The following is a 144179-nucleotide window of genomic DNA, read 5'->3' as shown; positions in this document are numbered from 1 at the left end:
AACACCTGCTTCAGGACTGACTTAGCCATGATATCCTATGGAAGGAGGATATCATGGCTAAGTTTGTGAGTCCTTATCAACAAGCTAACGTGAGATTATCGCTGGGTTTCCAGCGATAATCTCCCGTTAGCCAGTTAGCGTGAGGATTTTTATCGCTATTGAGATAAGCGTTGCTAATAGCACGCTATCTCAGCGATAAAAATCGGCGCTAGCCGGCGATAATTATCCGAGCGCTAAGTGCACTCAGCGATAATTATCGTCGGTTGTTGTTGATATGCCCCTTGGTTGCCTTGCGATGACTTGTTTTACACAAGGTGAGCGCAAGTGCTTTGTAATTCTGGCCCCCATTTGTTTTAGAGACAAGCCTTTGATATAGTAACCTGTTTCTAATGACAGGACAGACACTAAGGCTTCTCTCTCGCCCTGGGTTAATGATGAATTACATCATCTTAAATGTAACAGCAGATCTCTACATGATTAATGGAAGGGCGACTATGATCCCATATTAAAAAATGGACCTGCTTTGGGGACTTACAAAAATAATACAATAAAAAAAAAACACAAGCAACTACTGTTAGTCTGCCTAGTATTAACTAACTTACATCATAACTGTCTTTCGCTCCTTTCTATTTAGTCTCTAAATAATTTTCACAAAAACTTTGGGGCATATTATCAAGCACGGCGTTAAAATTATCGCCGCTTTAACGGCAGAAAACTGCCGCTAAAGCGGTGATAATGGGCTTGATAATATGCTGCAGAGAATTCCCATAGAAGCCCATGTTGACACCAGAACATCATGTTTTAGGCGATGGATGTCTGGAACACATAGAGGAGACTTATTTGTTTGTTTACTGAGTTTTCCTGGATTAACAGGCTCATCGTAGAGCATGAAAGAGAGGCGATACACACAATCTACACATTCTCTACAATTCTGGCCTCACAGGAAAGCAGCCACTTACTCAAAGAATCTCATTTAGTGACTCACTGTTTTGTTGAGTATTCCTTTTGTTTGGTTCACACCACATAATGCATTCAGATCATGTATGCCCGCCAACTCTCCTCTAACAGTTGAAGCTGGTCATTCAGTTTATAAATCACCCTCATGGCTTCAGACATTCTGTCATGTCTGGTGGTAGGGCAGCCTTCCAGTATCTCAGGATACAGTTTGGCAACAGCCAGCAGAGTCCAGTCCTCTTTTTAATGGCTAGTAATGCCAACAATGTCCTGCGTATCAGGAAGAATTGCCTGTTCAAGAAATGGCTGTAGGTGAGTCACTCACCCGCTGCAGCTGGTGCCAGATGGGGTTCCTGTACGTTTGCAACTTTAGACGTAGCCACAAAACAACAACCTGTATCGCCTCTCGTTTGGTCACATCTTTTTTAATTTTTTTATAAATCTGTTTATTGAATTCAATAACAATCGTACATATAGTACCGATTAGTAGATAGTACACCCCCAGGTTATAAATACTTCCTTCTCCGCTATCATGCACTTGTCTAATTCTTTCGCCCATACAGGAGTGGAAGGTGGAGTTGCCCCCCACCCTCTCGCCAGTTCTCACTTGACCAGTGTGTATCCTAGCGTCACCAGCTGTTGTTCAATTTCAGTAAGATCAGTTGCTGCCCAGATGTTTAGCAGTCCCAGCTGTGGTATGAGAACCACTTCTTTTCCCAGTGCGATCTGAATGTAGTTTGTGGCTCCCTCCCATATATGTTGGATAGCAGGGCAAACCCAGATAGAGTGATAGAAGGTGGCTGATTGTTGGCAGCCCTTCAGACAGAGGTCATCGGGTCTTGCGCCTATTTTAGCCAAGGTGATCCCTGTCATATAGGACCGGTGTAAAATCCTTAGCTGTATCAGTCGAAAGCGAAGTGTGATGGCTGCTTCCCTGGGGGACATTAGGGCCGACTGCCAATCCTCATCACCAATGGGTCCCAAGTCCCTCTGCCCTCTAAGTTTACTAAAGGTGTCAGGCAGGTTGTTACATTGTTTTTTTATATGTTAAAAATATGGCTTTCGAGTGTAGTGGCCCATCTAGCAATTGATCTTCAAATGGCGATGATTCTGGTATGTCTTTGAGATTTGGAAAAGCGGTCTGTAAGGCGTGTCGTATTTGCAGGTACCTGAATAGTTCCCCTTGAGCCATTTGGTAGTGTCCCCGGAGTTCTTCAAAACTAAGGATAGAACCCTTTTTAACCAAATCTCCTACCACTGAAATTCCAATCATGTCCCATTTATCAAACCATGGTTGATGACATAGCATGCCTAGTTTCTGGGCGTACCACAATGGCGTTGCTTTGGTGAGGATGGCAGCCCAGCCCAGCTGAGAGTTCACTTGGTGCCAAATCCCTAGTGTGTGTGAGGTGGGTCCAAAATATCTTCGTTTCCTGGTTTTTGAATATAAGGCTCCTAGATAACCCGAGCGGTCGGTTTGGTATCTGTCCAGAGCATAGGCTGGATCGTTAGGGAGGTGATACATCCAATGGTTTACCGCTACCAATTGTGAGGCCCAATAGTAAAGCTTAAGGTCTGGTAATGCTATGCCCCCGTCATACCAACTTTTCGTCACTTTTTTCATTGCCACCCTAGGGGCCTTACCATCCCACAGCAGCGTACGGACCTCACTTTCCACTGCTGTGAAATATGCATCTGGGACACAGTTTGGGCAGTTCTGAAGAATATATAAAAAGTGCGGAAGTGCCAGCAACTTGAAGAGGGCGGCGTGCCCCACTACGGACATGAGCAGGGATCGCCAGTGCTTTACATCAGTTCGTAGCCTGGCTAGCGGGGGCGCTAAATTATGGTTGTGAAAAAGTGCCGGATCTGACATTACAAATATTCCCAAATACCAGAACCCCTCTCTAGCCACTTCTATTGAACAGTTCACTGGAAGACGAGGGATCTGCCCCCGAAGAACGAACAGTACTGACTTGCTCCAATTGATTGCATACCCAGAATATTTTCCGAAATTTGTGAATATGTTTAAAACAGCATGTATGGATTTGTAGGGGGAGGCAAGATACAATAGGATATGGTCGGCATACAAGGATATTCGGTCTTCCTGATCCTCTGCCCATTTCAGCCCCCTTACCATTACGTCAGTTTGTATCCACGCGGCGAGAGGTTCTAATATGAGGGACAATATCAGTAGAGACAAAGGACATCCCTGTCGGGTACCTCTCTGTAGTGTGAACGCGTGGGGCGTGTAGTTGTTGACTCTCACTTGCCCCTGTATATCGGTATACAACAGTTTCACCCAACCCAGAAACTTGGGGCCAAGTCCCACCCTGCTTAGAACCTCAAATAGGTATGGCCATTCTATAGAATCGAATGCCATGGAGGCATCCAACGACAGCACCACCGCATCTTCTTTCAGGAATTCTCTGCGCGCCAGCACGTTATGGAGACGACGGATATTGAGTGCTGTATTTCTCCCTGGCATAAAGCCAGATTGATCAGGGTGAACTATGGAGGAAATTACTGCAACGAGTCGTATGGCCAGGACTATCGCTAGGATTTTAGCCTCTACGTTAATCAGCAAGATAGGCCTGTACGAGACACAACTGTCCCCAGGCTTCCCTGGCTTACAGATAACTACTATGGTAGCCAGACGCTGGTTTTTAGGCAGCTGTCCCTTCTCGTAGCTTTCATTGTACATAACTTGCAGGTGTGGAGCTCCTTGAGCGGCTGTTGCTTTTAGAAACTCGATGGGAGTGCCATTCGGTCCCATCGCCTTTCCTGAGTTGATTTGACCAATGGCCCTTTGAATCTCTTCATCCATTAGGTCATCATCAAGGGTGTCTCTATATGATTTCAAGAGTGTCGGCAAGTCACTGTCTGAGAGGAGTTGACGAGAGTCTTCTGCTGTGTATTTGGTAGAGGAGGAGTATATCTTCTCTAAGTGATCTGCGAATGCCTCCGCTATGTTCCTGGGGTGGGTAAGTGTCTCGCCACATGGCAGTGTTAACCTGAGCACCCATCTTGTTCCCTGTTCTCGCTTCTCCAACCATACCAGGGTTTTGCCGGCCCTGTCACCCAATTTGTACAGTCTGTGTTGAATACCGTGATGTTTGGCCATCATGTGTTCTCTAGTTTTAATTCTGTACTCTTCTTGTTTAAGTGCCAAGCGATGTTATGTCATCCGATGGGCTATTCGCGTGGTCTGACTCCACTTGTTGTAATTCTTCTTCCACCTGAACTAATAATCGGCGCTTCTTCTGAATATACCCAGTTTTTAAGGACAAGGCTTGCCCCTTCAAAACCACTTTATATGCCTCCCATATGGTTTGCGCCGAATCCACAGAGCCCAGATTTTCTTTGAAGTAGTTACCGGTTTGTGTGCATAATTCCTCTTTTATGTCAGGAATTTTCAGCAGCCACGGGCTGAGGACGATCATGGTGCGTGGCTGTCGTTCCCAGTGCGTGAATTCGAGCCTGACCGGGGAGTGAACCGAAATGCCTCTTGGCAGGGCTTGGGGGTGCCTAAAGTTACCTAATGAGGCCGTATGTGTTAGAAAATAATCGATAGGAGATAAACTTCTGTGTGCGTTGGAGAAATACGTGTATTGTGTGCCAGTCGGTTGTAGTGCTCGCACCACATCGGTCAGCCCCATCGCTGTGGTGAATTCTGCCATGAGCCCTTTTGATCTCGCTCCCAGCCGCTGTGGGTGTCTATCAATTGTCATATTATAGTCACCTCCCAGGATTAAGGTGCCCACGGGAAGATCGGTCAGTATGTTACCAAAGTCTACCAGGGCTTCCTTACCCAATGCTGGCGGCAGGTATAGTGAAATCACATTAAGCGCTCTCCTCTCCCACTGGGCCACTAAAACAGCAAATCGTCCCCCAGGGTCTGCCCACGTACGGTGCACGATAAGAGGTGTACTTCTTTTAACCAGGATACCCGTTCCCCTGGAGCCTGTGGTGTAGTCTGCGTGTACTAGGAGTTTGTACCCCAATCTAGTAAGGGCTTTACTTTTATGCCAGACCAAGTGCGTCTCTTGCAGTAGTACGAGATCCGGAGATTGTCTCTTCAAGTACTGTTGGACAATTCCCCTTTTGATTTTATCCCCCATTCCGTTCTCATTCCAGGTTAGAACAGAGTGACCAATCTCTTTCATCCCCCATCTTGTACCATGGTGAAATGCACAATACAGTAGATCAATGATAATGGACAAGTTTCATTTGATACTAGCTGAACCAGAGTAACTCTCTACTGCTTGTTTCCCCGGCTGCTAAAACCGGCTAGAACATCGGTACATTGCAATATATAATTGTCACGTTGCAATTCTACCAAAAGTTGAAAAAATGAACACCCCTCCCTCCTCCCCTCCCCCAGCCCGTGGATTTAAAACTACCCATTCCCCAACTAGGCAGAGTGCCTCTCACCCCCCGCAATACTGAAAAAGCACAGGCTTAGTCAGCCCCCAACCCCGCTAGTTGCACGTTACATCTTGCCTGTTGAGGTTTATCCATTGTCCGTACTAGTAAAGTATCTCGGGAGAATCTCCTTAAGTGGGGTGCCATTTAAAACAAATTATGCAACAATCAAATCCCCAAGCAACGGCATTTGTATGTAAATCGTAAGAACAGTCTCGCCACTTCTGCGATACTTGCACTTTTGTAGAACTACCGGCGGTCATTCCTCATCCCCAAGGTTTATGCAGGCTCCGTCTCCTTCGCGTTCATGGTCGCGGAGTCACCTACAGGTGGATCGTCCACGTTCCCCCTCTGCAGCCTGGGTCCTACATTGCGATCCCTTCTTTGGCCCCCACCCTGCGCCACCCCTCCAACCAGTCCCACGCTTCCTCCGGCGATGTGAAGAACCATGTCCTGCCGTCAGACTCCACTCTGAGCTTCGCCGGAAAGAGCATGGCGTATTTCACTTCCTGGTCCCGGAGCTCTTTTTTCACTGCCTGAAAGCTGCGTCGCTGGGCTTGAACTTTGGCCGTGAAATCCGGAAAGAATGTGACTTCGTTGTTATCAATCCTTAGAGGCTGGCTGGATCTTGCCGTCTGCAGTATGATATCCCAGTTCCGATAATTAAAGACAGAGGCAATGAGGGGTCTCGGGGGGGAGGGGCCCAGGTTTCGGCCTGCCTCCTGGTATCCTATGTGCCCTCTCTATCGAGAAGTACCGTGACAGGGTATTGGGTTGTAGGTGCGTGGTTATCAATTCCTCTACATATAGGTCTTCTGCTGGCCCCTCGGCCCGCTCCGGAACACCTAATATACGTATGTTGTTGCGACGGGCCCGTCCTTCATATTCATCAAGTTGTTGCGCCATTCGCTCCGGTCTCTGCTGTAGTTCAGCCACCTGCGTTTGGAGCTGGGAAGTGTCCGTCTGCAGCACTGTTGTGACAATTTTGAGTTCCTTCACCCTTTCGTCCATTTTACGAAAGTCTTCTGATGAGAGATACCTCTACGTTAACTGAGTCCAGAGAGGTGCGCACTCCGCTTATGGCCACCATGACATCGTAGAGCATTGGTTCCGACCCAGGTTTGGGGGCATTTTACGCCTCTGTTTTGTCCATTTGGTGCGCTTCTCGGTTGTCCCGTTTTATTCGAGGCAAATTTGGCAAGTTTATTTTGCGCGTTGGCCTTTGGACCCCTGCCGGTTGCCATGTGTGCATCTTGAAGTCTTGCGAACAATTAGTAAAATCAGGGACAGCCTCGGTAATTCCTGCCGCCTACCCAGCAAGTCAAGCAATCTCACCCTTGGCTTGTCGGGTTTCCCTAGGGTCCCTCCTCTCCGGCTCCTAGTGTTCAGGTCTCCTCTCCATCAGAGGGCACTCGCTGTGTCTGGGTACTCCGCGACGATGGGGGCTCAACAAGCCGCGCCCTAATCGCTTACTCTTCCCATAGATCTCTGGTTAGGCGGGTGGTGCCGTCATCTATCTCTTCTGCAACTATAGCTGCGCACGGACAAGGGCTGTTTCTAGGTGCTCGTCACGGTCTTTCAGGAGGTTGCTGGCACCTCTGGCCAGGGTGGGGAGAGGAGGGGGGGGGCCTCGCGCTGCTCAATGTGTGTCGCTTCAGGTGGTGGTGTTCCCGCACACCCTTTAACCCACTCATGAACTCTATCCTCAGTTTTATTATGGCAGCCTCTGGGACACCCTCAGTCTCAGGGATCCCACCATCAGCTGTTGACTCAGCATCTCTGCTGGTGTACCCGTGCAGCCCAGGTCTTGCCAGGATTCACCGCCCCTCGCTCTGAAGCCGCAGTAAACGATTGAGTACACGTGGGAGGGGTGTTTTACTCAATCGGGCCGCTTGTGGCTCACGGCCTCAGCTAAGTTGTTGATTGCTCGCCTCCCGTGGCCAGGTCTCCATTCCGGTCTACACGTGGAGATGAGGGGGGGTGGAGGGGGCGCTGTTTCTGGACAGCCTCGCCAGCGTATGCTAGTTGTTGCTTCTGCCCCGGGTCACTCCGATCCTTCCCTCCGCTGTCCCCCGCTCCGCAAATATTCCCTTTCCAGCAGGGCCCGGTTGAGGCCTAGCAGGTCTTCAGAGCCGGGGCCTCGATTTGTGGCCTCTGCCCTGGGACGTCCACCCAGTTACCTCCGGTCGGCCGCAGCTGTTTCCTGGACCCCGCTCGCCCCTTCCATTGGGTCAGCCGCCTTGTCCGACCCTCACCCTGGTCCACAGCTTGTCTCGATGGGGCTTCGGCATGCAGGCACTACTGGAATCCATACACCGCCATAGAATATCTGGGTGCCGCCATGTTGGTGCCTCCGTCCTCATCCGGTCACTCTGGCATGTCGTATAGGGCTCTTTTCACCGTCGCTTCGCCTGCATCGGGTCGCCCAAGTCGTGCCGCACTCTCTGAGCGAGTTTACAGCTCCCCATGGCACAGGATTGTTCAGGATAGTCGGCGGGGATGCGGGAGCTCTCTTAGCTAGCGGCTATGCTCGTCGGCTGCTAGCCACACCCCAGGTTTGGTCACATCTTAAACCTTTCGCGTTAAATGCAAGTTTCCCCCTGTAAAGTTTTTAAGGAGACCAGTGCAAAATCTGGATTTTAATAGAGCCTTGCAAAGGCTTCTACCATGTTCATGTAATAGATCATTCCATCCCATTGAGTTTCATTGCAAGGCTTTTGAAGGTGTGGTTCCCACCTATTATAAAGGGGTTTCCTGGGTCGGTTTGATATAGGACCTAGACCAGTTTCCTGTAGGTTCCCCATTTTCCCAGATAGTCATGCAAAGTAGATGTATCCACTGCATGTGGGCAGCTATTCAGCAACTAGTAAGGCAGGTATTCATTTGCAGACAACACAAAAAATATTTTGAGTTAAAATGGAATCCTCTTGCACATGCGTCCAAAAGGGGTTTATACACTCAGTAGGAAAGGACCTGACAAGAGAGGATGCCACTGCAGACACATTGTGGTCAGTAAAACGTCTCATAGCTAATTGAATTTCTGTATTGTTCCAAATATGTGCTTGCAGATATAGGGAAGCATATTTTTTAATGTTATGCCAAGACACGTTTTAAGAGATCCTTCCAAGACTGGGTTTTCTCCAGCATCTTTATGGAAATCTTTTTTTCCTGGTAATTTACTAAGTGGCCTTTAAGTCCTCTTTATAGTTGGTTCTCTTACCAATAGATTGTTTGAACCTAGTTCTGCTTTTCAAATTTCAGATTAACCCCTTCAGTGCCCCGCCCTTTCCCCCTCCTGTGCCGGGCATTGTATTAGCGGACGGGGTCCATGACGAGATAGTCTCGTCATGGACACAGCACAACCGCGCTCCATGACGAGACTATCTCGTCATGGGCATAGAAGAGGTTAAAAGGGCAGGTCAGCTGTTGACAGGTGCTGGGCCAGGTGGAACACCTCAATGTTTGGGTGGGGGAACACCACCAGATGTCATGGCTGCATGCAGTTACACCCCAGCCAGTCTCATATTGGCTGCCTGCCATATGCAGTCTTTAAATCGATGATCAATGCAAAGTTGTGGTTGGAACCCTGGGATTGGCAGCATGCTGAACATACATAAAACACGAACCAACCACCACCTGAATTGTCTGAATCCACCTCCTCATAGGGAGCTGGAGCTGGTTCTAGGTCACCAAGTCATTCTGCATTTGCTCTGTTTAAACTGCCATATAATCCCTGACTATCGCTTGTAAGTTATTGCTCACCACAATGAACAGATATTTAATGTTCATCTGCACCCACCGGAATGGGCGACTGTTCAAGCAGCCAGCTGTCTAAGAGGTCTCCTAAGTAAGGCTTCACGCTTGACCAATTTCAGTTTGCAGCCTGAGCAAGTGGTGATGTGATCTTCAAATGGCCAGGTATTTAAGAGCTGGGGAGCCCAATGTCGGCAATCTGACGTTAGCATACAGCATCAGCTTTCTGCAGGGGTATCACCGCCCACAACATCTCTTGAATGACAGAGAGCAAAGGCTAGAGACTGTAGTGGAAGTAAAAACAGTAGGGGAAACAAGGCATCCTGTCTGGGCCCTCAGTTAATGAGCAATGTCTCGGGTAAAAATGCGTTACGACGGCTGGCGGGTTGCAGTATAGCCATTGGGTCATGGCCAGAAGAGAGGGCCCTATGCCTGTCCTGGTGAGCACTCCGAAGAGGCAGCCCCATTCCAAACAACGGGACACCTTTTCATCGTCATCCTGTCTGGTACACCAGATTAAGAGTGACACTATGCTAATGGCTGCATGGGGAACACCCTGGTACAAATCCAACTTGGTTCTTGTTAGCCATAGGTACAGTGTCAGTAATCAACACCACCAAGCCCACATGAAGAGAGCCCCCCGGGGAGCAGCCAGGAGTATTGCTTGACAGAGTGCCTCAACCAGCATGGGGTCTGCAGAAGAACTGGGAAACTAGTGTTGTCTCTTCTTAGGTGCCATTTGGGGAGGTGTCACCAAATGTCGAGGAAGAGTCTGGCTTTGGGGAATGGTGAACTCCCAAGAACTGGAATCCTTCCTTGAAAGTGAAGATTTCTCCTTCCTACAATGCTTTTTGTGGGAATATCTGTTAGAACGTGCCTTAAAATAGGACTTACTTTTGGGAGGATTGTGATTGGGTTTCTCTCTGCGGGTCTTAACCAGAAATAACTAGGCCACCCACTCCTTAATGATCTTCGGGTGCATGGAGGCACAAGAGTTACAGGTAGCAGAGCCATGACTCAAACCCTATCCAGTTGTCAAGGGGGAGGGGAGACTGAAATAAGCATCATCTTGCCACACCTTTTACAAGGCTTAAACCCGGAGGCCCTTTGCTGAGACATTAGACCTAGTCTCTTAAAGCTGAGGAAATGGCCCGAGAGAAGAGACAGCCCCATGCAAACTTTTGTGCAGGATTCCAGGGCTGTATGTTGAGGCGTTGCTGCTGACGAGACAAAGAAGGATTATGTTACCCTGTAAGCATCTATTCTTGGCATGTAGTTCTGTAGATTCACATGCTTTGCACAAGTCCACCATCCAGTGTTGGGCTCTGAAGACTACAAGTTATTTATGTTCGAAAAAGTTGTGAGGCACAAGGTTGCGGGACTCCTTTTGGTGATACTGCACATGATGGGCATCAACTCCATAGATTGTTTTGCCGCAGGCGGGTGGTAATGGAGTTAGAGTAAGAATTAGTACTGTGAAGGCCAAAATAGTAATGTGAATTAAGGTAAAATAAAGCAGTAAACTGTAACCTAAACAGGATTCAGGGGAGGAAGATGGGGGCATGTGCTTTTGCAGCACTACATGCCAAGAACAGAAGCTCACAGGGTAGTAACATAATCCGTTCAATGCATGTCTGGCTGTAGATACACATGCTTTGCATCGACTGTAAAACAGTCTCTTCCAAAACAACAAGCAGTGTTTGAAAAGGCAAGACGTGAGGCCAAATGCACTAAGGATGGGGTCTCTTATTTTGTTCGCCCTGACTTCTGCCAGAGGCAGATGATTTAAACCATTCCAAGACAAAAAAGCCCAGGCCTTCTTGAACAACCCTGCTAAGCTTAAGGGTATTTGGAATGGGCAAACACGTTTTTTTTATGTCCGAAATAAAAGCCAAGGAATACCTGGACAGCTCAATAGAGTAAGGAGGGTTGAAAAAGATCCAATATAGAAAATAGATGCCTTCTTTAGCCCTAGGTTTTCAGGGGTACCTTCCTTCCTCCTCTTCCTCTTCGTTTTTTTCTTCTTCCTTTGAAGGTAGTGCATTCAAGGTATTGAAGCGGGGCTGGTTATAGTAACTACACAGCATACATTAAATAAAGTTATGGTTTGTTCACGGGCTCTTGGGTAGGTGCGACACTCATCACACACAGACGTGTGTCTCTCGGAGGGGCTGGGGGCGAGAGGGGTGGGGGTAAAACGTGAAAAAAACTCACCCAGAGAAGATGAAAAATTTAGTCAATTAAGAGACATATACAATGCAGAAAATGAATTGTTTAAATGGTAAAATGTTGCAGAAAATAGTTGAGAAAAGAGGATTATTAAGAGTGCAAGGAGTTGATGGCAGTGACAGAATCAAATTAAGACGGAGTGAATAAATGTTTGCTCAATAAATGTGGCAGGACTTAATGATGTAACCAAAAGGGGTAAATTGGGGAGTTGGTAAAGTTAAATTCATTTGATATCATCTGTTTGCAAGAGACCCATCTCCCCTGGGATAAAAGACCTCTGATGACGATCCAGGGCTATAATTTATTGGCATCTACATCTCAAACCTCGAATATCCGAGGGTTAGCCGTTTTGCCTAAATCTTCACTGGGCACAGCAAAGCGTAAAGCAGCTGATAAACTTGGGAGGTGGGCTATAGTTGAGCTAGGGCTGGGTTTCACTATATGCTCAATCTATGGCTCAAATTATGACGATCCCCAGATCTTCGAGGATCTTGAGGTAGAACTGGCAATGTGTCCTACACCCCTTAACCTATTTGGGGAATTGAACGTCGCCCTAGATCCACAACCTGGTACTAACAGTCAAGGGAACTATCAAGGGCGGAAACCAAGGGTATACACGGCAGTTACATCGCTTTTAAAGAGCCGTGGATATGTGGCAAGCCAAAAATACATTTTCCTAATCGAAGTAGCACATATTACTCATTCCCACATAAGAAGTACGTTAGGATTATTTTTTTTGCTCAATAGATCTCCCCAATAAAGCCATTATAACAATCTTACCCAAGGTCAAATCGGATCATAATCCATTCGTTCTGGGGATGGAAGTTCCAGGCTGTATAAAAAATAAAGGAGAAAATGGACTTTCGACAAGAAGTTATTAGTTAACAGGGAATATATTGAGCATATTAGGAAATGGACTATCGATTATTTTAATAACAGGTACAGCAGACCATAGTTGCACTCCCCAAGACACAGCCTCCCTCGCGGTCCTGTTCCGACTACCGGCCGATATCCCTTATTAACACAGAACTCAAAATCTATGCCACGGTCCTGGCACAGCGGTTACGCCCATCGCTCGCCTCCCTGGTCCATCCGGACCAATGTGGCTTTATGCCGGAGCGGGGGACCAGACACTGTCTACGGCGCCTCCACCTCGCGATGGCGCACCGCGGCCGCCTTTCCCCCTATCTGGCCCTCCTCTTGGTCGACTTTGAAAAAGCCTTTGATTCCGTGGGGTGGGCGTACTTGGGTGAGGTCCTGGAGCGTATGGGCTTCGGTCCCCGGTTCCGAGCCATGGTAATGGTCCTCTATGCGCACCCGCGGGCCCGTGTGTTGGTCAATGGGGCACTTTCTCGCCCGTTTCCCATAGGCCGGGGGACGCGCCAGGGTTGTCCGCTCTCGCCCCTCCTTTTCGCTCTGGCGATGGAACCCCTGGCGGTGCTGATTCGCGCGGATCCTGTTCTTCGAGGATGGGAATGGCCAGATGTGGCCCCCGACAAGATCGCCCTATACGCGGACGTCCTCCTCTATCTCTCGGACCCAGCGACCTCGGGACCCCGGGTCCGTCGGATCCTCCACCGATTTGGCCAAGCGTCGGGTCTTCACCTGAACCCCAAAAAATCCGTCCTAGTCCCGCTACACCAGTCGCGGGAATGTTTCGACTGGCAGTCGGACATCCCCCTCCGGAGACTCTCCTTTAAATACCTGGGGATTTGGGTCACCCTCCTTCCGGAACTATGCTGGGCCCTTAATGTGGCTCCGGTAGTCAACAAAACCAGGTCAGACATGCTCCGGTGGCAGTCCCTCCCATTGAATCCGCTAGGGAGAGTCGCTCTATACAAGATGATGATCCTCCCCAAATTTCTTTACATACTACAAAATACTCCATGCCCTTTTCCGCGCCCGTGGTTCCGAGACCTGGATAAAATGGTGACCAAATTCCTTTGGGGCGGCGGTAGGCCTCGGCTGGCCTTGGATCGATGCAGGGTCCCCTCCTATGATGGCGGCCTGAGCATGACCAATCTATATCTTTATTATCTGGCCACCCAGTTACTGGTGATCCATGACTGGTTCTCGGGAGGCTGGGGCGACCCGGCTTATCGTCTCGAGGTGCAAGGCCTTGGGTTCTCCTCCATCCAAAACATGCTCTATGGCACAACGGTCCCCCTATCACTCCCCGACGTCGTGCGGGCTCCCTTCCTCGTGCGGCATTGCGGCACACTAGATGGTCAGGGACGTCCACACAACTCACTCCGCTTTGGCACGGGACCTGGCTGCGGGAGGTGGTGGGATTGGCGGGCTTTCGGCAGTGGGATCTTCTTGGTATCTCCTGCCTGGGCGATTTATGGCGTGGGAGCCGCATGTGTTCCTTCCAAGAGCTTCAGACCCGCTTCTCGCTGCGGCCCTCCCAATTCTACCGCTACCTTCAACTGCGCCACGCGGTCCGGGCTCACGTCCCTCTAGACTCCAGACTGCCTCCCCATAGCCCACCTGAAGCTCAGGTGATGCTGGGGTATCTGGGAAAGGGGGGTATATCCCGCATTTACAAATCCCTGATTAACAATTCCCCGGTGGACTGGAGCGGGCTCAAACAGCGATGGGAGGCCTGGGTGGGACCCCTGGACGAGGCGGACTGGAGGGACGCCCTTATGGGCCCTCGGTCGCTTACCACCTCCGCTAGGCTGCGGCTCATCCAAATCTACTACCTCCACACCGCCTATCTGACTCTGGACCGCCTGTACCGGGCGGGCCTCCGTGTGGACGCCTCCTGCACCCGTTGTGGGGTGGCTCCGGCAGACTTTTTCCACATGGTGTGGTCTTGTTCCCGTCTAGACGATTACTGGGCAGCGATTGAAACTGGGCTAGCGGAGGTCTTGGGTTGGGAGGTTCCCCATGAGCCTAGAATGGCCCTGCTGGGCGTCATGGACGGGATCGACGGGTCCCGTAACGAAAAGTACTTCCTCACCACTGCCCTTATGGTGGCTAAGAGAGACATAGCGGCAGTGTGGTCACAACCGGACCCGCCCAGAGTGGCTACCTGGAGTAGAGGGGTGGATTGGTGTGCGGCCCAGGAGCGGTCGTTGTATGCTGCGCGGGGCTGCCCCAAAAAATTCCGCAAGATATGGGGGAAGTGGCTGGGGGGCATGATTTGAAAGGTGGGGACGCAGGGGGTGGGGACGGAGGATGGGGGAGGGTGGGAGGGTCTTTGCAATGGTTTATTGATGCTTATCCGAATGCAGTTACTGATGCCTTGTTCAATGCACTGCTGTATCTCATTCTTGATACTGTTCTTTATGCCGCAAAACACAATAAAAATTTGTTTATCAAAAATAACAGGTACAGCACTTCTAGCATAGTTGTTTGGGATGCGTTTAAGGCAGGTTTGAGGGTAGAACCTATTAGCTATGCTGCCAAAATACGAGCGATACACAGGGACAAAAATCAGGAGCTGTTGCATAGACTGAAAGTAGCAGTGGACAAGCACTCACTTTCAATTAAGCAGGGAAAAGAGACAGCACAAAGCCAGCTGCAAATTTTGCCTCTTAAGGCAGAGATTAATGGATGGCTGGCACAAAAGTCAGCAGAGGAGTTTCAGTCCCAGCATAACAACTTACATGAAAGCGGAGAATCAGTCTGGAAGAGACTAGCTTTTCGCACTAGGCAAAAGTCAGTGCAGATTCAAATCTCAGCTATAAAGGTGGGGAGGGGGGGGGGGGTAGTGGAATATACGGATCCGAACGACAGTTAAAACTTTAAGATTATCATCAAGTGCTGTACTCTGAAGAAGGGGATATGGAGGAAAGTCTCACATTAAATGATATTAGTAAGATGGTGACAACAGGGGAGCTGGGAGATGTCTTAAATGTAGATTTAAAAGAACTCCTGAAAGAATCGCCAGCAGTGTGTGGGGACAGTACGAGAGGGACCGCGGACTACCACTCCCAGCAGCCCACGCGGCGTTAACGCCACTGACTTACTCAGCCAGTGCCAGGAGGCGCACTTAAGGATCCCTGACCTCCCGCAGCGCGGGGGGAGGGGGGTGTGCCCGGGCCGTGCCAAGCCCAGGCCAAGGTCAGGCCTGTCTGCGCCCATCCGAGACCGGACGAGGCTGGGCTGGGCCATCCCCCCTTCATCTATGTCTGGATTAGCAAGGTCCTCCTATCGGCGATTAAAAGGGAATAAGGAACTGTGTAATTGTTACCCCCTAACCCAATTAAGGATTTGACTGTTGGAAGGAGATTTTGGTACCCACCCGGAGCGGTGTTACTGCAGACCTACTTGACCTTGAGCTCTTATTCTGAATTAACGGTCTTTTTTCAAATTTTAAGGTGTGGACTGTATATACAAGTAACAAATGGGGAAAATAAAATTACCCTGTAAAAAAAACTAGACGTGCAGGGAGCTAACCCCAAGCAAATAAAAATGTCCTTGTTAAACTACCTGACAGGTGCAGTAGGTGCTATAGATAACAGATTTTAACTGTAGAAGAGTCATTAAATATAGAAGTGCAGGGGCTAAATGCTAACAAACAAGAAATATCCAATGACAAGAATATCTCCCGAAAAGGGTTAGATGAGATATGCCCCCCTGAAATCCAGAGCACCTGGCTGAATAGAAATGGTTGTATCCAGGTTATCAATGACGATAGATGTTTTAGGTAGTGACCAGGATAGTGATACTTTACCAGCACCGAAAAGGCAGTGTAACCCAAAGCTCCCTGTGGTAACAGTCAATTCCCAGGTAATAGTCCACAAAAGTCCCCCCAAAAAAGTCTTGAAAAAAGCCCCGGGGAAAAAAGAAACGGTCAGGAAAAAAAAGAAAAGATAATCCTGCCCTTTCTGAAATTGAAAGTATAATAGAAACTTCCATTGCTAGTACTAAACTGGAAAACATGCTCAATGAACTAACAAGTCACATCAAATCATATACAGATAGTTTAGGAGCTAGATTAGCCCAGATTGAAAAAACACTGGAAAAGATTCTGAAAAAAATCAGATCTCTGCCATACCAAATAGGAATCTGCATGGTCAGGGAATTATATATCACCCAGAAATGCTAACTAGCTCTCGATTTCAAGCCATTCCTAATAAACAAGTAGAAATGGCTACTAACCTAGGAACTAGGGAGAAGACCCAAAGGAATCTCGCTATAGAAAAACAAGAGTGATGCTAGAAACGGTGCAAAGATACATTCCTCGGGGATAAGTACAGTAGCTACACAACAGTGAGGTAGGCATACACGACATACAATCAAGATCAATTATTGCCTCCCCGAAACACCAAAACTACCAAAATGTGAGATATAATCTCGACCTCCCTCCGGCTGCAGCGCCGCTTACTGTCGTCCTGGCAAATGTCCCAGTCCTTAAGCCAGGAGAATATGAAACATGGTCTACATTAAAAAACAAGGTCATACACTTTCTGGGAAATAAAGTAGGCCTCTCGGCGGAACTGTTTAGGTCATTTAAAATGGTAAGACACGTACCGTGGGTAGGAAAGAGTAAGAAATCCTTTGATGGCGATTGTGTAGTACTATCCCTTGGTTCATCATCCCTGGTTAGGGAAGTACTGAACAGGGCAGAGGATATGACATTTACTGAATCCGGCATAAATATTTTTCATTTGGGTTTCTTTTATCGCCCATGCCAGTTCAACTTGCAACAGGATATGCCACGTAGTATACAAGGACCCACCAGAATGAACCATAACCTGGAGACACAAAATAGATTTGAACCTCTATACTCGCTAGACGCGAACGATTGACTTATGGTCAAAAGTAAACAGAAGGCGGAAATTGGGAAGATGAATAATTTTATTGAAAATGAAGGGAGTAGGTATGAAACTAACATAACCCTGAGTCCTGAAAGGATAGAGTACTGGGAAATTAAAGGGCCAGAGGGTGGAAGGGGGACTGGCACCATTGATCATTTAACTCAAGCTCGTCTAGTACTCCAACTTGTGATGAGCGCACAGGTATGGAACTAGACTCCCAGCTTGAAACTAGCTCACGAGTAACTAAGACGATTGAATTAATTAAATCAGAAAACTATTTCGAGTATTGTTCTGGAATGTCGCCGGTCTGAAGAATAAAGTACATAATCCAGCCTGGTACAATTTCATTAAAATATTCGGTATCTTGTGCCTTCAGGAAACATGGATGGTAGAGGAGCTACATATAGAACGATACAAGACATTTTTTTAAATCGGCCATCCATTCAAATCATGGTAGACATAAGGGAGGCCTTAGTATATACATTTCAAACTTAGTGGAAACAAAAAATATCACTATTGAAATGTACAAATTTCTATCAGTTTGTTCAGATCGACCTGGTCACAAATTGTATCTTAATTGTGGTGAATTTTTATAATATAGAGAAGGGTTACTTGGGGGATACCTTAAGGCAACTAAGTGCCGATCTTGGCAATCTGAGTACCCCGAAGGACAAAGACCTGATTATAATCTGGGGGGGGGTGATTTTAACGTTAGTTTGTGTTCCAAACCGGGGCCAGGCTCTTGTGGCCCAACGATCACAGAGGATGACCATCTAGCTCACTTCGATCATACGGAGCGGGGTGATGAGTTTAATGAACTCCTATTATTTCACAACCTTGGTTTTGCAAATAATCTGTGCTCTCCTAGCATTGACATTAACTATACTTTTGTAGGTAGGGGTGCCAATCCTTAATTGATTTCATCATTGTCCCAAATTGCTATTCAAACTGGGTAGCAAATATTAAAACTCACCGAAATGTCATGAGTGACCATCTCCCCTCAAGTATTGACTTTACCAAATATAGTAGCCCAGCGAATAGATAATAAATTGGCCTGGACCCAGGGTCTTAGTCTTTCTAGCCAACATGGATACAAATTAAGATGGGACAATTGCAATACGACTAAATTGAACAAGCAAATTATCACTAAGGCTAATGATTCGATTTTAACTTGCTTGCGGGAAGAGTCCTCTAATGAAATAATTCTGAATGCTTTCTTACAGATTACTTCCACTGTTCAAGATTCCCTAAAAGCTGGGAATAGTACTAGACGTGATACCAGAAATGGATGGTTTGATAAAAAATGTACAAAGGCATATTCCAGCTTAAAGGAGGCCTTACATAAGTCAGAGATGAGATTAGAAAATGCAGAACATCTTATAACTTGGCCAGAAAAGACCGAAAGAAGGAACTGAAGCATGAGGCATGGATGACCCTATATGAAGCATCACTTCGTAAAGATTGTTCCATGTTCTGGCGGGCAGTGAATGCGCCATTTTTTTAAATCCAATGACGTTGCATCTATCTCAATCGCAAAAGATGAAAAGGCCTGGATAGATCATTTTTCTAAGGTTTATAGTATACAGGGATATGATGAAATTTCCTCTGATGTTTTAACTCCACATGTGGAAAATTCTAATACCTTTACCTCTATCAACTTAGAAATTTCTCTCGATGAGGTAATTGAGGCCATTAATTCAAGTAAGGGGGGTAAGGCCACAGGACCCGACGGCCTCCCTATTGATCTTTTTAAAAACACTCCCTTACTGTGGTCACCCCTGTTAACCCGGGTATTACAAGCAAGTTGTGCCAATAGTTTTCTGAAAATATGGGCTGAGTCTGTTATCGTCCAGATTTTTAAGAAAGGGGAGCGAGCAAATCCGGCATCTTACCACCCGATTTCTTTACTCGACTCATGAGTCATGGGACGAGTTGTTTTGAATAAATTACAAGCCTGGGCCGACAAGAACATAATTAGCGATGTGCAATATGGTTTTAGACAAGGGTTAGGAACAGTCGAACAATCTTTGAATCTAAGTATTTTAATCGGGAAGTACACGCAGGCAAAGGGTGAGAAACTCCATTTGGCCTTTGTAGATCTAACATCCGCCTTTGACTGCGTGATACATAAACTGTGGAGTATTTTTACTAATCTAAAAGTCGGCCCGGTCTTTTGATCCAGTTTTTAAAACAATTATACTCTGGAGCCACAGCCAGGTGTGTTACGGCATGAACGGGGAATGTACTGCTCCGATCACTGTGGACAGGGGGGTGCGACAAGGGTGTGTTCTTGCGACGTTTCTCTTTAATCTTTATACCAACGCCCTGGAACAGGAGCTTGAAGAAACGGCTCAGGATCCTCCATATGTCAACAAGGGGCCCGATAGTTGCCCTCCTGTATGCCGATGACGCCATTTTAATGGCCCGCACACAACTTGGTCTACAGAAAGCACTTTTAACTTGCGCATGTTTTATGAATAAACTAGGCCTGAAACTAAATGAAAGGAAAACATTTGTGATGAGTTGTGGGAAAGGGAGAATTAAAAGCAATAGCCTCCCTTTGGGGGTATAAAACAGATTGCACAAACTCCTTTTTTTATTTAGGTGTATTATTCACCAATATGGGCTCATGGGGCCCACGGGTGAAAAGTAGGAGTTTGCTATTTATGAAGGAGACTGCTGCCCTCGCCAACTTCTCAAAGAAAATGGGAAAAAGACCCCCCGATATATTACTTAAAATCTAGCTGCCATAGCGAATTAGGTATCCCCCATGTTTCGGATATCATAAAAATGCAACCTATATTGCTTTGGCACCGTGTATGGACTTCAAGCAGCACATCCCTAAATAGAGAAATAATCAAGGACTCTATGAAACTGGATCAGGCAAATAAGATCACATGGCTAAACTATGAGAAGATTGAGTGACATTGGCCACCCGGAGTTTTACTCCACTCCCAAGAAAATGAATTCTATCTCTAGAAAGGATTCTAAAATAAGATGCTCCACCCACTTGGACTTACTTAGATTCTCTAAGGAGGTTAATAAGCAATCGGTGGTTCAACATCAAATGACTATCTACTTACGGTTGCATACCATATCTCCTATGCTGCACGAGGGGTTATGAATGACACCTTTTAACCCGTTTTAGGTTTAATAACTTTCACCGACTAGTCAGTTATCCAGATATAAACGACTGGTCCAGCGAGCTATCTGCTTGACCCTGCGACAACGTATCTACACAATCAACTCTCCATGTGATCTTGTTTTGTAAATTTTATGAAAAAGATGGGTCCTCCCCTTGTTAAAACGGGTTGGCTTGAGACAATGTAGACACGCGTTTTTACATCTACAATTTCTAGATAACACGTTTTTAGTATGCATCATGACTGGTTTCCAGAAAAGTATTATGAGAATTAGAAAAAGCCTAAATGCCTAAAACCTATTCGTGATTGCTGCCGTTTGAAAAGGATCCCTGTATATAGCCTGACTTACTTGAATGCACTTTTTGCACAGTGTGATAGACCAATGTCTTTTAACATATTTTAACTGTTTTTATTCTATGTTTGTGCTTTTATGATTTTAAAATGTCTAAAATCGAATAAAGCTAACTAGAATGATTTAAAAGAAGAACTGGAATTAGAGATCTCACAGGCCCGGTCCAAATACCTACTGAGCTATACAAAGTCCTGGCATGACAATAATACCTCTCTTATTAGATCTGTTTAAAGGAATTCAATATAATGGGAACATTCCAGGGTCATGGAAAGAAACCAGTATTGTCATCTTTCCAAAAAAGGGAAAGCCTCCACAATATCCGAAGAGCAATTTCATTGTTTGATATGGTGTCTAAGACGGGGGGCCAGATGGCCATGATCCTTCTGGACGCCGAGAAGGCATTTGATTGCGTAACATGGGAATTTCTGTGGGGGGTCTTTGAGTTAAAGGGGTTTGGTCAGGGATTTATAAGAGCAATTAGAGCGATGTATCGCGATCCAAAAGCTCGGATACAAGTAATGGGCAGAGAGTCAGGGGAGGTCTCAATATCTAGGGGAACACGGCAGGGGTGCCCTCGCTCACCCATTTTATTCGCTGTATACATCAACCCACTGCTGGAGAAGCTGTTGCAGTCAGTTAAAATCAAACCTATATGTACTAAGGGGCCTCAGATCAAAGTATTAGCCTATACCGACGACATGGCAATTTTAACATCAGACCCCAAAGATGCCCTAGATGAAATTACTATCATTATGGAGAGGTTTGGCATGTTATCAGGATATACCCTGAATAGGGAGAAAACTATTGTTGTCTGTACCGAGAATGTGGATTTCGAAGACGTAAGGCGAGCAGTCAGCAGTCTATCTAGGGGTGTGTATTGCGGCGAAAGTGGACAATGTAATTAAAGCAAACTTTGACCCGCTAGTTAAAACCATAGCTATAGAATTAAAGAGGGTTAATGGGCTCCACTTGTCAATGATTGGGAGGGGAAATTTTCTGAAAATGAATATCCTGCCGAAGTTTTTATACCTGTTTAGGTCAATCCCACTTGCTTTGGATGATCTTCTACTTAAAAACATCAATTCTATGCTCTCCAATTTTGTGTGGCAGTATGGGAAGGTAAGGAGGTCTATGAAATTGCGGACATTGACAAGATCGCGGGGGGTTGGCAATCCCAAATATTACATTATATTACTGGGCCGCTTTGTTACATCAAATATCCTTCTTATTGAAGATAGATAGAAATGAAGGAAGGAGTGGGAGTCAGAAAATACCAACAATATTGGAATTAGCAGTAGGAAACGAAGCCTCTGGGCTTCTTTAAAAAAAATTGGAGCACAGATATAAGAAAGTTCAGTTTAAAATCATAAACAGTGCAAGGCTGATTTGGAAACATATCAAAATTCATGGAAATTCCTAGAGTCACACAATATACCCCCCTATGGCATGGGTCGCTCTTCTCAAAGGATGCCTATCATATTATGGGGCAGGAGTGGGAGAATAATGGTATAACCACCATTGGAGAGTTTTATGGCGGAAATCAGCAGCCGCAATACCTAGAATTACAACAGGAGTTTGGGATACTCCCTAATCAGTTTTTTAAATTCATACAGGTTAAGAGTATCCTTATGGCATATAGAGCCAGGGTGAAAATCAAGAGGATTCCTCTGATGGATCAGATTAGAACTAAGTCTTGTAGAATTGGGAACTTATACAATCTCTTATTGGCAGCAATGCCAGATGATTTAGAGAAGAACGAGACATCGTGGGCAGTGAAACTGAATAATCCGGATGTAGACCTTTATAGGAGCCTGGAGTTCTCTGCGGACATTTTTAGCTTCCAATCTAAAAGCACAATTATATAAGACCATATTTAACCTGTATTTTACACCGGTGAAGCTTTTCACATGGGGGAAAAGAGAGGATGATAAGTGTCCTAGGTGTGGGGTGGGCCCGGCCACACTGACATATGTTGTATGATTGTGATGAATTGACCCTTTTAAAATCTGGGATCCTTGGCTTTTGGAAATCCTTATTTGGCAGCAATTTGGGGCTGACTGCTACGCTAGTAGTCTTGGGGTATGAAAGCTCTCAGAGGTACAATAAGGAACAGGAATACTGCCTCTTTTTAGGCACAGCTACTTCTAGAATAATGCTGGAAGGACAGGGAGCCACCCACTTTTCAGATATGGTTAGCCAGACTTCCTGGAGTCTGGAAACAGGAGGCAGCCCTTTATGCATGTAGAGGGAGGAAAGCTAGAAGTCGGGGGATAAAAATATGGGCTTGCAGAGTGGAGTGGGGAGGCTGAATAATGGGAAGATGTATAATAAGACCAAAACGGGTATTTTACATGAATTTTGTATTTTGCTGCCTGCTTTTATGATATACACCTGAATGAATTTCTGATATGATCATTTTCTGTATTGTGATATAAGGGATGCTTATTTTTCTGGATTCTTCGAAATGCCGTGTACCAAATGTATAAGACTGCATATATTCTTTTTGTAATTGTGGGAACTTGGATGCAAGGTTTAGGCATTTTGCATTTTCTGGGGTTGTGAACAAGTCTATTTGCGGAAATCCCCACTTGTGAAAGTGTGGTAGGAGGACTCTGGGGTTGAGTTCCCATTCATGGACTTGTTGCTGCGTCCTGCTGCGCCGGTCTGCAACTTTGTTTGTCCCTGGTACACGTACTGCAAGGAGATGAATGTTGTGATGTACTGCTAAGCACCATGTGGTCTGGGCTAGGTGTGATAATAGCAAATAGTGGGAGTTCTCTCGATTTTTGTAGATAGTACACAATTGTCATATTGCCAGTCCGGATTAGGACAACGTTTTTCAGGTGAGACAATGCTTTAAATGGCAGGTGATCAGCTTGAAACTCCAGGTAATTTTTAAGACGACCCTGGTATTTGGAGTCCCATACACACTGAATTTTATGATTTTGAAGGTGAGCTCCCCACCCCTTCAGTGATAATACTTCTAAAACCACCTCAACAGAAAACAAAATTGCTCTCCTTCGCTACATGATTAGGATCGCACCTCCATTACTCTGAGACCTAAACATTCAGCCTTAACATGCGAATGTTGAAATTCTTCAAGGTCTTAAACCACTTCAAAAAGACCTTTGCTCCGGTCTTGGTTTTTAATAACTAAAAAGACCCGCTTGTATAGTTCCTGAAATTATAGGATATGTAGTCTGACATTACAGAGCAGCTGTAAACAAAGCTCATGCTTAGCAAATTGAACTAATAGTCAGTGACCGACTCTTGGACCTCCTTTACACAGCTGAGAAGCACAATTGCAGTGATGTGTACATTTGCTACTCCCGCTCCTATTCGTTGCCTAGTTACCATAATTAAACAGCGAAGAATGAATGAAAATACAATACTGTAGTTTTAAATCCGTCCTAAGGAAAGATGCTTAGCTTACCTTTTAAGACTTATGGCAAATACAATTTATTTTCGTCACCAACAGAGCAAACGTGCCATTACAAACTTGACCATGCCTAAACCTCAAAATAACCTGCCAACTGCAGATCACAATTTCCAAATGGGTGCCCTAGAGATCCAATTATCCTGAAACAACCTTTCTTCCACAGTAGGGTGATGGGATTATCCTGAACCTAAGCATTAAAACTCTTAACCTAGATCTTTTTCCATTCTCTCGGATGTAATAACCATTGGAGTACATACACCCTTTGCGTCTATTGATCCAGCATCTCATGTACTCTTATGACAAGTGCCTGAAATATGCCATGCAGAAGTTGCAGATATTCTTTCTGTATTTGTGATTGCCTGCCACTTGGTCCACAGCATTTCTTACAGGGTATATCAGTTTGTTGAAAATCAATTTTCCATGTTGTGCGGCTTACATTTTTGAGCTTTTAGTGCACCTTTTAATAAGAGTATTTCCAAAATGACGGTGCTGTGATGCAAAGGAAACCTCAGTTTTCAGAGTACTGTGAACTAGCTGTCTTGCAGGTTGGAACACATTCAGGAAACTAGGCAGATGGCAAGTGTGTATCCAAAAAAATCAAGTTACAATCATTCATGATTTCCTTACTCATCTCTGGTTTAAAATCCTCAGTAGAAAGCAGTCTTTCTTAGCCTCAATAATTATTTGCCTACTGTGGAGTCAACATTGCAGAAGCAAATTCGCCTGAAGCTACAGTATGAAGCATATTCCTTACGTGCATTTGATAATTAGAAGGAAATGTATAGCGGATGCATATTCCACAAGCATACTGAGGAAAACCATATTCAAGTAAAACATTCTACAAACGGGATAAAAAAAAAAACCAAGCATTTAACTTATTCTCGGTTCAGGTGAAGATCTTTAATTTATAATAAGTTTTAACATTGTGCCCCTTTACTGACATTGGAAAAGGAAATAAAAGTTCTTTGCTTGTTTTTTGAAAAATATTTTTGTTTTGTTTTCAGTTTTATTACCATTTTGACACAGGCTAGCGTTGCACCCACTTCTAAAGCTGCGGGAAATCTGACAAATGAAATCAAACAGAATGGAAGTAATTTCCCAGAAAATGAATCCGCTCTGTTTAATTGACTGCACTGCCTTGGAAATAAACGAAAACTTTTGCAACAAAAAGCCCCTGTACAAAAGAAAAAACCAACAAGTCGGAGACGCAGCTACGCTGTTCTGACTGAGGAATGAAGAAGCCAAGAAGTCCATGAACACTGGAATATCTGCACAACGTGGAGTGGCGGCCTGCCAGTTGTTTTTGGTCCAGCTAAAATAAGTGCTTTAACCGTACAGATCGTCGTCATTGTCTTCATTGTACACGTTGCCACCACTTCCTGGCGCAGAGCCTTGGCTTGGTCCAGCTCCAGGTTGGCTGCCTGATGGGAACCTATGAAAAGAGATCCAAGTATTAATAGACTTCAACAAAACGGGAGGTAACCCATTCATACATCTATCTGGAAGACATAGGAAAATTAGATTAGTGGACAATCCCCAGTTCATTAAGTTTGTACAGCATGCCAAAATAAAGAGGCAAAACAGAATACACCTTTACAATATCAGAAACCCTGAAGTCCTCCTATATGCGTTCGCTGCATGATTTCTACTTCCCTCTCCTCCTCAGTAAACACTAGCTTGCAACATCTGTGCACGACCCCAGGGTAGGCTAGGATATATCTGTTCCATTTGAGCCTGCATGCAGATTGGGCAAAATATCACTGCGCTTTGGGAATACCGTTTGACTCCCACCCATTCCACCTGCTGAACACAGTAGGCTATTGACGGTGCTGGTAATAGGGTGCTTTTGCAATGCTAATCTTGTTTGCATTCACATGGGGTCCACCTGACATCAGGGTTTGGTTTTCCTAGCTCTGGTGAGACCCAATGAAACTATGACCACCCACCCTAACCCCTAGGAATCGCAGGTGGAGTGCAAACATTTCCCCACTCTACTATAGCTAATGCTACATACCGGTGTTCCTTTACTGTTAGTGCTTTAAAAATGCTGCAGGACAGCCATACACACTATACAAGCAAATGAGCAACTTCCTATCATAGCATCTTGCTTAGCCATCACTGAAGGAAAAAATATCACACACACACAGTTTGCAGTTTGTTTTTCCTCTTGGAAAGTCACGAGGTCGGTGACTCCTCCTTTGGATGGTATTGCGCATGGGCTTCGGCTCCATCCTCAGATTGTTTTTCGCCAGCAGGGAAAGATGGAGCGTAATAATAGTGAAGAAACCCATGTGTGTATCTAAATAAGATAAACTGGAACAGATACAGGTAGCCGGGGAGGCGGGTGGGCGTGTGTAGATCTGCAGCTCTACATGCCAAGAACAGATGCATACTGGTAAGTAGCATATTCTGTTCAAGGCATATGAGCTGCAGATTACACACTTTTGCATAGACTATATATCAGTTCCCAACCTTAGCGGCGACCACTGGTATCTGTTGCAGTGGTTTGAAATAATGTTTTGAGTACAGCCTGGCCCACACTAGCTTGTTGCTTAGTTTGCACATCTACACAATAGTGTTTAGTGAAAGTGTGCGGTGTTGACCATGTAGCTGCTTTGCAGATATCATCTAATGGGATGTTCCTAAAAATGCCATGGAAGCCCCTATCTTTCGTGTAGAATGGGCTTGGGGGGGGGGGGGGGGGGGGTTTGAACGGCTAGCGTTCGTTTTGCTTTGTGGTAGCAAATCTGAATGCATTTTACAATCCACCTAGCTATCCCTGATTTTGAGATGGGGTTGCCCTTGAGTGGTGGAGAGAAAGAGAAACAGTTGTTTGGTCTTGCGGAAAGGTTGTGTTCTCTCGATGTAGTAGAGTAAGACTCGTTTGACATCTAGTGTGTGCAGAGCCCTTTCTGCAACGGTCTGTGGTTGCGAGAAAAATACTGGTAGTTCTACAGATTGGTTTAGGTGAAAAGGGGAAATGACTTTAGGTAGGAATTTTGGGTTGGTACGGAGAACAACCTTGTTATGGTGCATCTGAAGAAAAGGTTCTTGTATGGTAAGTGCTTGTATCTCATTGACCCTTCTGAGGGAAGTAATGGCTACAAGGAAAGCTGTTTTCCATGTTAGGAATTGTAGTTCGCATTTGTGTAAAGGTTCAAAGAAAGGCCCCATTAGTCTTGTGAGAACAATATTTAAGTTCCACACAGGTGAGGGTGGTACTCTGGGGGGAATTATTCTTTTTAGGCCTTCCATGAATGAAGGCTTTAATGGCAGGTACTCTAAAGAGTGAAAGATGTTGCCTGTTTTGTAAGTAAGATGCAATTGCTGCGAGGTATAGTCGAATGGACGTATAGGCTAGATTACACCATTGTAGGTGGAGTAAGTAGCATATGATGTGTTGAATGGACACGTCCAGGGGATTGATGGTGTTGTTATGGCAATAAACAAATAGTTTCCACTTGGCAGCGTAACACGCTCTAGTGGTAGGTCGTCTAGCTTCTCTGATGACATTCATACAGTCAGGGGGAAGATTTAGGTACCCAAATTCTAAGATTTCAGGAGCCAGATCGCAAGGTTGAGCTGAGCTGGGTCCGGGTTCTGGATTAGGAGGCATGGTGAGAGGTGTGGTACTACAGAGAGTTGCAGCAGTGTGGTGTACCACGGTTGTCTGTCTCACGTTGGAGCTACTAGGATTAGTGTGTGAGGGAGTGTTTTTGTAGTTTGCGCACCACTAATGAAATAAGTGGGAGAGGCAGAAAAGCGTACGCAAATTTGCCTGACCAGTTCATCCATATCGCATTTCCTTTGGACAATGGGTGTGGGTATCTGGCGGCGAAGCTTGTGCATTTTGTGTTTTCGTGGGTGGCGAAGAGATCTATCTGTGGATGCCCCCACATTTGAAATAACGGATGAAGAACCTGTGGGTGAAGTTCCCACTCGTGTATTTGTTGTGTCTGTCTGCTGAGCAGATCTGCCACGGTGTTTTGGACTCCTGGGACATGTTGAGCTAGGAGAAAGATTTTGTGGGGAATTGCCCATCTCCATATGCTCTGTGCTAATTGAGAGAGCTGTGGAGAGTGCCGCCTTGTTTTTGTATATATTACATGGCCGTCATGTTGTCTGTGCGAATGAGGACTGCCTTGCCTGAAATCTGTATTTGAAAAGATTTTAGGGCTAGAAAGATTGCTAGTAACTCCAGATGGTTGATATGGAGTAACTTTTGTTGAGGCGTCCATGTGCCCTGCACGGTGAGATGTAATAGGTGAGCTCCCCAGCCGGAGAGCAATGCGTCCGTTGTTAGTATTATCTGGGGAACCGGGTCCAGGAACGGTCGACCTTTGGAAAGGTTTGTGGTGTTCCACCACTGCAGAGAGCGATGGGTGCGACCGTCTACCAACACCAGATCTGTCAGTTGACCTTGGGCCTGGTTCCACTGGTGCGCTAAGCACTCTTGAAGGGGACGCATCTGGAGTCTTGCGTGGGGCACTATGAAAATGCAAGAGGCCATCATCCCTATTAGTTGCATGAACACTCGTGCTGGAAGGGAGTGTTGAAGTATGAATTTTTGTCGCAAAGCCTGAATGCTTGCAATCCTGGCCGGATTGGGGTAGGCTATCGCTTTTGAGGTGTCTATGGTGGCACCGAGGAGTTTTATGTGGGATGGTTGAAGCTGTGACTTTGTGGTTCACCGTGAAGCCTAGTTGGTGCAGTAGTTAGATTGTGGTGGAGGTGTGTTGTACACACTGATTGTATGAAGTGGCTTTTATCAGCCAATCATCTAGGTATGGGAAGACATGAATGTGCTGTCTTCTCAAGTGTGCCGCCACTACTGCCAGGCACTTGGTGAATACCTGTGGTGCTGTTGTGACTCCGAACGGGAGCACTTTGAATTCCACTGCAAATCTGAGGTACTTTCCGTGAGCATGGTGCACTGGAATGTGGAAGTATGCGTCTTTGAAGTCCAGAGTGGTGAGGAAGTCGTTTTGGGAGAGGAGCGGAAGTACCTGCTGAAGCGTTGCCATATGAAAATGGTCTGAGTATTTATGTGTTTAGGGGCCGGAGATCTAGAATAGGTCGTAGAGTCTCGTCCCATTTTGGTCTGAGAAAATATAGGGAGAAGACCCCCATTTTTGTTGATTGACAGGAATGTGTTCTATTGCCTATTAGTCATTGGGTAGGAGGTGTGGCAGAACGGGCGTTGTTAGTTTTGCCTCTGCCCTTGTTGTTGTTACCCCTGTAGCCGCCTCTTTGGTAACCTTTTGTAAAGGTGGTCTGAGTAGGGGATTTGTATGATGTGGACGCTGTGTCTGAGGAGTAGCCTCTGGATGTACTCCGAAAGGAGGAGCGGCGAAAGGAGCGTCTGGGCGGGTGAGACTGTAAGGCCCCCATGGATTTTGCGGTATCAGTGTCTTTTTTCATTTTTTCCAAGGCCTCATCCACCTTTGGCCCAAATAGATGTTCCTGGTCAAAGGGATGGTTAAGGATGGAGGCTAGTACTTCTGGTTTACAACCAGATACTCTTAACCAAGCATGGCGACGGAGAAGGACGCTGGTGTTGATGGCCCTGGAGGCTGTCTCTGCTGCATCTAGGGCACAACGTATGGAGGTATTCGTGATTGTTTTACCCTCTTGAATTAACTCGTTGGCCCTAGCTTTATATTTTTCAGGGAGATGGTGCATTATGCTTACCAATTAGTCATAATGAGCCCTGTCATATCTGGCCAGCAGTGCCTGAGTGTTTGCTATACGCCATATGGTGGCCGCCTGGGATGCTGTGCGTTTGCCTGATGCATCTAGTAGTTTTGATTGGTACTCACGACCCTCTGCGCCGGAGGGATGTCTTCCACATCTGACTCTTCGGCCTCGGAAGCGCTGACTAGGTCCTCTTCGGTGCGATGATGTTCCGGATCGTCGATGTCTCCGAAGAGGTCGACTGGAATGCACGACGAGGAGCGTGCCATGTTTCTTCTGGCTCTTCGGTTCCGAATAGTCTTTTTGGATCGGAAAGACTTACAGGCCGGACAGTCTCGAGCCTCGTGTTCAGGGGAGAGGCAGAGGTTGCATACCTCATGAAGATCGGTGTGGGGAAATTTGGACCCACATAGAGGGCACTTTTTAAATGGAGTTCTTTCCATGAACCAGGACCGGAGCCTGGGTAGGCCCGAAGGCCGCCGAAGACTGGAACCGAAGGTTTGTGCCGATGAGAAGGCACATTGATTGAAGAGATCGAGATTGAAACAATACAGCGAATTGGAGTGAGGATTGCACGTGGATCGTCAAACTGGAAGCTGTTCGGAACCGGAGCGCGAAGATTACATCCGAGCCCGATGGCGGAAAAAAACAATTTGAGGATGGAGCCGAAGCCCATGCGCAATACCATCCAAAGGAGAAGTCACCGACCTTGTGACTTCCAAAGAGGAAAAACAAACCGCAAACATCCGGGCCCAACACCAGATGGCGATCTATGCAAAAGTGTGTAATCTGCAGCTCATATGCCCCGAACACACACACACACACACACACACACACACACACACACACACCTACACAAACACCTCTGTCAAAGAGAACAGAGAGGCACTCAACTCAAAGCGTCATTCCTTGTCAATCTTCAAAAAATCCAGGCACTATTTTTGTGATGAGGCCCAACGTGTTTCAAACCCTTCAGTCCTTGCTCACGGTCCAATTAATGACAATCACAGCGTGCCGCGATTTCCATCCATTTATTTGCATAACAATTGGGCTCATGTAAGCGTCTCAATTACTTCCTCATTGCTGCATTCTGGGATTGGAAGTTCGCAGCAGGACAATGTGGTAACCATCTAAACCTCAAATAGGTAAGTATATTGTCAATGTAACATGGCATATTACCCAGATTGTTTTTTCATATTTTGAGTTCGACGAAAGTTCCACACAGGCCTACAATTCCATGCTCCGTAGGCCCACTAAATATCGCGATGGTGCTGTCTCCCAGTTGGCCCACCGAAATAGGATATTGACAATGTACTTACCTATTGTAAACTAAAGAGGCGGCTCTGCATGGGCCAGTGGAAATGAAGCGATAGTAAAGCGAGCAGTGTAAAATACGGAAATTGATTGGAGAATACCATTACCTCAACGGCCCTGGAACAGTTTAATAATGGCAGGTCAGGTGCTAATTTGCTTTAAAATATATTTTTCTTCATGCCCGGTCCCAGTGGGGATAACGGTCTACCCTCTTCAGAACCAAGCACAAGCATTTTCAATCCAGACTAGTCCAAACTCCCTCCACTCACCTTGTAGTCTTATGAACTTTTGCAGTCATAATGTCACACTAACCCAGCTGTAGATGTTTCAGAAAACTCAAAAGAAAGCAAGACCACAGAGATGTGTACCCTTCCACTGTACAAGACTACTAGGACTATATCTGTACTGTAAGCCACTGGCACAGTCTTGAAGCTGCGAAACACGGTCCAACAAAACATACATAATGCATGGGCCTGTGTAACTTTGTGCAATTATCTGGTCGTGCAGGGCCGAGGCAAAATCAACCGCTCCAGCTGCCCGCAATAGATAGCAGGCAGGGGACAGAAGCCATGAAGGCCCGGTGAACAGAGTACCTTGATCCTGGTCGCAATGGAGAGATGCAGGCTGTAAACGAGCAATGAGTGTGACAAGCCCAGTCTAGGTTATTGTCTTTGAAGTGCACAGAAGCCCTTTCCTCCCAGCCCTAGCTCCAGACTACTGCAGGCAGGATGGTTTGTGTGGGGACAGGACACTATTTAGGCACATCAGCCCCACCCTTCCTTCCTGCCTGCCTGCCCAGGAAGAGCCATAAGAATGCAGATGAGTACGCAAACACCAAACCTTCCTGTGTTTGTGGCTGCCTGAAGAGCATGCAACAAGTGTAGCTGCCCCCACCCCGGACGTATATTAGCGACAGGATGCAGGGCACACACAGCTGCAACAGCAAAGAAATGTCCACTTTCTAAACCTGCCATTAACAGTAATGTTAAATCCAACTTTACCAGTAAAGAGGATGTATTATTACCATTCCAGAGATATAAAACATGACACAACAAGTAGGCCTCACAGTAGTATAAAACAAATGTACGTGTTATTCACTACCAGGACATACAAAAAAAGTACATGTCCTACCTTTCACTTACATAGCACTCTGCCCTCTGGTCTACCGACAGCCTTCCTTAGAGGAGACTTGTGTAATAAAAGGAGAGTTTAAGGCTAGGCAAAAAGTTTAAACTGCAGGTTGAAGCGACACTAAAACTTAACACAGGCTCTGCATTGGGAGACCTGAGACATGCTTACAAGGATACTCGTGTGGGTAGCATAATCAGTGATGCAGGCCCACTAGTAGCATTTAATTTATAGGTCCTGGGTATACGTTATACCACTTTACAAGGGACTTACAAGTAAATTAAATATGCCAATTGTATATACACAATGTACATATGCACTTTGAGCTCTTTACCACAGCTGACCAGTGCTAGAGTCCTAAGGCCAAGAAAAAGATTCATCAAATGAGTGAGCAGGAAAAACGTTTAGCGGAAGACCACCATAAGGATGACCAGTCTCACAAAGGACTATGTACCTTTGCGCTGTGAGATACTGGTTAAGTGCTGGAGCTACGCGATGCTTTGCTGTGGTACGGGCATAGACCTGCGTAACCTGGTTCCGTGCACCATGAACAAAGTCTTGTCGCACTGCATCAGTGCTCTAGGCTTGAAGTTCACCATCAACTCCCAATTCTAGAATATACAACACAATATAATGCACATGGCTTACCTCACATAGTGACGCTCCATAGAATCTTTCCCGGATCCATATCGACTTGCCTACGGTGTATGGAGCCAGAGGTGGACAACTGTTATGCAGTGGTCTAATGGTTAGTGACCTGTGGTCAGAGGTCTCGTACACACTCCCCAGAAGAACAGTCTGTGCCAACATTTATAGTATGGCAAGCAGCATGCTCTGGCTACATAAGCGTAGAAACCCTGAGGGAGCCACAAACTGCTTTGCAGATTCGGCGTTGCTGATGGTCCGTAGAATGGTTGCCAAGCTCTAAAAGGCCTGTAGATTGCACAGGATGGGACAGTGGCGTGCAGTGACGCATGGGTAGGGCTGAATCGGTGGTGCTGTGAGGGGGAGGAAGCACGTGGATTGCGAAAGAGCTCTACTGCAGCAGACTGGGAAGGTTTATTAGGCACCTTGCATGTCCCTCATGCAGATTCCGAGGTGTAGGATTCAGAGTGGACATGTAGTTATTGAGTATTCACAAAGGTCCGAAGGTACAGAACCCCCTCACAATTTCTGGTCTCCCCGACCAGACCCAGACGTTAAGAGGTGGTGTGGTAGGGAGCGCAGAGAAAGACATGGTCTAAATAACGAGAAGCAGGGCTTGCCACAGCAGGGTGGGTGTCGTGTACAGGCAAGCAAGGAGCAGGCTTGGAGGGAATGTCCTATTGCCTTACAATGTTCTCCATGTGACAGCGGCAGACTTGGCTTTTTTGAATTGTTACTAGATTAGTGGTCTTTATGGAACCTGTATCTCCAGACTACCTCGAACGTGTGTAAAACAGTTATGAGGGCTTCGGCGGGAATACTACTTGCATTGATGTGGCTCACTGGGTGACAAGCGCTAGACTGCATAAGAGTTTTATCATCAACAATAGAGTAATAAAGATGGTTACATAAGTGCTCTAGAACTTATAGCTGTTGCAGCTGTGTAACATTAAAGCTCCTACAACCTGTATACATTTGATGTCTGTGCAGTCGGAGCTGTCCCACTCCTTTGTTTCTAATCACTGATGCTTAACAGTCCACCTCACAGCTTTCTGCTGAACTCTGTGCTTGACAGCCTTGATTTCTTAGTAGAGTGAGGCCAATTTAGAAAAAGAAAAGTTCCTATTCCCAGAGGATGAGTTTCTGTAATGCTTTTCATGTGAGATGGGGGGGGGGGGGGGGGGGGGGTTCGTGACTGGGCACGCCAGGTCTTGGAAGGGGAAGATGAAGCAGTAAGTTTCACAGTGCTTTCACTGGGTCATAAAAGGTGTTCAGATTATAATCCTCATCCAATCCTTGCCCACTGCATTATATCGTACAATAACTCCTAATAAAACTAAACTACTAACAGATATTTGCTTTGCTGCTTTCAAGCGTTGTTCTCTCTTTAGCACGCTAGTCATATGTGCTAAATGTAATATTGATGGTAACGCCCACGTTGTGGTGAAGTTTCCTACAGAGGTTTGTGCTCCTACATGGGGGACTCCGTAGGAGGACGAAGTCAGATAGTTTGGATGCAACAGGGCCAGCAGAGGACTTGGAAATTACATTTTGCTTCTGGTGGTGGCACCCTCATGATTCACCCCTGCCTCAGATGGAAGTCTCACTAGGGCTTGATCCTGGGTGAGTCAAACAAATATGTAACTGCCTACTAGAGCTTACCTTTTTTGCCACTTATGCCCCACAGTATCTTCTTTTGGTTTATGCCAATCTATTGTCCAAATAATTTGGTTCAGCATACCCACCTATATGTTTAAGATCCTTCAGATAAAAATATATGGAGTGCAAAACCTTAGACCTAGATCAAATGTCTTGGTTTTAATAAATCATGCAATAATTTCCAAGTTTGTGCCACCCGTGTACACCCACAAACGATTGGGAGAAAAAGTGACATTAGGGCAGCTACTTCTTCCTGTTCTATAACACTTACATTATTTCCCTGCGTTTGTATACAGTCAATACTTTTATGAGTCCAGAGCTCCTCAGCTGGCCTTGCTGTAGCCGATCGAGGACAGACAGTTTCCCCAATTCTAGTGCCTAACAAATGTACCCAATAGCAGTAGCTCACAAGCAAAATAATGTTTTTCTACAGTTCTACACTTCCAGATTGCAGGATCTCTCAAAAAAATTTCCTCTGACTAAACTCCTTAAACACTGCATGAATGACATAAAACTGTGTTGCCTCCTTTTGAAGGACTTACTTTTCGTCCTCTGCATACATCCTCTGACTGGAGCCTACTCTAAGTAACATGCCTATGACTTAATCTCCATCTTATTTTTCAAAATTACCCACACTTAATCTCCTTTAGCCATCTACCCATCCCTTTAATCTGCATGAACTCACTTATCTTCTCTGAAGATCACACCGACTCCTATTAATTTAAGCTACAAAAAAGAAACTGGAGTAAATTCACTGAATGGTTTTCTAAGAGCATAAGCTTAATTTCAATAACCAACGACCACAGGATGCTTCAAAGCAGCCAATCAAAAACCTTTTGGCTGTCCCATGGGGTGGGTGGTGGACCGGGGTTGAGTAGGAGGAAGTCTTCTACATTTTGAAGACCTGTGGTATGTGTGTTAACAGAAGATATGGTCTTTTCTTCCAAGTAGTGCCTATGCGAATGGGAACATTCCTCACGGCAGCAACAATAGCAGTTATCCATAAGAGGCCCGTTTACCTTCTGGAAGCATGCAATTCTACAGCACACTATCCACCTAGATATGGTTTGCTTTGCAGAGGTTATGCTTGTGCAAACTGCACGATAGTTGACAAAATATTGATTTAATTGTCTGAATTCCTTTATCATGAATGACTAAACAGTAACTCGCAGCCCTCTTCCCATCTGCTGTAGGAAGAACCTTTCTGGCAGAGACAAAAGTATCTCTGAGCATCATAACGGAAACAGTTTGAGGTGAAGATCAGAGGTGTTTTTGGAAAGGAAGACTTTAAGCTGCTTTGCATATGAACATTTTTAGTATGTTGTCCGATGGCTCAACTTACAGCGCATGCAGCAAGAATGCAGGAACAGTAGACCCAACTAGGGCAGATTTTGTCTTACTGACCACCTCTTGAGGCCAGAGGAATTTATGGAGGTGTTATATAGAAACATACCTAATCTGTACTGATGTCCAGTATCCATATACTTTGACATTAATAAAGCTCTCATGGATTTAAGGTGTCGTCATACACAAAAGGAATTAAAGCTGTATTAATCCCTTCCATGAATTCTGTAGCAGAAACTTAGACGACTTAACAAGAGTTCAATTAGTGGTGGTAACATAAAAACCTCCAATATTAAAATTCACCGTCAGATAACGCAAACCGTTTTCCTTCATAATTATTTACGATCTGTAAACAATCAGTGCTCCTTCATCAGTGTGTTGTTACCTGAAGCTGCCAAATCCACGGCTTTGCTGTAATGTCTGTGCAAACATCTCATATTTCCTAATGTCATTGTCACTGACAGAGCGGCGGGCAAAGCGCATAGCCTCCTCAAAATGATCCTTGCGGATTTCAGGGACTGGATCATCCTCCTCCACTTCCTAAAATAAAAGGAATACATATGATAATGCCCATGAACCCAAGTAGTCAAAGCACAGCAATATTTACAGAGATTCTTAGCATGACCTTGGGGAATAATTAAAGTATCCTACAAAAGAACTAATGCCGGTAGGGAAAAGGGTTCATAGTTTGATCATTTAAAAGCAAAACAATTCCATGCAATAGAGGGAATGAGTGAATGGAGGTGTAGGACTCACAAACATGAGTCTAATATTTCAGTGCTGTCTCCCATGCTCAGAGTGTGTAAGTGGAGGGAAGGGGTTCATAGAAAAGAGCGCCCCACGAATGATACAGAATGGAGACACTTGTGTCATCTGGCTCAAGAAACAACCTATGTTTTGCACTGATAAATTAGAATGTTCAAAGCAGTTTAAAAAAAACAAACAAAAAAAAAAAAACACCCACCCCACCAAGACTGAGTTATACCAATAAAGCATTCTGCATTTGCCCATATCCAGTCTGTCGCCTTACATGACAAAAATGCTAAACTCAATGTTGAAGTGACTTTTAGGATTAGCTACTTTGTCCGAGATGTGGTTAAAACAAACCCAACATCCGTACAACCTGTAGCCCCTTTGCCACTTAAAGCAAGTATACATACACACCACTGAAAACAAGGAGTCTTCCACTCTTAAGGTATTTGTGCAAAGTAATATGAACTAGATATTACTAAAGACACTTCGGATTTAGCTTGGCAGCTGGCAAGAGATGGACCAGAGACCTTTCTTAGATTCATTGAGGAAATGCAGAGATAAGTCACTGAATGAACACTAGAAGATATTCTGCAGGGAACTTACCATTGCTGAGGGATTGGTCTGTCGCTCCCGCTCTCTCCGGATCTCGTTCTCGATGCACTCGCGGATTGCTAACTTGCATGCTCGCTGGCAAATTTCTGTCAGATCCGCACCAGAGAAGCCATTGGTCATTTTAGCTAGGAAATCGACATCTACATCCTATGAAGAATAGAAAAAGCAATTCAACTTTGGATGCCTACCACAGTTCTGCACTTCACCAAAAGACAGATTTTGATACCTTTCATCCAGAAAGTGCCCGCTTTAATCTTCAATGACAGAACAAAATCTGCACATCAAATTACAGTCAAATGCCCTTCGTGCAAGAAGGGCCATAGTGTTCCTCTTCAATGATAGGGAACAAGATCTGCTCATCTGTACAGCTCTATATGCAACCTTTATCTTTACTAGCTATCTTAATCTGAAAAACATCATTGTGTCAAGTATTCAGTAAGAGTAAACGTTTAGGGGGAAACCGCAGAATAATAAATGTGACCACGGTGTCCAAAATCTCTAATTGTGCCAAGCTTTAATTTGTTTTTAATATTTAGGTAATTTGTACGCAACGTTAACTAAAGTGAAGCTTAAGAATTATTCCTAGCAGCAGAGTGGCCCAATTAAAAGAAAAACAACATCTTAAAACTAAAGAGTAATGACGATATGCAATATAACAAATCTGAAAAAAACTGTATTCAGCAATCCACTTAGAACATCCTTATACAGGCAGAGAGACGCATGTACATACTGCTCTTCAACAAACATTCTAAATATGTGGTCTTGCCCAAAACCTTAAGGACAACACATTCGCCTTTCGGTACGAGGCTGGGTTCTCTCAATTTGGTAAGTCTTTAACTACCCCTTTTTTAGGTTTAGTACGAGACAGATGGTCAATGGAGAAAGAACCGACCAGTTCTCTCTATTATGTTGAATATGAATGTAGTATACCAAGCCAAGTACAGCAACTCCGTTTTGGTGATCTATTGATGTTCTAGTTCTAGAACTGCATTATTTGTAGTTTGTTTTTAGTATTTAAGTGTTTTCACTGGGTGACAGCCAAGCCCAAATACCATAGCTATCTGCCCCAAGCACCAAAATGGGTATATTTTCATAGCAAAAATGTGATGTTGCCACGTTGAGTTTGAGATTTTCTTAATCAAGAGAAGTAAGGAAATACATTGTAGAGTATTTCTTATAACTTGAATTTCTAAATTTTTGGCTTCTACGTTAATCAATAGACAAAAAGCTACACATTTTCCAAAATGCACTCCGACTCGCATAAAATGGAAAACCTTAAAATTTAGAGTTGTACTTCAAGCAACATAAAACAAATCTCAACGAAGTCTTAAGGCCACATTGTTTCTCAAAGTGAAAAAACAAGTTACTTACCAGTACACAGTGGTTTTCCAGTATTGAGATCTTTCATAGATTCACAGGCTTGAATCTTCCAGGTCGTCATGGTGGGAGTCCCACAGTACTTTAATAAGCAGTACAAAAAGGAATTATAGAAAACTATTGCGAAAGCAATATAATTTTGCTAACACATTCTCATCTTTAAAAGGCCCAAACTTCAGCCAATGGAGTGCAAGCACTGAGACCACGAGCCCCTGCAAAGCCACCATACCCTCAGATTTCGAGCACAAGTGTGAACCAGCACGGGGGCGTGGCTTCAGCGCGAGGCAGAATGGCTGCCTCTTGAGGGAGCTCCGCAAGCCAGATTAACAATTCGGCAATTACCATCGACATTATCGCCTGTGCGCAGTCAGGATGACATGGGGCTGTAACGGAGAACTGATGCGGGGCAGCCTTTCGTCCCACAACCGCTGTTAAAACTGCCTTAAAGCGACGACGTGGTGAATACGCGCCCGGGAGGAAAATGGCGCCTGACCGAAACCAGACAGCAATGATACTTTTGCTGAGGCCGAGGAAGACGGAAACTGAGCAACTGCAACACAGCGGTTGCAGCGGAGGAACGATCGTACTGAACAAGGCGTGACCCCCAGCCCTGAAGCGCTAATATACCACTCCGCACCCGGTGCGTCAGCGGTGGTGACAGAGCGCGGAGGACCGGTGGATCTGGGGCCGCGTCGGTGTGAGGTGCAAGCCCAGCCTGGAGGCCCCGGGTAGGTCCGCTCGGAGAACAGACTGGCGCTAGCTGGGGTGGTCGGACCAGGCGGCGAGGGCATCGGAACAACGGACCAGTCGTGTCATCGAGGATCGAGAAGCTGCGAGGCACGGACACTAACGCATCCTGGCCGACTACAGCACCATACAAGTGGCGGCAGGGAGCGGGAGCCCCTTCAGGCACCGATGCTGCAGTGGAATACAGAATGGGGCTGGCTATGAAGTAGCAGACGGGAGCGGCAAGTGACCTGGTAATGCTGGTGACGGAGCGGAGGTGCAGTAAGTGGGGTGTGGGCTGGGCCTGGTGTTGGTTGGGCGGTGCGGCCCCGTCTGGTCGCCCCAGGATTTGGTCATGGTGGTGCCTGGCAGGGACGGTATTGTCCGGCCCTTTCAGGTGCAGGCAAGCAGCACTCCTGTTGCGGGCACTGAGCTGTTTCTCGGGCTGGTGGGCACAGAGCGTCGCGGGGGGCTCCCGTGCTGCTTGGGGCAAGGGTGCGGTGTCGCTCTAGGTGCGAACAGTACTACCAAGCACATTATAGGTATACCGCTGCTCCGTGTACTGGGCCCAACATATGCAGTACATGACAGACGCTTGGCTGCAGGCGTGTCGGACGCAAGATCCCACTGAAGTGACTACTGCGTCTGAGCTTGAGTGACTACTGAGCTTATTGAGGCCACGGCAGGACATTCGGGTGCCGGTTGAGTTTGCACTGAGTGGCAGAGTCACCTTGGATCTGCTGGGGCGCGCGGCGCAGCGAATGGCGGACATCAGCTGGTGGCTCTCGGTACTGGTGGTCACCCCCGGACCTCGATAGCTGTGGGGCTGCTGAGTGGGTGTGCAGCTGCTGTGCTTTCCAACGGAAGGGTCCACTGCGGTTAGGCGGGAATGTAATGTAATGTAAAAGAGCATTTAGAGCGCAAACTGTCACTCCGCAAGGAGCCTCCTGGCGCTAAAAGGACGGAGTGAAGAAACTGAAATGGGCAAGGATGCGAGCAGCGCAGCTGGCAGCACTTCACCACGTCCCCGGAATAAAGTAGTAAGGCTAGATACCGCACAACCTTTTACTGACATCCTCACTAACATGGGAAAATCTGACCCCAAGCAGCCCAAGCTGCAATTCGAAAACAAACGTAACACACATGCCACTGAAGCAGTGGGCGATCAGGTTGGATCACAGGGCGCTCCGGGGATGGCGGAGGACGACCCCAGAATTATCCTGCTGGAGCTGCGAGCTGGCATGAAGTCGATTGATAGTAAAATAGACGCGCTGGCGACCGGATTGGATGTCGTAAAGAAGAAGATGGAGTAGCACGAGCACCGGTTAGACGTCTTGGAAAATAGATTATCTGACACGCAGGATTCGCAAGCTGAATCACGGACTCAAATATTGCAGATGGAGAAAGTATTGGAAATCCTACGGGCAAAGAATGAGGACTTGGAAGCACGCTCTAGGCGCAATAATCTTCGCATTATTGGCCTGCCGGAGTCAACCGCCATATCCAAAATGGAGAAGTTTATAGATGGGATGCTGCGTGACCTGTTTGGCTCGGTGCTATCCCCAGTGATAGTGGAAAGGGCGCATCGCTCCTTCGGTCCTAGGCCACAACCGGGTGCGCCACCCTGCCCGATCATTGCGCACCTCCTGAACTATGCTGACAGACGCTATCCTAAGGGAGGCTAGGGCTAAGACTCCTGTTACTTATAAGGGAGACACGTTATCTTTCTTCCCGGACTACACCCCTGTGGTGCAGGCAGCCAGGAGTGAGTTTGTACCAGCGAAAAAGTTACTGCAGGCTGCATCGGTGCCCTATGCTATGCTCTACCCGGCCAAACTGAAAACACACGAGGGGCAGGTGCATTTTTTCACGGACTCAAAGTCGGCTCTGAAATTCACAAAGCACATTTGCAAATCAAAGGCCTCGGCAGGATGGAACGGAGAACGCAGCAGTGACGTCGGGCCTGGAGGAAACAGACTGAACTTGGTGACATTGTATTCAAACTGATGATGGTGACTGGGACTTTCCTTTTCTATATGGTGGCAGAATTCACGCACAAATGTTGATTTGATAAAAACTGCTGGGTGGGCGAGGGACAGAAGATGCTTTCCTACAAGTTCATGTTAACAATCTCATGAGGTTACAGTCATTCACCATTGATCAAGGTGTTAGACACTAGTCACATATATTGTTAAAGCGCACAGGTGGACCGTTTTGTCTCAATCTGCCGACCTCACTTCGGTGGGAGTATTCGTTGCCGATCTGCTCCCCCAAGCGGGTATTCCCCAAATGTTCTGTTGGATGGTTACAGGGGGGGATGTATGGGTGGGGGTAGGTTCCAGTCTCGACCTAATTGGGAGGTTAAAGTGGGTGGGGGGGGGGGGGGGGGGGGGGGGGGGGGAGGAGGGAGGGAAGGAAGAGACGCATCTGACAAAACATACTGAACGGGGCATAGCTGGGAGATGGGCGGGTTTTAAATTGGCAGCTTCCTTCTCGTCCTATGCACGGGGTACGATCTTGGTTAAAAGAGGTAGCATTTCAGCCAGCACGTATACAGATGACGAGGGCAGATGTGCAATGGTGCAGGGCAAGCTGGGGGGAGGGGGGGGGGGGGAGAAGTGTTGGTTACCATAATAAACGTGTACGGACCTATTGTGGATGACCCAGGGTGTTTTTCTAGAATGTATGGTGCATTGAGAGCTTGGCCGGAGGCCACTGTATTGTGGGGAGGGGACTTGAATTCATATTTAAATCCTGATTTAGAAAAGTCCAATCCAATGTCTCATCGAACTTCAAAAGTAGCCAGAAGCATTTTCTGTGCCATGGAGGAATTTGGGCTGCGTGATGTATGGAGTGTAAGGAACCCTCTAGCAAAAGAAGGGACACATGCGATGCCATCGCACAACAGCTGGTCGAGGTTAGACTACTGGTTGGTGGGGGGGGGGGGGGGGGGGGAGAGGCTATGGACTGGGTGCAGGGGGTGGTGAATTTACCACGTACATTGTCGGACCATAATCCCGTGCAGATGGAAGTGGAAATCCCGACGGCCTTGCATCTCCCTTTCACATGGCGACAGCGCTCTGAGGCACTAGTAGACCCCAATATAGGAGAACACAGTAAGGGAGGCCATTGGACAATATTTTACAATTAATAAGGGTACAGTGGATGAGGCCTCAACGCTGTGGGAGGCATTTAAGGCACCAATTAGGGGGGTATGCATTGGAACTGCTGCAGGTATCCTTAGGGACATAAGGACACAGCTACATAACACTGAGAACGCCCTGCGAGAGTTAGAGCGTAGCTATGCCGAGACTCCTGAGGCAGAGACTTTTGTCCGCATCAATGAGTTGGTCAAGGAATATGATAAGTTGGCTGATATGGAAATAAAGTACCTATCGCGTAGACACAGCCCGCAGGTATGGGGGAGGGACGACGACCAGGGCGCACACTTGCGACTAAGATCAAAGAGCGCACGGAACAGACATCGACATGAGGCGGAACACTATCACCCACGGGCCATTACAGAACAACTCCGGAGCTTCTATGCAGATCTATACACTTTCAAGGGGGGTGCGACAGAGGCAGAGATGGAGGACTATCTAGAAAATGTAGCGTGTGCTGCCTGGTTATCGGACGCACACAGGGAATACTTATGTATGCCCATCGATGAGCAGGATATCAAGATGGCGATCTCGGCACTTTCCAACGGTAAAGCACCTGGGCCTGACAGCCTCACTGTGGAATTCCATAAGCAGTACACAGACCTACTCACCCCACACTTATTAGAGATGTACGCTGAGGCGCATGAGACCGGGAAGCTACCACCGACTTTGCGACAAGCATTGATAATAACTCTGCTCAAAAAGGATAAGCCACCGGACAATGTCCCTGATCAATATAGATGCGAAGATATTGGCTAAAATATTAGCGACTACATTGCAGCCCTCGATGTCGCGTCTGGTGTTGCCTGACCAATCGGGCTTTATTCCAGAGAGATCCACATCGCATAACCTCTGGACTTTTTTTTTTCCACGTTCCACATACTGGAGCCGAACAGGTCAGCTGCGGCTGTGCTGCTGGACGCTGCGAAAGAGTTTGATTCGGTGGAATGGAAGTATATGCTATTTGTTTTGCGGCAGATGGGCTTCCCACCTTTATTTCTGCAGTGGATAGCGGTGCTGTATGCGGATCCGACAGCCAGGGTGCGTGTGGGCGGGTTGACTTCAGAACCTTTTACCATAGAGAGGTACGCGCCAGGGATGTGCGCTATCTCCACGGCTGTTTGCTATAATATTGGAGCCGCTGGCATGCGTTATTCGGCAGAGGCACAGGGAGACGGCACTAAATTGTACTTATCTTTCAGTAGCTATCTCACTATACGTGGACGACATGGTGCTTTTCGTGCGTGAACCATCTTGATTCCTGGCACAGCTGCTCCGGGAGTATGTTCGCTTTGGCCGCCTGTCGGGCCTCATTGTTAATTGGGACAAATCCATCATCATTCCGCTAACGGAGTCCATTAAGCAGCCAGATATGGAGTTCCCGCTGGAGTGGTCCACGGACCCGGTTAAATATCTTGGAGTGTGGGTCCATAGAGATCCAAACAGTGATACGGGAAAATTATGGGAAAGCATACTCTAGGCTGGAGCAGCAGGTAGACGTGTGGGTTTCACTGCCGATGTCGCTCGCAGATCGCACTGCCTTAATTAAAATGGTGGTATTGCCGCTGTTTCTGTACCTATTTATTAACATACCGGTGGTGCTAACAATGGGATTTTTTCAGAACATTCGAAGGGCTCGGATACGGTTAGTATGGGGCGGCAAAAACGCTTGCGTGAACTGGTCGAAGCTCACCAATGGGTACGACCGGGGAGGATTTGGAGCGCCGGACTTTTACGCTTACTAAGTCCCCATCGCAATACGTATAGTATTGAATGAGGCCGCATGCGTACACTCCGCATGTTGCGGTGGAAGAGGGGGATGCTTTTCCGATTCCGTTACACAGTATAATCACTCATCGGGTGCGCTGAACTCCAAGAACCGAGATGAATGCCGTGGATGCAACTATAGCTGCATGGCAGGCAATTGGACGGTTGGCGCAGAGGCTGCGATATACGCACCAGCCATGTACATAGAGCATCATGCGGCGCGGTCGGTAACCCACGAGGCACCATCGATGCGTTTGCTTAGGGAGGCAGGCTTTCAACAGATGGAAGACATATACCAAGATGGGTCATTTGTCACACCAGACTCTCTTCAATACATTAGCAATCAGTCACTGCTATTCAGGTTTGCAATGCACAGATTGCGACAGGCAATCAGGGGACACTATACCACTTACCCGTTGGAACCTCACACACCTACTAACAAAAAACTGATCTCCAGATTATATAAGTCGATTAAAGATGAAAGCACACATAAACCGGACAGAAGTTGGGAGCAATGGAATGCCGGTCTAGCTGAACCGATCTTGGAGAAATATTGGAAGTATGTGTGTGAGTTGACAGGGACCCTTGGCATGAATGGAAATTTGCACAGCATACACTTTAAATATATACATCAGGTATATTATACCCCAGCACGGCTGCATAGCTTTGGCATACGTGATACTGACTGCTGCGTGCGTTGCGGGCAAGGGAATGCAGATTTTCTGCATTTGACGTGGGGATGCAGAAAGGTGTAGGAGTTCTGGGAAGTGGTGGTGAGAAATTTAAGGACTATGGTGGCTGTGGAGCTCCGATGCACTCAAATTGTCTGCTTGCTTTGCTGCGTGCCACACGTAAAGGGAGTGAAGGGGAGATTTGTAAGATTAGCCTTGTTGATGGCTGTGCGAAGGGTGGTGGTTACATGGGGAGGGAGGCACAGTCCGAAGGAAGAACATTGGTTGCAGGACTTGGTGTATTGTAAAGGCAACCTGGAAACATATGCAGAGGAATTACCAGCGATTGAGACCAAGAGACATTTGTGAACCATTACGTCTTTCTATTGAGTAGAGTGGCTGATGCGGAGTAATGGGATGCATATTAACGGTTGGGAGGATGGTGACGGGAGGGCGGATGGAATGTTGATTGGGAGACGCTGCATTTCTCCAGGAGATATTTTCTGAGGAGATATTTTTTTTTATGGTGTTAAATTTGTTAAGTTTTTTTTAGTTTATGCTGATAAGAATATACAGGGAAGATGATGTCTGGCAGTCATGGTTTGGTCTGTTTATAGTTTTGTTATATATTTTATGTGGATTAAGTTGTGGGGGTCATTTTGTAATGTCTTTTATTTGCTTTTTGAATAAAATAAAAATAAAAAAAAAAGTGTGGACCACCACATAAGCATCATGAGGTATAAGTGGCTAGCCTAAAACAGGGAGGTGGGCGGGGGCATGTGAATCTATGAGAAAGCTCAATACTAGAGAACCAGTGTACAGGTAAGTAACTTGCTCTTTCTCCATTATTGAACATTTCATATATTCACATGCTATAATCAAAACAGTTAGCAGTGCAGCATCGTTTAAATAAAACGTTTCAAGGCAGGGACACCTCTCTGAGAACAGGAAGTTCTATCAACAATTCAAAGAAATAGAAAATACATGTAAATAGTCAACAGAACAATGATATATATATATATATATATATATATATATATATATATATATATATATATATATATATATATATATGACACATACATACACACACAGATATATATACATACACACACACATACTGTATTCTCTATATTATGAAGTGAGTGTATGGGGCATCGCTAGCGCCCAAGGAAGATGGCGGCGCCTCCGTGACTCGGCTGAGGACGCCGGGGAAACTGAAGGATTTTCCCATGTAATTTGCAGCATGGACTGTCTACCTTAAGACTAACTGAAGTCGGAGCCTGCTCTCTATCAGGTGAAACGAGCCTCAACTCTTAACAGGCGATTCTGAGCCTTTTAATCGTTAACTTCATTACGACCGTTAGGACGGCCGCCATGTTAGCGCTTCACGCGACCTGAAGAGAACCGTCTGCATGGACCGCGTTCACGAACTGTTCCATATTTCTTGCCTCACGCCACATGAAAATGTGGGGAAATGATGCAGCGCATTTGGTCTTTCAAATTTTAAGGCCCTTCCTTGTGCTGGCCCTTCCTTGTGCTGTTCACCACCTTGGTTAAGGTATTAGCAAAGTGCTATTTCTCCTCACCTCATGCGTCTCTGCAAACGCCCTTTGCTTTCTTCTTATCCCAGGACTCTGGCATTGTCATTTTGTTTGTTTTAACAGCTCTGCCTGATGTTTCATTATGCTTTGGGTTTCTATACACGCCTGCAGCCACTACTGATGCTCCACTTCATGATACTTTATTACGGCTATGCCACTTTTCAGCCTGCATACTTTCAATTAAAGTGATTTGTTGCGCTTTTACTAACATTGCTATCGACTTTCCTTTCTTCTATGGCCAGATTGAAAAGTTCTCTCTGCAAGCTGCTTCAAGGTGCACACTTCTGGTACGCTCCAAATCGAGCGCATTCTGCCCAAATGGAAGTATCCTTGAGTTAATCGCCTAAAATGGCGGCTGCAATTGTCGCTAGTGGTTCATCGGCAGGTAACAAAGTAACAAAGCGGCTGAAAAAGGTTCCTCCTTCTCCGTCGAAGCAATCCTCATCAGAGTCTATGGATCTTCTTCTGGAGGAGATTCGCGCCCTGAGACCATTTGTTGAGGAGACAAACTCTAAAATCCAAGTTCTTACAGACGGTTGGGAGAAACTAGAAGAAAGTCTCCAAAGTTGAGCATTATGTCGAGACGCTAAACTCTTCTGCTGCCAAAACGGAGGCTCTTCAAACCCAAGTCACAGTCCTCCAAAAACAAGTTGAAAATCTTGAGAACAGGAATAGGAGAAACAACCTCCGCATTTATGGTCTGGCAGAAGGGTCAGAGGGGCCTGATCCAATTTCTTTCTTTCAAAAATTCCCGCCATCAATCCTCAAATTGCCTGAGGGCACCATCCTCAACATTCAACGGGCTCATCGACAGGGCCCGATGCATTCAACAGCCTAGAGTACGAAGAAACCAAAAGGCTGCATATTATACTTTTTGGAACACACAGATCTCCTCAAAATCTTGCAGGCAGCCAAGCTCATGAAACGGATATCATTCTCAGGCAACCAACTTTTCTTTTTGCAGGATTACGCTAAATCAACAGTGGATCGACGCAGAGAATTTCTTGCTATGAGACCAGCACAATCTATTGTAACTAGGTTTGGATTATTGCACCCCTGTTTAAGGTTACTCTCAATAATACCACGATTTACGAAGATCCAACCAGACTACGGAGTTTCCTCAATGCGCTCTGCCCAGATCAGATGGACACTTCCAATGCACGCTTTAAGTGATCTTGCTTATGTTATCTAACATTGTGTAGTTTCCAAAACTGTTGTATCATGTCTTTTGAAGATACAAAGGTTAATTCTAAAGAAATAATTTGGTTTGCTTGTCTTAATCGACCTTTTGATTCCAGGCTGTTACTTTGTAATCCATGCCTTATAGCGCGTTTTGTCGTAATATGTTTGATAGTACTAATCATTTTTTTCTTTCCACAGGTTCCGTCTCAGTGTATCCAACAAGTCTGTCCTATGTTTGTTTCCATCCTGATGTCCCCCCGTCTCACCTCGTGAAGTCTGGACAGGTCATCGTTCCATGTGGCCTCATCCTCCCCACCCCTTCATTGTTTTGAACTCCTTGTAGGTATGACCTATTTACCTCTACTATTTTTCACAGCACTCATTTCTTTTCTTGTATCCTTTCTCACTCCCTTTCCTTGTATACTATTCTATCATCTATCTTTTTTCATACTTTCATTTTTTTCTTCTTTTTTTAATCCATTTCAAGTGGTTTTTGCGTTTCTTCGTACTCAATTTTAAGATTGTTCAACTGGTTTCTACAAGTTCCACTGTTGTATTTTTTACCAATGTCCTATTTTATAATATGCTGAATTTCATTGGTTCTCTTCATATCTCAATATTCTCATTTCGTGTAGGTCTCTGAAAATGGTCACATGGAATGTTAGAAGCCTAAATTCCCCCAGCAAGAGACAAAGGGTTTTATCCCACCTTTCTAAGCTTGATGCTACTATTGCATTGATACAAGAATCACATCTCACAGAAACCGAATCACTAAAGCTTAAAAGAAACTGGGTGGGTGATGTCTTTTTCTCGCCAGGAGATGGTAAAAGAAATGGCGTCTTAACTCTTTGCGATAAAGCGCTGACGCTAAACTCATTTTTCAGGAATCCGACACAGATGGCTTTTCACTAACCTATTATTGGGGAAAAACTCCTTTATCTTTGCTTAACCTTTATGTCCCCACCAATGGAGATGCATTGTTTTGTTCACACATCTCAACTATTGTTAAAGTATCCTTCAGAAAATTTCCTTCTAGCAGGAGACCATAATCAAGTGATGGATCCTTTTATGGATAGAAACTCTAAGCCTCCTTTCATTCCAAACGCGTCCCACAAAGCCTTTTTACGTGCTATTAGAGAAATTTATTGGATACCTGCCGACTAGTCCACCCGCATAAGAATACTCCTTTTTCTCCCCCTCACATCAAACACAATCTAGAATAGATCATATTTTTGTCTCACGCAACATCTCCCAATCCCTATGCTCAGCTGACATAGGCCCCATTCTCATATCAGATCATGCTCCAGTTTCAATTCAATTAGATATCTCGCTTAAATCCACACAACCCAATAGATGGCGGTTTAACAATTCCTTACTGCGACCCTAAATTCAATTCTTCTTTTACTTCTTTTTTCCATGTATACTTTCAAATAAATCAAACAAATGATGTCAGAAACGCTGTGCCTACCTGCTCACTACCTTGGCTTTTGGGGGTTGCTGTCTGGATCGTCTCTCCCTCCCGCCGTCGCACCGGTGACATCGGCGACTGCAGCGCGGAGGGAGCAGGAAACTCCATATCCCAGGCTCCTTTGCCCACCGGAAGCGGAAGCGGACCTACTGCATCTCGCGCCTGAAGGCGCTACAAAACAGCTTCACCCCCGGCAGAGCGGGGGCTGTCAGAAACGCTGTGCCTACCTGCTCACTACCTTGGCTTTTGGGGGTTGCTGTCTGGATCGTCTCTCCCTCCCGCCGTACCGGTGACATCGGCGACTGCAGCGCGGAGGGAGCAGGAAACTCCATATCCCAGGCTCCTTTGCCCACCGGAAGCGGAAGCGGACCTACTGCATCTCGCGCCTGAAGGCGCTACAAAAACAGCTTCACCCCCCGCGTCGCGGGACGCGCGCGGGTGGCGCCGGGCTAAGCCCGGGCAAAGGGCGGGCCGTCTGTGGCCGTCAGGGGCAGAAGGAGGCAGGGCGGGGCCATCCCCCTGACATCGGACACCAGATCACCCACTGCACTACAGGTACTGCTGCTGTACGCTACTTTTACTGCTTCGCCCCTTGTGCATTGTTGTGGTGCTGTTCAGTATAGTCGAACTTGTGGCTATTTTCTGGGTCCTGTCGTGGGGACCGCAACTTTTAGCCATATTCTACGATGTCAGGTCCCAAGAAAAATAAGATAGTCTCGGGGGCTGGCTCTATGAACAACTTTCTAGTCAAGAGGGTGACCAAGATTAACGAGGATAGAAGAGCTTCGTTGGGCAAGGCAGATGATACGGTTCGCGCTCCCTCCCTAGCTATAGCCACTACATTGGAGGATTTACCAGATGGCGATAGAATCACGGACTTATTACCACAAGATAATAACGTTACCGAACTAATTTGCAATACAGTAGCCCCTATTCTCCAGGAGCAGGATAACGCAGCAATGGCCTCCTTAGTGAATGATTCGTTACGCCCTGATTCTGAGGAAGACTCAGAAACAGTGGAAGAAATTAGGGGCAAGAGACCCGTTAGAACATGCAGAAGGCTCCAAAGTAAGAGGGGGGGTAAGACCACCCATGGGAGAAGGGTGGAAACTCATCGGCCGGATAGCCACAGTCCCCCCAAATCCAACCCAATTACAGAGCCTATGAAGGATCCCAAGACTACTTTGAGCCTAGAGCAGTTCGATCTGTTAATCAAACGTATTGAGGCTGCGGTAGACCTAAAACTTAAAGCCTGTATTGACTGTCTTACAGTCAAACTGGATACCGCTAATGCGGAAATCAAAAGACTTGGAGCTCTATTGGATCGACAGCTGGCTAAATCCTCTCAGGCGAATCCCTCACCCACTCTCAATAGCTTAGCAAACCTTGGGGTGACGGGACGTAGTGCTACAAAAGCTCCCAACTCTTTACCTATGATTCGTCCTGTTATTAGTTCGGGCCATAATCTTACTGTTCCCCTAGTAACTCATCCCCCATCAACAGATGTGGATTGCGATCAGGCGAGGGGCTTGCAGAGACCTGACATTAGCAGTAGTGCTGTACAAAGCAGACGCGCCAACACTATTAATTTGCCCCCGGAATGCGCCCCATACGTCATTGTACTTAGACGTCCCACTACTCTGCCCAGGTAACACAGAGCTGCAAGTGGAAGCGCATGAGTCCCTCAAGAATAAAGTGGTGGCCTGGTTAGGTGCTAAGGAATATGCTACTTACCAGTATGCATCTGTTCTTGGCATGTAGAGCTGCAGAGTCACACACTGAGGATAAGATCGCCATCTGGTGTTGGGCTCGGATGATTGCAGGTTGTTGTTGTCTTCGGAAGAAGCCTTTGGTCACGAGGTTGGTGACTCCTCCCCTGGACAACAGTGCGCATGGGCATCCACTCCATCGGCAGATTGTTTTTCGCCATGATGGGAAAAGATGGAGTATATAGAAAAGAAAGAAAGGATGTCCATGTGTAATGTCTAAGTAAGACGGATGCTGGAACAGATACAGGTCCCGGGGAGGCGGGCGGGCGTGTGTGACTCTGCAGCTCTACATGCCAAGAACAGATGCATACTGGTAAGTAGCATATTCCGTTCGAGGCATATGAGCTGCAGATCACACACTGAGGATAGATTATACAGCAGTGCTCCCCTTAGCGGTGGTCGCCTGTATCCGTTGCAGCAGCTTGAAATAAAGTTTTTAGGACGGCCTGGCCCACGGAGGCCTGTTGTTTGGCCTGCACGTCAACACAATAGTGTTTAGTGAAGGTATGCGTGGTAGACCATGTGGCTGCCTTGCAAATGTCTTCTAAGGGAATATTGCCTAAGAAGGCCATAGAAGCCCCTATTTTACGCGTGGAGTGCGCCCTAGGGGGAACTGTAAGTGTACGTTTAGCCTTGAGGTAGCATATTTGGATGCATTTAACTATCCACCGGGCTATTCCTGATTTGGAGATCGGGTTGCCTTTGTGTGGTGGCGCGAAAGCAACAAAGAGTTGTTTTGTCTTTCGAAAAGGTTTTGTCCTGTCGATGTAATAAAGCAAGGCTCTTTTGACATCTAAGGTATGTAGGGCCCTTTCAGCTACCGAGTCTGGATTTGGGAAAAAGACCGGTAGTTCTACTGATTGGTTAAGGTGGAAAGGGGAAATCACTTTTGGAAGAAATTTAGGGTTTGTCCTAAGAACCACTTTGTTACGGTGTAGTTGTAAGAAAGGTTCCTCAAGTGTAAGGGCTTGTATTTCACTTACTCTGCGCAGGGAAGTGATTGCGATAAGGAAAGCTACCTTCCATGTTAGGAATTGCAATTCACATTTGTGCATAGGTTCAAATGGGGGACCCATGAGTCTTGTTAGAACCACATTGAGATTCCACACTGGTGCAGGTGGCAATCTTGGGGGAAGAATTCTTTTGAGACCTTCCATAAACGCTTTGATGGCTGGTACCTTAAAAAGGGACAGGTGTTGCCTATTTTGCAAGTAGGCTGCCAAGGCTGCTAGGTGTAAACGTATAGAGGAATACGCTAGATTGCATCTTTGCAAGTGTAGTAGATAGCAAATGATGTTTTGGATGGAAGCATCCAATGGATGTATGTCATTATTAGCGCAGTAGATGGCTAATCGTTTACATTTAGCGGCATAACACGCTCTAGTAGTAGGGCGTCTGGCTTCTTTTATGATATTCATACAGTCTGGAGGGAGATTGAGGTAACCGAACTCTAGGACCTCAGGAGCCAGATCGCTAGGTTCAGTGTTTGAGGATCTGGGTGTCTGATTTCTCCATGGTTCTGGGTTAACAGATCCGGGGAGAGGCGTAGCTTTTGATGTGGAACTAAAGATAGTTCCAGAAGTGTGGTGAACCACGGTTGACGTGCCCAAGTGGGAGCCACTAGTATTAGTGTTAGTGACTGTTGTTTCAGTTTGCGTACCACAAATGGAACTAGTGGGAGAGGCGGAAAGGCGTACGCAAATCTGCCTGACCAGTTCATCCATAGGGCATTGCCTTTCGACTGTGGGTGTGGAAACCTGGCGGCGAAGGTTGGGCATTTTGTGTTTTCGGGAGTGGCGAACAGGTCTATGTCTGGTTGTCCCCACTTTTGGAAGAAGGGGAGAAGAACCTTGGGGTGTAGTTCCCATTCGTGGATCTGTTGTGTGTGGCGACTTAGGAGGTCGGCCACTTGATTGTGGATCCCTGGGAGATGTTCTGCTAACAGGTAGATGTTTTGGGGAATTGCCCATCTCCAGATTTGCTGTGCCAGTTGGGACAGTTGGAGAGAGTGTGTCCCTCCCTGTTTCTGTATATAATACATTGTCGTCATGTTGTCTGTGCGTATGAGGACAGTTTTGTTCTTTAGGTGAATTTGAAAGGATTTTAGTGCTAGGAACACTGCTAAGAGTTCCAGGTGGTTGATGTGGAGCAGTTTTTGTTGACTGGTCCATCTGCCCTGAGTGGTATGGTGAAGGAGGTGGGCTCCCCACCCCGTGAGAGATGCGTCTGTAGTTAGCACAACTTGTGGAAGAGGCTCTAAGAACGGTCTCCCTTTGGACAGGTTGATGGTGTTCCACCATTTCAGTGAGCGAAGTGAGCGACTGTCCACCAACACCAGATCGGTAAGTTGTCCGTGAGCTTGGTTCCACTGTTGTGCTAAGCATTCCTGTAAGGGACGCATTTGAAGTCGTGCGTGTGGGACTATGGAGATGCATGACGCCATCATGCCTAGGAGCTGCATGAACACTCTTGCTGGAAGAGATGGATGAGTTTGAAAGTGAGAGATGAGATTTTGTATACTGGCTATCCTGGCAGTACTGGGATAGGCAATGGCTTTGGATGTATCTATGGTTGCTCCTAGATACTGATGTAAGTGGGAAGGTTGTAGGTGGGATTTGGGGTAGTTGATAGTGAATCCCAAATCGTGGAGAGTTTGAATCGTGCGATGAGTGTGGAGAACGCATTTTTGGTATGTATTGGCTTTTATGAGCCAATCGTCCAGATAGGGGAAGACATGGATCTGTTGTCTTCTGAGATGCGCTGCCACGACTGCTAGGCACTTGGTGAACACTCTGGGTGCTGTTGTTACTCCGAATGGGAGAACTGTAAATTGATAGTGTTGCCCATCTACCACAAATCGTAGATATTTTCTGTGAGCGGGATGCATAGGGATGTGAAAGTATGCGTCCTTGAGGTCTAATGTGGCGAGGAAGTCTCCCGGTTGTAAAAGTGGGAGGACTTGTTGGAGAGTGGTCATGTGAAAATGATCCGAATGTATATACTGGTTTAGTAGTCTGAGATCCAGTATGGGCCTTAGTGTTTTGTCCTTTTTGGGAATGAGGAAGTATAGAGAATATACCCCTTTTCCCTGATGTTGAAGGGGGACTGGTTCTATCGCATGTTTTTGTAACAGGGATTGAACTTCTTGTTTGAGGAGAGAGAGATGATGCGAGGACATTGGACGTTGTTTGGGCGGTATGTTTGGGGGGGATTGTATGAGTTCGAGGCAGTAGCCAGACTGGATAATTTGTCTTACCCACCTGTCTGTGGTGATGGAAGTCCAGACAGGTAGGAATTGTTGGAGTCGCCCCCCGACCGGAGTGGAATGGTCTGGGGGGAGTGGTGGCAAGTCACTGTTTGGTGGCTGGTGAGGTGCGGGTGTTGTTGTTGCCCCGTCCTCGACCTTTGTTATTGTTTCCCCTATAACCTCCCCGGAAATAACCTCTGTTAGGGGATGTTTGTCCAGAATTTTTAAAGGTGGACGTGGTCTCAGTTGATGTGTTTTTGGAGCCTCCTCTATAAAAGTAGCGACGAAAGGAACCCCGGTTTTGAGGAGACTGCAGTGCTCCCATAGACTTGGCAGTTTCATTATCCTTTTTCATTTTTTCTAATGCAGTATCCACTGCAGGGCCAAATAGCTGCTCTTGGTTGAAAGGTTGAGCTAGAATTGCGGTTTGAACCTCCGGTTTAAAACCGGAAATACGGAGCCAGGCATGTCGTCTGAGTAAGACGCTAGTATTGACCGCTCTAGAAGCAGTGTCTGCTGCATCTAAGGCGCATTTAATGGAGGCATTAGATATTAATTTGCCTTCTTGGATGAGGTCAGAGGCCTGGGACTTAAAGGGTTCAGGCAGATGTTGCATAAGGTCCTCAAGTTGGTCATAATGCGCTCTATCATACCTGGCTAACAGGGCCTGGGTATTCGCAATACACCAATGGTTAGCCGCCTGCGCGGCGACCCGTTTGCCTGAGGCTTCTAAAAGCTTAGACTCTTTGTCTTGGGGAGGAGTTTCTCCAGTTGTCTGTGAGTTAGCGCGCTTCCTGGCATTTGATACGACTAAGGAGTCTAAAGGGAGCTGGGCCTTAATGTATGCAGGGTCTTGCGGGGCTGGTCGGTACTTTTTTTCGATGCGTGGGTTGAGAACCCTAGCTCGAACAGGGTCCTTAAAGACTTCAGTAGCATGCTTTATAACCCCTTTGATCATGGGCAGTATGTGCACAGTCTTTTGTGACTGCTCAAAGGTATCAAGGAGAAAGTCCTCTTCAAGGGCGTCTGTGTGCATTGTGACGCCGTGGAATGTTGCTGCCCTATTTATAAGTTGGCCGAACCCTAGGTGGTCATCAGGAGGGGAGGGCTTGGAGGGGTAGGTAGTGGGGTCAGGCATGTCAGGTATAGGATAAGACCAGTCATCCATGGGTGCTGGGTCTGGGAACGTAAAAGGGTCGTTTGGATCAACAGGATCATTAAATAAATCAGGGTCCGCCCCTCCCCCTAAGTCATCATTATCATCCTGTGGAGGAGGTGAATGATAGGGAGATGGTAAAGGTAAAGGAGAATCAGGAGGAGGAGGGGGGGACGGGTTAGGAGGTAAAACAGGAGAGGAAGGACGAAGTGGTGAAGTAGCACAGTCCTTTTTCCGTATGGGAGCTGGGGGAGGTGTAGTGTCCAGCTTCCGCTTTTTATATGGGATGGCAGTCACATGTCCCGTGTTAGGATTGATGTAGATCCGCTTTTGAGTAGGATCTGGTCGAAAAAGTTCATCTGGCTCCGAAGGTGGTGTCTGCGATGTCCGCTTCGGGTCTTTATGAGCTTGTTTCGGTGCCGACTGAGTTTTCGGTGCCGACTGAGTTTTCGGTGCCGACTGAGTTTTCGGTGCCGACTGAGTTTTCGGTGCCGACTGAGTTTTCGGTGCCGACTGAGTTTTCGGTGCCGACTGAGTTTTCGGTGCCGACTGAGTTTTCGGTGCCGACTGAGTTTTCGGTGCCGACTGAGTTTTCGGTGCCGACTGAGTTTTCGGTGCCGACTGAGTTTTCGGTGCCGACTGAGTTTTCGGTGCCGACTGAGTTTTCGGTGCCGACTGAGTTTTCGGTGCCGAGGAACGTTTCTGTGCCGAAGGAGATTTCGGTCTTGGAGCCTGTTTCGGTGCCAACAGTGGGTTTTTGGGTGCCGAGGGTGTTAAAGGCACAATCAGGTGAGGTTTGCTCGAGCCCGAGCCACCCACAGGCTTAGATGTCTTCGGAGCCGGGCCCGAGGGCGGGGCTTCTGAAGAGGATTTCCGGTCGCGACTGGGCCCAGCTGGCGGAGTCTTGACCAATGCTTTTTTGGATGGGGCAGGGGCAGGGGGGGGTGGTACTCACACGCTGCCCTGGAGTGATGAGGTCATCGGAATCGTCGGCCTCGGACACGATCGAGATCTTCGGTGTCGTCTTCGGGAACATCTTGAGCAAAGATGTCCTCCGGTTCTGGAGCTGGTTTGGCCATAATATGGCGTCGAGCTCTTCGGTCCCGGAGGGTCTTCTTCGAACGGAAAGCGGAACAAGCTGGACAGGTGGACTCGTTGTGTTCCGGCGACAGGCAGAGGTTACAAACCTCGTGGTGGTCACTGTGGGGGAACTTCGCTCGGTGTCCTGTCCATCAGCCGCTTGCGGAACCGGTCCGAGTTGAGTTCGACGTCGATGGAATGAAGATTAAGTATTTAAAATGATTGCTAGAAGTTTTCTGCTGGAGCGGAAAAAAGTTCATCCGAACCCAATGGCGGAAAAAAACAATCTGCCGATGGAGTGGATGCCCATGCGCACTGTTGTCCAGGGGAGGAGTCACCAACCTCGTGACCAAAGGCTTCTTCCGAAGACAACAACAACCTGCAATCATCCGAGCCCAACACCAGATGGCGATCTTATCCTCAGTGTGTGATCTGCAGCTCATATGCCTCGAACATGTGGTTTTCCTTCCAAACTTGCTGGAGACATAATCACGACAAGGAGAGTGAACTGGATTGGCCCATCAAGGAAATTTTGTAGAGGGGACTGCGTGGTTGTGAATTTTAAATATCCACAACACGTGGCCACTGTCCTCTTGCGGGCAGCTTCCCTGTTGGAGGACAGTAACAGTATTCGTGTTCGCCCATTGGGGTATTTCTACAATAAGGCCAATTTTCCCTCTGCGTCGAGACCAAGATCTTATCCGTTTACCCCGGTGGGGCCTAATCCGGCGCAGCAATGTTCTTTGCAGGGCCGTGAAAATGCCAGTTCATGGGGTCCCCCAATTTTAACGCATAATAGGTTTGACGTGCTCTCAGGTCTTGACCTCTGTGATTGACGGGAAGAGGGAGAGGGTACAGAGGACGCCGCGGCCCCAACATCCATGGTCCACGAACCTTCTTCTGAGGTGGTCAAGAACAATTTACCTGAGATTATCGTTAGTGATAATGGGGGAACGGTTAGGCTGTTATCTTGGAATATCGCTGGTTTGCGGGCTAAGAAGGGAGACCCCAGCTGGGAAAGCTTTGTCAAGAGTTACGATGTTGTTGCTCTGCAAGAGACTTGGGACTTGGAATGTGACTACTGGTTAGATGGTTTCACTTCCTTTTTCGTCCCTGCTTTGCCTTCTCCAGCTGGTCGGAACAAAGGCGGCCTTATGATGTTGGTTTCAGTGAATTTGAAAGGCAAACTGATTATGCTAGACTGTGCTTCCAAAAATTTTATCATTCTGGAGTTAACAGTAGAGGATGGTGGTAAATTGTTGTTGGTTAACTGTTACAATGCCCCCAATAGCAACCCAGAATCTCTGCATTTTAACTGGTTATTAGATTTTTTAACTCTCTACGGAGACAAGCAAACCACTTTGTTTCGAATTATTTTAATGGGTGATTTTAATGTTCATTTGTGCTATAAATGTGTTATGGTTGAATTGGAGGGGCCAGACAGTGTGTCACCCCCTCATTTAGAACACACACTGAATGGTCGAGCACTTGAATATGTACTGCTGGGAAATGAGCTATTCGAACCTGAATTTTCTGATATCACCACACGGGTTGCTACCTACACGGGTAGGGCTAGCGATTCGATTATTGACTTTATCTTTATTTCGAGATTCTTTCTCAATTATGTGATCACTTATAATGCTATTGATATGCCCATGAGTGATCACAATCCGGTCGGTCTGGTGCTAATAAATAGTGCCTTATTGTCAAAATCGGTTGTTCTCCAGCAGACTATTTTGCCTTTAAAAGTAAAGGACCAGGGGAGAAGACTTAAATGGGAGTCGGTTGTACCGGAAATTTTTTTTGTAACTTTATCTAATTCAGTCGCAGATGAGTTAAGGGTGTGTGCTACTGCTCTAGCTGGGGACAATGATGTTATATCTTCATTTGAAGGCATTTGCCGGTTTGTGTCTGGTAGTCTTCTAGCTAAAGGGCAGGGGAATGAATATGCTACTTACCAGTATGCATCTGTTCTTGGCATGTAGGGCTGCTGACATTCATATCTGTGCATAGATCGCCGCCTAGTGTTGGGTCCGGATGTTTGCACGTTGTTGTCCTGGAAGAGTCTTCGAAGTATCCTTGGATAGGTGACTCCTCCCCTGGACTACAGTGCGCATGGGCATCCTCTCCATCCTCAGATTGTTTTTCGCCATTGTGGCAGTGATGGAGTAGATACAGAAAGTGATGACCATGCTTGCAATAATTCTGAGAGCTGCAGCTGCGACAGGCGCCGGGGAGGAGGGAGGGCGATATGAATGTCAGCAGCCCTACATGCCAAGAACAGATGCATACTGGTAAGTAGCATATTCAGTTCGAGGCATGTGGGCTGCTGAATTCATATCTGTGCATAGAATACATAGCAGTGCCCTCTATTGGCGGCGGCTACCCGTGCCAGCTGCAGCGGTCTGAAAAAGTGTTTTGAGAACAGCCTGTCCTACAGCTGCCTGCTGTTTTGACTGCACATCTACGCAATAGTGTTTTGTAAATGTGTGTGTAGTGGACCATGTGGCTGCTCTGCATATATCATGCAGGGGAATATTTCCTAGGAAGGCCATGGAAGCCCCCAACTTGCGTGTTGAGTGGGCTCGTGGTGGAATAGTTAATGTGCGTTTTGCCTTTTGATAACAGATTTGAATACACTTAACTATCCATCTGGCTATCCCTGCTTTGGAGATGGCGTTACCTTTGTGGTGTGGGGCAAAGGCAACGAACAGTTGTTTTGTCTTCCTGAAGGGTTTAGTCCTGTCGATGTAGTACATGAGGGCCCTCCGTACATCTAGTGTATGTAATGCCCTCTCTGCAACAGTTTGTGGGTTTTGGAAGAAAACGGGCAGTTCAATAGTCTGGTTCATGTGGAACTGCGATATTACCTTGGGCATGAATTTGGGGTTGGTACGTAGTACGACCCTGTTGGCGTGAACCTGAATAAATGGCTCTTGAACGGTTAGTGCCTGGAGTTCACTAACTCTTCTTAGGGAAGTGATCGCTACCAGGAAGGCTACTTTCCAGGTAAGGAATTGAATCTCGCATGAGTGTAGAGGTTCAAAGGGTGGACCCATCAGGCGTGTGAGGACCAAGTTGAGGTTCCACATTGGAGCCGGTGGGTGACTAGGTGGAATGACTCGTTTGAGTCCTTCCAAGAATGCTTTGATGGCAGGCACTCTGAAGAGAGAGAGGTGCTGCCTGGTTTGCAGATAGGCTGATATTGCGGTCAAATGGACACGTATAGAGGTGTACGCCAGATTGCATCGGTATAGGTGTAAGAGGTAACATATGATGTTGTGGATGGATGCGTCCAGCGGGTTAATGTCATTATTACCGCAATAAATGACGAACCGTTTCCATTTGGCTGCATAGCAAGCTCTTGTAGTGGGTCTCCTGGCCTCCTTGATGATGTCCATACAGTCAGGTGGCAGATTGAGATAGCCAAACTCTAGGACTTCAGGAGCCAGATCGCCAGGTTCAGCTGTTGCGGATCTGGGTGCTGAACCTCTCCATGGTTCTGCGTCAAATGCGCGGGTTTGATCCGCAGCCTTTGATGCGGTACCACGGAAAGTTCGAGGAAGGTGGTGTACCACGGCTGGCGTGCCCACGTGGGAGCAACTAGGACGAGTGTCAGGGAGTGTTGTCGGAGTTTGCGAGCCACCAGCGGTATCAACGGTGCTGGGGGAAAAGCGTACGCAAATTTGCCGGACCAGTTCATCCATATCGCATTGCCCTGCGACTGCGGGTGTGGGAATCTGGCGGCGAAGCTTTGGCATTTTGCGTTTTCGCTTGTCGCGAATAGGTCTATTTCTGGGTGACCCCACTGCTGGAAGTACGGTTGGAGTACCGATGGGTGTAACTCCCCCTCGTGCATCTGGTGGCTGTGTCTGCTGAGCAGATCCGCCATCTGGTTGTCCTTGCCGGGGAGGTGTTCCGCCATGAGGAACATGTTCCTCTGAATGGCCCACTTCCACATGCTCTGAGCCAGATGAGACAACTGTGGAGAGTGTGTCCCTCCCTGCTTCTGTATGTAGTACATTGCGGTCATGTTGTCCGTCCGGATCAACACGACCTTGTTGCACAGATGTACTTTGAAAGCCTTCATGGCCAGGAAGATTGCCATCAGTTCCAGAAGGTTGATGTGCATCTTCTTCTGTTGTGTCGTCCATAGTCCCTGCACTGTGTAGTGGAGTACATGAGCTCCCCATCCCTGGAGAGACGCGTCCGCTGTCAGTACTATTTGTGGAACAGGCTCTTGGAACGGTCGGCCCTTGCAAAGGTTTTGTGGATTCCACCAATGCAGAGAGTTGTATGCCCGACCGCTCACCAACACTAGGTCTTTCAACTGTCCTTGAGCCTGATTCCACTGACGTGCTAGGCACTCCTGAAGTGGGCGCATATGTAATCTCGCGTGCGGGACTATGAAGATGCAGGAGGCCATCATGCCTATCAACTGCATAAACACTCGCGCTGGAAGCGAGTGGTTGGGTCTGAACTTGGAGATCAGCGCTTGTATGCCGTTGATCCTCACTAAATTTGGCTGAGCTGTGGCCGCCAGAGTGTCTATAGTCGCACCTAGGTACTGTTGTACGTGTGCGGGCTGGAGATGAGACTTTGGGTAATTTAGTGAGAATCCCAGACTGTGAAGAAGGTGAATGGTACGGGACACGTGGCTTGCACATTGCTGGGCTGATCTCGCTTGAACGAGCCAGTCGTCTAGGTAGGGGTAGACGTGTATGTGCTGTCTCCGTAAATGTGCCGCCACCGTAGCTAGGCACTTTGTGAAAACCCTGGGCGCTGTTGTCACGCCGAAGGGAAGGACTTTGAACTGATAGTGCTGCCCCTGAACAGTGAACCTGAGGTATTTTTTGTGTGAGGGGTGGATGGGTATGTGAAAATACGCATCCTTGAGGTCCAGTGATGCTAGGAAGTCTCCCTGCTGGAGAAGCGGAAGGACTTGCTGTAGAGTGAGCATGTGAAAGTGCTCCGAAAGAATGTACTGGTTCAGGGGTCTCAGGTCTAATATAGGCCTGAGCGACCCGTCCTTTTTTGGAATTAAGAAGTAGAGGGAGTAAACCCCCGTGCCCCGCTCGTGGACGGGTACGACCTCGATAGCGCCTTTTAGAAGCATACTTTCTACCTCTTGCTGTAAGAGCGTCAAGTGCTCTGAGGACATAGGACGGTTTCTTGGTGGTATTGTGGGTGGAGTGGAAGTTAACTCCAGACAGTAACCGTATTTTATAATATCTTTGACCCACCTGTCCGTGGTGATGGAGTTCCACGTGGACAGGAACCGTTGTAGCCTTCCCCCGACAGGTGTTATGTGGTCGGGAGGAAGGGAGAGGGCGTCACTGCTTGTTCTTGGGGGAGGACCTGGTGTTGCCGTAGCCACGTCCTCTGCCCTTGGTACTGGAGCCACGATAGCCACCTCGGGTGTTCTTATCGTAGGTGGTCTGCGTATTACCCTTGTTATATGTTTGTTGTGACCCCTGTCCTCTGCCTGCTCCCTTGTTTCCGGGGCGACGAAAGGAGCCGCTCCGAAAGGACTGAGTTTGTAGGGCGCCCATGGACTTTGCAGTGTCCGTGTCCTTTTTTATCTTCGAGGGTGGCGTCAACCTCAGGCCCGAACAAAAAGTCGGGGTTGACGGGCTGATTAAGTATATTGTTTTGTACCTCAGGCTTGAATCCTGAGATACGTAGCCAGGCGTGACGTCGTAGGATGACGCTAGTGTTGATGGCCCTGGCAGCCGTGTCAGCAGCGTCTAGTGCACATTTGATGGCAGCATTTGTGAGTAGCTGTCCCTCTCTGATAAGGATTTCTGCACCTTCTTTGTAGGGGTCAGGGAGGTGTTGAAGGAGTTGCTCCATTGTGTCATAGTGCGCCCTATCGTAGCGAGCGAGGAGCGCTTGAGTGTTAGCTATGCGCCATATGCTTGCAGCTTGTGCGGCAACTCGCTTGCCGGAGGTCTCCAGCACCTTGGACTCCTTGTCCGGGGGAGGAGCGTCACCCGTTGTCTGCGAGTGTGCCCTCTTGCGGGCATTCGCCACAACGATGGAGTCGAGTGGTAATTGTCCTCTGATGTAAGTAGGATCTCCAGGTGCTGATCTGTATTTCTTATCGATCCTGGGGTTTATCACTCGTGCCCTGGTGGGTTCCCTGAAAATGTCAGTGGCTGGCTTAAGGACCCCCTTCAACATTGGCAGAGTCTTTACATGTCTTTCTGAGGATGCAAAGGTGTCCATTAGAAAGTCATCTTCGATGATATCAGAGTGAAGCTGTACATCATGGTTGTTCGCCGCCCGTTCAATCAGAGCGTTGAACGCCGCAGTATCCTCTGTGGGTGACGTTTTTGCCCCATATAGTTGTGGGTCCTGTGCATCAAGAGGTGCACTGGGGTCTGCAGGGTCGCCCCAAGTTTGGTCAGGGTCCTGCTGGTCATCAGGGTCCGTGTCCACATGGTAGGGGACTTGTTCACCCATGTAGTCCTCCAATGCATCCGTGTCGGAGCGTGTGGGGGAGGCCCGGTGTGGATCCTGGTAGGGTGAATGAAAGGGTTCATACAGGAGAGGTTCTGTGTCCACAGGCAGCTTCCTCTTTAGCGGGATCCTGAAAGGTTCCAATGGCGGTTCCGAAGTTATCCTTCGGTCGTGGAGAATCATCCTGCCAGTGTCGGCGTCGATGACGCGTGACGGAGACGGCTCGACAGGCGTAACCGCAGTTTTGGTGGCCTGTGTCCTGAGTTGAAACGCCTTCGGGATTGTGGATGGAGGCAAGCCGAAGGTAATGCTGGTCGGCACCGACGAAACCGCTGGATCGATCGAACCCGACTGGTCCTGGAGGGCAGCCTTGGTCTTGCAGCCTGGCATTGCGCCAGGCCGTACTCGGGGCGCCTTAGAGGTCGTGGCCCCCGCCAGGGTCGTCGAGGCGGCTGCAGATATCTTCTGCGCCCGTGGTGCATCGAGCCGAGGTGCGGAGATCACCGTCGACGTCTTCGACACGTGAGGTTTCGGTGTCGTCGAGGGAGTGCTGCGAGGCGTAGCAGGCGGGACGGCCCTCGGTGTCGGTGGCGTCGACGCCGGTAACCGAGCAGGTTTTTCGGCGCCGATGGCCTTCTTCCGTTTGTCGACTCCCATGTCGCCCGTCTCGAGTTCGGCACCGAAGTCCCCCTTGGTGCGGTCGGTGCCGACACGGTGCGCCGGCGTCGAAGGTGTTGAAGGCCTCGATCCGACTAGCGCCACTTTCAGTTTCGGTTTCGTAGGAACCTGAGCAGCTTTCGGTTTCGGTTTCGTGGAAGGGAAACCAGCTGGCTTAAGCGGTAATGGCTGCCGCTGAACGTCCGAGGCCGGGCCCGAGGGCGGGACCGAAGGACTGCGTGATAGGTCTCGGGTAAGGCCCGAAGGCGATCCCTCGACCGGAGCCATAGTCTGTGGCACTGGTGAATTCTCGGTTTGAACAGGTAGGCCTTGTTCATCATCGGAGCTACTCTCTTCGGCCCCTAAGGCCTCCTCGTCGTCTCCTACCGCGGTGTCGTCTTCACCTCTGTGGAAGAGTGACTCGTCGGCCTCGTCCGATCCGGGTTCTTGGTCGGAAACGGGACTGGAGGGTAAGACTTCTACTTCTTCGACGTCGTCCGCGTCGTCGAAGATGTCAGCTGGGGCCGGTGCCGCGTGCTGCGCTTCGAGCCTCGCCGCCCGACGATTCCGCAGAGTCTTCTTTGAACGGAACCGGGCACAGGCCATACATGTCGACTCGTCGTGGTCCGGCGAAAGGCATTTGTTGCACACCGGATGGACGTCGATGTGTGGGTACTTCGCATTACATACCGGACACCTTTTGAATGGCGTCCTCGATTCCATCGTCGAAGTAGTTGATGGACAGGTAAATGCGAACAAAGTCGGTGCTGAAAGTTAGTAAACTAACAGAGAGTATCGAAAACCGATCGATAAACAGTACCGACGCGAACTAAAGGCCTTGTGGCCTCGACAAAATTTTTTCCTAACTTGAGCTAAGATAGCACATCCGAACCCAATGGCGGAAAAAAACAATCTGAGGATGGAGAGGATGCCCATGCGCACTGTAGTCCAGGGGAGGAGTCACCTATCCAAGGATACTTCGAAGACTCTTCCAGGACAACAACGTGCAAACATCCGGACCCAACACTAGGCGGCGATCTATGCACAGATATGAATTCAGCAGCCCACATGCCTCGAACTAAACAATATCCGGTAAAAGGCTGGTTTGATAATAACTGTAGTAAAGCTCATAACCGCCTCAAAAAAGCCCTGAGTGCCCGCCCAAGGAACAAGGAGCTTGTGGCACGACTGAGGAAGGATTATAATACGGCCATTACTTTACGTAAAAAAGAATTAAAAAGTAAAGCTTGGGAGGACCTAAGGGACAAAGCTACCCTAAAAAACAGCGCTGAGTTCTGGACAATAGTAAATTCCCCATTTCTAACAGGTGCCCAAAACTCAGTACAGGAATTAAACATCTCAGAAGCTGAGTGGCTGTCTCATTTTGAAAAAATATATGACAGCCACAGAGAGTTGGGCCCTTTTATAACCCCTGTAACTGGTAGTCCAAAGGAGCCTGTGAGTTTTGAAATCTGTGAGGTACTTAGAGCCATAGAGGAGACAGCAGGGCGTAAGGCCCCAGGCCCCGACGGAGTACCAGCAGATATGTACAGGGCAAATCCACTGTTTTGGGCAAATATTTTAACTAGAGTTTTTAATGCCGCCGCATTAGTGGGTTTCCCTGAATCCTGGTCCCTCGCTACAATCGTCCCTATATTTAAAAAAGGGCAGAGAGGAGATCCAAAATGTTATCGACCCATATCGCTTCTGGACTCCTCGGTTAAAATTTTAGGCAAGGTTGTCCTGGCGAGGATTTCCGCGTGGGCCAGGGGAAATAACATTTTATCCGAGGCTCAATTTGGCTTCAGGTCAGGGAGGAGTACTGAGGACCAATGCCTCAACCTCCACCTTATTCTGTCCAAATACACTAAAGCAAAAGGGGGCAGCTTATTCCTGGGTTTTATGGACCTGTCCACAGCTTTTGATCTTGTTAATAGATCAAAGCTGTGGGCAATGTTGCTGGAGATGGGCCTCGATAGCCCTTTGGTGTACTTTCTAGCGGAGCTTCACAAAGATCTGAGGGCTCGCATTAGAATGACCACCGATGGAAAGTGCACTGAGAGCTTTAGATCTACCAGAGGGGTCCGCCAGGGTTGTATCCTGGCTCCAATGTTGTTCACGCTTTATGTGAACTCTTTGGAGGGTCACCTAACGTCTGTTACAAAAGATTTCCCGTGCATGGGGGGTGCACCAATTCCGGTGCTCCTCTACGCAGATGACGCGGTACTCATAGCTAGGACCCCAGTTGCCCTACAAAAGTTATTGGACGCCTTTTGTAACTTTATGAGTAGTCTCGATCTGGTGATCAACAAAAGTAAATCACATACCATGTCCGTCGGACGTGGTATGCGTAGAGAAAAATCCTTTTACTGTGACGGAGAGGTGATCACTAGCGTTAAGGTTTTCACCTACCTGGGTGTGATCTTTGATCAGAGGGGCTCCTGGACACCGCAGGTAACATCCAAAATTAATGCGGTAAGAAGTTCATATGCTGCAATTTTGGGTTTTGCGAAGAGATTGGGGGGAAAACCTATGGAGGCCATTATGGCCATCTATAAAGCCAAGACAATTGCTATTGCTAGATATGGTGCAGCTGTCTGGGGTTACGTTAACGTCATAGATATCCAGACAGAGGAAAACAAATTTTTTCGCTCATTGCTGGGGTTACCCCAGTCAACTGCTACCTTCTCAGTACATGTAGAGCTGGGAATGGGTTACATTTTAGACATTTTAAATCTAGCTCCACTCTTGATGTGGATAAAGCTTTGGCTTAACCCAAACCTTAGCCTAAACCATCGGATCATCAAAGATTGCCTCCAACTTGATCACAGAAGGGAAATTCAGTGGCTGTCATATATTGAAACTATGACAGCTCTTTTGGGACGCCCTGAAATTTTTAGTAGCCCTGAAGCCTTGTGTAGAGCTGACTTACAGTGGGTGAAATTAAATTTTCTGAGAATTCGCACGGCCGAGCGTGAAGCCCGCGATTTATGTAAACCCTCTGTGAGGGCTCACGTTCTGATATCCCCATCCTGTGTGCTGGCCCCTTATTTAATCACGGTAATCAACCCTTTCCATAGATGGCTTTTATCCAAATTTCGGTTTAACCAAATTTATACAGTGCTGTGGGATGTGAAAGACTGGTGCAAGCTGGAGGAATCGGCTCCATGCAAATGTGATGGTTTCTCTGTTCAGGATAACGCCCACTTTTTGTTTTTTTGTTCCTTCTATCATGAACCGCGTATAAAATACTTAAAATCTATTCTGAAGGACTTGGGATTTATCCAGTATAAGCCTGCACTGTTTTATTTACAAATGTTGCTTTCTCCTCTTATTATGTATTGCACTGCTAGTTTTCTAGCCGCATCTGTGAGATGCAAGAAAAGAAGGCTAAGTTTGGAAGAACAATAGGAATATGGATTCAGCCATATTGCCCATTTGAGTGTTTTTTAATGTATTTTATGTATTTATCGCCCTTTTAATCTGTTTCTTAACTCATAAATTGTTTAATATTGTATTAAATTTATCAACTGTTTTATGGATGAACCTTTGATATTTGCTGTAGTATGCTTTTATGATTTTAATTAATCGAATAAAGTGGATTTGACTTGACTTGTCTCACGCAACATCTCCCAATCCCTATGCTCAGCTGACATAGGCCCCATTCTCATATCAGATCATGCTCCAGTTTCAATTCAATTAGATATCTCGCTTAAATCCACACAACCCAATAGATGGCGGTTTAACAATTCCTTACTGCGACCCTAAATTCAATTCTTCTTTTACTTCTTTTTTCCATGTATACTTTCGAATAAATCAAACAAATGATGTTTCCTTCCACAGTTTGGGATGCCTTCAAGGCTTCCGCTCGCGATTTAATCATCCTATTTGTGTCAAATAGACACAAAACATCACATACGTTAAATAATGCACTTCTCGCTAAGATTAAGAAACTGGAGCATTCCTTTTATACCACAAAGCCAAACGAATGTCTTCAGGATCTCATCAAGGCAAAGATTGCTTTTAATGAAACTTCTACCGAACAGGCCTCCCTATACTCATTAAAATCCTCTGCGAAGTATTACGGTGGCCAAAACAAGTCCGGCAAACTACAAGCTAATTATCGTAAGATTAAACAACAAACTTCATATTGATTCTATTATAGATGATAACCAACAACCACATCACAAAGATCCTGAGATACTCCAAGAATTTGTAAACTTCTATAAATCTCTTAATACGCCAGAAAATGTACTTTCAAATGAGGATATATCTCAATATTTTTCTACAATCCAGAAACATACCATTTCCCAAATGAATTTTGATCTTTTAGAAGATGACATCCCGCAGACAGAAATGCTAAATGCCCTCAACATTCTTAAAAAAGATAAAGCCCCAGGCCCTGAGGTCTTTACAGTGGAATTCTATTTACACTTTGCCCGCTTACTCCTTCCCCATTTGTACACTCTTCTTTCTTCCTTTGTTACTTCCTTCAACTCTACGGGCTCCTTTTTCGAAGCGGATTTGTTTGATACCGAAAGATAAGCATACGATTTTGTAAGAATTATAGACCTATATCCCTAGTAAATGTGGATTACAAACTCTTTTCGAAAGCTCTAGCTCTAAGATTGGAACCTCATCTTCCGTTACGGCTTGGCAAGGAACAATCCGGTTTTGTCAAAGGACGTAACATGACCGACAACACGCGCTTATTCTTGGACATCCTGTCTAAATAGACACATTTTCCGGACCCCCATGGCAGCAATTGCTCTGGATGCAGAAAAAGCTTTTGACAGGGTGTATTGGCCATGTATGTTCCATGCCCTCAAATGGTTTGGATTCCATCCGAAAATTACCTCATTAATTGCGTGACTTTATTCTGAGCTCAAAGCAGCTATATCTACTAATGGTCTCACTTCTTACTTTAATCTCCAACGCGGAGTACACCAGGGTTGCCCTTTATCCCCTTTTCTTTTCAATTTAGCCTTGTATCCTGATTCTCTCGAATTCTAGACAAAAAAGGTTCTAACAGTATCTGGTTCCCAGCAGATTAAATTAGCAGCATACGCTGATGACATTTTAGTATTTATCTCAACCACAATCTTCACTCTTAACATTTATGGGGGAGGTTGAAGCTTATGGCTTGGTGTCCGGTTACAAATTGAACAACGGGAAGTGTGCGATATTACCCCTGACCAAATATACTTTCAAAGAAGACTGATTTTTAATTTTAGTTGGAACCCTAAACACATCAAATACCTTGGTCTATGGTTCTCTATAAAATCATCCATCTCTCTAAATATAGACAAGTGCACTGAAACTTAAAACATTGACTGCAAAATGGCACCCCCTCGATCTTTCTTGATGGGGTCGTCTGGACACAGTTAAAATGATGCTTACCCCTATAGTTTTATACATCATATCCAATATACCAGTATCTATCCCGGCTAAGTTCTTGCATAAGATTAACACTATTGTGTCATCGTCCTTACGGAACGCTAAAAAACCCAAGAATGGCGATGCAGAAATTAACAAAATCAAAACCGGAAGGTGGCGTAAACTTTCCTCATTTGTCTAATTATCACAGAGCCTTTCAATTAAGACAACTATTGAATTGGGTTACTGATCAACCAACTGTTAAACCTTTATGGTTTGACCTGGAGACCTCATTTATAGCCCCTTTTTCATTCCAAGAATCTCATATTCACTCGAAAACCACAAAAGCTCCCTACCCCAGTAATTAAACATTCCTGTAAATTATTAGTTGCTTCACCTCATTTAGCAATATACGACTCAGATACTTTTCTCATGTCCACAATTTGGCACAATAAGCTAATCCTTATTAACAAGAAACCTATATACTGGGAAGTTTGGAGAGCTAAAGGTCTACTTTGGGTTCATCAATTATTTGATATGGGGTTACCTCTTCAATTTACACAGCTACATTCTCTATCATTTACCTTACTCCTCTCAGTATAAATTTTCAGTTTTACAAAAAGCAGTACTTGCTATATATACACACACACTAAACTTTCCAGGGCACCTCCTCCACCTTCACAGTCATTTTCTGTGGCATACCTTATTACGCACAAGTGCTAAAGCCTCCACCATCTATTCTCGCTTGATGGATCACAGCCTTGTGGAATATTTAGGGATTCAAATTCCTGGTCAGGAGGCGCAAAGAGGATAAATTCAGACACTTTGAAACCCAAAATTGTCTCTGCCATGTCCGGGCTATCACAATCCGAGGACAAGGCTCTGACTTCATCTTGAGAAGTACTCTTGGTATGAGAGGGGGAACAGTGGAAGTGCATAAGCAAACATTACTGTTCAGCGGAGCTGAAGAGCATTACCCCACGATCACTTCTGAGGGAATCTGCTGGCAAACCTTTTGCATTTTTGTTATTGGGAGTAGGAAACAGATCCAACTTTGGAGAACCCCATCTTTTGAAGATCCAGTCGAGCTGGAGTCGATTTAATTCCCATTCATGGCATTGACTTGTGGACCTGCTCAGAAAGTCTGTCCATGTGTTATGTATTCTGGGAACATGTTCCACTTGAAGTGAGTTGAGCTTCAGAAGCCACTGCCATATTTCCTGAGCTTGTGATGATCGAATACGTGATCTTGCTCTCCCTGTTTGAGCAGATAAAACATTGTGGTGATGTGGTCTGCTCTCACTAGAACAGGAGAACTGCAGACCCTGGGGATAAAACACGATTACTAGAAACATCGCCTTCAGCTCCAGAAGGTTGATCTGTGCTTCTTGGATGTTCCATTATCAACGCATCTCCATTTCTTGAAGATATGCCACCCAGCCGTAAAGGAACGAGTCTGTAGTCACCAGTGAACGACTCAGCATGAGGGATGATTTGTCCATATTGATCCGTAGGCCCAGCACCCTGAAGAGCTGCAGACAAGCCCATGAAGAATTTTTGCACAGTGCTATGTGGGTCCCTTGACTAGCCAGTCGTCCAGGTAAGCCTGTTGTCCTTGCTGTCTTAAGAAAGCGGCCACTGGCACCATAAACTTCGTGAACACCCTTGTCGCAGACCAGAGACAAAAATGCAGCACTTTGAATGGATTGTGGCACCAAGCTACATCGAACCGTAGAAATAGTCGATGCTCGACGTGAATGGGGATGTAAAAATAAGCATCTAAGACATCTAGAGATGTCAAAGTCGCCTCGGTTGATCAAAAGAATCTCTTGCAACGACAGCATTCTGAAGAGCATTTTTTTAATATAATTCTTCAAGCTTCTGAGATCCATTACCTGTCTCCATTTGCCACCGTTTCTTTTTTATTAGAAACAAGTTTGAATAAAATCCCTTTCCACTGAATTGTTGCGGAACTTCTTCCACTGCTCCATTCAGGATAAGTGCTGAAATCTTTTTCAACACAGTTAGATGTTGATGTTTTCGCGAGACAGGAGAGAGGCCAGGAGGCTTTTGGACAAATTCTAGGGTGTGCCCCTGATCAAGAACGTCCAACACTCATTTGTCGGATGTAAAATTGTGCTACTGATGGTAAGAATTAGACCGGTAGCGAGTCTGATGAGGCTAGTGTTGGAACGAGGTGACTGGTGGAACCAAAACATCACCAACGCCTGGAGTTGCCCTGAGACTTTCATCTTGTTGGAGGACATCAGCGAGATGGCTGTTGGTTGCAAGGCACGGTATGGCATATTAGATGTTCGGAACTGCTACTGACCCGCATATTGACTATATCCCTGTTGCGGGTATGGTGGATAGCTATAGGATTGAAAGGAAGATCTGTTGGTATTGTCCCCTTCCTCCACCTCCTCAAAATGACTAACACTGTTGCTGGAGGGGTCCTAGGGACCGTGCTGTCTGTTTCACCATCGAATGGCATATCTATAATCTTCGACTGAACCTCCAGACTTAAAGGGGTAGCTTTCAGCCAGCCCAGTCTGTGAAGAACTATCGCTCCTGCAATTTGTCTGAAAGCGATGGAGAATATATATCCATTTCTATGTCTGACTTCTAAGGCTTCTCTGGCGCCCTCTTGAAAAATCTGCGTAGCCTCCGCTTTCTTCTCTTCATCTCTTCAGGGAGATGGTCCAGAAAAGGCGCCTAGTCAGATCACATCGGACGGGCATAGAAGCCTAAGATGACTAAAGCATTTGACGCTTTGTTGGAAGTACCCACCATGGCCAAAAAGCGCTTCCCTATACTATCCATTCTTCTGCCATCCCTATTGGGAGGAGCTGAACACTGAGCAGAAGGATTTCTGGAGCGTCTTTGCGCTTTCTGTATAACAACTGACTTCCGTCTTGGGTGCCCAATCAGATATGCCAGAGAAGACTCTGGGGCCTTATATTTTTTGCATCCATTCTCAGAACTACTGCAGCCACCAAAGCTGGATTGGTCATTAGCTTGAGTCCCTCATCCCAATTGTAGTTCACCACTGGGATGGCCCATATAGACTTTGTTGGAATCTTTAAAATCATATAGGAAGCACTCCACTTGTCTCACGGGGAGAGGCAAGTGAAACCGTTTAATCGCTCGCTCTAATAGCTCATCCAACCCCCCCCCCCACTCCTGCTGTCCTCAGGCAGGGAATTGGCCAGTGAAGGAGACGGTGAGGATGGTGCAATGCAATTGTTGCCATTCCACACTCTGTGGATCTGCATCATGAACCAATTACCCTTCCTCTGGCTGCTCCTCCGGATCACTTTCGATATAATCATCCCTATTGTTATGACCCGAGGGGCCGCAACACACTTTTGTGCTGGAGGAGGTTTCGAAACCTCCTGTTGTCTTTCAGGCCAACTCAGTGTGTGGAACTGGAGTATGTGATTCTGGGAAACGTTTGTAATAGTCATCCAACATGTGTCTGTGTTGTCCCCTCGTGAAGGAGGCATAGTATCATAATTCTTCTCAAAGTCGGAATGCTGCTGGAATGAATCATATTGGTGTGGTCTAGGTTAAGGAAGATCTTTAAAAGAAAAATCGGTCTCTATATACTCCAGAGTATCCCCTTGATACTCTTTGTCAGTGTCCTGGCATTTCACCTTCAGTTGCGATGGACTATATGCTGTTCTGAACAAACGTTCATCTGCAGATTCTACCAGATCTAGAAGGTGACACAGCGGAAGCGGCGATACTTCGCTCAAGGATGTCAGATTTTCACTTTCCGGGGCTGTCTTTCTTCTGCTCCCTCGAGGAGTATCTTTGAAACCATGCGCATACCTAGAAATTCATTTAGCAATTCTCTGCTCCAAGACCAACTGGATTTGCACCACAAATGCGTGCTGCCCAAGTCCACGCCAGAAAAATGTAATTAAAGTTAGATGTACCCTTTCTGACTTCATTGAATTGGCTGCACCTTAGAATACGATGTACCATCAAACGTGCAGGCATCACAGACAAAGCCATGCATCGAAACACCCCAAAAAAATCTTGCTAACAAACTTACTCTTGCAGTAGGAACAGAAACATTAAGAGGCAAGGTTTTGCTGCTGCATAATTTACCAACGTTCATGAAACGCCGTCCGGTAACGGCCCCAAAATGTGGAACTCACTTGTCTGCTACAATAAGCCCCATCCTACCCCCAAATTAGAACTGGGATGAATATATTCATACGAGGCTCTAGAAAAAAGGCACATAGTGGCCTCTAGATATTGCTTCGTTTGAGCTGGGGGTGGGGCGGGGGGCCACCGGCGCTTATTTTTCCTCTTCAAACGTTTACTGAGAGCAATAGCGAAAACGCAGACAAAGTGTAAATACGGAGGAAGAGAGACAGAAAACCTGTCATTGAGGGAGAAATCAGAAACCCACAGGAGGGAGATAAGGGGACAGGGAGTGGCTGGCAGTGGATTGACGAGGCCTGGGGAGGAGTAAGACCTACGCAGCCTTGCCGAGAGGCGCAGGCTCTGAACACCGCTTTGGGCACCAGCAGTCATTATGCTCTCCGGACAGGAGCATGCTCTCCGCTCCTGCATATCCCCCGCTGACACACGTTATGACCATTCATCATTTCCGTTCACAATTGTGTCCCTGCCGAGCTCTGAAACGTCACATCATTGCTACACAATAGGAAACGCCCACCTCAAAAGGAAAATGCGAAGCGCTCCGACGGCCTAGCCTGGCTGACACTTGCTCTGCAAGAAACAGTGCTCAAACTCTTGGACTACGACTGCCACCTTGTGGCATAAAAGGGAACTGCACCTTTATAACTTCGCCCGGTGCACTTTACAGCAGAAAAAAAGGCAGACATTATGGTGACATTCACAAAGCAAAACAAGAGAGCTGTAACTTACCTTCGCAACCGGGGACTTCCTTAGGTTGGCCTTCAGGATAGCCATGCGTGATTTCTCATCAGGCAGAGGGATGTAAATCAACTGATCCAGGCGGCCAGGTCGCAGAATGGCCGGATCGATGATATCAGGACGGTTAGTAGCACCAATGATGAACACGTTCTTCTTGGTGGACATCCCATCCATCTCCGTCAGGATCTGATTGATGACTCGGTCTGCGGCTCCGCCGCCATCCCCGATGTTCCCTCCTCGAGCCTTGGCGATGGAGTCCAGCTCATCGAAGAACAGCACACAAGGAGCTGCCTGGCGCGCCTGCCAAGCAATCACATTTCATTAGGATATCTAACGGCAAGGACCCGGAATTGGCAAAATCTGTCTCAGGTCGTCTATTAAAAGGGATTAAAGATCTCTTGTTAACAAACCCAAGCTTGGGACGGCACACATGACAGTCTCCCCCTCCCCTCCCTTTATTGGGTCGATGAAGTCTTTCAAACTAGAAGACATATATGCTCAGTTTATGTTGCGGTGCACAGAAATTAGGTAGACATTAAAATAGGCATTTCCCCCTTCACAAAAGCATCCTGCAAAGTACCACAAAACCAAAAAGCTCCACTATAGAATGCCCCAGGCATGAACCATGCTCAGCGCCACTCTCCAGCTCACCTTATCAAAGATCTCCCGGACGTTTGCTTCAGACTCTCCAAACCACATGGTGAGCAGCTCTGGCCCCTTGATGGAGATGAAGTTGGCCTGACATTCATTGGCAATCGCCTTCGCCAGTAGAGTTTTACCACATCCCGGGGGTCCGTAAAACAGCACTCCTTTGGAAGGGGTCATTCCAAACTTGAGGAACTTGTCTGGATGCTCCACAGGGTACTACAATTAGAAGGAGTTGCAAAAAAAGTTTTTGCATCAAGAGATCAATTAACAAATCAACTTCTAAAGAAGAGAAAAAAAAAGATTAAACTGCACTTGGTTTTACTGGCTGTTTCAATTGTGTATTTTTGAAAAGCTCACTTTTTAGTTCATAATACCTTTAGTTAACTTACAGTGCATCTACACTGAATGTTACTTCTAACGTTAGTTTAGTGTTGAAGCGACCATTCGGTCAGATGCACAGGATAAAAGTGAAAAAGCAGGCTTTGCCATATGCTTCCATATTGCAGTCTGTTCATTCCCCCTGGTGGAAGTTCTCATTCACTGGCTGGTCCTTCTTGCGCCCTTTCACCAGGCAGAACGAGCATCAAAGAGAATAACCCTACCCGCTGAACTACAGCACATCAATAAAGAGACATACTCCAGATGAGCAAATGAACAACTCAAACTCCCTTGATTTCATGAATTGTAAAGCCAGAAACTAACTGATCACACTTTTTGCTGGGAGGCCATCTGCTTTTCCCAGGGGCAACATCAGGGGAGGTGGAGCAAGGTTTCATTCTGTTCTGGAAACACTATTTGTTAATGCCAAAGAAAGCATATAAACAAAAAACACAATCTATGTAAGAAACTCTTGTCCAGCTACGGAGTACCAATTATATCGCAGTGTCAAGTAAACTGCAGGCTTATTCAAGACATTTAGCAAATCTATCCAATAGGGTTTCACACCACAACCAGGGAGAAAGGATCAACCCACTACTAGGCATAGACATTAGTGTTTAATTCGTAAACAAAACAAAGTGCCAGGGCCTTGTCAAGAGGCCACTGCAGTTTGCACCAACCTGTTAACGCTGCAAATGACAATACCGACTACTAACCGTCACATTCCTAGTATTCCAGGCCCCCAAAGTTCCAAGAAGGCTTGGGTGGCAGGTGTTAGTCATTTTTAATACAGACTGAATAATAAACAACTTATGTTCATCTCTAAACTAGACAAACAGTACCACCATGCGGCAGACTGTCCGATGTTGATAATTAAGTGCCATTGACGAGCATCGAAACCACCGGCTCAAATTAAACACTGACAGATATTAAAGTCCACCTCACGCTTCTTTTCAGCATGCATAGATCTAAAGGAATATGCTACTTACCAGTATGCATCTGTTCTTGGCATGTAGAGCTGCAGAGTTGTACACTTAGCATAGATCGCCATCTGGTGTTGGGCCCGGATGTTTGCAGTTTGTTTTTGTTCTTTGGACAGTGTTTGGAAGTCACGAGTTCGGTGACTCCTCCTTCGGTCCGTACTGCGCATGGGCTTCGGCTCCATCCTCAGATTGTTTTTCGCCAACAGGGAAATGATGGAGCGTAGTAATAACAGTGAGAAACCCATGTGTGTTGTATCTAAATAAGATGGACTGGAACGGATACAGGTAGCCGGGGAGGCGGGTGGGCGTGTACAACTCTGCAGCTCTACATGCCAAGAACAGATGCATACTGGTAAGTAGCATATTCCGTTGAGGCATATGAGCTGCAGATTGTACACTTAGCATAGATTATATAGCAGTACCCAACCTTAGCGGCGACCACCGGTATCCGTTGCAGTGGTTTGAAAAAGTGTCTTTAGTACAGCCTGGCCCACACTAGCTTGCTGCTTGGAATGCACATCTACACAGTAATGTTTTGTGAAGGTGTGCGGTGTTGACCATGTGGCTGCTTTGCAGATGTCATCTAAGGGTATGTTCCCTAGAAAAGCCATAGAAGCCCCTAACTTTCTAGTAGAGTGGGCTTTAGGTGGAACAGATAATGTTCCTTTTGCCTTTTGATAGCAAATTTGAATGCACTTTACAATCCACCTAGCTATCCCTGATTTAGAGATGGGGTTGCCTTTATGTGGTGGAGAGAAGGAAACGAACAATTGTTTAGTCTTCCTGAAAGGTTGCGTTCTTTGTATGTAGTACAGCAAAGCCCTCTTAACATCAAGTGTTTGTAAGGCCCTTTCTGCAACAGATTGAGGTTGCGAGAAAAAGACAGTTAATTCCACCGATTGATTGAGATGGAAGGGGGAAATGACCTTGCTGTGATGTATTTGTAGGAAGGGTTCCTGTATAGTGAACACTTGTATTTCACCAACCCTTCTAAGGGAAGTGATAGCTACGAGGAAAGCTGTTTTCCAGGTGAGGAACTGTAGCTCACATTTATGCATTGGTTCGAAGGGTGGACCCATTAGCCGTGTAAGAACTACATTTAGATTCCACACAGGGGAAGGTGGTGCCCTGGGAGGAATTACTCGTTTAAGGCCTTCCATAAAGGCTTTAATAGCGGGCACTCTGAACAGTGATAAATGCTGTCTGTTTTGTAGATAAGCAGCAATCGCTGCTAGGTGTAGGCGTATGGATGAATATGCCAGGTTACACCTGTGAAGATGGAGCAGATAGCATATGATGTGCTGTATGGATGCATCTAAAGGGTTGATTGTATTGTTACGGCAGTAAATTACAAATCTTTTCCACTTTGCGGCATAGCATGCTCTAGTGGTAGGACGTCTGGCTTCCATGATAATGTTCATGCAATCAGGGGGAAGGTTAAGGTATCCAAATTCTAAGATTTCAGGAGCCAGATCGCAAGGTTGAGCTGAGCTGGGTCCGGGTGCCTGATTTCTCCATGGTTCTGGGTTAGGAGGCATGGGGACAGGTGCAGTGTTTGATGTGGTACCACCGATAGCTGTAGTAGTGTGGTGTACCACGGCTGCCTGGCCCATGTTGGGGCTACCAGAATGAGTGTGAGGGAGTGTTGCTGTAGCTTCCTTACCACTAACGGAATTAGTGGGAGAGGTGGAAAGGCGTATGCAAATCTGCCTGACCAGTTCATCCATATCGCATTGCCTTTGGACAATGGGTGTGGGTATCTGGCGGCGAAGCTTGGGCATTTTTTGTTTTCGTGGGTGGCGAAGAGGTCTCTGAGGATGCCCCCACTTTTGGAAGAATGGGTGAAGAACTTGTGGATGCAGTTCCCATTCGTGTAGTTGTTGCGTTTGTCTGCGGAGCAGATCTGCCATGGTGTTTTGTACGCCTGGAACGTGCTGTGCCAGGAGAAAGATGTTTTGGGGAATTGCCCATCTCCATATGCTCTGGGCTAAGCGGGAGAGCTGGGGAGAGTGTCCCCCCCTGTTTTTGGATATAATACATTGCAGTCATGTTGTCTGTGCGAATGAGGACTGCTTTGCCCGAAATCTGTTTTTGAAAGGATTTTAGGGCTAGAAAGATCGCCAAGAGCTCCAGATGGTTGATGTGGAGCGATTTTTGCTGTGGCGTCCATAGACCTTGCATTGTGAGGTGTAAGAGGTGCGCTCCCCAGCCGGAGAGCGATGCGTCCGCTGTTAGAATCACCTGAGGAACCGGGTCCAGGAACGGCCGCCCTTTGGAAAGGTTTGTGGTGTTCCACCACTGCAGAGAGTGATGGGTGCGGCCGTCCACCAACACCAGATCCGTCAGCTGACCCTGGGCCTGGTTCCACTGTCGTGCTAGGCACTCTTGAAGTGGACGCATGTGGAGTCTTGCATGGGGCACTATGAAAATGCAAGATTCCATCAATTCTATGAGCTTCATAAACACTCTTGCTGGAAGAGAGTGTTGAGGAAGGAATGTTTTGCGCAAGGCTTGTATGCTTGCGATTCTGGCTGAGTTTGGATAGGCAATACCTTTGGAGGTGTCTATAGTGGCCCCGAGATATTGCTTTGTGTGAGATGGTAGGAGGTGGGACTTTTGGTAGTTCACCGTGAAGCCTAGCCGGTGGAGTAGTTGAATGGTGCTGTTGGTATGTTGCACACATTGGTTGTAGGACGCGGCTTTTATGAGCCAGTCGTCTAGGTAAGGGAAGACGTGAATATCTTGACGCCTGAGGTGTGCTGCTACAACTGCTAGGCATTTGGTAAACACCTGTGGTGCGGTGGTGACCCCGAAGGGGAGAACCGTGAATTGGTAATGCTGACCGTCCACTACGAACCTGAGGTACTTCCTGTGAGAAGGGTGTATTGGAATGTGAAAGTATGCGTCTTTCAGATCCAAGGTAGTGAGAAAGTCTCCCTGACAGAGGAGCGGGAGGACTTGTTGTAGGGTGACCATGTGGAAATGGTCTGAATGTATGTACGCATTTAGAGGCCGGAGGTCCAGAATGGGCCTCAGGGTCCAGTCTTTCTTTGGTATTAAGAAATACAGAGAGTAGACCCCTAGATTTTGCTGATTGACGGGGACCTGCTCTATAGCGTGTTTTTGGAGGAGGGAGAGCACCTCCTGTTTGAGTAGTGTGGAATGTTCTTGAGACATTGGACGGTGCCTTGGTGGGATATTGGGTGGGGTAGATGTTAGCTCGAGACAGTACCCTGACCGAATAATTTGGGTCACCCATTTGTCCGATGTTATGGATTCCCATGCGTGGATAAAGTTTTGTAGTCTGCCCCCGACCGGAGTGGGATGGTCTGGGGGGAGTGAAGGGAAGTCATTGTGCGGGCGGGGTTGCAGAACGGGTGGTGTTAGTTTTGCCCCTGCCCTTATTGTTGTTGCCTCTGTAACCACCCCTTTGGTAGCCCTTTGAAAAGGTATTTTGAGGAGGGGACTTGTAGGAGGTAGAGGCGCTATCGGTGGAGTAGCCTCTGCCTGTGCTACGAAAGGATGAGCGTCGAAAGGAGCGTTTAGGGGCATGTGATTGTAGTGCCCCCATAGACTTTGCTGTGTCTGTGTCCTTTTTCATCTTTTCTAATGCTTCGTCCACCTTTGGCCCAAAGAGAGTTTGTTGGTCAAAGGGGTGATTTAGTATGGACGCCTGGACTTGAGGCTTGAACCCTGAGATCCTGAGCCAGGCATGACGACGAAGCAGGACACTGGTATTTATGGCTCTAGAAGCAGTGTCAGCTGCATCGAGGACACACTTAATGGAGGTGTTAGTAATTAGTTTACCCTCCTGTATCAGGTCATGAGCCTTGCGTTTGTGTTTTTCGGGGAGGTGCTGCATAAGAGCCTCAAGCTCGTCGTAGTGTGCTCTGTCATAGCACGCAATTGGCGCTTATGTATTTGCAATGCGCCACATGTTTGCAGCTTGGGAGGCGGTGCGTTTGCCAGACGCGTCTAGAAGTTTGGATTCCTTATCTGGCGGTGGGGCTTCTCCTGAGGACTGGGAGTTAGCCCGCTTTCTAGCTGTGGACACAACTAGGGAATCTAAGGGAGCAGGGCCCTTAATGTATGCAGGGTCTGTGGGTGCCGCCTTGTACTTTTTTCTATTCTAGGGTTCAATACCCTGGCCCTGACAGGGTCTTTGAACACCTCTGCAGCATGCTTGGTGACACCTTTAAGCATGGGCAAGATAGATGTGGACTTGTCCTGAATGTCAAATGTGTCCAGTAGGAAGTCGTCTTCCACTGGTTCGCTATGCATTTCCACCCCATGGTAGTGTGCTGCTCTCTGCACTAAGTGGTGAAACCCTAAGGAGTCCTCAGGGGGAGACGGCCTGGATGGGTATAGGTCGTCCTGAGGCATATCCGGTATGTCAGGGTTTTGGTAGTCTTCCCATGGGTCTGGGGTCCCCGGTGGAGTGGGGTCCATTGGGGCGTCCGCCGGGTCATAATCTGGATCCCCGTAATCCGGATCTGGGGATGGGGTCGGGGAGTGATGAGGTAAGGGTGGCGGAGACCTGGGAGGTGGAGGAGGCGGAGGAGGAGGTAGTGGGGAGGGCACTCTGAGAGGAGAAGTAGCAGAGTCCTTCCGCTTGGGCGGTGGAGGAGGAGCCGGTGTGTCAAGACGTCTTTTCTTGACAACTAAAGTCAATAGCCCAGTCTTTGGATCTTTAAATAGAGTCTTTTGCAAAGGGTCTGGTGTAAAGAGGTCTAGTGGCACCGAATCGTCCGCTGCCGCCGATGTTTTCGGAGCCGAGGGTTTCGATGGTTTCTGTGTGCCATGCTTTTTTGGAACCTCTGTTTTTTTCGGCGTCGAAGGAGTTTTCGGCGCCGGAGCGTCGGTGCCGACAGATTTGTGTTTGTGTTTTGTCGGCACCGAGAGTCCAGGCTTCGGCACCGGTGGCTTCGGAGTCGAGCTGGGTATCACTTTCTTCGGTGCCGGATGGGGTTTTTCGGCACCAGGCGTTGGCTGGCTCGAGCCCGAGCTGCCGTGAGACTTCTGAGGCTTCGACACCGGGCCCGAAGGTGGGGTAATAGAAGCTGTGTGCTTGGTTTTACCCAGGCCTGCAGGCGAGGGTGTAACCTGAGTCTCTTTGGTTTTGGGCGCGGGGGTGGGAGGGGGTACAGTACTCACGACCCGCTGCGCCGGTGTGATGTCCTCCACGTCGGAGTCGTCGGCCTCGGAAGCGCTGACGACGTCGTCCTCCTGCTCGGCATGTAGTTGCCCCGAAGCTCCGGCGTAGTCTCCGGCGTGTAGTTGCCCCGAAGCTCCGGCGTCGTCTCCGAAGATGTCCGGTGGAGCTACGGTCGATGAGTGCGCCATGGTGCGTCGAGCTCTTCGATCCCGGATGGTCTTTTTTGATCGAAAAGACTTACAGGCGGGGCAGTCTCTAGCCTCGTGTTCTGGAGAGAGGCAAAGGTTACACACCTGATGGAGGTCGGTGTGGGGAAATTTAGACCCACATTTTGGGCACTTTTTGAACAGAGTCCTTTCCATCGGCCGGGACCGGAGTCGAGGAGGGCACGAAGGCCGGTGCCGATGTACGGGATGGAGAAAAGTGCCGCTTCGAGGGATGAAGATAGATGAAGAAACTCGAAGAACAAGGATTTTCCGTCGAGGCTGGAACCGTAGAAGTTCGAAGCCGGAGCACGAAGTATCACATCCGAGCCCGATGGCGGAAAAAAACAATCTGAGGATGGAGCCGAAGCCCATGCGCAGTACGGACCGAAGGAGGAGTCACCGAACTCGTGACTTCCAAACACTGTCCAAAGAACAAAAACAAACTGCAAACATCCGGGCCCAACACCAGATGGCGATCTATGCTAAGTGTACAATCTGCAGCTCATATGCCTCGAACAATCATTTTCAAGGACTCCAGCTCATTCTTAAGTTCTACAGGTTTAAAGCTCCTCAGATTATCCATTCATGGAAGTCTCCTCACCAAACATTATGCTTCGAACATGCCAGAGTAATGGATGGATAGATATATATATATATATATATATATATACACACACACATACACACACACACACACACACACACACACACACACACAGAGAAAAATAGGATGCCAATTACTGTAGAGTCAGTTAATAATTTAAGTAAACAAGATTCCTTCAATTCCTGGCATGTGCCTGCCTAGAATAGAACAGCCATTTACAGAACCTCATACTGCATCTATGGGAGAAAATTTGGTATAGAGCATTTTAGCAAGGCAGGTCTTACGCGGTTAAAGGGTAAACCATATTTGTTTGTGCTGTACTCAGATGTTCAGCTATTTCCATGAAACAATAACTCCAGAAAGGAGAGCCATTACAAAGAATCAGGATGCTGAACTGGTTGACTTTCATGCCTGAACATCAAAGCTTTGCACTATGCACAGCACGGTTGGGACTAATAAAGCAGGGGATTGCAAAATATTAAAGGGCCAACGATACAGTAAGTACATATCTTTAAGGGAGTGAGAAAACTATGTGTTGATGGAACCAATCTGCTCAGTCAAAACAAGCTATCTGCCTAGCTACTGGGTCTTCATGCAAGGTAACAATTACCTTGATCAGAAGTGTGAGTATATATATATATATATATATATATATATATATATATATATATATATATATATATATATATATATATATATATATACATACACACATACACACACATACATATACACACACACACATATATATTCACTGGAGAAAAACAAAGGTTATAAAGATGTTCGGTTCAGATTTTACACTCTCGAAACCATAGAAATTAAGCAGTTCTAGTTCTCAAGTAAGCCTTACTCGAGTTCTAAGGAAACTATAACCCGGGCCACTGCCATGCACAGTTTTCTCCTCAATTTAATTGCAAATGTTGCAGTGATGTTATCAATGCTGAATTTCTATGGTTTTATGTGGGTAAAATCTGAACCTAACTATAACGTCCTTCTAAACTGTGCTTTAGTGAATTTCACAGTTTTGAAAAATATATCAATTATACAACAACTTGACCCATAACTTCAATTTACTAATATTCATTATCACAAGTGAATACATTTCATCCACACATTCATTCTTATATTTTTTTTTAACAAAAAATTAAGGTAACTTAGGTAGTCTTTCCATAAATGTAATGCACCAAGTCTTAGTTTCATTTTATGGATCCACAGAACATCATCAATATTAAAACACCTACAAACATGCATACCAATATTAAAAGATTATTAACATCAATATTAAACCACCACATACATAAGCTATGACAATTTCTAGAAGTGTATCACTGCTGATGTGCGAGTGGCTGTGTAGGTCTGCGGGTGTGCGAGTGGTGTGTAGGTGTGTAAGGGGCTGTGTGAGCTGCTGTGTAAGTGCTTTTATGGGTCAGAGTCGGTGGGTCTAAGTGGGTATATTTTACTTTAATCTGGGTCTGGATCCGCAGATCCTTGCACACTAAAAAACATTTTTAGACAATTCCTTGCCCATGAGGTGTCCCTCACAGACCCCTACATCGGGCCCATGGAGTCAGGGTGCCTCTACCCAGACCCTTTCTATCACTTTTAAATGTTATTTTCACCCCTGGGAACAGAGTACCAATGCACAAAATGGCTGCTGCAACTTTCCTCTCAAATTGCAGACAACCAATCACGGCATTGTTGTTGGCGCGTGGGTCTGTGTCTCTCGATACATAAATATTTAACTTAACTCAAACTACTACACAGATTTACACCAAATTACAAAAAGCACTCTTTCTGAACCAAGATCTAGCTTTCTGCTAAATTTGGTGTCATTTCATTTAGCCGTTTGGGCTGCAGTTAAATCAAAACCTTGGTTAGGAACTGTAAGAAAGGTCAGCATCGCAAACTATTTAGATTGGGCATTTTTTGATTATTCTTTTGTCAAGCAAAATGGACACAGGACCTAATTAGTACAGACTTCTTTGGGGGCAAAGGGTTCAATATAACCAATTTAAATAACTCATCGCATTATTTTACCTGTACTAGCTCTTGAAGCTCTCTCTTCACATCTTCGAGACCACCAATATCTTCCCAAGTGACCTGTGGCACCTCTACTACTGTCTCACGCAGTGCAGATGGGTTACTCTGACTCAAAGCCCACTGCAGAAACACAAAACATGGTTAGTGCTTAAACACTATTACACTAAAAACCCTGGTATGTATTAGAGGTTTCAAGAAGAGCCAGTGACGCCTTACCCTGAAATCGTCCATGGTCACAGCCAATGAGTTCATTACTTCTGCATCAATGGTTTCATCCTCCAGATCAATGAGATCCATCTTCTTTCGGATAGCCTGTAGAGCAGCCTCCGAGCACAGAGCGGCCAAGTCGGCACCAACGTGTCCATGTGTCTCATTTGCCACCTGGAGTAATTGTGAACAGGAAACAATCAAAAGGCAGAACAGTCACAACAGACCTCTAATCAGACAGTGTGCTGCTGAAGTTTAAGCTCAATAGAACACCCTCATCATAGTCAGTAGTGTACAAACTGGAGAGATCTAAATGTAGGATTTAAGTTAACGCCATACATCTTAAGAAAAGACTTTCCAATAATCACTTCTAGATCACCTACCTGCTCCAGATCAACATCATCAGCGAGCTTCATGTTCTTGGTGTGGATCTGCAGAATTTCCAACCGACCAGTTGCATCTGGAATTCCGATATCTACTTCCCTGTCAAAACGGCCTGTAGGGTAGATGGCAGACAATTAAGATTCAAAAATCACTTCAGACTGTCCATCACAATGTTTCAATTCCAGAGAGAACTTTTAGCAGGAGCAATCCTAGCGATTGGTCTGAGAGGCCTGCTCTGCTGCTCAGACCCTGCCTGTGAGCCTGCGGCATTTCTCCAACCCGGCTTTAAACACAGGGCGCGTGGTATGTTTGGCTGGCCTAGGATGGCTGGCCAAACATACATGCGCACATCTAAGTGCCACAACCTGCCTGCAATGGCCCGGCCACGCCCTGCACACATGCCAGAATACGTCAAAGAAAAATAAAATGATAATGTTTCATTGATATTACATTTTTCTGACTGACGGACGAGTGGGGCGAAGCTCCTCCGCCATTACGGAGGAGCCTCTGTTGGGTGCAAGCGATGCATAGTTAAGTAAGAAACTGGATAGGACTTAATTACATTTTGGGGCAATGTCTAAGGGTGGGACAATTCACTAAAAAGACTAATCGGAAAGGTTGTTCACAGCTTGGAAAACCTGGGAAGGGTGGAGCAGAAAGCTGCAGTTTGACACCCTCTATGTCACTGTGATTTTTATAAGATGCTTCTTTGGTATCCAGGCGGGCAGCAGAAGCAAGCAGTAAACCGCAATGGGAGGAGCAATGCATCCAACGCTGCCGAGGAACCTGGCTCACACCACTGGAGGGGCCCATCTCTTGCTGCTGGCGCTGAACAGCCTCAGTCACGAGCAGCCGCAAGCTGGGGATACAAGTACTAATACCAGCCACAGATGATGAAGGGAAGTAAGCGACACAGGCTGTATATACCGACACCGGACTTCAGGGATAGCACTCTTGCATCAACAGTGGTGAAAGCGCATATAGCTGTGCATGGTGCCAAAGCGTGCCTCAGAAGACACTATGCCACCATGCAGCTTGCGTGCTCTTCGGAGGTACAGGAGTGCCTAGAAATGTAGTGACACCTGCATGTGCAGCCATCACAGATTCATATATGCACAATTAAAGAACATAGTCGCAGTAGTCCTTGGCACTAAAGAACTGGTTTGTGTACGACATACTGCTTGTGAAAGGACATACTCCAGTCACTTGCAGTGAAGTTAAGCAACGGCTGAAGTGCTGCTATAAGTATACTATAGAGATATCTTTAGTTAAAGCTAAAGAACTTGGCTAGCACCACACTCAAAACAACTAATTCATTCCTTTAGCATAGCAGTGTTTTGCAGTGGGCAATTTAGAACAGGCTTCTCCAACTAATCCCTCATGAGCTACTTACTGGGAGCTCTCCGGCTGCCTGCAAGTAGCTCTGTGTGTAGCCTAACCTACTAAATTAGAAGCTTTTGCTTGTTCAATTAATATACGTTTAGAAAAGAAAAACTTTTAGGTTAATTCTAGTAATTCATACCATGGAAACGCTTCGACCCTCTTCACACAATCCATGTAACAACTGGAATTGCAGAGAACAAATAGGGCACATTTTATCGAGTTCCAGTTTTTAATGTGTTGCACATCCATGTGCATCCTTTGATGACAAATTACAGTTTTTTTGCGTGTATTCATATGTTTTCATGTTTGTCCTTGTATGTGAATTATCCGGTGATATATTTTGTGTTGCCTTCAGCGACATTGATAGTGTGTGAATTTATTGATATAAAAAAAATTAAGTTATAACTTTCCCAAAATTCATTTATTGACCTTTAATAATTTTTTAATGTGTTAAATTAGACGTGTATACTCGTTTTTAATTTGAATAAAATGATATATTTTTGGAAAAATTCATTTTTTCTGTTTTGACCTGGAGTATAGGATTGGATCCCCTTTAAGTATAGCGTGTGAGAAATATTAGATGAGTGTGTGCTTTTGAAGTGGTATGAAATACTAGAATTAACCCAAAGGAAGTTTTCGGTTCCAATTGATTATTCGAACCCTATTCCTTTGGTGTAAAGCGATCCCCCTCTGTTTTTTCTACAATGAATATACGTGCAATTGAAAAGCATGCATTCAAGACGAAAATGTGTGCATTTTCAATACTCAAAAGCAGATGTTTGGAGAAAAATGTTTGAATTTGCAAAATATGCAAAAAGTTGATGAGTGAATAATAATGCAGCGTTTAAGAGACTTATTCGTGCCATAGCATTGCAGCTATGGCCAGGGCCGGCTCTAGGGCGGTGCGATCGGTGCCACCGCACCAGCAGCAGACTTGGGGTGGGGGCGCCATGTTCATCGCTTTAAGCTTTAAAAGCACCAGATGCCGCATACTTTGTCCCCGCAATAAAAATGACAACTCCAGTGATTAATGTTCTTCCTAGAGAGAGAGTCCGGAGCTTTGTCTACTGAAAGTTTTTGACTGATTATCTTGCAGAGGGTTAACATGCCTGCTGCAAAGAGCGTATCCCATTAACATCACAAAGTGCATATAATATAAATAGGTCAATGGGTTACCGGTTTTGTCTGAGATTCTTTTCTTACTTGCAGTTTAGAAGTTAAAATCTTAATAAAAAGCAGTGAGCTATTAACTGCCATAACAAGCTGCATGCAAACCGCAAGGAAAATATTAGAGCTATATATTTTTTGCCCAGACTTTTGTTGTCCTAATTTTGCAAAAGGGGTTCTTTTGGGTAGAAATCTATTTTTTATTAAAGAAAAACCCTAACAACGGTGCTACATTTTAAATTCTGAATTTGTGTTTTTCCAGTCCAAGGACTCTTAAACTATACTGCCTACCAGTATGGATGACATACAACTCCTACCCCTTGTAGGCCTATGTCTTGTATAACATTTCCTATATACTGATTTTCACAGCGATGATTGTGTGTGAAATGTAAAGTTTTCTGACATCTTAAACTGGCATGAGTGGCGCTATAAAACGAAATTAATCTAAGACAGTGGTTATGGAGACTTGAGGGGCACTGTCAAATGGTGGTAGTGAGGGAATCTGTGGTGGAGGTGGTCATTGTAAGAAAGTGGCTCTGTATATACTGTTCCCAAATAGGTACAGTGTGCACAGAGTCCACAGTCCACAGAGGTTTGGCAGAGGCTAAAGTTAGATATAACCTTACTCTCTAAAGTGGTAGCTTGGTCGAGCAGTAAGGCAGTGTCAGAGGACAGTGTAAAGCATTTGTTGTACACACTCAGTCAGCAAATGGTCTCACACACCCAAGAACTGAACTCTAGGCCAATAGTTTGTATATAAAAATATATGGTTGTTTTATTATAAAACCAACAATAGGTATCAAAATATACTTTCTCAGAATGAGATGCTTTAGTTAAATACTTTCACTAGGCAATAGACTTTTGAATGCAATAGGTACAGTTGTTGCAATAGGCAACACAATTCAAACAATTATACATTGAGCTCAATGGGAATTTCTAAGTAAATGCAATTAGTTACTTTTTGGATTACTTTTCTTACCACAGGACTGGATCCTAGATTCAGTCCTGGGACATTTCCTGGAAACAGGTGAGTAAAAACGTTTTGGTTACAGGTATGATTTTTAAGGAACATTATTGTATTTTAAAAGTGGACACTTGGCAATCTTTTCACATAGAATCACCAATGTTATCCTATGGGAGGAAATTCACTTAGCAGGTAAGTGGGGTTATCGCTACTTTTTCTAACTCAGTGTTGGATCCTGGATCCAGCTCTGGTGCATCTCCTGTAAACAGTTGGAAGAAATCATTTTTGTTATACAAGCGATTTTTAAGAAATATTTGTAAGTTTCAAAAATAGACAGAAGAATTTCTGGTGAAAACCAGGCAATGTTATACTATGGAGGAAAATCAAGGTAGCGAGCGGTAAGTACAGTTGTAATTACTTTTCAGGGTCAGTGCTGGGCACCAGATCCAGCACTGGGATCTCTCCTGATAACAGGTGAATAATTTAGTTTGTTATTCAGCGGATTTTAGGCAAATATTTTAAAGTTTCAAAACTGACACTAAGTGAAACCAGTCAATGTTACCCTATGGAAGAAAAGTGAGTTATCGGCTTTTGGGTAAGTACTCGACTGGCAGAGTTAAGGTTCTGGGCATAGACTCCGGGGTCTCCCAGGGTCTGGTAGGTACAGTAGTTACACCCTCAGCGGCACAGGGGCAGCCGGGTGCAGAGAGAGTTAGGCCCAATGGTATCCTATTGCGGGAAGGGGGCCTTTGGTTGGTGGCTGCTGGCAAGCAGGCCACGCGGCTGTGGGAGCTGGGCTCCTGGTCACTTGCTCAGGGGAAGTAGATTAGGATAGAGGTTGCACTCCCAGGGGCACTCGGGTGGCTGGGTGCAGGGTGCTTTTGAGCCGTCGGGCACTCAATGGATTTCAATGGAGAAGCTCCGTGACGAACAAAGGCTGCAAGCTCGGGACGAAGATTCTTCAGGTGCGACCACCACTTCGAGAGGTAAGTTTAGAAGCTGTAGGTTAGGTAGGCACCCAGAAGCTGGGCACAGGGGGCCGCAGGTCGCCGGAGTGTCTTTCCGTGTCTGGAAATCTTACCCTCAGCTGGTCGTGGTTGGAGGGGTCCCTGGTTCTGAGACTGCAGGCATAGTCAGGAGCCTCGAGGTGGGTCCTTGATTCGGGGTCTCAGTTGCCGGTGGGAAACGTCCCCGTGGTCTTTGTCCACTCTGGCACAGGCCAGGCTTGGCGGGTGCAGAGTGTGCAGGAGTCACGGTTCCTGGTTGGCACCAAGGGCTTGTTACTTGCTTTGAGCAGAACGACTGCCCGTGGGAGTCCCAGTCTTTAAGAGTCACAAGGCAGTCAGGTCCTTCGGGGTTTTTGAGGTTGCTGACCACTGGAGACGCCAGGGTTTAGCAGGAGCAGGTTTGAGGGTAGATAGGCCTGTAGGGCTGGGGCCAAATCAGTTGTATATTCCTCTTGTTAGCAGCTGCACGGCAGGTCTTCTAGTCTCTTGATCTTCTTGCTTGTTTCGGATTCAGGATCTGAGAAAGGCAGGTTCAGGGTGCCCCTAAATACTAAACTTAGGGGCGTTGCAGGTAGGTAAAGAGCAGGGACCAATGGGTCCCTTCCCTGGGGTGGGTACACCCCCTACCCTGCCACTCTCCTGTGGGAGGGGGGCAGTATCCTAGTCCTGATTGGGCAGGGCTCCCCATCTTCAAGATGGCGAGAGCCCGGAGATGTGCTTCACCTCGCCTCCCCCACCTGAGGGGTGGGGTTGGCAGAGGCTGGCACACCCCCTTTCCTCCCTTGGGGTTTCCCGCCAGAGTGGGGGTAAGAACCGGTGGGGGCCAGTTGCTGAGTACAGCAAGTGGCCTGGAGAAGCTCAGAAAGGCGGCATACCATTGAAACTTCCCCTGCCCATCCAGGGGGAGGAGACCTAGCACCTCACCCAGGATGTGCATTGTTGCAGGCCCAAGAGAGCGGATGGCTCTCTACCCTGGGGTCCAGCAACATGTCTGCTGTGTGGCAGCCTAGGCAGCCTCTCAGACAGGACGTGGATTGCAGGTTAGGTTCAGGGGGCAACTCTGTTGCCCTCCGTCGTGCATCTTACATTAAATCCCACACTCTCATCAGTGTGGGTTTAATGAGCTGAGAAGTTTGGTACCAAACTTCTCAGTCTTCAGAGTTGCCATCATGGTGCTGTGGAGTTCGTGTTGACGACCTCCCAGCACCATATACTCTTAATGGCAGCACTGCCCTTACAGTGCCCAGGAATGGACCTGGGAACTCATGCACCTGTACCCACACCACTGGCATAGGGCACTCACCTAGAGGTGTGACTGAGGTATGCCAGGGCAGAGTGTGTTGTGGGCATGGCACACAGGGATGTGTGCCATGTCGTCTCGGTTTTGTTCTGCACCAAGACACTCAGCCTGCAAAGGCAGTGTGTGTGTGTCAGGGTACAGGGCCTCTAAGGGTGGCACAATAAGTGCTGCAGCCCTTAGGGGCCTTCTCTGGTCACAAGGCCCTGGGTACCATTTACCAGGGGCAGACATGTGGCCAGAGATACCAATTGGGTTTAGGCTGTCATGCAGTTTAAGGAAAGGAACACAGGCCCTGGGTACCGGATTGGCAGGAGCCCAGGGCACACTCAGTCAAAGTACATCAGCAATTCAGCAAAAAGTGGGGGCATACAATGCAAGAAAGAGGGCACTTTCTCAGTCATTGGGGTGGGCGCCAATAAACATTGTCGCACATGGCACCAGTAGTGCTAAAGCCGGCCCTGGCTATGGCTACCCACACAGAAGCCTTATACATTGACAAAGTCTTTCCATACTACTGCTGGCAACCATGCCCAATGAACGGAGGTTGTCACTGCTCGGAATCTTGGACGTGGTGCTCAATAATATAAACTTGCCTGCTGTGGCCATTGTGCAAGACTTAAAATAGTAGCAGCTCAAGATTTTCAGTGAAAACAAATAGCTCACGTCAGAAAAGGCTGGAGGCCCCTGGATTAGAACAATTCACCCAAAGCAGGTTTCAAAAGGACACAAACAAGTTTCTACTAGTAACAAGTGTCAATATGCTATTAAATGTATCCAAGTTTTCACTGATAATCTACAAAGTATCTGCTACCCATCGAATAATTGGTTACAATTCACTTTAGAATTTTACCAAGATATTTTTTAAAGCAAGATTGGCAAATGTATCCATTCTCAAGTGTCTCCGCATTGAAGATTTATGAAGTGGGCCTGTCTGGAAAAGTACTGTGTGTTTTGCTTGGGAGTGGAGGGGGCCACGCCCTGTATTACTTCTTTCTGTGGCGAGACCTGGAAGGGGGGAGGGGAAAATTAATTTCCATCACCTCAATTCATGAAGCTCGGAAAGAACATGATCTACCCGCACCAATTCCACCTACCTCAACCCTAACTAACGTCTGTTGCTAGACAGAAAATCTAATGTTAAAAAAGAAATGCATCTCTAGAAAGGCATCACAGAGAGATTGAATCTATCATCAGTTTCCAAGATGCAGGTGCTGGGATACTTGGAGCCCAGAATCTATTATGGGCAGTGTCCTGGAACCCTAAATCTGGGCTCTTGAAAGTTATTTCCCACAGAATAGGGAACAAAATGTGAATCCAGAGATACAGTAACAAATCTGCTTTCTTGAGGTGGCCAAGACAATGAAAGCTCGAGCAAGGCACGACGACTAAAGTCGGATGCCTGGCACAGCTCGAGGTCCTTTGGAACCTCGAACACAAAACGAGCCAAGCTTTCATTTGACTTCTACCCAACACCCAGGCTCTACCCTTATGGTAAAAATTAAAATGAAAGCATTAACATTTGAGATAAGGAGAGCTAAATAGAAACTTATTTAGTGGGGGATTTGTACAAAATGAAACCACGAAAACTGTTTTTAATCCCAGATTCCCTACTTAACTAAACTGTATGATGTTAGACAAATATTTTATTTCACTGATTCTCCATTTACTTCCTTATCAGATCCCGGACGCTTCATTCGTCCCCTAGTCGGCTTGCAACACAGAGGTTTGGTTCCCCCAGTGCAGCATTTGAACACATTGATCGCCACTTAGCAGCTCCGCTACTGAAATCACTCCGTTACCCTCACTCAAATCCTTTTTGATTGCCAGTCGCATGGATACTGTACTTGGATCGTAGGACCCCCCCCCCTCTGATTTTTCATGCGGAGGCATTTAATTATTTGGTGCATACGCAGATTCCTGACACTTCATCAACTTCACTACACCCTGATTATTCTTACCCAGACGCCTGACCCAACCCGTGTCCAGTTCAGCACTACTTTAAACTAATTACCATTGTCCTGATGATGACCTGAAATCAATCAGGTTGAAAAGCCGTTGACTAAACATCAACATTGTATACATATTTTTGTACTTTTGACCACATTATTCTTTTTACCCCTCGTCGCCGCTCACGCTATTCTCTTCACCCGTGTCACTGCGCCGCTCACTATCACTAGCACGCTCAGTGCTCACTGTGTGCGTTATGGTCATTGTCTATTAAATTGTACTGTAGTGCCGTTACAACTACAAATAATAACCTTTTCACTCTACCTTCCTTGTTGTGGTCTCCCTTCCTTTGTTCTCCGCTCCCCCCTCCCCCAATGTGATTTATAGCACTGTTCTTCCTGCCCAGTTTTAATGATTCAGTTGAGACCATGTTGTTTGCTGCAAACTTTGCCCGGCCTCACCTGGGTTAACCAGTTCTACTCCTGTAATTGTTTCTTTATCAGATATGAAAGCATATTCAAATCCGCAGGTTCAGAACAGGAATTGGAAAAAGAACGTATAGTTTGATTGATTAGACTATAATATTGCTATATCTATAGCCACCTGGGCCAAAAAGGGTGCACGAAAACTGAATGGCTCCTTAGGTCACTAACAAAATTGTCAGGACAGAGGAGGGGCCCAGAATGATTCTAACCTCATGATTAAATAAAAACTCACTTTTCTTAAGTACCTCTCAATGCGGTAAAATAATGTGACTAAGGTCAACGCTTCCGCATGTTTAAGACACTTGTTTAAATTTGGGGATACTCATACGTGATGATTGCCTATGGCTTACATGGCAAAAAGTTTCAGGGCTCTGCTCATGCACGGGCACTGCGAGCTAGAGCCTCCTCTTGGCTCTGCCTTTTAATTTGTTGCTTGGAGCAAGGGAGGGGAGTGTATTTGCAGCGCTCCATGTTGTGCAGGAGCCGGGTGGAGCCTGCTGCTGTGCACATATTTGGTGTCTCCAGACCACTTATTACTAGGTCCAAACTTTAGCGGCATTCGAATCTGCCAGATTGATACCGCTCTGGGACACATGTAATGAGTGCTTTACTTGTCTATTGCACCAGTTCACGTAACAGCAATTTGCGCCATTGACTACAGTACAGCTATGGTGATTGTGACTCCGGCAGTTACAGCGTTGGAGGACCCAGTGTGTCAAGGCGCTAGATTCTTTTCCTCTGGTCTGTCCCTCCTTTCCTGTTCTCTTCCGAAGCCCTGCAGCTCCCGGTCGAGTTCTTGCTCTATGCCAATTTCAATCTCCTCGTTCCACCAATCGGTCTCGTAGGTCCAGGCACTTTAGTCTTACGTGTCAAGGACACCTAGTAGTGGCACTGTACCTCTGTGAAAAACTCAAGCCCAAAGACCTTCCATCAGTCTAGCCCTGCACCATGTGCGCCTTCCTTCAAGAAAGCAGATCCGAAGGAAAAGCATAGGCTGCTGGATTACTGAATACTAAATAGAGTGGGACCGACTCTGCCCCTTGCCTTAGTACTAAACATCCCAGCAGCCCCGGCAAGTAGCGGGCACTGGGCGTTTCCCCAGTGGCCAGGAAGGGCGAGGGCTGGTTTTAGACTGGTGGGGGCTGTTTTTTGTACATGGTGCAGGTTTCCAACAGCACTGAAATATCGACCTACTGTATCAAAAGCAGCAGCACTTCCAACCAACACCGCCACCGCCCCCCACCCCATTCTCGGTCTGCACTTAAGTGCCAGGGCCGGTTTGCGTTCCCAGTTTGGCCCGGTTTTTGTCAAAAAGAGGACCGGCATTTGTCCCTTCACAATGCAGCCGTTATTCCACTTGCACTGCCTTCCAGAAGAGGGAGAGTTATGTTGCTCCCACCGTCAAGCAGACCTTCTGCAGAGTAATCCAAATAAAAGATCACTCTGTGTGGACCCTAGTCTGGTCATCTAGGATGTGAACGGACATGTACTCTAGGCAAGAGACCACTGCAGGCCAAGTCAAAGTTTAGCTGTAGAGTTAAGTCGAAGCAGAGCAGTACATTGCAGGCGCAGAGGTGGTTCGGAGCTTATTTTTATCACGATGGCTCTCCCACACTCTGAGCTCATCTCACCATCTGAGGGTGATGCACTGAAGGGCATCAGGTCACAATACATGCATTAAACAGGAGGGAAGATTTGCTTCCTGCCACCAAGGTGAACCCATCAGTACTAGCAACAAGCCCTCTACCACACGCCTAGTCACTCAATTCATTCATCTATCCCCAGGCACTTGACCCCGCCATCCATCCATCCACTTAATGCTGTATTCACCGACCTACCAATACGCATAGCGACACAGTCACTAATCAATGAAGAAAGCACCTTTTTTTTTTTTTATTGTTAAAGTCAGACCTGTACAAATCTTTCAGTCCAAGCCCTTACTACCACTTCCCTGATCCCAGCATTTCCCACCCAGGAGCACCCAAACTCACCAATACCATACGGACTTGACTATGCCTTGCTAAATACTTTCATTTTCAACTGTTTTGTAAAACAGTTATGGAACTTAAACCAGCTCACCAGCCTCAAACTTCTAATTAATAAACATGCAACTAAGCGATCAGCTCAAACAAAGTTAACAAAAAGGAAAGCCTCGAAGAATTTCGCCAATCCTCCATTTGGAAACAGATGGATTACAATTTTGCATAATCTTAAGAATGCATTATGTGGTTGGCTTCTCTAATCTTCTGGCACCCAGCTCACAGCCACAACACTTCACTAGCATGGCCTTCCACGAACATCTGCTTTGCTAGGTAAACTTGGAGTAAGCAGCACCCATGCAGATGCACTCAATTACTGCAGCTTGAGCGCTGGGGTAGCACCTGCATTACTTGCTCCCGCCCTTTCATCTCAGCAAGCCACCTATCGAATATGCTACTTACCAGTATGCATCTGTTCTTGGCATGTAGGGCTGCTGACATTCATATCTGTGCATAGATCGCCGCCTCTATGCACAGATATGAATTCAGCAGCCCACATGCCTCGAACAATATGAATCCATTCAGATTACAAGAAAAAAACCTTATAAAAATTAAACTGGTTATTATGGACCACAGCTCCAGCTCAGTTCCTAGCAGACGTGGAGGTGCAGCACGAAGATAACACAATTAGGACACATTATTCCAAAGATGTAAATGTGGAAGGCTTTTCATTACCAAATCGTCTGAGCGCAGGGTCGATGCTGTTGGGTCTGTTAGTAGCAGCCATAACAATCACATGAGCCCTCTGCTTCAGGCCGTCCATAAGCGTGAGCAGCTGTGACACGATACGGCGCTCCACTTCACCATGTGTCTGAAGGAAAGAAAGCAGAAATCAGCATCCTCGTTCATTTGAAATTCCATACTCCGCCTGTAATGTAACTGAGGGAGCATCATATGGTGTCTCCCTCAGATCATCACTGGATTAACTAACAACAGAGGTGATCAAAGAGCTCAAGTTCCTACCAGAACTCAAGTAGAATGCTGGCAATGTGTCTGCATTCAGCAGCCAGGTACACAATGCTAATACAGGTCTGTAACTTGTACTTTTCCTTTATCTGTTAAGATCAGTGCTAAGCACAAGTAAGGTAACCTCCATCCTGAAGGACTATAAAAGTTTAGCAGCACATTTAGACATCTTGAATAAAAAATAAAAACATAAAACAATCAACGTAGCGGATGCTTGCTGAAAATGTGGACACCAACAACAGGACTCTTAACCAACCCGGCCCCAGCCCATCTGTAAAAGCCTTCAAGCAATCCTGTTGGCGGCAATTGTGGTGCTTTTTGAGTGGTGGGTTTTGGATTATTCATTTTTAATGCCTACTAGTAAAAACCATTTTAAAGGATGCTGCCTTCTATTCAAAGAGCATTATTAGGTACCAAAGCAGTTTAATTAAAGTAAGATATGGCTTCTAGTCTCCATACAAGTATCAAGTCACTCAATACCTATTTTAGTTTAGCAAGCAGAGCAGTCCTTATCAGTCGACTGGAACATTCTCCATGGATTAATATTAGACACATGGATCAAAGTTGAAAGGAAATCTACCACCTCCCACGATGATTTTTTTTTTTGGGCAGGGTCACTACTTCAGCTCAGATGGTACTAGGATATTCTAATGATTTATTTTTAACTTTTCTTAAAGTTACTTATTTCAATGACCCTTTTTAAAGTCTTTTCCTTTGAGGGGGCTGGGACCAGCCAGCAGCCAAGATGGCAACAATCCATCAGCACTCCTAAGAGGAGCTCCAGTCTTGCCTGTCGAAGCCAACATGTCACTGTAGTAGTGTCAGAGCAGGCATATGGCATTGGAAACACTGGCACCGCGGAAGATATCCTGGGGAATGCTGCTCCTACAACCCAACACATGGACCTTGAACTAGGGGCAGAGATGCGGTGCAGCACATAACTGAAGCAGAGAGACACCCAGCAGTGACAACCGTGAGACTTTTGTGGAGTGAGAAACTGAGGCACCTGAGGAGCAGCAGTCAGCAGTACTGTCAGGCCTGTAAAGACATTCCTAGAGAGACCACAGTTCAACGAGGAAGGTGGCATAGAAATGTTGGTTATTAGGGAGAGGGAGGATAGATGGCATGACCTAGGGGAGAGGGGGGGGGGGGGGGGGGGGAATTGTAGAGCCCAGGCGGGCCAATGAACAACGAGGGCAAGTCCAAGAGTCTTGGAATCCTAACAGTCACATAGTTCCACCTTTGAGACATACACAGAGGTTCATGTTAACATGGAAAGTTGCAATTATGGTAGCAATTTGTTTATGCAGAGCAAAGTTCGCGAACACAAGGCATTATCAGTGAAAGAACATTTCTATTCAGGTCCACCAAGTTTAAGTAGCCTTATACAAGACAAAAGTTTTATTTTTATTTTCTCCTTTGCTCACTGATCCGGAGAAGCCAGTTTCTAAAAAACGAGCATAGCCAGATGGACTGTGGTAAGCATTTGTGTTTTTTTACACATGGACACAGCCATTAGGTGGGTATTTGTCGGGCAGAAAAGTGCTCATTTGCTGCAGTATAAACAAAACATTACTATGTGAACATGCATGTATAAAATGTTCAGAGTGGTGAACAAGGCGTGAACACATTTGCTAACACAAGCTCAAATTTCTGTTCACCTCAGCCTTAATGGTCTGGGGTGGCTAGTGCTTCTAGGTCCGTGCACAAAATGATAGAGCAACACATGCTAAAACAGAAAGGGTTCTCCACGACCAGTGGATGTATGCAATGCTACAGTTGTGGCATTTCCCGTACAATTATGGATTTGCCACACAATCATTCAAGTGCAGCACAATCTGCACATTTTACCAAAAACAATTTCTCTCGCGCAGAGATGGATCAACAGATAGTAAAAATGGTGCAACAGGTTACCATGCAGTGGAAGACCCTTAAAGGTTGAATCTTTCATAAGGCTACTTCATCTTGGAGGACCTGAAGGAAATGTTCTTCCATTACTAGTGCCTGGAGTTCACGGACTCTGCACATGCAAGAAACTGCCACCAGAAATGCAACTTTCCATCTTAACATGATCAGTACACTGGCTCACAGGTGGAACTATGAGCCTGTTAGGATTCCAAGTGGGCACACGGTTTGCCAGAGAATAACTATTCCATGAACTCTTAACGGACAGTGATTTCTCCAAGTAGAATCTTATTGTCCATTTGTGAGCAGGCTTACAAAATTAGATGGTATTTCCATACAGCAAACCTATCGAAAAGGAAGCAGAGCCCTCTAAAAAGTCAAAGAAACCCATAATGCATCAGCCTGCAACCACCCGCCCCCTTCGGTCAAAGAAATAAAATCAGAGTGTTGAGAGGAAGCTGGTTTGTGGACAGTTAATGCACTGTGATATAGTGGTATTTAAAGCAGTGCATCTTCAATTCTAACAAATGAAGTGTAGGCTAGGTCCAGTTTCTTAAGGGGATAAAGGTACTGCACTGTGTGTAGCACAGTGCAATGAGAAGATGGACAGAGGCTCATTTACAATAATGAATTAAACATTTCTACTGCTGAAGAGTAAATGCATTTTATGGGGCGATGTGCTTCCTTAAGGATAGTTATACATACAAATGGTTAATTGAGGTTTGCAAAGTCTAAGACTTCAGGAATCGCCTTGCTAGATTCAGTGACTTAGGATAGGGATGGTAAATTTAGCCACTTGGCACATTTTTACTTAGCAATGCGGGAATCAGTGGAAGAAGAGTATTAGAATATGCAAATAACCCAGACCAGTTTATCCACAGGCTAACGAATAAGATGTGGAAATCTGTAGACAGGTTTGTTTTTGACTGTAGAAAACAAATCTAAGTCAGTGTGCACTACCACTTGAAGTATAATTTGAGAATCTAAGGAGTCAGTTCACAATAGGTTATGTCTTGGTTGTACCAGATGAGCAGGTCTGCAAAGTCAGTATCTGTCACAGGAAGCTGTTATGCCAAGAGGTGAAAGTGGCATTTCAGAGGCAAGTGCCCCACTGGTTGTGCAGATCGAGACAGGAGTGGGGAAGTGTGTCCTTCCCATTTTCTAAATCTGCTCCATGGCTACCATATGGTCTCTGCATATATTTTTGCACCTTAAGTGTGTGATTAAAGCGGTCAGTGCATCAAATGCTGCCTTCATTAAGACATTGGTTGGTGCATTTTCCTAGGACTGTGATCCCCATGGCTTGTCTCAAGGCCAATAAAAAAATGAGTTTGTTTTGAGTCCCAACTATCTGCCACGTTGTGATGAGGGTGTGTCAAGGAATCGGGAGTCTTGCCAGGAGATGCTTTTGGGAGCCTAGGACGGCAAAGCAGAAGAATGTGCCTTTAGATATCATCTTTCAAGACTGATCCTCCTTCTGCGTCAAAGGTATTTTGCAGGGTGAACAGCATCATGTTTCAATTCAGGGTTTCACTGACCTCACGTGAGCAGAGTTAAGACTTACACAATATTTTCAAATGCCCCTGAAACCTCTATCGTTTGAATCCATGACTGTGCAGTGAACCCACCTATAGCCAGGCTGCATAGCCTGTTTAACCTTGAAATGCTGATACATTCAATAGCTATCTTCACCGTGATTGAGAGAGGCACAGATTACATATCCGTTACCTCTTGGATTGTGCTAACAATAAATGACATCAAGGACAAATTCAACACTGCCTTTATTCCATCTCCCAAGCCACACAGACGTCATTCTAATATGACCCCAAAAGATTATGAAGACTTCAGGAGTCCGCTTTAGGTGCCTCGACGACCTTTATGTTCTGCAGTAGATTTGAATGCACAGTTTTCTAATGTCGCACATAAAATATTTTTGGGTCAAGACCATCTCAAAAAATGAAGCACTACACTTCTGATTCTAACACAATATAAAAAAAAAATCCTATGGGGGCGGGTGGTTGCTGGCTGATGCATAGTGGGTTTTAGTGCTGTAATTTTGAAGTAATTAAGTTGTAATAGTCCAACCGTAAAACTAAATGACAGAATAGTGCACAGCATGGGACATACAACCGCACTCACATTTGCGGTCAAGTGGTGACATTTCTAGAGTCCATTAGAAGAAACAGACTACCATTTGATCAAGTTCAGTTTCAACAAACAAGGTACATTTACAATGATAAGGTGAGGCAGGAATCTGCACTGGACGATATGGGTACAAAGAGCATGCTTAGCTAGGACATCAGTCTCCCCACTCAATAGAGCAGGCTGTTGAGCCAAACGTGTTTCCCAAAGAAAAGGGCCAATAGGCCAGCTCCTACCAATCAGTTGCCCATTGCACTTCTACTTCCCCATTCCGCCTCTATAATCCCTTCACAAGGGCAATCTCGTTTGAGTAGCTCATCTGCTTTTGAGAAGCCAAAGATTAAGAGATAAAGACATGGGAACTACAGTAGTCCTTGTTCAACTCAGCCCAGTTGTGTTACTTGGAGGATAGTATGTCTCTGGTTTTAATAAAGAAAACATTCTTTGGGTGTGATGGAGATCTGTGGCTTGCTTATTTGGGACTAAGTTTGTGTTCCAGCTAGATCAGAAACATCTCAAACAGCTCATGCCTAAGAATAATGAAAATACCAAGTTGTTCAGGGGATTCAATGTCCTTAAGATTTAGAACTTCAGTGGGGAGCCGAAGGTATGAATATTACATAGGAATGCCAACAGACTTTGTAGGATTGCCAGGAAGGCAAACATGGGAAAAGCGTGGTGATCGAGCAACTGTCCATGTAACAGCTTTGTTGAAGCTATAACATTCTAATCAATTTGATAGGCCTTTATAACAAGGAAATACCTCTTGTAGTCTAAGTTCAAATGTTCGACTGTACTTGTAAGGAACACATTTTCTACTTATAAAAATTAATAATGCTTCCCTGCAACTCATTTTGGGTCTAAAAAGACATTCCTTTTTTTATATTGCTGCTGTGCAAAAAGTTAAATCAAAAGAAGGAAAATTAACATTTATTTTGAACCCAGGAAGTAGCCAGCCAAGAGCATTGCATTTTGTTCTCCTGCTAGCCCCCGATATTGATTGAGCAAGTACGGTGTACTTTAGAAACTGTTTACATACTAGGTCACACACAGACGAACAAGTTGTTGCACACAAGAGAGCAAAAGAAAAAAACTCAACATAGATTCTATTTTTCTAACTGGTGAAAAGGCTATTCTGTTTTGTTCAAGTGAACAAATTATCACTACATTCATTACCAGTACCATAGAGAATGATTCCATACATCAAACTGATGACTCGGAGTAGGCAATAAAGGTGAAACATGCAAACAATGTATGTAGTGCATCAAGAGTGCTGATGAAATAATGATAATTTAGAGTCCGAGAAGGCATGGGTTAGTGTCACTAACCTTCTCTCTCTTTGGGGCAATGGCATCAAGCTCATCAATGAATATGATGGCCGGAGCATTTTTTTCTGCCTCTTCAAAGGCCTTACGCAGATTACTCTCAGATTCTCCAGCCAGTTTGCTCATGATCTCCGGACCTGCAAAACAAAGTTATTCCATTCATTCAATAATAATTTCTACTCTATAGATCACACAAGTCTATAAAAGCAGCGCAAATATAAAACATTTTATAAGGAAACAAACAGATTTAGATTCACTTCTAGAGCACAAACTGTACCACAAGTGGCAATAAGAGCAAAACCAAAACATCAAGTAATCAATGAAGCAGACTTTCAAAACAGCAGTTATCAAGGAATCTGAATGCAAGGTAGTATCCAAGTGCTCCCAATGTATTCCCTAGCCCGGGTACCAATAGAATATAAGCACCCCTAAACACATTATGCGTGAGTGCAGCACGAGTATAGCATCAACCTCCTCAGGTGTTTGCATGAGATCAAGATTAAGAGGAGGCTGTTACAAGCTGCAACAGCCCCGTATATAGAAGTAGAAGATTTCAGAAGACTAACAAAGCACTACTGTGACCACCAAGTTGCTGATATCCTAGGGCCACAGTATTACTGGACTCCGAACTGGATTACCAAGTACTCCTCTACAGCACTTGCCTATCAGGGTAGCAAGACAGAGCAGGCCAAGACTTACTCAGGGAGGTGGACCAGGCACACTGTATCCAGTGTACACCATAATACTGCTAATAAGATAAATGCCTAGTCAGGGATTTACTTTATATAACAAAAAAGTACTTTAATACATACACACGAAAAACAAACTCCACAAACCTGACGTCTCACCTTCAAGGCCTGAGTTTTGACCACAAACTGCGATATAGCACCTAGACACTAAGCACTATGAAAACTGTTAACATTTCATTAAATTGGTCAAGTTACACAGGGTTACTCTTCAAATTTAGAGCAGTGGTACCAATAATTGTATTTCAGTGTTCAGGTTCAGCAAGTGATACAACATCAAATGTTCCTTGTCCACCGCCTGCCCCCTAACCCAAAGCAACTTCAGTGCCCACCGTTCCATGGCCAGCGCTCTGGATAAAAGTGCCTGGTGTCTAAGCATTTACCGGAGTCCCACCAGTCCAGTAGCTAGCTGTATCAGGGTAGTATCTGGCTAGTGTGCCAGTCCATTCCGATACCCTCAGATGAAACAAAAGTGGAGGGGCCTCTACCATTGGTCATGGCCTAGATTTTCTAATAGCAGGACACCCACGGGAACAGTGCTACTTGCTACAGTGCAGGACAAGCAAGGACAAATCTGGAGACTATGCAAGTTCTAGGGCAGGGACCAATGTTTTAAATGATAAGTTCTTAAAAGGGCACTCTTGCCCCAGCTACAGATTGTAACTGAAAGCACCCACAGGCGCCCACAGCACAGGGGGAGGGGTCAGAGGCGAAGCAGTCTGGCCTGCAATGATAACATGGAGCTTTCACCATCTCCCTCAATGTTAATGTGGAGCAAGTTTCCTCATCTTGAACAGCTGTCTTAAGTCACCTTGCGTTCCAAAGACAGACGCTTCTACAAGCCTCAAATGGATCAGTCTCTGCTCCAGTGCCCAGCCAACCATCTCCTTCAGTCAGACTGGCTAATTCCTTTGATCTGTAATCCATCACAGAGACACCTTCTCAATTTCAAATCCTATCTCTGCGTCTAAAAGCATGGCAATCCAACTCTGGTTTCCACTACCGAATCTCTGCTTCCTCGGCACCCCTTGTGGGTACTTTGTCAGAAACGCAAACAGGCTTGAACAACAAAACTGGCCAATGAGGGCAGATTATCATCATTCCCTTGGTGACATGCTAATCCAATCAGACTGTGCTATTTTTGCATACTGTGTGCCCCTTCAATCTAAGGGCATATTTATTGTATAATCATTGCGAGAGAAGTCCCTGTTGGTACTGGCTAGTCCTATCCCCAAGAGAGGAATTTTAATTAACTCAAGACCAGGAGGCCCAGGCCATACGCAGCATAAAAGAAGGTTTCATTCATGCACAGGGGAGCTTAGCTAAATATAGATACGGGCTAGTGCCTATCCCAACCTGACAAGCTTCTACTAGGAATAGGGATGGGCATGGGGGAGGGGGGCTGGAATGTCCAGCAGAACAGATACTAGTTACACTCAATTTCGACACCATGATTCACCATCCTCACCCAGTGAACCCACTGGCTCTCATATACAAAACAACCCAAGTGAGTGAAACTGCACAGACTTTATTTACCAAGAGGGAGCAGATACGCAGCTCTTCCTAAAGGTACCAAGAAGTAATGCTGCCACCACTGTCAGTCTACCACAGGGTGGGAAGAGAGGGCAGTAGTGGGTACATTAGACAGGTCCCTTCGACCTCAAAGCCATGTTCACTGAGGTGTAGATCAAGAAAACCTACAGTACTTTCAGGAGACTTGCCAGGAAATTAACATAGGGCAGGAAACCATGCGGAAGAGCCATGCAGAATACTTCCGGTCACAAAAACTAATGGTCGCCAGAAAAGGGCGAGCAATAACTCTTAATCTAACTGTACTTCAAATACGGTGAGAGGTGTGCAGGAACCCAAAAAATGCAATCAGTTGTATGGGAAAATGCTGGAGTAAAAAACTAGTTTAAGAAACTAAATAAATACTACTCCGGGTGCTTGGTATGAAAAACAGCCTCTTCCTTTACACGGCCTTGAGATTCTTCCTATACCTCCTACGGTACATATACTGCAGCACGACACGGAATGAGTTCACCACCTTCACCATGACCGGTTACAACATAAGGGAGCGCCCCTTTTATGCCCCTCACCTTTGTGATTTCAAATGGGTCGCAAAGCATTTAGCGCATTGGGACCGATTATTTTACATCCCAAAATCCTGTTCTTGTCAAATTGTAGGCTTTGCAACTGCAAAACCAGTTCACACATTAGACTGTCGTTACCAGAGTGTGTTGAAAAACCCATTTGGTTAAAGGAAAAGAAAAAAAACCTGCATCAGCAGTTCACAAGATTGTTTCTGTGCTGCCGTTGGAAGGGTGGATTCAGACATCTGTACTGGAGATCCAGATAAAAATTTCACCATTTGGACCAAACTCGCTCTTCTTTTCCAAGTTACCTACCTGGAACACCAGTTCTGAATCATTGGCATCTTCATTAGGTTTGAAAATAGGGATGGCCTTCAACTAAGCATGGGATTCCGTAACGCTACTATGGAGAGAGGATCTTTCCAATAATAAAAGTCCACTTCCTGGAACTCACAGGAGGGAGCATGCAGTAATGTGGCAGTACAGCACTCAAAGACTCAGACTCAAAGACTCAGACATCGCACATATAGTCATGGTAGCGCTCAAACATCAGATTCGCAAATCCATTATGTGTACTAGATATCGGTCTCAAATAGGACGATGTAGAAGCCAAAAATAGTTCAAGAACACCTAAAAACTACAGCAGCTTGCACTGCAGTCCAGGCATGAAGATGATCATCCGAGAATGCTAACATAAGACCTAGAAAATCCTTACAACCTTAGATTACCCGATTTTATGAGGACATCATCCACAAACTTTTGCCTGAAATATCGAATGGGACTCTCTCATGTGCACAGAACTTCACTTTCATGCGTGGAGAAATGGTTATTTAAAATGTCATGAGGACTAGTACACTAACCAAATAATGTACATTAGGGGCCATTAACACAAAAGGAGAAGTCTTAAAGCAGCTTTTACCATTGATCAGGAAGAAGAAGGCTCCAGTTTCATTTGCAACGGCCCGGGCTATAAGGGTTTTTCCAGTGCCAGGGGGTCCATACAGTAGGATACCACGTGGAGGCTGTGGGAGAAAGAAGCAGTTAAATCAGCAAGATTACAAGCTATCTTCTACAACTCTACTCTAACTAAACTTTTTTTCTTTTAGTGATTAGTTATGGTCTGGCAAAATACACTACACAGTATATTCAGAACAAGAGGTCCTGAAGAAAAGAATTGGTAAGCAGATGTTTTACACTGAATTTATTTTTTTCTTAGAATGCAGAACAGCAGTGCCATGAAAGAAATGAAACCAAACTAGTTATTGCGAGGCGTGCTATGAACGTGAAGTTGGCTTATTCAGATTTATAGAAGGCAGAAGAAAAATAGGCAAACTAAGTGGGTTTTACCATCAGATGGCTAAAATGATTTTTAAACCTGCAAATCTAGTAAAGCATACTTTGGTTTTACCTTCACGCCTATAGCCTTGAAAAGCGCTGGGTGCCTGAGTGGGAGCTCTACCATCTCCTTTATCTGTGCCAACTGCTTCCGGCAGCCACCAATATCATCATAACCCACTTCATTCAGGGACTCCTCTTCATCCTGTAAAAAGGAAGCAGACAAACATCACCCATATATCGCAAAAGGGTCACAATAACGCTACACAGCACAAAAACATCTGAGAAGTGAAACATTCAAAAATAAAAACTAACAGTAAATATTCAGGCACCTTCTGTACATTGAGATTATGCACACTCACCAAATCTAATGAAGCAGAACCCTAGTCACAAACTAAACTTTTAATAAGACACTTGCAGTAACAAATACATGAGGCTGCACTGATAAAATTAGTGAGGGCACTTGAATAAACACAAACTCTCCATTATCAGATTGGAGGGGGAAAAGTGTACAATGCCAGCCCTGCACACAATCACTGTTCAGCCTTTACACAGAATCCCATGGCCAAGTTTCCTGTACTATCATAACATTCTAGCCGAAGGAAGACAAGACACCTAGCTGTTACTCTGGTGTGAAAAGGGCAGGATGTAAAAGCAGAAATGTAACTTGCTTATTCACAAAAGAGGAATTTGCACTCTTAACTGAATTTCCACACAAACTTCTAAACGGGTAAATAGAACCATAAGCCACGTTTGTAATTATTCCAGGACAGACACCTGTAAATGTCATTGAATACTACTTGAAACGGACACAAACAGAAAATGCTAATAGATCAATGAACGCATACATATGGCCTTAACCATCCGCTCTCCCAGAAAACCCGCCAACAAATATACAAGGCAACAAAGGAAAGTAAGAGATAAAGGAAAAAACACTGTAGAACAACACCATATTAAAGCAAGGTATCACACAACCACTACAAAGACTGGTGGTAGCATGCAACCAAGGCACAATATTCGTAGTAAAATATCCTGCCTCCCAATCCAAGGAAAATTTGATGTGGAGCCTCCACATATTTACCTCACCCCACATCCACAAAGACATTTTTGGAACATGAAAAGAGCCCCTTTCCCCAGCTCAAGTGGTGCAACAACTAAAACAGAATATATAAAATGGTAATGGAAAGCCCACCCAAGCAGTACATGGACCTCAAATGCTATGGGCCAGTTTCTACCAAACAAAGTATTATTGGGCACCTGTGGTGCCCTCATTCCATATGCAGGAACAAAAACACATGCACAGGTTGTAGGCCTTATAGATCTTGGACATGTGGGACTTCCCACAAAAATGTATGGAGGTCCTGAGAGAGGCTAAGTCCTCAGAAACCATTCTGCCAAGCTAAAGCTGGCTGGTTCTGGGTGATCTAGTTGTACCTCTATATTGTTAGCAGGTCCTATAAGGGGGTAGTTTTATTATCCTGCCTTCTGCCATCTGTCATCTCCAACGGGTCCACAAACCAAGTCTCTGGCGGCTCACTATAAAGCTATCCCTAGGAGTGCGGAGGTTGTGAAGCTGCAGCTTCTGCTTAACAATAGCATCATCAGTGGGATTAAGGAAAAGACGTACACACATTTACCTGACCATTCTCTATTGATAGGGCATTGGTGGCAAAGATACCTAGGTGGGATGCGTCTGCATTTTTTATTTGTGTTTTGCAAATTAGTCCATTTTCGGCCTGCCCCACTCATGAAAGACTCAACTATTTCCTGCTATAGCGCCCACTTGTAAGAGCCACCTGCTTAACACCTGTTGACTAAGTTTTGGAAACTGGCAAATGTACCGCTACCAGGTTGATCTCTCCCAGTACTGCCCTTGTCCATACCTCCTGTGCTAGTTTGGACAACATGCAAGTTTGTCCCTCCTGGTATGTATAGTTCGAATAAGTTTGTAGTGTTGTCCATCTGAACTTGGTCTCTTCCCAATGACTTCCGTGTCAGAAAAACAGTTTAGTTCTATATTATTTCAGAATGTTTGGCATTGTGTCATCAAATTAGTCTAAACCAGCCAACTGTCCAAGTAGGGGTACATACATATTCCAGTCCTCAAGTGAGCGGCTACCACAGCAAGACATTTCATAAGCACAGCTCATCCCAAAGGGAAGCACCTTGAATTGGTAATGTACATTGTCCAACAAAAACCCGAGATATTTGTGACTGCGGGGTATCCTTGAGGTCCATGGTTGCCAAGTAGTCACCCCCCACCACCGTTTTTCTCCCAAGAGTGGGATGCCGACTTGCAGTGTGGTCATCTTATTCTCTTGTTGAACATGTTCAAGAATCAAAGGTCGAGAATATGCCTGTATACTTTCTGATTCAGAAACAAGATCTGACAGAGTACAGTCTTGGTTGTAGCTGCATTTAGTACTTTCCCTCTTGGTTGTATTTCTAGGGGGTAGTTTACTGCTTGTTAAAAGCAAATTACCTCTTCCCTTTTGCCAGTTCTCCTTTTCGGTTTCCTTGTCAGTGGTTTGTGTTGATGCTCTATAGAACAATCATGTCTTATGACACGGAGTAACTATTTGAGATGATTGCTCTCCACTCCCTGGAGGAATCCTCCCATCTTGCCCCATACTGGCGTCGGGGGCCCTCAATCATTTTGCTGCTAGCCCCATTCCCCCTCTGGAGATCTGTCTTCAAAATAGCTGTCTGGACGTTAAATATGGTACTGCCCCCGTGTGGTTGTGCTCTGTGCCACAGGCTGTGGTGCATATTTTGCCTCTGGGGACAGAGCTCAATACTCCCTTCCACCCCCCCCCCCCCCCCCATTCTCTTGAACGAGGCAGTGTCTCCGGAAGAACTCGAAATGCTGCAAGGTTCTCCCATTGCTTGGTCCTTCATTCGTTGGAGCAATTTTTTCGTAGCAGCTTCAAAAAGGGCTTCTCCTTTGAAAGGCATGTTCATTATCAAGGCCTGTACCCATTGCCTAAACCCTGATACCATTAGCCAGGCAAGCGTTCAGTGTGGTACCTGCGCATGTCTGCCTGAAAGCTGCATCTAGTGTGGATTTCAGAAATTTATTAGTGAGGATTTTACCTAATGTATCACTGCCATTGGTCATTGGTCATTAGGCGAGGTTAGAAAAGGTCAATATCCTCCCACTGCTAATGGCCATATCTGTTTGGGAGGGCACTGGAGTAAGCTATCCACCATTTTGGGGCAACTGCCATATCCATCTTCCAACCCAACATCTTAGTCTTCCCTTCCTGGTCTGGTGACAGACCACTGTATGTAGAAGCGCTAGCCTCCTTTCTGGCTAGGGACATTACTACAGAACCAGCTGGGATGTTTATGTATGTAGGGTCCTGAGAGGACCGTCAATACTTTTGTACTACTCTGGGTGTAACAGCCTAGCCTTTGAAGAGACCAGGTCCTCAAAAGGCTTCCATCCCCTGATCTAGGAACCTTGGTAACAAAATAAAGTATCATTTTATTTTGTGGAGGGGGAAGAGGTTTTCAAGCTGAAATCATAAATCAGTTTGTTCCTCCTGTAAGTGCACCCTAAGTATGTGCTCGCTGTTCCTTCAATTCAATGAAAGTTTTGTACATGGCAATGTCATCTGGAGTTAATGGTTTCGAGTGGTATGCGTCTAGGACTACTTCTAGCGAGCTGATGTCCATGTACTGCCACGTCCTTTTGTTGAGCTGGGTTCTATAAATGGGCTAGCTCATAAAAGATTTCTTGCTCCTCTCCTTGCGATTCAGGTGTTGCAGGAGGGCCAGTAACGTATTTTCTAAGGCCTTGAAAGAGTGGTCAAACTCCTTCCTTTAAAACAATGCTGTGAACTCTGCTTTGAGTCAACATTTCTTTTTCTAGACTTTAAGCACCGAGTCCTTCACTTCGGTGCAGTTTTTTTTTTTTGGGGGGAGGGAGGGAGGAGGGGGGGGGCGGGGGGGGTTAGTCTGCCTTGGACTACTTTTCAAAGTACCATTCAAATTTTGGAGTCGAGCAAGAGTTTGTACCAAATGGTGTCCTTGTGACTGTCTAAATGGGGCTCTAAGAGCCCCCTTTAAGCCCTTCCTTTGAACCACTTATTGCATTGGTTTCGAGGATGTTTTGCGGTACTAAGTCTGAGGATTTCGGTTCAGCCACGCTGCAACACTGGTGTTGCAGGCATGCATTTTTTATGCTCAGAAATCTTCAGTGCCTTTCTCTGCAAATCTGCTCTTCCAAGATAAGAGACGCTCTTCTCCAAGTCTCGCTCCTTTCTCCATATTTTCCTTGTCGTTCAACTACCTCAAGTCCCTAAGGCATGGCTAAAGAGCGGTCGACAGAAATTCTCTTCAAGGCTCAAACCCTTCAGACTGAAAGTCCCTAGATAGGCACAGATTACAGACTTTAGGACTATCCTTCTGTGAGAGTTTCTGGGGAACTTCAGGTAAAACCTAAGGGGTATTTTCCATCTCTTCCCAAAGGCTCCGATCCCCCTCCCAGTGCATCATAATCCGACCCATGTGGTAGAGGTCGCCCATACTTTTTTTTTTTTTTTTTTTTTTTAAAAAGACACTGCAGTTTTAGGCTCCTCTCAATGACTTCTGTTGCTCCTGGTGTCTTTGCTTCATGTACAGGGTTTACTTTTGGCATAGTCTCCGATTACTCTGCTGAACTGTGACCTGTCGCTTTAGATAGAGCTTCCAAACCCAAAGGCATAAAAAAAGAAAAACATGAAAATGGCAACCACACAGGCGCTTCAGGGATGATGTCACAAGGGGAGTAAGAGACAATTCTGGACCCAGCCACTAGATGCTGGGATAATGAGCACAACATGTGAATCCAGAATAGATTGACCATGCGAAAAAAACATACCAATCAACTGTGTTTTATGTTATCTGCAAAAAGTGCATCTTATTAGAGGTTTGCTAATTATGTAACTTCCATATTTATATGGCTGGCTCAGTGGACTAATGCGTCTGCTGCAGGGGCCTGTGTTCGACCTCATGGTCACCGGTTCAAATCTCGGCGGGTTCACTCAGCCTTTCATCCTTCTGAGGTCGATAAAATGAGTACCATTGAGTTGGGTAACAATAAACATCTGTTATTCAGCGCCAAGATACCCGTAGTGGTGAACGTGCGCTTTACAAATACACGCGTTATGTTATGTTATAACATCCTGAGTTAGGCCTTAATTTCTTTTGTTCCTGGCCCACCTGAAAAGAATCTTTGCCTTAAGCATCAATTGCCAAGATCTCCATGTCTCCTATTACTTGCTTAATCCAGAAAAACTAAGACATGCTAAGGCAATCAAAGTTTGCATAGACCAAGAAAAGGGGAGCAATATTAACACATTCTGGGGCCTTAAGCAGAGAACAGCAAACTCAGGATTGTTTTGGCGTCTTCGTTTATTGGTAGAGCTCGACCCCTAACTTTAGTAGGCAAGAGCCCAAGACGCATTAAAAAAAAAACAAAAAAAAAAAACACTTACAGCAGTGAAATCTTGCTTTTAGAGCAGGTCCGTTATGAAACACAATTTAATCATCGTAGAGAATCACATGGACTACACTATTCTTATTAAAGCAAAGTTGATTTTAAGAAATGGTCTTGGTTTTCAAACCCCTGAAAGTTCAGATCGGTCATTGCATCTATGCTGGATATTGGCTTACCTCTCGTTTGATAGGCTCGCCTTCACAATGGATCACTGTATCTGGGGCCACTATACAGTACGGGCTTGGATCAGTCTCAACAACTTTAAACTCCACTGCACGCATGCCTCCACGGACCAAGAAAATATCACCTGTTCATTAAGAAAGAAACATTTCAGGTGACTAGACTACAAAGATGACGCTTAGGGATTTGAAAAGCATAGTGGTAAGCTGTATATACTCAAGATGCAGCTAATACATCAACAGGGAAAAGATGCACAATTTATTTCCAGTTCCAATCTATAACACACGCAAACTATTGGGTTACCAAATTAAATCAGTAACCAACAGCAAATTTAGAAAAAGAGTAAGAAAGTTTCCAACAAGGACGCCCGTGAGACAGGGTTTACAAAGTGTGTAATATGGACAAAGTACATTAAAATTCCTAATTTGACCAAGGAAACTGAATAGTGCCCCCAAGCCAAAAGTGAAACATGGCACATATGGCCTTCAACAGCGAGCGGTGGATGCTTTATGGGTTCAGTGGCACTGTAAGGATGGAACATTTTTCAGTCACCAAAACAGTGAAACCGCAGTAGCTAAATCAGCAAGAATGATAAATCTGTATAGTACTAGGGGGTGGCAACTGGGAAAGGTGGGGAGAGGTAGAACTTTATCTCCAACTGCTACCCAAACACAAGGAACTGACATTTACACAGCTTGGGCCACCAATATAAATCAAAAGACAAATATAAAGCATGAAAAGACACACACAGAGGGTTGAGGCTAAGAAGCCGGCACCCAACACTATATGTGGCTAATTAGTTGGTGCTTGATAACCAGAAAGTGCACCCCTCTACAATTCCTATTGGGAAAAATCCCCAAAACACAAAGAAATTTGATTCAGCACCCATCAAATTAAAGGAATATGCTACTTACCAGTATGCATCTGTTCTTGGCATGTAGAGCTGCAGATCTACACACTTTTGCATAGATCGCCATCTGGTGTTGGGCCCGGATGTTTGCAGTTTGTTTTTCCTCTTGGAAAGTCTTTGGAAGTCACGAGGTCGGTGACTCCTCCTTTGGATGGTATTGCGTATGGGCTTCGGCTCCATCCTCAGATTGTTTTTTGCCAGCAAGGAAAGATGGAGCGTAGTAATAACAGTGAAGAAACCCATGTGTGTATCTAAATAAGATAAACTGGAACAGATACAGGTAGCAGGGGAGGCGTGTGTAGATCTGCAGCTCTACATGCCAAGAACAGATGCATACTGGTAAGTAGCATATTCCGTTCAAGGCATATGAGCTGCAGATTACACACTTTTGCATAGACTATATAGCAGTTCCCAACCTTAGCGGTGACCACCGGTATCTGTTGCAGTGGTTTGAAATAATGTTTTGAGTACAGCCTGGCCCACACTAGCTTGTTGCTTAGTTTGCACATCTACACAATAGTGTTTAGTGAAAGTGTGCGGTGTTGACCATGTAGCTGCTTTGCCGATATCTAATGGGAGGTTCCCTAAAAATGCCATGGAAGACTATCTTTCGTGTAGAATGGGCTTTAGGGGGAACGGATAGCGTTCATTTTGCTTTGTGGTAGCAAATCTGAATGCATTTTACGATCCACCTAGCTATCCCTGATTTTGAGATGGGGTTGCCCTTGTGTGGTGGAGAGAAAGAGACAAACAGTTGTTTGGTCTTCCGGAAAGGTTGTGTTCTCTGGATGTAGTAGAGTAAGGCTTGTTTGACATCTAGTGTGCGCAGAGCCCTTTCTGCAACCGTCTGTGATTGCGAGAAAAATACTGGTAGTTCTACAGATCTGTTTAGGTGAAAAGGGCAAATGACTTTAGGTAGGAATTTTGGGTTGGTACGGAGAACAACCTTGTTATGGTGCATCTGAAGAAAAGGTTCTTGTATGGTAAGCCCTTGTATCTCACTGACCCTTCTGAGGGAAGTGATGGCTACAAGGAAAGCGGTTTTCCATGTTAGGAATTGTAGTTCGCATTTGTGTAAGGTTTGAAGGGAGGCCCCATTAGTCTTGTGAGAACAATATTTAAGTTCCACACAGGTGAGGGTGGTACTCTGGGGGGAATTATTCCTTTTAGGCCTTCCATGAAGGCTTTAATGGCAGGTACTCTAAAGAGTGAAAGATGTTGCCTGTTTTGTAAGTAAGCTGCAATTGCTGCGAGGTGTAGTCGAATGGACGTATAGGCTAAATTACACCTTTGTAGGTGGAGTAAGTAGCCTATGATGTGTTGAATGGACACGTCCAGGGGATTGATGGTGTTGTTATGGCAATAAACAAATAGTTTCCACTTGGCAGCGTAACACGCTCTAGTGGTAGGTCGTCTAGCTTCTCTGAAGATTTAGGTACCCAATTTCTAGGATTTCAGGAGCCAGATCGCAAGGTTAAGCTGAGCTGGGTCCGGGTGTCTGATCTCTCCATGGTGAGAGGTGTCGTTTTTGGTGTGGTACTACAGAGAGTTTCAGGAGCGTGGTGTACCACGGTTGTCTGGCCAACGTTGGAGCTACTAGGATTAGTGTGAGGGAGTGTTGTAGTTTGCGCACCACTAATGGAACGAGTGGGAGAGGCGGAAAAGCGTACGCAAATTTGCCTGACCAGTTCATCCATATCGCATTTCCTTTGGACAATGGGTGTGGGTATCTGGCGGCGAAGCTTGGGCATTTTGTGTTTCCGTGGGTGGCAAAGAGGTCTATCTGCGGATACCCCCACATTTGAAAGAACGGATGAAGAACCTGTGGGTGAAGTTCCCACTCGTGTATTTGTTGTGTCTGTCTGCTGAGCAGATCTGCCATGGTGTTTGAGTCCTGGGACATGTTGAGCTAGGAGAAAGATTGTGGGCTCCATATGCTCTGTGCTAATTGAGAGAGCTGTGGAGTGTGTGTGCCGCCTTATTTTGTATACAATACATGGCCGTCATGTTGTCTGTGCGAATGAGGACTGCCTTGCCTGAAATCTGTGTCTGAAAAGATTTTAGGGCTAAAAAAAACTGCTAGTAACTCCAGATGGTTGATATGGAGAAACTTTTGTTGAGGCGTCCATGTACCCTGCACGGTGAGGTGTAATAGGTGAGCTCCCCAGCCGGAGAGCGATGCGTCCGTTGTTAGTATTATCTGGGGAACCGGGTCCAGGAACGGTCGACCTTTGGAAAGGTTTGTTGTGTTCCACCACTGCAGAGGGCGATGGGTGTGACTGTCTACCAACACCAGATCTGTCAGTTGACCTTGGGCCTGGTTCCACTGGTGCGCTAAGCACTCTTGAAGGGGACGCATCTGGAGTCTTGCATGGGGCACTATGAAAATGCAAGAGGCCATCATCCCTATTAGTTGCATGAACACTCGTGCTGGAAGATAGTGTTGAAGTATGAATTTGTGTCGCAAAGCCTGAATGCTTGCAATCCTGGCCGGATTGGGGTAGGCTATCGCTTTTGAGGTGTCTATGGTGGCACCGAGGTATTGTTTTATGTGGGATGGTTGTAGCTGGGACTTGGTGGTTCACCGTGAAGCCTAGTTGGTGAAGTAGTTCGAATGTGGTGGCGGTGTGTCATGCACACTGATTGTATGAAGTGGCTTTTATCTGCCAATCGTCTAGGTATGGGAAGACGTGAATGTGCTGTCTGCTCAAGTGTGCCGCCACCACCGCCAGGCACTTGGTGAATTCCTGTGGTGCTGTTGTGACTCCGAACGGGAGCACTTTGAATTGGTAGTGTTGTCCGTCCACTACAAATCTGAGGTACTTTCTGTGAGCACGGTGCACTGGAATGTGGAAGTATGCGTCTTTCAAGTCCAGTGTGGTGAGGAAGTCGTTCTGGGAGAGGAGCGGAAGTACCTGCTGAAGCATTACCATGTGAAAATGGTCCGAGTGTATGTATGTGTTCAGGGGCCGGAGATCTAGAATAGGTCGTAGAGTCTCGTCCCTTTTTGGTATGAGAAAATATAGGGAGTAGACAGACCCCCATATTTTGTTGATTGACAGGAACGTGTTCTATTGACTGTTTTTGTAGGAGGGAGATTACCTCCTGCTTTAGTAACGTTGAATGTTCTTGTGACATTGGGCGTTACCTGGGTGAAATGTTTAGGGGGGGGGGGGAGGGTAGATGTTAGTTCTAGGCAGTAGCCTGACCGAATTATTTGGGTCACCCATTTGTCTGAGGTGATGGTCTCCCAGACATGAAGGAAATTTTGGAGTCTGCCCCCCTCCGGAGTGGAATGGTCGCGGGGGGGGGGGGGGGGGGGGGGGGGGGGGAGTCATTGGGTAGGAGGTGTGGCAGAACAGGCGTTGTTTGTTTTGCCTCTGCCCTTGTTGTTGTTGTTGTTACCCCTGTGGCCGCCTCTTTGGTAACCTTTTGTAAAGGTGGTCTAAGTAGGGGATTTGTATGATGTGGACGCTGTGTCTGAGGAGTAGCCTCTGGATGTACTCCGAAAGGAGTGTCTGTGCGGGTGAGACGTTAAGGCCCCCGTGAATTTGGCGGTATCCGTGTCCTTTTTCATCTTTTCTAAGGCCTCATCCACCTTTGGCCCGAATAGATGTTCCTGGTCAAAGGGATGGTTAAGGATGGAGGCTTGTACTTCTGGTTTAAAACCAGATACCCGTAGCCAAGCATGGCGACGGAGAAGGACGCCGGTGTTGATGGCCCTGGAGGCTGTGTCTGCTGCATCTAGGGCACAACGTATGGAGGTGTTCGTGATGGTTTTAGCCTCTTGAATCAACTCGTTGGCCCTAGCTTTATATTTTTCCAGGGAGATGGTGCATTATGCTTTCCAATTCGTCATAATGAGCCCCGTCATATCTGGCCAGCAGTGCCTGTGTGTTTGCTATACGCCATACGTTGGCCGCCTGGGATGCTGTGCGTTTGCCTGATGCATCTAGTAGTTTTGATTCCTTGTCAGGTGGTGGTGCATCACCTGACGCTTGTGAATTTGCCCTTTTACGGGCCGTAGATACTACTAAAGAATCTAGTGGCGCTGGTCCTCCGATGTAAGAGGGATCTGAGGGAGCAGGTTTGTATTTTTTTTCAATACGTGGGTTAATGACCCTGGCTCTAACTGGGTCCTTAAAAACTTCTGCCACATACTTAACCACCCCTTTGAGCATGGGCAGTATGGAGGTGGACCTATGTGAAGTATCAAATGTGTCTAGGAGGAAATCTTCCTCCGCGGGGTCGGTATGCAAGTCCACCCCGTGATAATGTTGCCGCCCTTTGCAGAAGATGGTTGAACCCTAATGAATCATCTGGTGGAGATGGCCTAGAAGGGTAAAGATAGTCTTGTGGGACGTTGGGGATATCTGGAATATTGTAATCGTCCCATGGATCTGGGGATCCTGTAGGGATGGGGTCCTGTGGCACATCCCCTGTATCATGATATGGGTCCCCCTGATCATCATCGTCTGGAGACGGGGTAGGAGAACGATGAGGTGGGGGTGGAGGTGGGGAAGGAGGAGGAGGGGGAAGGGAAGGTATTCTGAACGGAGAGGTAGCAGAGTCCTTCCTCTTTGGAGGTGGAGGCGGAGCAGGCTTCTCCAAAGGTCTCTTTTTGGTAGTGTCAAATGTCCAGTTTTTGGATCCTTGGTGAGAGTTTTTTTGCCAAGGGATCCGGTGTAAATAGCTCTGGTGAGGCAATTTGGTCCGTCGGCACCGAAGGAGTCAGGGCCGATGACTTTAGGTTTTTCTGTGCCGTTTTGATGTTTAGAACCTGGCTTGGGACCCTCCGGTCTCTTGGTCGGCGCCGAGATGGACTTCGGCTTGGAAGTATCGGTGCTGGTGGCCTTGTGTGGTTTGGTCGGTACTGAAGATGGCGTCTGTACCGAAGAGCTGGGTTTCGACCCAAAGGGCTTTGGTGCGGAGCTCTGTGTCGAGGTGGATGCCGGTTTCTTTTTCGGTGCCGAAGTGTGTTTCTCGGCACCGCTGGTAGGCTGGCTCGAACCCGAGCCGCCGGCTTACTTGGCTTCTTCACCGGGCCCGAAGGTGGGGTGTGTGAAGCAGTGTCTCTGGTCTTGCCTAGGCCTGGAGGCGAAGGCTTGAACGAAGCCTTATTGGGTGTCGGCGCGGGTGGGGGGGGAAGGATAGATTGGTACTCAGGACCCTCTGCGCCGGAGTGATGTCTTCCACATCTGACTCGTCGGCCTCGGAAGCGCTGACTAGGTCCTCTTCGGTGCGATGATGTTCCGGATCGTCGATGTAGTCTCCGAAGATGTCGACTGGAATGGACGTCGAGGAGTGTGCCATGTTCCTTCTGGCTCTTCGGTCCCGAATAGTCTTTTTGGATCGGAAAGACTTACAGGCTGGACAGTCTCGAGCCTCGTGTTCAGGGGAGAGGCAGAGGTTGCATACCTCATGAAGATCGGTGTGGGGAAATTTGGACCCACATCGAGGGCACTTTTTAAATGGAGTTCTTTCCATGAGCCGGGACCGGAGCCTGGGTAGGCCCGAAGGCCGCCGTCGACGACTGGAACTGAAGGTGTGTGTCGATGAGAAGGCGCGTTGATTGAAGAGATCGCGATCGAAACAATACAGCGAATTGGGGTGAGGATTGCGCGTTGATCGTCGAACTGGAAGCTGTTCGGAACCGGAGCGCGAAGATTAAATCAGAGCCCGATGGCGGAAAAAAACAATATGAGGATGGAGCCGGAGCACATGCGCAATACCATCCAAAGGAGGAGTCACCGACCTCGTGACTTCCAAAGACTTTCCAAGAGGAAAAACAAACTGCAAACATCCCGGCCAAACACCAGATGGCGATCTATGCAAAAGTGTGTAATCAGCAGCTCAAATGCCTCGAACATATTTTTCTTGAATCAAAAAAGATCAGATTGTCCATAACGACTTGAAAAAAAGCTTTCTGTTCCAGATGGTTCTTTGTTTAAAAGTTCTCTTTATTGAAAAATAGATTGTCATTGGAAGCCAAAATTCATAAAATCCATTGCACCATATAGCCAAAGCATTTCGTCTCCGAAGAGACTTCTTCAGGGCTAAGAAATAACTATGTATCACATCAAAAGATCCAATGGGAAGAGGATTAATAAAATGCATGCAAGTTCGTTTGCGTCTTATAAGTATTTAATCTTTAGATAATAAGGGCATGTCGTATCTACAAATCCAATGGTAAACGGACTTATAAGAGCATATACAGTCGTTTGCGACTTGGAAGTATTAATCTTAAAATGATGATGGGTAAAGTAACATCAAAAACGCCATGGTGGCCACCAATAGTCATCTAAGCTCGTGTAGCAGGGAAAGTAGTATATGCTCTTATAAGTCAGTTTAGCATTGGATTTGTAGATACGACATGCCCTTATTATCTGAAGATTAAATACTTAAAAGACGCAAACAAACTTGCATGCCTTTTATTAATCCGCTTCCCATTGGATCTTTTGATGTGATGCATCGTTATTTCCGAGAGCCCTGAAGAAGTCTCTTCGGAGACGAAACGCGTTGGCTAAATGGTGCAATGGATTTTATGAATTTTGGCTTCCAATGACTTAATCTATTTTTCAATAAAAAAGATAACTCTTAAACCAAGAACAACCTGAACCAGATACTTTTTTCAATTAGTTATGGACAATCTGATCTTATTTGATTCAAGAAAATATTTTAATTTGATGGGTGCTGATTCTAATTTTTTTTCCCACAAATATAAAGCAGCTACAATTACATTTTTAAAGAACGGAAAGAAAAATGTGAAGCATCAATAAAAATGTGGATCAACCGCAGCTCTATAGTACTTGCAACATTACCTTTTCTAATTGGTCTATAGGCTTCCAGGAAGTATGGTTTAAGATACACCTCAAAGAGGTTTCCAGTGATCCCTTCCACTGTATCATCAATGGGCAGTACATGAATACGCTTTCCATACTTCACATCTGGGCATGGCTGAATGCTAAAATAAAAGGAATATATAGATGTGATAAATTTAGAAATAACCTCTCAAAAACAATTCCTCCAAAATGCATATCGACAAAGATGTGCTGCTACTGCAGAGAGTACTAAAAGCAGCTCTTGTTTTAAGTGCATGAAACATATCTTAGAAGGGCACCCCATGTTCAGCGGAGGAACAGGACACAAACAGTTGTTTCTTTGTTCAACTTCTTTTTAACTACAGCCTTACATCGGTCACCAACACATGCTACAAATAAATTGTAATCCCCAAAACCTAATAGGAAAATACATAACATAAATAAAACACGTTGCCAACCACCAACAGAGCATCTCAGCTAATTTTCTTTTCAAAATCTTAGACTAGTTTGTATACAAGTTATCAAACCAGTTATTACCCAACCTTCAACCAGGTTTCCCTGCGCAACTAAATGGTCCATAAACGTGCTGCAAATCTCAGCACCCCTGATTTATTTGCATACTCCTTGATCTATCCAGAGGCCAACACTGCCTTGTATCCTACCTTAATCACCTTTCTTAATACCATGAACATTACTGTCTTAGCTTTCAAGTGGTACTACACCTCTTTGCTCCAAACCCACCCAGGTCATAAAGTGTTGGTGTGCCTTACCAGTCAATCTTAGCCCCCTCGCATTTGCTCCCTCTACACCGCCTATGTATACCTCTAGAAGGCCCTAGTCCCACTTCAGTCTCTAATAAAGTGTTGTACAGATCTCCCAGTTTTAATACATCTACTAGCAGTCCATTAATTTAAACTATTCCCTTCAACCACAGGAGTCAAGTTGGGATTATCTATAGGGAGTGAAAATGGTGAAGTAAAAGGGAGTAGCATGTATCTTAACAGCCACTTTATCCCATATCACCCAAGTCCCCCCCATTACCAGGAAGGAGAGTAAATCTTACCCTCAAGGTTTCATCTACATACAGTGTACCTTCCATATTAGTCTCCCTGCCACTATTTGGTTGATAACTCACCATTGTTTCTCAGTTTTCCAGTATACTGGGAAAGTATTCGGAACCCTGAAAGAATATGTCTGGAATACCTAATCAGCCCTTTTCCAGCACTTCATGTAACAGATTTATCTAGCCTAGGTCTCCTCCCAGCGTGGATGAAGTCATTATTGGACATCTGAAAGTATTTAAGGAGCGGGGTGGGGGCAAAGATGGGCAGCGCCTGGAATAAGTAAAGAATCTTGGGAAGTCCATCTTACTAGGCACAATTCCAATGAGCCAAAATGTGCCTTCTAGATGCCAAGACTGGACAGCCTTCTATAGGCCGCATAACAGCGTTACAACCGACAGGGATCACCTTCTCCATAGTTGGGGTTATCTGCACAGCTATGTAGTAATACAGATCAAGTTAAACAACTGCATCAGCAAGGGGGGGGGGGGGGGGGGGGGAGGGCTGCAGGATTTATAAAAACGCAGTGTAACCATCCAGGTCTTGAGCTAAGAAAATGATTCATCGGGAGATATTTTCTGAAAAGTAAGATTCTCTGAAGACGGGTCAATAGCCAATTCAGTCAGCTAGATATGGCATAGAATGTCTCAGAAATCATTTGATAATCTTTTATCAAGGATCCAGACTCGTTTTATACATTATCAATCCTATCTATTACAATTTTCATTTGGAGCTGGCCTGCCGTGGTCCCAAATACAGTTGCAGTGTTTCAGCAATAATCGTTCTATATCAGTCTTGTCTCCTCACTAATTTATGCCTGCAGTTTCAAAAATCATATCCTGCTGTATTTATTCCAACTCTCTAAATTGCTCTTTTAGGTACCTTATTACGTCTGTCATCGCTTTGTCATCGCTTTGCCTATGTTACAAGTACGTCTTAGGACTGCTTCAAGAGCATCCTCTAGCTAATCACTTCTCTATCATGCTTTGCAATATATAGCTGTATCCCTGCCTCCATTTCTTTATAGAGGGTGCTATCCTTTAGGAGACCATCGTTCAGCCTCCACATTGGACATGGTCACCCTCACTTTTTGCCTGATATTTGATGGAATTTTGACAGAAAGTGCACTGAGTTCCTGCTACCCAGGTCCCAAGTGCACAAATGTAGGTCCCCAGTAAATGGTACAAGTACCCAGCCATGGGTACTAAAGAGGGTCGTTACAAAAGGGGGTGGTGATGGACGGAGCATCAGAACCAATCAAACACTCACACCCAGTCAACAGATCTGGGTTTGATCCATCACCGTTTTTTAGCCCACTCTGCCACCCCAGTTCAGACATAGCCATATGCAAATCAGTCTGACCCTGTGCCTCATGGGAACAGTCCAGCCCGAGCTGCCAAGCCATGCCTTCCCTGGACCGGAAACAAGCTTCCTAGGACCGGTTTCTGGCATTTCAGCCGTCTTCAGCCAGGCTTGCTTGAATCCAGTGGCAAAGTGAGCAAGGGACTCACGTCTGAGCATACCCTGCCAACTTATGGCGGACAAAGCGGTACAAAAGGGGGTCCCCAAGGGCTGCAGCATGTATTGTGCCACTCTAAGGGACCCAACACCAAACTCATGCAGACTGCCATTGCAGGCCGCTGTCTTGGTGCAGATAAAAGTGAAAACACGACATAGCACAATCTGTGTGTGCCATGCCTGCAGACACTCCATGCAGTATAGGTAAGCCACCCCTAGTGCAGGCCTTAAGCCCTAGGCAGGGTGCACTATACAACAAGTGTGGACATATCCGCATGAGTAGATCTGCTCCTGTGGTGCCTAAATCTATCCTTGGATACCAAGAGTGAACAGGGAAGCCACTGGTTAAAAAAAAAAAAAAAAAAAGAAGAGTTCCCCAGCTACAGGATTGCTTCACTGAAATATGGCGTTTGGTATCAAACACCTTGTATTATTAAACCCACACCGATTTTAGTGGTGAATTTATAATAAATGCACCCAAAGGGCACATTAGAGATGCCCCCTAAAAATCTACCAGCATCTACTGTGCTGGCTGACTAGTACAGACCAGCCTGCCACCACAGAGAAGGTTTTGAATCCCTGCAAGTGAGAGGCTACACTCAGAGGGCAGAAACAGTGCCTGCTCTGGTGGGAGGCATAACCTCATCCAAGCAGGATGGCTCAGTAATCAGCATATCAAGGCAGGAGGCTACGAAGGCCTCTGCTGCCTTTCATCTGTGATAACAGCTTCCCCAGACAGGGGAAAAGCCATCCGAATACCCAGTGCCCATCTAGCAACTGGAAAGGCGGAAAACTTGATATGAAGGGAGGTGTGATGCACTACCAGGACAGTGATCCTCCCCCTCCATCCCCCCACGTGGGCTACATGATGTATCCCCCTTTAGGCAACCATCTTGGTGATGGCAGAATTAGGAACTCTCGAACAAGGTAATGCCCACTTACCACAGGTAGTGGTCATATAGGGGGTGCAGTGACCCCAAGGGTAAGTTGCCCAGTGGCTACCACCCTTTCCTCTCCTTAACACCCCTAAATTTAGTATTCAGGGGGGCCTCTGGCACCAGGAAAGCAGACTCTACCAACTTAAGGACATCGAAGTACCGTGAAAAGCAAGAACTAAGGAGCAGAAACTGACCTGGTGCCAACCCTGCCGGTCTGCCTGCTATCCCCGACAATTGCACCAAAGAAGACTTGTTCTGCAGCTGCTCTGCCTCTAAAAGCCTGGGAGGACAGCCAGCATTTCAGGAAGCAACCAGGATCTCCTGTGGAGTAACAAAGCTATTCCCCCTGCACCTTGCAGGCACCCAAGAAGAACTGTGCGGAATGCTGGAGCTCCAAAAACCAAACATCAGAAAGCACCACTGCACCCGTGCCACGCAGCCAGATTAAGTGGGCCAACGGTGCCAGCGAGATCCTAAGAGCCTCCAAGTCAACCCCACCTTGGGTTTGCCCAGATTGGACTCCCAGTCACCGCCTGGGTTCTCTATCTGCAGGCCCCCTCTACTGACTGTCTCCAGAAGTGAAAACTAGACGCCTCAAAACATCACTGCACCCGAGCCCCACAGCCCAAGGAGAAGGGGACCGGAAGTGTTCCTATGTTCTTGAACATCGTAAGACCCGAGCCTCCTGTTGGTTCAGCCAGACTTGACCTCCCCCGCCCCCCCACGCCTTTTAGTGCCGAGACTCAAACACAGTTCCCCAGCTCAGAGGTCGACCGCCCTAGCTGTTAGGCCACATTCCTATCCAGCTTGCACCATTTTAAAATGACTAATACATTGATAATGGGCACAATTATTTATAACCACCATCTCATCGAGAGTGAAAGAACAGCAGTAAAATGCATGGACTAAAACTGTCTATTCGCTACATCATACATACAAGTCAAAGCCTACCAAGTCAACTGAGCTGTACATATCAAAGAATATGGTGCCAAATCTGTCTAGAATTTAATGGATCTGTCTGACGAGCACTGACTGAGCAGGGAAAGGCAGCAGGCCTTTTCAAACAAGACACTTGTTCCAAAATTAATGTTTTATTTAGAGGAGGGGGTTTACAGTCAATGCAAGTAAATCTACCAAAAACAAATACATTTAGTTTCACTCCAGTAGCCAGATAATTAATTTTAAGTTTGGCCACTATTATTCCAGCAGAAACTTCTCCTGCACTGCTACTTGATAAGGGTATCTCCAACCAGAAATTGTGGCAGAGCTACTGCCAATCTAGATCGATGTTCTGCTGCCATTTCTAGGAAATACTACCATATAAAGCATGGAGGACAACGTGGAGCATCCCCCAACAAGAAAGAATATAATTTACCAATCTGTTAAGGCGGCTAGATATGGAGACCACAATATACCACCAACTTAGGCACATATTGGATCAAAGGCTGTTAAACAGATAGTCACTCATTGGGTTGCCACCAAATTTTCACATTCCCATTACAAAACTTTAAATTCAAATCATAACTGACTGCCAAAACCAACTCAATTTGCAGTAATTTACAAAAGGTCACTGCTAGAAAACTATGTAGTCCCTGCCCCCTCTTTTTTAAGAAGAGACTTTTTTAAAGATAAAACTTGCTCATGAAAAAGCCCTGTAGTCTTTGCTAAACAAGAGTCTTGACTCCCCCAAAATAAGTCACTCTATTTTAACACCTACTTCTTCAATGGTTTTCTACTGTGTTAACATATTGATCAGCTTCAGGACAGTTTAGAACTAAAATTAAAATCACAGAACAAACAGATAATATATAAAGAAAAAGGCCCTATGTTAGGGCATGGAGCAATGAAGGAATTAATAGCATAGGGGACTTTTTTGTGGATGTACACTGGCAACCCATGATGTCTTTGTGAGAGCTCATGGTGTGCCTCCCACTTTATTTTTAATTCATACACACGTTACGAGGTATATTTGTATGGCCTGGGCACCGACAGGACAGGAACCATTGACGAATGATCTGTTAAACATGCAATACCTTATGGGGAATAGCAGTCATATTACGAGATGGTTATATAGGGGTGTGCGCACAGTAGTGGGGGTCCCCTTACAATCCATTTGTGATAAGTGGGAAATGGACTTAGGGCATGCACTGACTGACAAAGAGTGGGAGTAGATATTGGAATTTCCAAGAAAAACCTCTAGGAACCCGAGATACAAGTTCATTCAGTTAATGGTTGTACACAGAGCTCATTGAACGCCTCATAGATTACATGTAATGTACCCTGGGACCTCGGACTGCTGCCCCCGATGCCATGCCCCACAAGCGAAATTGTTCCACATGGTATGGAGCTGCCCTCAAATACTACGCTATTGGTCAGAGGGCCACAGCATATTGCATGCTATTGCTCCTATACAGAAAGATGACATGCCCGAATACTGTATCTTGGGGTTGGGGCCTAAGGGAAAGAAGTCTGGACCGGTGCGCAAATTTATGAATCTGGCTCTTATATTGGCAAATGGAATATCACGAGACGATTGAAGGCTGTTAAACCACCTAAAATTGTAGAATGGCATGAAGAAATGGTTCGACGGGGTAGGGCGGAGGGTGTTGAAATCCGGCGCGAAGAACCGAGAGGGCTGCGTAAAAAACAGATTTCCCTAGATTGGAATGCGTTGATGGAAGAGTTTGCCGCTCTAGATGTGCGTGCACAATGATCCTCTAAATTGCAATCACGGCTATTAAGCCATGTTTGGTTGATGTAATAGGGGCCCATGCTTATCGTGATTGTTATTTTCATATTATTGAGTCATTGAAACATTTCTTACTGGATGAGATGATACATGAGGGCAGATGGGAAAACCCGGATCGAAGGATACATACTAATGATACTACATAGTGCGGGCATAGCTGAGTCGGTGGAAGGGTGGGGAAGGGGGTTTCTTTATTCTTTAAGAAATTGTTATTGAACAATCAATATGATGGGTTGACCTATTGGTGGCATTGGTTCTGAAGTCGGGCTTTGGTTCCTTGAGTATATGCGAGAAAAGGACAAGCTTGTGCGCAGATGCACGGACACTTGCTGGGAAACTGTATAATGCACGGTATGCTTATGTAACTAAAGGGTTGATGATGAATACTGCACTACTGCTACTATGTTATACGTAATGCACTGTATGATTTTGCCTCAAATGTAGGGTTATTGTATGGTTGTACTATGTCCTAAAATGCAATAAAATCTGTTATCAAGAAAAAGGCCCTATGCTTTCAAAATATAGCAGCCATCTAGCCTAACAGGTCACAAGAACACAAGTGCAAATGCTTTGTCAGCACTAAACATTACCAATACACCACGATGGCCTTCGAAAGCAACAAATGACAAGAGGACAAATACAGTACCTGATCACATCTCCCAGCCGAACTCTTAGATTATTACGGACAACCCTATTCATGCGGATCTTCTCATCTGAACAGGTATCGTCAGAAAGGACAATGCAAACTGCTTCACGCCTCTTCTTCCCTTTCAGAAGAACCGTATCCCCCCTAAACAACTGCAATTCATCCATTTTTGCCTGCACAAAAAAAAAAAACAATACCATTTTCAGTTCTAGGGTAACTAGAGCATTTGTTGTATTCAAAAGGTCTTGTTATTAGTTACTTGCAGTCATGTTTCCAAGGATCACAGTTACTCCTGGTGATCATCTTTGAACGAAGAACACTTCACTGTACCAAATTAAATTCCCAAATTATAGACTGACTAGTTTACTTACACAAGACATGGGCTGATGCAGGTAATGTCTACGATGGGCAGAAATGTTAACAACTGGCAAAAAGCATTTAACATTAATTCAAGCACACAAAAAACCTTTCATTTCCTCTATGGTATTGAGAAAGTAAGAGGGAGGACCATGCCAAACTCATCTACATCTTAAGCCTTTGAGACTTTTGCTGGTGGCTAAACCAGCCTGTCCTAACTAAAGGGTGTACTTTGCAATAGAATAACCTGACCTAGGGAGACACAGGTCAGTCATTAACTAGACATCCATTCTACAATTTCATCATTCATACAAGCAGACATGATTCAAACGCAAGACGCAGCAAGTTTCCCAGTGATCTCACCACACAGCTGTCTTCTTACTCGAAGAAGAACTTATATGGCACTTTACATAACTCCTACAAAATAAATACTCCCCAAACAACTTACACAGTGCTTGTGAACAAGTTACTAAGCTAATAAAGGGATGAGGGAGGTGGGTGGCTGAGAGCTGAATGGAGTTACACATATCCTTCGGAACGTCAGCCAGCCAAGATTCCTGCAATCCTGTCCAAAAAAACCGAAGCACACAGACATCGCAGAGTGGCAGTTAATTGGGATGCATTCCTGCAAAATCCAGTGTATGGCACTGCATTAAAATTCACCACACTACAACAAAATTATCCCTGGATGTGGGGACCCCAAATACAGCTGATAAGATGGTAGGGAGTACAAAACTAAAGGGAACATATTAATCAAAACGAGAAGCAAATACAAAATACAGAAATAAAGATAGCAGAAGACTTAACAGCCATATAAGGCCCTAGCAAACATCAGAAGAAAATCAACTGAAAGCACAGCGGATCAGGACAAGTACTCAAAGGGCTCAGCTCATAGTACATAAAAGTGTAACACCCTCTCCCCCCCCCCCCCCCACCCAAAAAATAATTTGAGGATAAACAATCCAGGCAATACTACCATTTCTGAAGATGTGGCCTAAGCTACAACCCCCAACCAGCAAAAAACTGGCAAAGCAAGCTGCACCACAAAAGGATTTGAATGATCAAAACTGGGATGGACAGTATGGGTGCCCGAGACCACACGACAGAAAATGATAAAGAAAGAACACATCAGAGGCCAAACTGGATGCTGTATTGGTTTACTCAGACCCTGAAAAGGTGGTATACGGGACACAGCTGAGCATGCAGAAAAGGCAATATTCCACCTACAAAAACAGGTGAAAGGCTAGGCTGGAGAAAAAAAAATTCCCTTTCCATTGAATAGGGTTGATACACAAAAGAACGATCAAGATGTCCGAAAAGTAAGCATGCCTGCGGGTTTATAAAGCAATGATATATTATCTGGTCTAGAAATCTGGTTGAAAACAGAAGTAGCTCCACAAGAGTTACCTAAAATCTTCACAATCAAGAGAACGCACAGAGCCCTGCTATGTCTCCCAAATCTGGAGACCCCACAAAACCTGTGATGGCAAAATTCTTACATTACAAAGATAGTTGAGACTGTTCTGCAGATGGTACGCACAGCATGACAACTTAAGTGGGGAAACAACAAAGAAGCTGAACGGCGAGTAAGCAAAGAAGTTGTAAGTACGAGCCTCTTTAATATTACAGATGTTTATCAACAAGCATTGGCCTAGCCAACAGGTCTCAACTTTGGGACCTTATAAGTGTTTAGCCATGCAACAGTTGCATAACTAAATACTTATAATGTCCCAAAAGCGAGACCTATTGGCTATGCCAAGCGGCCCTGCGGCCACGAAAGTGATCACGATCGAAAGTGATCACGATCGGGATCAAACATCAAAGCAGCAGTGAAAGTAATCGCAGAAAAGCGCGGCGCGCACACCCATGCACTGTAGCTCTAGTCTGGCCTGGTAGCACTTTTTAGAGCCCTCTCAAAAAGTCTCGCCAGACCAGCGCATGCGCTGGGTCAGGCGAGACCTAAAAAAAGGTATCCTAGAAAAAAGGGCCTACTAAAAATTTGTAACAGCTTCTAGAACAGCAGAATTAGAAAGCATGGTTATCTTTTTAACGTGTCTGTTGAAAGCCAACTGACATAGCTTAAGTTATCCTGGGTCACGGCCGTGTGAAGTTACCACACATGCAGCTTAAGAATTATATGGTTCCTTACTGTCCTGATCATCTTCATTAAGATGCACATTTTCAGGAAATAAAGCTGACAGTTTAACAACGGAACGAGGTGTTGAAAAGTAGCCTTCAACTTCAATGCAGAAGAATCTAGGCATCTGGAAAGGTTGCTGTAAGAATCTTCTAAAACAATGCACTATTCCAAAGCTGCAAGGAGAGGTGGGATCTCAGAGTGTTGGTCACAGTACCCACTGCCATTTCTGAAGCACAACTTTTGATGCATAGAACTGAGCAATCGTTTCTACTTAAGGAACATTTACAGGAAAACAAAGCCCGTCTGTGTGCGCTTGGAATTTTTAAAAGTAAGAAGATGAAAATGTGTGAGATTTGCCTCTCTCAGAACAAAGGAAAAGCAAGTACACATAATAGCAAACGCACCAGCAGAAAACAAACATTCATTGAAATCAGAGCTGGATGTTTGCCTTTTATTTATCTGTAGCACTTACTCGTCGGTCTGATTTTTATCTCACCTTAGGGATCTGAAGCTATTCTCCATACAGATCTTACTTTTAATTCCAAGTAATTATTATCAGTTACACACATAATTGAAAGCCACTTGAGACTAATTAAGCAAAATCTGAGATCTAGACGAGTGTGCTCCACAACACAATAACTAGAGAAGCCAGCTGCACTTACCTGGGACAATGACACCACACTGTTGTCCTCATTGATCGCTTCATCAACAATTAGTCTATTAGGTCTGTTCTTCTGCTTCAGAATTGCAGTGGACAGGTCATCTGCAGATTTGGAACTGTGAAAAGAGGTAAATTGGATTTGTATGAAAGAGTATTGTTTTTATGTGCAAGTTTGCATTGCCTTACAAGAATGTGCCTAAACCAAATGATGTTCAGATCATTAGTAGCTGCACCCCCCGCCTTGTTAAAAAACTACAGCCTAGCTCTTACAATTAACCTACGCAATGAAATAGTGTTTGGGGAGAAAACACTCACCTTTGCAATTCCCCAACTATAATGAAAGGAAGGAGTTTGATATTTAACTGGGTCAGAGACTGCATTTAGAGGATAATATACGGAATAGCTTATTTCTATGGTTTCAAAGAAGGAGAGGTGGGTGGGATATGCAGGAACTATTTAATGCATGTGCAGTTCAAGGAGTTAACAAAAGCTGAAATTTTATTTTAGGTCACATACTGCTTACAAATATTTCTGCCAGTATATGCATACAACTACTTTTCAGTAGTCATGAAACTAACCAGGCCATCATTCCAAAGTCCCCCAAAAAACCCTTGCTTTTGTCTATTCCCACAGGGATGAATTAGTGCTTTTCATTTCTACTGCCTACCATGTTTTACCATACATTTAATTCAGTCAGTAGTTGCCTACCAATACAAATTCACTGCTCACTATACACCTTTTTAGTTCAGATTGCATCTCTTCTTTCAATTTTCTTAACCATGCAGTCTGGAAATGGATGCGAGGACTAATCGTACCCTTCCTTTAAACGTTTCAGCGTGTTTTTTTTTTTTTTTGCCTACTGATTCCCTCCCAGTTTCACTCAGACTCACTCATTGGACAGTCGCCGTCTAAACATGTGCCAAAGTAATATCTTGAGAGGAACAAGCCTATGGGAACCGGAACTTATCAGCAACTTCACATTTATCTCCGAATACGAACAACATTCAGGGAAAACGAAACATTGTTGCAATTAGCTCTACCGTGTACATTCAACTATCTATAGCCATTCCTCCTCTGAAGCTTCCTGGCGGTTTCTACAGATTCTTCAATTTCACATACCGGATATATTTTTCACATATGTAGACCCATATTTAGAGTAGGTACCTATGAGTGGGCATTTTAGAGTTCGAGAACTGCAGCAAGGGCCTTATTTGCCAATCACCAGGCACGCCATGAGTTTGCAGGCCTGGAAGGAAGCTAACAATATATCTCCTCCAGGAAGAAAAACTTATGCAAGAGAAGGAAATGGCTTCCCATGTGCCCGCGAGTGGTGCATTTGCCAGAATGGCTAATACATTCATTAACAAGTTACACCGGAACATTCAAGAATTTAGAGTCGGAGTAGAGCTGATCTATGAATAGCACAGTTTAGTGGTGCTGCTCACAAAGTAGCCAGTGTCCCCTGCCAGTTGTGGGTGGCAGTGATTGGCCTTTCATTGGAAGACCAGATAACAGTTAATCCAAGCCTGTCCATCTAACACGTGGCACAGAACTCTATTGGAAACCAAAAGATGGACAGCAAAGCATGAACGGTGGCCATCCATGTCACGGAGTCCATCTTCATAGGTCATAAATGGCTAAGAAGTGGTTGTACTTGCGAGTTCCTTAGTGGGCAGTAAGAAACAGACATGCATCAAGTCGCCACCAACGGATTCAAGCCCCATGGATGAATTAATGAGCACTAGAGGGGGGGCAAAGTGGGTGGGGAGGAGGAACATTTGGTTGGGGAGCAGAACTGGTATTAGGTCGCTCAGTGACTGCCTTTAGAAGATAATATTCACACACCTGCTTGCATGGAAAAATTGTATCTCATCTCTTACCGTTCACTATTCAATGCCCTGCTACAACAGTGCCTTGTAAATTAACTGCAAGGCACAGCCATCTTACGAGAGTGCTTCAATGATAGGAGGCAAAAATTTGATTTCTGTGCCCACAGACAGTAACAGGGGCTCTTGGGTTTCACACAAAGTACATCTTGTACCAGTGGAATACTTAACAAGGAACAGATTGTATCCACTCCTGTGAAGGTAGCAATGAGGAATGTCAACCAAAGGTATTTATAGTGCACACCTTGGGGAAAAGGGATTAGACAAAAGTAAATGTTTGCAATTTCCAAGATGGAAACACACATTTTTAAATGACTGGTTTCGCGCAGCACTTATGTATTATTGGTATTTAGCAATCACTTCCTGAATATATTTGTTTTCTACATTACTTTCCTCGCACTTCTAACCCTGTACCATTAAGGGTTTTTTTTTTTTTATTAAATGCCATATTTAGTATTTTAGATAATTAGAAGAGAATATTGGTTGGTGGTAGTAAGAGGAGGCGATCATGTACTACATGCAAGAGGCCTTAGCAATAAAATATTGTATCAAGTACTAGTAGTAGAGTAATGACATGATGCAAAGATGTCCGAGTGTTTGGTCTGGATACAGGAATACTGGTGCATGACTTTTGCAGTATTGAAAGGTGAGACTCATAAGAAGCTCAATCGTGTTTGCAATAAATGCTGCTAGTTTGACAATAGTTATTTTAACAAGAGCCCTTAAACTTAATGCAGGACGCTAAAGTGTGGTTATTTTGGGAATCCGAAACGTATGAGCCAACTAATGGCTAGGCTATGGTACAAGGTATTGGATTCCGATCTGGCCCTTGAACAGAATAGTTTGCTCTGGTCTGTTGTCACGTCAACTTGGGCCTGGTGCTAAAGTTATAATCTATGGTCCGGGCATTGGAATTACGTGACCGTGTACCAGTGGTATTTTCCATTTAATTATGGATTTACCATAGTAGCCAGATATTCCATCATTATCTACATAGCTTGCATAGTTCACCAAATAAAATGCTTATTTCTAGCTCAAACAGGTGAAAGCTCCTAAAAAATGTCACGTGCTGCTGCACTGTGGTAGACCATTTGTGAAGGTTAACTGGTCATCTTTTAATTGAGGATTGTTGCGTTCAGGTGTTTAACTGGTACTCATGCATTGAAACCATGCCTAGACACCAATGTGTTACAATGACAAACGTATTAACCAAACTGCAACACAATGAGCTGCATTACCAAGCATAATTTGCCCTTCTTGCTGTATAATTTAATCAATACCGCTATATAATATGACCCCTTCTATAATTACTGTAATTCCTGCGGCTCTGTCTGCACCTTCCCAAAAACGTATGACCCAAAGGACTTCGCATGACTGTACCTTAGTTTCATTATGGTGTCATCATTCAAACCAGTTAGTAATGAGCTTCAAAAGAAAAATTGTAGGTTATTCATAAAAAAGTGAATACCTGTGACTTTCATGAACCACCAACTACTGAGGGGATCAATTATTAATTTCTTCAGACAGCTTCTCTGGTTTTAAAATCAGTCCAAATCTGACGCTCCTGTTCAACTAGCCTTCTATGCGTACTTCTAGCAGACATATGGTTATGTTACAACCAGCCAGTGTTATGCGTGTTCAATATAGAAGAAAATCAGACAATGTACTTCAGTGTGAGGTGCTTTCACATCTACTATGAACCACGAGTCACACTCCGAAAGTGGTGACTAATCAACAACTGTACTAAGTAACATGTACAGGAAACCTTGCATGGAAGAGGAAATCATTAACAGATATACAGCTCTCAATGTTATCAGTGGTGGAGTAAGACATTATAAAATGGTGGAGTAATCTGTCTAATAAATTCTCATTGTGATACGACTCCTCTGTACCAAGCAGTCATAGGAAACGAGGCAGTCAGCGTTCAGGTTAAGCGGTCTGAGTAAACAATTTATATGGACAGTTCAAATATCTTCCAGGAAAACAGTTTTTGGTTCTGGCGGTAGGAGGCGATGGGTTGTTTTGCGAGAAGCAGTTGAGTGTTGACTGGAAGAGCATGAATCTTAAGTCAAAATATTAAGTACATTCTGGTGGGTCAACAATGAGGATTTACAATTCAATGCCCACCATAGGTTAAGAGTGGCTTAGATTACAGCTCGGCGACTTTAAAATCCAGTATAAAGTATGCAATGTCCTTTGCCTGCTAAAATGGTAAGAGACATTGAAATACAGAATCAGTCACTGAGACAACGAGTGTTACAGAAAGGCACTGACTATCACTGGAACAGAAGCTGTGGCACCTCTTTACTTGCTTAAGAATGTGTGTTATCATACTAAAGAAACTGTTCAAATCATTAAAGTAGACTTGCCTCATTAAAACATTAAACGCAGCCAAAAAGTAGCATGCGCTTTGCTAAATTCATGTGCAATCTTTAATATACGTATATATTTAGGCATATAAAATCGAGCTATGGTGAGGGTTTCAAAAAACGAAACTATATGTACATCTGACTGCAAATTCACCAGGAACTAAGCTAAACAATAAAAAGGACAAGAATACATACTCGGCTAGAATGTGAAAAAAACATTAACTTTTAAATTATGTTTTGTGGGTGGGAGGGGTTGATGAAAAAAGGCAGTGTATTAAAAATGAATGCAGTATTATAGCGTGCGATATGCGATAATGGCCATCTATATGGATATTTACCCCCGCACAACTCAAAGGCATGAAAACTACACGAGGCATTAGAGTGAGAACAGCCTCTAAAATTAGCAGCATTGTTGAGCCTATGTAAATCGAGGCCCTTCGGCAAGGGAGATGCCACAGCCTGCTTCGGTAATTCTGCAGGCGATGATGCTGGATAAACACAGTGCGCAGCAACGCCTGTCGCCAGCCTCTTACATTACAGAGAAAAAAAGTGCTGTGTTCATCTTGCTCCTGCTCCCGGAAGACCAGCATCAGACAGCTCGAAGTTAATATGACATGGAATCACTAATGCAAGGGCTCAAAGAAGGATTATGCTCAAAGCACAGGCCCATCGGAAAATTAGAAAAAAAAGTGTAATTCTGAAAACGAACGCAGTACCATCTGCGCACATTCTAGCTTTACCAGAGTTAAGGGCTGACACACCTGCTACGATGCAACCACAGCCAGGAAACTGAAACCGAGGGCGCCTCCTCTGCGCAGGGATCAACAAAGCAAACAGGCTGGCTGTGGTGAGTCCGAGGACAGGCCTTCAAATCACCATAAGATGCCACGTGTTTTACAACTAAACATCCTTCATTCGAAATCTAGATAGCGAACTATGGGAGACCTTTAAAAACACACTGTCACTCTGCCTCTGCCAAGTCCCGAAAAGCTAGAATCCCAATTTGTATTCATTCCCACTACCCATCTAAAACCAGTGGAAATTAACTAAATATAAAAAGGTGCTACTCCATCACTCACAAATTTGAGTAAGACTATTTCTATAGATTTCGTGTTTGTATCAGACTTAAAGTCTGTTGCGTATTCATGTAAAGGGCACCATGAAAACTTCGGCGATAGGTTCTCCTGTAGGCACTCCGATATAACTCGGAAAAGTAAACTGGTGTAGCAGGAAACCGTTATTCATGATTTTACAGTCACACTTATGCACTGGCCGTGCTATACGACAAAGGGAAATGAAAACAAATGGGAAAAAAATTGCAGTAAGCCCAGGTCAAGAGACCGATCATGTATGTGAACCAAACATCTGTATTTGTGTTTAGGAAGTCAGCACCACATTCAAATGAAGTCATCTCGTTCTGTGTTTCCCTATTCAAAAGGCAGTTTTGAGGGAACAGATTTAATCTTAAAACAACAAAATGATAACAGCTTCTGGATAATGCGGTGTATACTGTATGAACTAGTTTTCTAACAGGCATGAAGAGAGATGCACAGTCCACAGTGGGGGCCTACATGGGAAGAGGGACATGTTATGGGTGTTGGGGGCTCAAACGTATTTTTTTGGAGGGGGGGAGGGGAGTATTCGGAACATTTATGATCTAATTCCAGTTCTTTCGAGGCCTCATCACAGACAGTGCAAAGGCACAATTGTCCAAATTCTAACGGTGTTTATATTTAATACACAGGGATAGTAAGGTATGTTTTCAATATTTTAAGACAGCAGAAGCTCACACATTACTGAAAATATCTTCTGTGACAACCGCAGACTTCTCATATGTGAGGTGTTTTGGGGGTTGAATCTAAAAACTTTATGTATGTTGGATGAAAAACATTTGTCTATAAAACGTCTAATGGACTCTCACATCACCCATATTAAAAGTACAAAAAAGGAAAACGGTATTTAAAACAATCGGTTTAAGAATTACACGGTCGTCAGGACAAGACTGCAGAACAGAGTCGGATCTATCAGGGACCTTGAAAAGATAGGGCCCTGCGCAAGCGCTCACTTTGCCCATGCCTTAAAACGACACTGCGTGGGAATGTACCTTTACTATACTCTAGTTTAAAACTAATGCCAGAGAGCTGCAAATCGACCTCACCTACTAGGGCGCATAGGCAATACATGTTAAAAAGCTTAGTACAATCAGCACCAAGAGGCCGATAGCTTTTAAAACCGATGTTACTGAGTCAACACAGGGTAGCACAAAGTACCTTATAACATTTAGTTGAAACTTTGAGTATTAATTATGTTGACCACTGATCTAACATTCTATTTAGATATATAATATTTCATGTTCGGATACATTTCAGCAGGCACGGGGTTGCGCTTCTAACAGGTCCACTAAACAAGGAGCTATTTCTTGGACTTCAGTGGGCTGTACATGTCCAATATATGTGCCCACAGAGGCAGTTGTTTGAGTTAAAAGGGATATAGGATCCAGTACGCTGCTAGCCGATGGCTCCCATAGCATCGTGGACTCGCGGGCCTCCTGACAAAGAAGACGGTTCCACTACATGTAAACTCCGGTGCCTGGCCATCTCCCCAGGTACATCTGCCAGCCCGGTGACACAAAGAGCGCAGGCAGCACCCGCAGGCCCTCTACTCGTGGGCAGCACCGGGGCCTACATGACACAGCAGGACGCAGGCCCGAACGCCGGCCTCTTCCTCTCCTTAACACACGACCGCCCCCCGCTGTCACACGGGCCTGGGGGCGCCACCGGACAGAAAGTACCAACTGGAGGCCCAGCGCCCCCATGCCCAGGCGGTAGCCCCCCAAGAATGCATGGCGACCCCCGGCGCAACGCTTCACGGACCCAGGCACACCCGCGCTTCCCACGGACTCACTCGGATCCCGAGGCCATGGCTGCGGTGCTGGTGCTCGCTGCGGGTCTCTGGCCGGCTCTGCCTCGCGCTTTCCGCTCTGACTGACGATCCCGGCCGAAGCTTTCACAACCGAGTCATCCGGCGGCACGAGAAGGGATCTGCGCCTGCGCAAGGACCTGCAATCCTGAGCAATGAAACGAAACACGGGTCGCCGGGGCGAAGAGACTTCCTGCTCCTCCTGCTAAAGCGACGCCGATTGGTCAGCGAGAGGAGCACACGGAAGTAGACCGGTTTACAGCTCTACCAATCATAAGAAGTCAAAGTAAGCTTCCGAGTTCTACCAAGCGACTCTTCTCCATTGGCTGAATCTAACAATTGACGTCATACTGACACACTATTCATTGGTTGGGGCCCTGCAATATGAGACGACATTATGTAAATCTTCGGCACAAAAGGCACATGAGAGTGAAACGCAACCTTACATGTCTGCGTGTGATTGGCTGATTGTATTTTGCCAGTCATGCTGGAGGATGCTTCGTCACACGCGGACATTATTTACCGGTTCAGTGTGAAGGTTTAAGCCTAGTATATGTGGGTTCCACGCTGTGTGATCCTCAATGGTGACACCCTCTCCATGACTGTAAGAAACTGCCCCTGTATATGATATTGCCCCTTAGCAGTAATACCTGACAGAGTCCAGGAGTTTCCCAAAAGTCTACAGGGCTCAATGTAAAACCCATTAGCGTGGGTGAGCAGCCTTAGGCCTAACACAGAGGAGTGTAAGACATTCAGTCCTGCCGAGTACCACGCATCAGGCGTTAGACTAACTCATTTCAGTGGGGTAATCAGCATTACCGCACTGAAATGCATTGTCACCAATATCTGTGTAATGTTGCAGCCGTCATCCTAAAATACCAATGCAGCACATCACCCGTGGTGTGCACTGCGCACGCTGTGCTCCCGCAGCAGGGTTTGGCTCACAGTGTGAGCTAAGTCAGTGCTGGCAGGCTCACACAGTGTCATGGATAAACTTCATCTGATCAGATTCCTCACAGCACGGCTGACTTGGCAGCCTGACGTCATGAACCCGTGACCAACCATCTGTAAATTTCACGGAATGCCCGTAATTTGGACCTCACGTCCGTTGGGATCCCTTTTACAGACGCCTTTTGTCTGTAACTTTGGGCCATCGCAGGGAGCAGAGCTGTTCCCCTTTGAGAGACCTCCGCTCCCTGATGGGGCCGCCTCACACTCATGCTCAGAGCACAAGAGCAGCCCCACCCCGCCCATTGTCATTCTTTATGCAGGCTGATTGCCACATACAGAATGACAATGGGCCAGTTTGGGGATTGGTGAGGTGAGGGGATTAAGTGACACGAACAGATAGGTTTTAATGCTTGGGAGGCAGAGCACGTGCAGCATGTTTTCTTCACCACAGTTCTGGAATAAGGGGCCAGGGTACATCACGGAAGAAGGAATCAGAGGGCTGGGATAAAAGCAGAGTTTTTTTTAACATACATACAGGTTACTCTCTTTCTAATAATGGTATTCTCTTCTGTGACGTCATCACAGCACTCACAAGGGCACTTACTCGTAATAGAGGATCCCATACGTCATAAAGAATCAAGAAATATACTTTAGAAACTAGAGACATAAATGCATGGCACTATATAATACAAAACTAACCTGGTCTCTGGAGAAGGTACTGTGAGAAAGTGCCATCTTTCTTGCATGGTATGCCCCCACTTTGTGCTGAATAGCTGAATGTACTTTGACTGAGTGTGTCCTGGACTCCTGCCAATCAGGTGCCCAGGGCCTATGTTCTTTCCCTAAAACCTAAACTCCCAAATTGGCAAACCCTGGCCACATGTCAGCTCCTGGTAAATGGTACCCTAGGTACCCAGGGCCTTGTGACCAGGGAAGGCCTCTAAGGGCTGCAGCACTTATTGTGCCACCCTTAGAGGCCCTGTACCCTAACACAACCACACTGCCCTTGCAGGCTGAGTGTCTGGGTACAAGGCAAAACACAGAGTCGACATGGCACACATCCATGTGTGCCATGCCCACAACCTACACTGCCCTGGCATACATCAGCCACTCCTCTAGCTGGGTGCCCTATGCCAGTGGTGTGGGCACAGGAGTATGAGCCCTGTGCCCCTACAGTACCCAGGTCCATTCCTGGGCACTGTAAGTGCAGTGCTGCCATTTAAGAGTATATGGTGCTGGGAGCTCGTCAAACACGAACTCCATAGCACCATAATGGCAACACTGAAGACAGAGAAGTTTGGTATCAAACTTCTCAGCACATTAAACCCGCACTGATGCCAGTGTGGGATTTAATGTACAAAGCACTACAGAGGGCATCTTAGAGATGCCCCCTGAATCCTAACCTACAATCCACGTCTGGTCTGGGAGGCTGCCTAGGCTGCCACACAGCAGACATGTTGCTGGACCCCTGGGTGGAGAGCCCCCGCTCTCCTGGGCCTGCAGCAATGCACATCCTGGGCGAGGTGCTAGGTCTCCTCCCGCAGGATGGGCAGGGGGAAGCTTCAAAGGTATGTCGCCTTTGTAAGCTTCTCCAGGCCACTTGCTGTACCCAGCAAACTGGCCCCCACTAGTTCCGACCCCCACTCTGGCGGGAAGACTGGCCGGAAACCCCAAGTAAGGACAGGTGATGTGCCAGCCTGCCAACCCCACCCCTCAGGTGGGGGAGGCGAGGTGAAGCATATCTCCGGGCGCTCGCAATCTTGAAGATGGGAAGCCCTGCCCAATCAGGACTAGGCTACTACCCCCCTCCCACAGGAGAGTGGCAGGATAGGGGGGTACTCACCCCAGGGCAGGGACCCATTGGTCCCTGCCCTTTACCTACCTGGTACTTAGAGGCACCCCGAACCTTGCTTCTTCAGATTCCAGATTCCGAAAAAGCAAAGATGAGCAAGAAGAAAGAAGACCTGCTGTGCAGCTGCTAAGAAGAGGAAGACACCAACTGCTTTGGCCCCAGCCCTACCGGCCTGCCGACCCTCGAACCTGCTCCTGCTAAATCCCAGCACCTCTTGTGGCCAGCAACCTCACAAACCCCAGAGGACCTGGCTACCTTGTGACTTTGAGTATCTGGGACTCCCATGAGCAGTGGCTCTGCTCAAAGCAAGTTTCTAACTCCTGGCATCAGTCCGGAACCGCGAACCCTGCACACTCTGCACCCGCCAAGCATAGCCTGTGCCGGAGTGGACAAAGACCCCGAGGACGTCCCCCCGGCGACTGTGACCCCGAATCCGGCACCCAAGGACTTACCTCGATGCTCCTGACGACGCCTGCAGCCTCAGAACCAGGGACCCCCCCAACCGCGATCAATAGAGGGTAAGATTTCCCGACACCAAAAGGCACCCCTGCACCTTCCTTCTTCAGATTCCAGATTCCGAAAAAGCAAAGAAGAGCAAAAAGAAAGAAGACCTGCCGTGCAGCTGCTAAGAAGAGGAAGACACCAACTGCTTTGGCCCCAGCCCTACCGGCCTGTCGACCCTCGAACCTGCTCCTGCTAAATCCCGGCGCCTCTTGTGGCCAGCAACCTCACAAACCCCGGAGGACCTGGCTACCTTGAGACTCTGAGTATCTGGGACTCCCATGAGCAGTGGCTCTGCTCAAGGCAAGTTTCTAACTCCTGGCATCAGTCCGGAACCGCGAACCCTGCACACTCTGCACCCGCCAAACCTGGCCTGTGCCGGAGTGCACAAAGACCCCGAGGACGTCCCCCCGGCGACTGTGACCCCGAATCCGGCACCCAAGGACTCACCTCAACGCTCCTGACGACGCCTGCAGCCCCAGAACGAGGGACCCCCCCAACCGTGATCAATAGAGGGTAAGATTTCCCGACACCAAAAGGCACCCCTGCACCCGGCGCCCTGCGGCCCCCTGTGCCCGACTCCTGGGTACCTACCTATCCTCCAACTACCCAACTTACCTCTCGAAGTGGTGGTGGCACCTGAAGAATCTTTGTCCCCGAGTTTGCAGCCTTTGTTCATCCTGGAGCTTTCCCATTGAAATCCAATGAGCGCCCGAAGGCTCAAAAACACCCTGCACCCAGCCGCCCGAGTGGCCCTGGCAGTGTAACTTCTACTCCTACCTACTTCCCCATTTGCCCTGAGCAAGTGACCAGGAGTCCAGCTCCCACAGCCACGTGGCCTGCTAGTCAGCAGACACCAACCAAGGCCTCCCTGCCTCCCATAGGATAACATTGGGCCTAACTCACTCTGTACCCGGCCGCCCCAGTGCCGCTGAGGGGGTAACAACTGTACCAACCCGACGCTGGGAGACCCCTGAGTCTGTGCCCAGAACCTTATCTCTGCCAGTCGAGTACTTACCCAAAAGCCGATAACCCAATGTTCTTCCATAGGGTAACATTGACTGGTTTCTTCTGAAATTTTTTCTAAGTGTTGAGTTTCTAAAACTTAAAATATTCACCTAAAATCAACCGAGTAACGAAAACGGAAATACTCACCTGCTATTAGGAGACATCCCAGTGCTGGATCTTGGTGCCCAGCACTGACCCTGAAAATTACTCACAACCGTACTTATCACTAACCCAATTTTCTTCCATAGGAAATCATTGACTGTTTTTTCGGTGAAATTTCTTCTGTCGATTTTTGCAAACTACAAATATTCTTTAAAAATCGTACCAACTGTGAAAACATAGTTACTTACCTGCTTTAGATAGAGGTCCCAGTACTGAGCCGAGGAGCCCAGCCCTGGATTACAAAAGTAACGAGAACATACTTTACCTGTAACTTGAATTTTCTCCCATAGGGAATCATTGACTGTTTTTCTATGAAATTTCTTCGAAGTGTCAACTTTTAAAATAGCAAAATATTGCCTACAAATCACAACAGTAACTAAAACAAATTTACTCACTTGTTTCCAAGACCTGTCCCAGGACTGAATCTAGGATCCAGTCCTGGAATTAGAAAAGTAATCCCGAAAGTAATCTATTGCAAATAACTTAAAACTCACATTGAGCTCAATGTATTATTGTGTTTGAAATTGTGTTGCCTATTGCCACAACCTGTAACTATTACCTACAAAAGTCAATTGCATATTGCAAAAGTATTTAACTAAAGCCTCTCATTCTGAGAAAGTATATTTTGATACCTATATTTGGTTCTAAAATAAAACAACCATATATTTTTTATATAAACCATTGGCCTAGAGTTCAGTTCTTGAGTGTGTGAGACCATTTGTTGACTGAGTGTGTACAACAAATGCTTTACACTGTCATCTGATACTGCCTTACTGCTCGACCAAGCTACCACCTTGGAGAGTAAGGTTATATCTAACTTTAGCCTCTGCCAAACCTCTGGGGACTGTGGACTCTGTACACACTGTACCTATTTGGGAACAGTATATACAGAGCCACTTTCTCACAGATACTGAGCCCTCTAAAACGGAGACAATTAATTATAGTAACCCTTCTGATAGGAAACACTACTATCCTGGTGTTACACATGACCTGCATGCTTTAAAAAAAAGTCTTATTAGAAGACATGAGAATTATGGCAAGTTTGAAAATGGGAAGAAGGCGCCTGGCTGTGATGTAGCACGGCTATTAAAAACCTTTTCCTGTGACATCAACCCAGGAAACCCCTACACCTCTTTATTCATATAAACCTACGTCGGTGGGGCCCATGACACTGAATACACACATTTACTGGATTAATGATAAGTAGATGAGCTGCAGGACGAATGGGGTACCTTATTGAAATGACCTAATGTACATTATACACATTATAAACATTAATCTTATAAACTTTCGGTTCTAAACATCAAGGTACTCCGCTATTCGGTCGATGGACCAACTAGTGGAATCAGTTGATGGCGATTAAGTCCAGCTCAATCACGATTAAAACTTTTAACATTTATTGATCATGTTTATTTTAAGAATCACAGACTCAATTTAGAATTACCATATGATTTTATCTGAATTCATTGAATGAAAGTAAAAAGCAAAGTTTTATTAGACAAATACATTTTACATTATCAGTAAGCATTTAAGTAAAAATTAAAATAGAAACGGAAAATACTCATTACCCTTGGCCATAGGGCGATGATGAGAATGGTTCACCAGAAAGAAGAATGTGCCAGGCCCTAGCCCCGGTAAACACTGACTGCATCGTGAGGGGCAACCAGGAAGTCATTTGGCCCTCCTGAACTACATTACCCAGCAGGCATAGCGGCGTCACGTTCCACGTGACGCTACGCTGCGCGGGGAGAACCGGATATATGCACAACCTACAGACCCAGCGCTGCCGATTATTTTCGTCCCGGACGGCGGTCCATTTGATGCTCCAGCTTCTAGAGACCCGGCGGTGTGAAGACTCCTTGCATCTTTGAGGTACCGTGAGTACAACAAGGAAGTCTGTGTTTGTAGACTTTGGTGACGCTGACGCCCCGCACGGTCCTCTGTTGGCGAGACTGCCTTCCAGCGTCTCTTGCAGAGGAGTGCGCTCGCGCCCTTAAGTGATTCTTTGTTTTGGTGTCCTGTATTCCCGTTTCCTTTTGCACCCAAAGCGCCTGTTGTGTGTTCCTCTGTTGGTGAGACTGCATTTCAGCGTCTCTTGCAGAGGAACGAGAGATCGATGGGAAACGGCTGCTTCTCGCCTTGTGCTCCTCTGTTGGAGGAGACAGCATAAGTTGTTAGTCTCATTGCAGAGGAGAATCTAGTGGGATCCTTGTGTTATTTCATAGCGGTGCTTTGGATCACAAAGAGACCCGCTGTGCTTTGAACCTTTTTGCCTGTTTCCAGAAAACCAAACCAATATCTCTGGGGGGATTTATTGCAAACATTTCATTCCCCTGACTGTCTTTGGTTGCGAACTGTTAGGCTCACAGGTATTACCTCCTCCATGGTGCACGATTCTCTAAACTGTACCAGCGGTATAAGGAACTCTGTGGAGTATTATGCCGTAATCTGTATCATGGAAACAGTTATTTCAGTACCTTTGGATAATGTCAGCACCGTACAGAGGATGATTGTACCTTAGCTGTTTCTTCACGTTCATTATATATTATTTCCCTAGGAGAGAGAAACTTAGGAGGGTGTGCCGGAAGCTGTATGATTGCACTCTTTACAGATCCGCGTGTCTCTTTGGGTAGGTTGGGGGGAAATAACCTCTGTGGGTCACAGTAGGGGAACGGTTATACATACGTGATATGCTTATGGTGTGTTCTCTCTTCACACTACTTTCATGCCGGAGGTTTGCAATCACCCTCTTCTCTCTTCGGGTATCAGTCCTTCACTCTCTTAATTTCAGGTAGGGTGTTTACCATAGCATCCCATTTTACCATGTGCCTTATATAATGGGGTTGTTGTGAATGGACAGCAAAGGCTAACTGTATGATATTGTTTCCCCACAGGTCTCCCTCCCTGTGGTCCCTATCCTTTCCTTTCCTCGCTTAACTATCTCACCAGTCCGAGTATATTGTTCTTCGGATTTGGGGCAGTTGAGAGGTGGACCCCTTTGAGCATCAGCACAATCCAGAGGATTCTGGACGGTGGGACCTGACAGAATGAACCGCAGATCACAGGATGGATTTCCCAACACTGACTGATTGTCCCTCTAACCTCCTCGGAAGCAATATCCTCCCGGGGCAACTCCTGCGACAGTCTCGTTCCTACTCCCCATCAGAGTTTGAAGACCAAAAATGACAGGGTCTCTCGTACCATCAGGATAGAAAAATGAAGAAATAACGAATCAAATCAAATCTGATCGAACAACAATGAACCCCTCATAATGTAATCGCAGACACATTTATACCTTTTCCTCTAACTCGCTACGCTCAAAATTAAAATCTTTAGGGGCTGAACTCATTCTAATTGGTCCATTGGAGGGGTGGTGATGGTCACCTCATCGGCCTCCTTGTTCGAACCAGTTTCCAAACAATAAATGCATACAGTAGTTCTCGTGATCCACAATGTCCAAAGGCAATTTAACTTGTTAATGAAATTTGTAACAAACTCCGATTGTCATCCTCTGTAGCTGAGTTCTCCCACCCGTTCCCATGCATACATGCTGAACTCTTGGCACGACTCTCGTTTCAGGTCAGGCTGGCCTTGACATCTCTCACTCCGGGCATACGACGCATACACGTGACTGGAGCATCCACTATGCTCATGCGCGAGGCCATCTCATTCGGCGCACACAATCCCGTCCCTCTCCAGCAGCCATTTTCAGGCATGGCCCACTAGGCCCGAACGGAACTAATATAAGAACAAACACAACAGAATTTAGACATAGAGAATAAGCCTTTCTGTTTACCACCCGCCAGTCTAATAACCCGTGTTAGATA

General features: G+C 45.9%; 1 protein-coding gene across 1 annotated transcript; it reads right to left on the bottom strand.

The window, feature by feature from the left end:
- Positions 1-24944: 24944 nt before the first annotated feature.
- On the bottom strand, positions 24945-136100 carry VCP (valosin containing protein). Its single transcript, XM_085628194.1, has 17 exons — positions 135864-136100; positions 128706-128820; positions 125547-125719; positions 118635-118777; positions 110900-111030; positions 105315-105446; positions 104826-104928; positions 101071-101204; positions 95405-95540; positions 84437-84549; positions 84063-84227; positions 83844-83966; positions 74484-74696; positions 73824-74132; positions 37207-37362; positions 36236-36390; positions 24945-25498 (listed from the first exon to the last, which is right to left on the bottom strand). Exons 1-17 carry the CDS (start codon positions 135878-135880, stop codon positions 25393-25395), a joined length of 2424 nt encoding a protein of 807 aa, XP_085484320.1. The 5' UTR covers positions 135881-136100; the 3' UTR covers positions 24945-25392.
- Positions 136101-144179: the final 8079 nt, after the last annotated feature.

The sequence above is a fragment of the Triturus cristatus genome, chromosome 2_1, assembly GCF_964204655.1.
Source record: "Triturus cristatus chromosome 2_1, aTriCri1.1, whole genome shotgun sequence".
Classification (NCBI taxonomy): Eukaryota; Metazoa; Chordata; class Amphibia; order Caudata; family Salamandridae; genus Triturus; species Triturus cristatus.
The sequence above is the reverse complement of the archived record's forward strand: the minus strand, read 5'-3'. Positions and strand labels throughout refer to the sequence as shown.

What these genes read in the sequence shown, in the direction of transcription:
- VCP (XM_085628194.1), bottom strand. An exon ending in TCCGGGAGATCTTTGATAAG is followed by an intron (nt 74,133 to 74,483) that starts GTGAGCTGGAGA and finishes ATTGCTTGGCAG; the next exon opens with GCGCGCCAGGCAGCTCCTTG. An exon ending in CGTGGATTTGGCAGCTTCAG is followed by an intron (nt 25,499 to 36,235) that starts GTAACAACACAC and finishes CTCTTTTCATAG; the next exon opens with GTTCCCATCAGGCAGCCAAC.